Consider the following 143,046-nt stretch of genomic DNA (forward strand, 5'->3'; position numbering starts at 1 on the left):
CAGCTCGAGGAAAGGCGCGAGCAGATGCTGGACCTATCTGAGACGCTCGCCGCCACTCAGCGTCGCCTCGACGCCGCTCAGCTGGAGTGTGACGCCACCTACGGATTCACGCCCGCCGCGGCCGAGCCAAGCCGGGTCACCGATGTGCGTGCCCGGGAAGGAGCGATCGGCCGGGCCCTCGGTACCGTCCCAACCGTCTATGAGACCCCAGCAAAGAACATGTGTGCTGCCCAGGCAGCCGCAGTCGGCCTGGACCAGCTCGCGGGTGAGGAGCTGAAAGAGCGCATCGGGCGGATGCGTGAACTCCTCCACGCCGCGAACACCCAGCAGGACCGCCTCAACCAGCTCGCCAAGCCGGCGGGATCCGGCTCCGCTCGCCTTGGCGGGCCCGGCGAACTTCTGCACACCGCTTCCTCGCCACCCGGCGAGGCGCACTCCGGCCGAGCCCGGACTCGGCGCGTTCCGGCCGCTACAGCTGCCGGCGGATTGGGCGACGAGCCCGTCCTAGAGACCCAGCGCGGACCCGGCCAGCATGGCCGGCGTCCGGCTCCAACCGACCCGGCCCCCCGTGGCCTAGCCGCAAGTTGACTCAGCCCGCGCGCCATCGACGACACCGACGCTCGACACCGCCTCGATCAGCTCGCTCGCTCCCTGGAGGTGGAGGAGAGCGGCGCTATCGGGCCAGCGTGCTTCGGCTCGCGCATTCGGGAGGAGCCCCTCCCCAAAGGATTCATGCTCCCCCGCGACACCCCCAAGTACAACGGAACGGTGAAGCCAGAAGACTGGCTCACCGACTACACCACGGCCATTGGCATCATCGGTGTCAATCGTCGTCTCGCCATGCGCTACGCACCGCTCATGCTCCAAGGGTCGGCCCACACGTGGTTGAACAGCCTGCCGATGGGCAGCATCAACACATGGGTGGATTTCGAGGAAGCCTTCGTCCGCAACTTCACGGGGACCTACAAGCGACCCGGCCGCCCTAGCCAGCTCGCCATGGGCGTGAAAGGGCCTACGGAGACCGGTTGCGAGTACCTCGCATGCTGTACCGAGCTCCAGAATAGCTGCGAGGGCGTCCATGAAGTCCAGGCGATCCAGTACTTCGTCAGCGGGTGCCGAGACGGCACCCTCCTCAAGCACAAGCTCTTACGCTCCAAGCCGGCCACCATGGCCGCGCTCATGGTGACGGCGGACAAGTACGCCAACGCCGACTCCACCATGAAGATCCAGGTGGCACTGGATGAAGCCGGCAAGGCGAAGCCGGTCCCCCCCCCCCCCCCCGAAGCCGGCCGGCGAAGGCAGCCGGCAGCAGCATCGCCAGAACAACAAGCGCAAGGCCGACCAGCCGGCGCCGCGTCGCGACAACTGGCTCCTCGCGGCCACCGAGCCCGCGGCAGACCCGGCGGCAAAGCACCGGCAATCCGGCAAAACGGCGTGGCAACCCGCCATGAGCCTCGAGCAGATGCTCGACGCCCCCTGCAAGCACCACAGCGGCGCAAGACCCTCCACGCACACGCTTCGGCAGTGCGCCATCACCAAGCGCATCATGAGGGGCGACGTCCCGCCCCCTCCGGCTCTAGGCGTGGGACAGCCGCCTCCGCCTCGACTGCCGCCTCCAGCTGGCGGCGCGATGCGCAACGACGCCTACCCGGACCAGAGCGCGGCCTACATCGTCTTCACCAGCCTCAACGATGACAAGCGCAGCGAGCGCCTCCTTCGGCAGGAGGTGAACACCGTCGTCCCGGCCAAGCCGGAGTTCATGCATTGGTCGGATCGCCCGATCACCTGGACCCGGGAGGATCACCCGACAGTCATGCCGAGCACGGGTGGTTACGCCCTCGTCCTCAACCCCACCATCGTCGCGCGGCGCACATGCAAGTTCTCCCGAGTCCTCATCAACGGCGGCAGCAGCATCAACATCCTCTACTGCGACACGATGACCAAGCTCGGCCTCAAGGCCGAGGACCTGGAGCCAACCCGAACGATCTTCCACGGCATCGTACCCGGCCTCTCCTGCTCCCCCATTGGCCGGGTCCGGCTAGATGTCATGTTCGGTGACAGCAGCCACTTCCGGCGCGAACCGATCTGGTTCGAGATGGTGGACCTATCCAGCGCGTATCACGCGTTGCTGGGCCGGCCCGCGCTCGCCAAGTTCATGGCGGTTCCCCACTACGCGTACCTGAAGATGAAGATGTCGGGTCCCAAGGGCCTCATCACTGTCACCGGCGATTACCGCATGTCCCTGGAGTGCGCCCGAGACGGCGCCAAGTTGGCCGAGTCGCTGGTTATTGCCGAGGAGCGGCGGCAGCTCGACCGGATCGTCACCCTGGCAGGCGAGGCCTCCACCGTGTCAATCCCGACCGCGGACCCGGCCGACGAGGCCGCCTTCAAGCCCTCCAAGGAGACCAAGAAAGTGAAGCTCAACCCAGAAGACCCCAGCTGCAGCAAGTACGTTGTCGTAGGCGCCCGCCTCGACAGCAAATAGGAAGGCGAGCTCGTCGACTTCCTCCGTGAGAATCGGGATATCTTCGCATGGACCCCCAAGGACATGCCGGGTATCCCGAGGAAGTACGCCGGGCACAAACTTCACGTCCGTAAGGACGCCAAGCCTGTCCGTCAACCCCTATGACGATTTTCCGAAGAGAAGAGAAGAACCATTGGTGAAGAGGTCGCCAAGCTTTTGGCGGCCGGCTTCATAATGGAAGTGTTTCACCCCGAGTGGCTAGCCAATCCAGTCCTCGTCCTGAAGAAGAAAAACACCTGGCGCATGTGTATCGACTACACCAGCCTCAACAAGGCTTGTCCCAAGGATCCGTTCGCCCTCCCGCGGATCGACCAAGTCATTGACTCGACCGCCGGGTGTGAGCTCCTGTCCTTCCTGGACGTCTACTCCGGCTACCACCAGATCAAGCTGGACCCAGCCGACGCCCTGAAGACATCCTTCATCACGCACTTTGGGGCGTATTGCTACATCACCATGTCGTTCGGCTTGAAAAACGACGGCGCCACCTTCCAGCGCTGCATGCAGAAATGCCTGCTGCCGCAACTCGGTTGCAATATCCACGTATACGTGGACTATATCGTGGTGAAGACCAAGCAGCACCTCACGCTCCTCGACGATTTGAAGGAAACCTTTACCAACCTCCGCGAATACAAGGTCAAGCTTAACCCGGAAAAATGCGTCTTCGGCGTCCCGGCCGGAAAGCTACTCGGCTTCCTCGTCTCGGAACGCGGCATTGAGGCGAACCCGGAGAAGATCAAGGCCATCGAGCGCATGCGCAAGCCGGCTCGGCTGCGCGATGTCCAGAAATTCACCGGATGCTTGGCCTCGTTCAGCCGGTTTCTAAGCCGGCTGGGCGAGAGGGCGCTACCCCTGTACCAGCTGATGAAGAAGACGAGCCCGTTCGAATGGAACGGCAAGGCAGACGAGGCCTTCCAAGACCTCAAACGCATGCTCTCCACCGCACCAGTCCTGGCCGCACCGACCGACAAGGAGCCGCTGTTGATCTACATAGCCGCGACCTCGCGGGCGGTCAGCACGGTGCTGGTGGTCGAGCGACCAGAGAAGGTCAAGATCCAAGCCGTCCAGCGCCCAGTCTACTACCTGAGCGAGGTGCTCTCCACCTCCAAGCAGAACTACCCGCACTACCAGAAGATGTGTTACGGCGTGTACTTCACCGCTAAGAAGCTGAAGCAGTATTTCCAAGAGCACGTCGTCACCGTGGTCAGCACAGCGCCTATCCGAGAAATCATCGAGTGCCGGGATGCCTCTGGCCGGGTCGCCAAATGGGCGATCCAGCTTGCCGGCCACACCATCCTCTACGAGCCCCGCACCGCGATCAAGTCTCAAGCCCTGGCCGGCTTCCTCGTCGACTGGACCGAAACCTAGTACTTGCCGCCGCCTCCCGACTCGACGCACTGGCGCATGCACTTCGACGGGTCCAAGATGCGACTCGGCTTGGGGGCCGGCATCGTACTGTCCTCCCCGAAGGGCGACCGGCTCCGCTACGCGCTCCAGATCCACTTCGCCGCCTCCAACAACGTCGCCGAGTATGAAGCCCTTGTGCACGGCCTCCGGCTGGCCAAGGAACTCGGCATCCGGCGCATCCTGTGCTACGGCGACTCGGACCTGGTGGTGCAGCAATGCTCCGGCGAATGGGACGCCCGCGACTCCAACATGGCAAGCTACCGCTTCCTCGTCCAGGAGCTGTCCGGATCCTTCGAGGGCTAGGAGTTCCTCCACGTCCCGTGCGCGGAGAACGAAGCAGCCGACACACTCGCCAAGATCGCCTCATCACGACAAGCCATCCCGTCCGACGTCTCCCTCGAGCACCTACGCAAGCCGTCCGTCAAGCCATCGCCGGACTCCGAGTCCATCCACGTTCCAGGCGACCCGGCCGCACCTCAACCCGGCCCGGGGACTGCTGAACCCGGCCCGGGGGCTGCTCAGCTCGACCCGGCTACCATCATCCCGGACCCGGCCGTCGCCATCCCCGACCCGGGGGCTGCTCAACCCGGCTCGGGGGGTGCCGACTCGGAACCCACCCTGGCGACCATCTTCGCCGTGGTTACGGCTCCATCTTGGGCCCTCCCAATATCAGAATTTTTGGAGAACGGGTTTCTCCCCATGGACGAGACCGAAGCTCGGCAAGTGCAGCGTCGGGCGTCCGCCTACAGCATCATCAACAACGAGCTCATCAAGCGCAGCTCCACCAGCGTGTTCCAGTGCTGCGTGCAGCAGGAACGGGGCATCGACATCCTCCTCGACATACATCAGGGCGAGTGTGGGCACCACACTGCATCACGATCCCTGGTGGCCAAGGCGTTCCGCCACGGCTTCTACTGGCCCACGGCCCTCCAAGATGCCAAGTCACTCGTCCTCCAGTGTGAGGGATGCCAGCGCTTCAGCAAATGCAGCCACCAGCCGGCGTCAGCACTCCGCACCATACCAATCGCCTGGCCCTTCGCGGTCTGGGGACTCGACATGGTGGGACCTTTCAAAACCGCCCGAGGCGGCATGACGCACTTGCTGGTGGCAGTGGACAAATTCACCAAGTGGATCGAGGCAAGACCAATCAAGAATCTGGACGGGCCAACAACCGTCCGGTTCATCAAGGACATAACGGCGTGCTACGACATGCCGAACAGCATCATCACCGATATCGGCACCAACTTCGCCAAGGGCGCGCTCGAGCAATACTGCTCCGTCTCCGGCATCCGCCTCGACCTGGCCTCCATTGCGCATCCGCAGTCCAACGGGCAGGTCGAGCGGGCCAATGGACTCATCTTGTCCGGCGTCAAGCCGCGACTCGTCGAGCCACTCATCCGCTCACCCGGCAGCTGGCTTGACGAGTTGCTAGCCGTTCTCTGGAGTCTACACACCACGCCGAATCGGTCAACCGGGTTCACCCCGTTCTTCCTCGTCTACGGAGCCGAAGCTGTCATTCCGACCAACGTCGAGTTCGACTCACCGCGCGTCGCGATGTACACCGAAGCCGAAGCCAGAGAAGCCCGCGAAGATGGCGTCGACCTGCTCGAAGAAGCACGCCTCCTGGCACTCAGTCGCTCGGCCATCTACCAACAAGGCCTGAGGAACTACCACAGCAAAAAGATCAAGCCCCTCGCGTTCCGCGAGGGCGACCTCGTCCTCCGACTCGTCCAATTGCAGGCAGGCCAGCACAAGCTGTCCCCTCCATGGGAGGGTCCATTCATCGTGAGCAGGGCCTTGCGCGACCGCAATGCCTACTACCTCATCGACGCACGCAAGTCAAGGAAGCGCAAGAAGGACACCGCCGGTGAAGAAACGACCCGGCCGTGGAACACGGAACTCCTCCGCCCGTTTTACAGTTAGCCGCACGAGCGTATGTATCGTCGCCTTTTGTAAACACATGAAACTATGGGGTCCCCGAACGAGACTCGGGGGCCACCTCTTGTCGACCAATTTATTGTGTCCCTATTTTATTGCATCACTATACCACTGAACCCAGCCACCGGTTCGACTCGCTCGACCCCGGGGCTTGGGGGCTGGCCGGCTCGGTCGCCACCCAGCCGCCTTACTTGGTGATTCCTGATAAAGTTAGGATGCCGCGGTCCCCCACTTCGCCCTAAAGCCACAGATCCAGCTTGGCTGTCGGCTGGCAAGCACAACGGACCAAAGCTCCTTTACGCTTCATACACTAAGCCAAAGGTTGCCGGGTCGAGCAACCCGGCCCACCATTCATCAAATGAACGGCTGCACGACCGGCTGCTCGCCAACCGGCTTCGCCGGATTGCCGCCAGCCGGCCCAGTGGGTGTTTCGCTCGCGCTCAACATTTCGAGGGACCAAAGTCCTGCGCTCCTCTCAAAGAACCGAACTCCTTATCACGGACCGGAGCCTCGGCCGTCTGACTCGCGGGGGGAGGTTTGAGAAAGGAAAAACGCATTGGATCCAAAAAACAGAAGGCAAAAAAGCAAAAGCACCCACGACATCTACACAAGTACTTAAGAAAAGGCCCACGGCCCGAGTTCATTACACCCTAAAACCCCCAGTGGGTGGGTGCACCTGCTATTTAACAAATTTTACACAAAGTGTCTCGGGCATCTCCAGCGCCGCGTCGCGACATCGACGGCTCTCCCCTCGCGGCCTCCGGGTCCGGCGAGGTGCCGGTGCCCTCCTCAGCATCCGCGTCGCGGTAGACGCCCATCTCCTCCGAGCTCCCCTCCGGATCGTGGAAGAGCAAGCCGTAGTCATCGCCGTCCACGGCCCCGCCGTCTTCCGTCCGCTCTGGATGGAACTCGTCGTGGAAGGCGAACTCGGCGATGTAGCTGGCTCGGGAGGCGATCCAGCCGGCTTGCTCCTGCAAGAGCTGCTCCGAACCGGCCCGCTGGACCATCAACGCGTCCAGCTGCAGGTCTGAATGCCAGGACAGCGCAAACCGGAGCGCCATCTCAGCACCGGCACGAGCGGCGGAGACGCGCCACTCGCCAAGCCGGTCCGGCCCCATCTCCAACCAACGCGCCAGGCACGAGAAGCTGCTCGGTTGGATGGAGTCCGGCCATAGGGCCGCCGTCATTGCGGTGCCGGTCCGGGATAGCCGCCCCAACTACGTCCCGAGGACCTGCAGGCGGGCCTCAGCGGCGGCGATGATCTCCGGGAAGGTCCAGGCCACCCGCGGATCCGTCCCGGACCCAACGACGCCGGTCGGGTCGCGCTGATAGCGGACGGCTTCCTCCGCCAGCCGCTGCTTCTCTGGGAAGGCCCCTGCCGCAAAGGAAGAAGCGAGTTAGAAGAAGAACAACAAGGAAGGAAGGCCGAATCCAGACCCGGCAAACGACAAGAAAAAGCACTTACTGGAGAAGGACTCTTCCAGGTGCTGCGCCTCAAGCAACGTACCACGCCGCTCCCGCTCGATGGCGTGGTCGCGCTCCTCGAGCGCCATCTCCAGATCGGCCGCCTTGGCAAGGGCCACCTTCAGCTCGGCGTCCTTGTCTTTGCCCGCCTTCTCAGCTGCCTCGCGGCGACGGGCCTCGTCCTGACGGGTCCCTCAGCCGTGGTGACCTGCCCCCGCAGGCGATCCACCTCGGCCTGGAGCCGGCCCTTGTCGTCGGCCAGCTGGCCGCGCTGCTGGTCCGCCTCCACCAGGGCCTGCTGCGCCTCTGCTGCCTTGGCGGCTTCCGCCTTAAGGAGCTCCACCTCGGCCTCGAGGTGGCTCTTATGACCCGCCAGCTGCTCATGTAGCCGGTTGGCCTCGTCGAGAGACCGCCGAGCCGCGGCCGCCTCCGCCCTCGCCTGCGCCGCCTCGACGTCAAAACGGCCGGTGTCGGCAACGAGCCGGTCGTAGTGATGACCAGCCCGGAGTAGACGAGCCCGCTAGGACAGCACCTCGGCTGCGAAAAAGAAGGACTCAGTAGAAGAAAAAAGCAAGGCTTACGATTTGGCCCAACTGTTACACAGTTGGCCCGAATCTCGGGGGCTACACCCAGTGGGTGCGCTAGCGCGCCCCCACTAGAAAAGAGCACAAGGATACCTGCAGCGACGCGGAGCTCCTCCTCCTTGGCGGCAAGCCGCTCCACGAGCTCCCGGTGCTTGCCCAAGAGACGATTGTAGGCAGCGACCCGGAAGGCGTCGAGATGCTGAAGAAAGCAGAAATCAGAACAAGGCCAACGCTCTAAAGATTCGACCCAACTACTACGTAGTTAGCCCGAACCTCGGGGGCTACACCCAGTGGGTGCGCTGGCGCGCCCCCACAAAGAAGAAAATTGCAAGAAGACTTACCAGAACAGCGCGCTCCAGGTCGCGCGACCGCACCACCTCGGCCTGGGCGAAGGCCTCGAGCCGTTCCGTCCGGCCTCGCAGGCGGCGACTGACGGCGTCCAGCGCCGCCTCCTCCTGGGTCTGAGGCCCGAAGACAACGGCGCCCCCGCTCCGCGCCGGCTGCGGCACGGCAGCTCGGTGCTCTCCCTGCCGGGGCACCAAAGCGTGCTCCCTGCTGGCCGCTCGCGACGCGGCCAGCACCTCCTCCGGGACGCCCTGCGTCGCCGTCTCTGACCCGGACGCCGGGACGCCGTGCGTCGCCGTCTCCGGCCCAGCTGCCGGTGTGACCTCCGGCACCGCCGCCCGCGGTGCCTCCTCCAAAACCGGCGGCGCCTCCGACGCCGCCGCCCGCAGCGCCTCTTCCAAGACGACGCCGCCTCCACCACCATCAGTCCCCGCTCGCTCGGCCACGTCGGCCCGCGGCGGGGTGTCATCCTCCACCTCCACGACCGCCCGGTCGGGGATCACCACCTCAGCCCGGCCTCCACGGCCATGCTCCCTCACCGACGACGGCTCAAAGACCGTCGCCGCCACCACCGTGCCCTCCGGCATCTCGCGCCAGACCGGCTCCGCGCAGGGTCGCGCCCATGCCGCCGCCGCGTCGGTCCAAGCCCGGACCGACGCCGCCTCCAGCTCCGCCTCGGCCCGGTTCCTGTCCCTCCAGGCCAAGGCTTCGGCGTCGTTCGGATCCAGGCCGAGGTCCGAGTCGGCCCGTCCCTCCACCTCGGCCTGGTCGGCAGGGTCGGACCGGCTCCTACGGAACACGGCCCCTTCGGCAGTCGCGGCTTCCGCCGCCGCCCTCGCCAGCGCGATTGGCAACCTCGAGAAGACAGAATGAGCAGAAAAGAAACAGGACTAGCTGAAGGAAAAATCTGAGCGCAACCGAGAGATGAAGCTTACCCTGCAAAGACCGGGACCGGGGTTGGCCTCCCGTGCCCGCCGCCGCGCTTCCTCTTCGCCGGCCTCCCGGCCCCGGCCGGGTCCGCCGTGTGCTTCGGTGCCCGGGGTCGCGGTGCGACGCTGTCTTTCCCATGTGGGCGGCTCGGCGCCACCCAATGCGAGGACCCAGCTCCGCCCGCGTCGCCGCCTCCCCCGCCCAACGCCACTACATCGACAATTGGCATCAGCACCGGCCGTTCCGTGCCGCGGTCGGCGATTTAAGACACATGAATAAAAACACGAGACTTACCTGCGCGACGCCCAGCGCCGGCGTCGGACTCGGCCTCCTCCTCCCCGCCATGAGCCACGGGCTCCTCTGGCGCCACCGGCTCCACCTGCGATGGCGCCCGGGCGTAAGGATGCCGAATCGCATTCAGAAGTACCCCCCGCGTCGCGTCAGGACGGATGGGAAGGTGCACTGCAGCAAAGTGAGAAGACCAGATACTCACCTGCGGCGCCGGATTCGACTGGCTGTACGGCGCCTTGCCGAACCGCCAGTCCTCCCCAAGGTTGGCCTTGGAGATGTCGTTCACGCCGCGCGCGACCTGCTCCGCGGACAGCCGCGTCGACCCCATGCGGTTGGGGTCTTGAAGGCCGACCATTTCTCCGATGAGGCAGGAGCGCCCCTGAAGCGGAAGGACCCGACGCATGATGAACGCGGCGAGGAGGTCGGTGCCGGTGAGCCCCTCCTGCGTCCTCATCACCGTCACCCGCTCGCGGAGATTAACGATCTCCTGCGACGGGCGCTTGGGCGAGTAGCCCCAGTTCGTCTTCGCCCGCGGCGGTGCGATGGCGAAGGCCGGAAGATTGATACAGCTTAGAACCGGGTCTCCAAAAGCGTTTTGAGAAACATGGAGCATATGAGATGTTCGAGGAGCTGAAATTGGTTTTTCAAGCTCATGCTCGGGTCGAGAGATATGAAGTCTCCGACAAGTTCTTCAGCTGTAAAATGGAGGAAAAGAGTTCTGTAAGTGAGCACATACTCAGAATGTCTGGGTTGCACAACCGCTTGACTCAGCTGGGAGTTAATCTCCCGGATGACGCGGTCATTGACAGAATCCTTCAGTCGCTTCCACCAAGCTACAAGAGCTTTGTGATGAACTTCAATATGCAGGGGATGGAAAAGACCATTCCTGAGATATATTCAATGCTGAAATCAGCGGAGGTGGAGATCAAAAAGAACATCAAGTGTTGATGGTGAATAAAACCACTAAGTTCAAGAAGGGCAAGGGTAAGAAGAACTTCAAGAAGGACGGCAAGGGAGTTGCCGCGCCCGGTAAACCAGTTACTGGGAAGAAGTCAAAGAATGGACCCAAGCCTGAAACTGAGTGCTTTTATTGCAAGGGAAGTGGTCACTGGAAGCGGAACTGCCCCAAATACTTAGCGGAAAGGAAGGCCGGCAACACCAAAGGTATATGTGATATACATGTAATTGATGTGTACCTTACCAGTACTCGTAGTAGCTCCTGGGTATTTGATACCGGTGCGGTTGCTCATATTTGTAACTCAAAACAGGAACTACGGAATAAACGGAGACTGGCGAAGGACGAGGTGACGATGCGCGTCGGGAATGGTTCCAAGGTCGATGTGATCGCCGTCGGCACGCTACCTCTGCATCTACCCACGGGATTAGTTTTAAACCTCAATAATTGTTATTTAGTGCCAGCTTTGAGCATGAACATTGTATCTGGATCTCGTTTAATTCAAGATGGCTACTCATTTAAATCCGAGAATAATGGTTGTCCTATTTATTTGAGAGATATGTTTTATGGTCATGCCCCGCTGGTCAATGGTTTATTTTTGATGAATCTCGAACGTGATGTTACACATGTTCATAGTGTGAATACCAAAAGATGTAAAGTTGATAACGATAGTCCCACATACTTGTGGCACTGCCGCCTTGGTCACATTGGTGTCAAGCGCATGAAGAAGCTCCATGCAGATGGACTTTTGGAGTCTCTTGATTACGAATCATTTGACACATGCGAACCATGCCTCATGGGTAAGATGACCAAGACTCCGTTCTCCGGAACAATGGAGCGAGCAACCAACTTATTGGAAATCATACATACCGATGTGTGCGGTCCAATGAGTGTTGAGGCTCGCGGAGGATATCGTTATGTTCTCACTCTCACTGATGATTTAAGTAGATATGGGTATGTCTACCTAATGAAACACAAGTCTGAAACCTTTGAAAAGTTCAAGGAATTTCAGAGTGAAGTTGAGAATCAACGTGACAGGAAAATAAAATTCTTACGATCAGATCGTGGAGGAGAATATTTAAGTCACGAATTTGGTACACACTTAAGGAAATGTGGAATAGTTTCACAACTCACGCCGCCTGGAACACCTCAGAGAAACGGTGTGTCCGAACATCGTAATCGCACTCTATTGGATATGGTGCGATCTATGATGTCTCTTACTGATTTACCGCTCTCATTTTGGGGCTATGCTTTAGAGACTGCCGCATTCACTTTAAATAGGGCTCCGTCAAAATTCGTTGAGACGACACCGTATGAATTATGGTTTGGGAAGAAACCTAAGCTGTCGTTTCTAAAAGTTTGGGGATGCGATGCTTATGTCAAGAAACTTCAACCTGAAAAGCTCGAACCCAAGTCGGAAAAATGCGTCTTCATAGGATACCCTAAGGAAACTATTGGATATACCTTCTACCTCAGATCCAAAGGCAAGATCTTTGTTGCCAAGAACGGGTCCTTTCTGGAGAAGGAGTTTCTCTCGAAAGAATTGAGTGGGAGGAAAGTGGAACTTGATGAGGTGATAGTCACCCCTCCCGAACCAGAAAGTAGCGCAGCGCGGGAAAATGTTCCTGTGGTGCCTACACCGACTGGGGAGAATGTGTATCAATGATTTCCTTAGACAAAATGTAGGGAATAGTTACGTTAGTAGAAATGCCATGATCACCTTCAGTGAGAATCTTTATTAGTCCTTCTCATGAAGTCACTTGTGAAACAGTCACATATAGTTGTCATCAAATCGGAGCAAATCTTTCAGTGGAAAAGACCAATCAGGAAATTTAGGTAACGAAACTTTCCCAACGTAACAACCATTGTAAACTGGCAAGTTAAACCTTCCATCATGAGCACCCTTAGAACGTTCCTGAAACCAATATAAAACCTGGCAGGTACCGCATATATACTCAGGACCTCCATAGTACAAACGTCCACGAACAGTTGCTGCCATCCAAAGAGAAACAATTTAAAATTTAACAACTATAATAAATAAGACAGTAGTTTTGCAACAATGTTGGACCCCAACTACAGGAAAAATTTGAGTTGATTATTTGAAAACTCGTCAAAATTTGACTGTGATATCCGTTGTAAGAAAGCATGTTTTTTTTGGCTTTTTTTGTCTCTAAAAAGAAATGAGTACGAAGCGATACAATTCCTGTTTAAATCTACAATGTTAATACAGAAAACTGAGAACTGAACATCAGTCCCTGAAAAAAAGGCTAGAAGCAACTACCTTTCAACAGATCAATGTGATTTTTGGAAAATGGAGACGCAAGTTTTTTAACTGAAAACACAACCGTAGCCACCAATCAAATAAGCAAAGAGAAGAAAGTATGAAAACAATAAAATGGTCAATATGCTAATAAGAAAATACGTACTTTTAATTTTGCCTGATCGATGCCTCCAAAGAAACTTTCTCTTCCTCCTATTCAAACGCACAGGATCAACGTACGGCAGGGGAAATACTGAAGAAGAAGCAGATATCTAAGCATATATGAGTAAATCATGAGAGACAAAAAGAGACGGAAAATACCTAAAGGAGTCGGCTGGGCGCACATGATAGATCAAAAACCAGAGATGAACGATGGTCCAGAGGTCGAAAAAGAATCCATGGGTTGTGGCAACTGGCAAGGAAATAGTTGGATGAAAACAATGGTGTAGAGCAGTCGCCTTGGAGAACGACAGAACAAGACGCCAACTCTGCCGAAAGTATAAAAGAACAGAGAAGGATTAGCATGAGCCAGTAATGCAAAATTTAGATATTGCAAAAAAACAAAGAGAATGAGAGGCCCACCTGAAGAAGCCGAGGGAGTACTTTTGTTACGTGGGTTCTCTTGAATAGGACGCTTTCCCTGACGAATATCCTGATGACGGCGCCGCGCTTCAGCAGGATCAACAGCCCCATCTGCAAAAAACAAAATCATAAACATACAGAAGAGATAACTAAAATAGATATAGTAGATGAAATCAAAGAAGCAAACAACTGCAGCAGCAGCTATACCAACAGAGGGAGCATCCACGACACGCACATGGTGTTATGGCGCTGCTAGAAGGAGGGCGCGAGAGGGCCGGCCGGGGGCCTTTTTGCCCACGGCCGGGCAAGAGGGAAGGGATTTCCTTCTTAATTCTTGCTTGATTAGATTGATACATCTCCTCTCTTTATATAAAGAGGTTTACTTGACTCCCAAGCAAGGCTTTACTTGACCCCTAAGCAAGCGACCCTTATCTCTAATTAACCCTAAGACTAACGGGCTATACTGCCAGACCAGGCCCATTACGTACTCTAACACTACACCCCACCTGGACATGCAACTTGTCCTCGAGCTGCAGCCTAACCAACCTATAACCATGACTCGACGCAACACAAACCTAACACCTAAAAACAAGCCTTTTACATCTCGGCTTGTGTTATTACTCTCAACCTGAAATGGAATGGGACGCTTTATTTTGGACCTCTTTACAAAAAGTGGACACCATCCGCACATCGGACGTGCACGTGTACAGCCACCTGGATCCCATGGACACCACCTGGAGAAAAGGAGTGCATGTGTATGGCTGTTGGTCTGCACCGCACAGGGAAGAGTTGGAGGGCTTGCGATGGAGAATGATGAGGAGGGGTGCACCCCCCCAACCGCCGATGTCGCAAACTTTGAGGTCGCTGCCCGCGGAGAAAACAGCATGCCCACCGCCCGTGGGGGAAACCGCATGCCCAAGATCCCCGACGCAGCGGACGAGATCGAGGTCCTTTGCGCAGCGAATGGCAATTTTGAGGAGCGGCAGCTGCAGACCACGCATCTCCCGCACACGCCGACGCACTAGGAGGCCGCGCGCAGCAGCCTGCAGCCTCACCGTCGCCGACACGTGGCGGGTAGTGATCCAAGACGGAAGCGGTGACGGCGAGGGCGGGAACCGGACCTGGTGGATCGGGACTCCCGCCGGCGCGGGCGATGCGGGGCCGGAGCTGACCGGCGGTGGCTGCTGCAGCTGCAGCGGCTGCTGCGGTGTCGCGCCAGGTGTGGCGGAGGCTGCCATGAGCGGCGGCTGCCACGGCAGCCAGGGCGGGGCGGTGGTGGCGGTGGATGGCAGCTGCAGCGGCTGCTACAGCGGCCCGGCAAGCGCGGTGGAGGCCGCCTGGTACGGCGGCTGCCACGGCGGCGCGGCGGAGGCCGCGTGGTGCGGCGGCTGCCACGGCGGCGCGACGAAGGTCGCCTGGTGCGGTGGCAGCCACGGCGGCATGGTGGAGGCCGCCAGGAGCGGCGGCTGCCACGGCGGCGCGGCGGAGGCCGCCTGGTGCGGCGGCTGCCACGGCGGCGCGACGAAGGTCGCCTGGTGCGGTGGCAGCCACGGCGGCATGGTGAAGGCCGCCAGGAGCGGCGGCTGCCACTGCAGCCAGGGTGGGGCGGTGGTGGCGGTGGATGGCAGGTGCAGCGGCTGCTGCAGCAGCCTGGCGAGCGCGGCGGAGGCCGCCTGGTGCGGCGGCTGCCACAGCGGCGCGGTGGTGGCAATGGATGGCGCAGCCGGGTGCGGCTCGTAGGACCCGGCCAAGAACAGGCGGATCTCCTGGACCGCCTGGGTTAGGTCCCGCACGCCCCGGACACCTCCTCCGGGGTGAGGACGGCGGGGGCGGGTGTGACGAATGACAGCAGGAGAGACGGGTTGGGCGGCGGTGAAGACATGATCGAACCGAAGCTAGCTGATACCAAATTGTTATGGCGCTGCTAGAAGGAGAGCGCGAGAGGGCCGACCGGGGGCCTTTTCGCCCACGGCCGGGCAAGAGGGAAGGGATTTCCTTCTTAATTCTTGCTTGATTAGATTGATACATCTCCTCTCTTTATATAAAGAGGTTTACTTGACTCCCAAGCAAGGCTTTACTTGACCCCTAAGCAAGCGACCCTTATCTCTAATTAACCCTAAGACTAACGGGCTATACCGCCAGACCAGGCCCATTAGGCCCATTACGTACTCTAACACATGGAGACCAGACGATGAAGAACGGGACGCAGAGAAAGAATTGCCGACCACACCCACAGTGTCCCCGAAGAAAGCAGAGAAATGGTCTTCTACAACCAGGACCGCCAGATGGATCGGGGGGCAGCGGAACACGGCGGACGCCTCGTACACCGCCTCGATCAACATGAGAAGGCGCAGCGGACGACGGGTCAGGCGAAGAACATAAAGAAATCCCGCCCCGAGAATATCAATCGGGGGATCCAACCAGAGAAAAAGGGAGTCGGACGAAGCATGAATCAAGGGAACAGACCCGTCGGCCCTACCAGGTGCGCCGCCCCGCGGCAAAAGAGCAGCCAACCACCCACGGCCGCCTCGACCAGATCGGTCAAATCCAATCAAGATTCAAGGTGTAGAAAGTAAACCTGAATGAGATGTGCCAATAGGCAACAAACTCTTCAATGCTGGATTTTTAACATCAACATTCAAATGCATCGCTTAAGTCCAAATAACGGGCATGCTTGACATCCCAAACATTGCAAACACAAGGATCATTGGTAGGAGCTAGGGCCCTACCGGATCTAGGGCGTAGGTTGTAGGGGAAGGAGGGGGAAGGAGGGGGAAGGACGAGGGCTGGTGCGCGGCGGCCGACGGCGTGGCACCGTCCTTGCGACGGGAGCAGCGGCGGCGAAGGCAGGAGGCGGCTAGGGTTTAGGTCTCCCGGCTCCCTAAGGGAAGCCGAGCAAATATTGATTGCTTCTTGCTTCCTTAGATTGATACATCTCCTCTCCTTATATAGAGAGGTTTACTTGACTCCTAAGCAAACGATCCTAATACGATAAGATAATTGGGCTAAGCCCCTAATAATGATTAAGATACTTGGGCCATAACCCACTGGGCTAAGCCCCTAATATGCTGGTCATAACACTTCTCCCCGCCTGCACAAACAGCTCGTCCTCGAGCTGTAAGGTGGGGAAGCGCTTGCTGAACTCCTCGAGGTGATCAACCAGCGTCAAACACCTTCGCGACAGCTGGGGCGGCAAGGTCGGCGGCGACGGCGTCCTCCGGAATGTAGTCTGCAACCTCCAGGTAGAAGAGTCGCGGGCAGGCGTGGCTGGGCGTGTAGGGCTCGTCGCAGTTGAAGCATAACCCTTGGCGGCGACGCTCGAGTAGCTCAGCCGAGGTGAGCCGGCGGAACGGGCGCGCCGCGGTCGCGGCGAGAGGTGTCGCGGAAGCCTGAGCAGGCTGACCCTGCGCGAGATCTGGCCAGGGTATCGACCCAGCGGCCCGGGACGGTGATTCCTGCTGGACGGCCACCGCGCGGCGCTCAAACGCGCAGGCGTAGTACATGACCGTCTGGAGATCCTGGGGTCCCCGGAGCTCCACGTCCACGCGGATGTGATCCGGAAGTCCACCAACAAAGAGGTCGGCCTGCTGTTGCGCCGTCACGCCCGACGCGTGGCATGCCAGGGCCTGGAAACGGTCGGCGAAGTCTTGAACCGTGGAGGTGAAGGGAAGGCGGCCTAGCTCTACCAGGCGGCTCCCGCGGATCGGGGGCCCAAAACGAAGGAGGCAGAGCTCGCGGAAGCGCTCCCAAGGGGGCATGCTGCCCTCGTCCTGCTCGAGGGCGTAGTACCAGGTCTGGGCTGCACCGCGGAGGTGGTAGGATGCCAGCCAAGTGCGCTCCGACGCGAGCATGCGCTGGCCACGAAAAAACTGCTCACACTGGTTGAGCCAGTTAAGCGGGTCCTCCGTGCCGTCATAAGTGGCGAAGTCGATCCTGGCGAACCGTGGTGGCGTCTGGGTCGGCGCGCCATGGCCGACCGGCTCGGCGGTGCGGAGCAGTGATGATTACGGCGCCCGGTCAACGGTGGGGAGGCCATCGTAGGCCCCCGCGGAGCCGGACAAGGCCCCAGACTGCAGCGTGGGTACCGGTGGGTCCGGGGACGGTGACGACGGAAACCGGACCTGCTGGATCGGGAGGCCTCCCGGTGTGGACTGGCCCAGTCCGGAGCTGGGCGGCGCCGGTGGGAGCTGGACCGGCGCGGGCGGCGCGGTTGGCGCGGCTGGGGGCGGCGCGGGCCAGTGCGGCCACTGCACCGCTGGGGCGGGCGCGGGAGGCGCGGGTAGCGCCGCGAGAACCAGCGCGGGCCACTGCGGCCAGGACGGTGCTGGGGTGGGCGGAGGCTGGAGCGACGGATGGGCCCCGACGATCGCCGCGGGTACCGAGTACCAGGGCAGGTGCAGCAGCGGTAGAGGCGGCCCGCTGGGGTGCCCCGTCTAGAACGGCAGCAGCGGTGGCCTGCCAATTGCAGGCGCACCCTGGGACGGCCTCGGCAGCGCGGGGTGGCCGTAGGCGGCGGTAGTCGCAGCCGGCGGAGGTGCGTGCGGTCCGGCCAGGTACAGATGGATGCCCTGGACGGCCGTCACGAGATCCCGCAAGATGCTGGTGACTTCTTCCGGCGTGAAAACGGCGGTTGTCGGCGCAGCGGAGGTGACCGGGGCCGGCGGCGTGAGAGAACCAGCGGAGGTGACGGTGACCGGGGCCGGCGGCGTTGGGGAACCGGCGGTGGTCATCGGTGCGGTGGTGATGATTGGCAGCGGCGGCGTTGGCGTTGACGAAGACATGATCGAGCCCGAGTCTCTGGATAACAAATTGGTAGGAGCTAGGGCCCTACCGGATCTAGGGCGTAGGTTGTAGGGGAAGGAGGGGGAAGGACGAGGGCTGGTGTGCGGCGGCCGGCGGCATGGCGCCGTCCTTGCAACGGGAGCAGCGGCGGCGAAGGCAGGAGGCGGCTAGGGTTTAGGTCTCCCAGCTCCCTAAGGGAAGCCAAGCAAATATTGATTGCTTCTTGCTTCCTTAGATTGATACATCTCCTCTCCTTATATAGAGGTTTACTTGACTCCTAAGCAAACGATCCTAATACGATAAGATAATTGGGCTAAGCCCCTAATAATGATTAAGATACTTGGGCCATAACCCACTGGGCTAAGCCCCTAATATGCTGGTCATAACAATCATTGTATAGGCATGTGCTTCTCTATTTGATCATCTCCTCATGCAGTTAAGGATCTCTTCTGCAACCCATGTATCTGCAATAGGAAAAGAACATGGCACATTATCATTGAGAAGACATCATATTGCATTCACATCACATGATGAGCTTCGCAAACCATTCAACAACTTTCCCGAAATCCTACCATTGATAAAAAAATCAATGAACTCGCTGAAGACAATAATTATCAACCTCACAACCAGCAAGAAAACAGTGCAATAACTAAAGAACAACACATCATGTACAATAAAAAATCACAAATAAGCATTAGGGGGTTAGAAACAGCAATAAAGCGCTAAAAAGGATAGCCAAGTTGGTAATTAAAATGATTCAATACCACTGCCATATTGCTACCTAGGCATTGCAATTTCCCACTGGCACCTATAATGGTAACAGTGCCCATTTTCTTGAATGGTTCAACTACAGAGGTTTTCATTTGCTGAAATTCAAGCACGGTCACCATAAAGAAAGTTCGATAAATAAGATTCAGTTGTTAGTGTTAGGAATAAGCAACTTGTATTCCCATGAGGCCATAGGCCGATATATATACATGTACAGGTGTGGAACATATGCAGAAAACCCCTTATACAACAGGATAAATACAAAGGGGTACATGACCTATATTATAACTCTAACACCCCCCCTCAAACTCATGGTGGAGGAACAACACTGAGTTTGAAGAGATAAAAGCCATGTTGTGCTCTAGTCTGGGCCTTCGTCAGGAAATCCGCCAACTGTAACTCGGAAGGCACATACTGAAGAGCAATAACCTGATCCTGCACAGCAGCGCGCACATAGAAAGCATCAACACCAATATGCTTGGTGAGCTCATGCTTCACAGGATCGCGCGCAATGCTAATAGCACCTGTACTGTCAGATAAGAGCAGAGTCGGTGTAGTGACAGAAACACCAAAATCCTGAAGTAACCACCGTAACCAAGTCACCTCTGCCGTCAAAAGAGCCATGGCTCGCAACTCAGCCTCAGCACTCGAACGGGAAACTGCAATCTGTTTCTTCGTCTTCCAGGCAATGAGAGAACCGCCAAGAAAAACACAGTAAGCAGAAAGTGAACGGCGATCAGAAGGATCACTAGCCCACGTAGCATCCGCATAGGCCTGAAGCTGTAAAGAACTGGAGCTAGGGAAGAATAGACGGTGAGAGATCGTGCCCCGAAGATATCGGAGAACACGAAGGAGATGACTATAGTGAACCGATGTGGGAGCAGAGACAAACTGACTCAGAACATGAACCGGATAAGAGATGTCCGGACGAGTGACAGCGAGATAAACAAGACTGCCAACAAGATGACGATAACGCGTCGGGTCAGGGAGAGGATCACCATCAGTAGCACGGAGGTGAACATTGAGCTCCATAGGAGTCTCAACAATGCGCTCGTCAGTAAGAGCAGCACGAGCAAGAAGATCCTGGATATACTTTTCCTGGGATATAAAAAAGCCATCAGAGGTAGAAGAGACTTCAATCCCAAGAAAGTAGCGAAGAGGTCCAAGATCAGACATAAGAAACTGCTCACTAAGACGGGCCTTTACAAAGGCAATATATTCAGGGTCATCCCCAGTGATGACCATATCATCAACATAGAGAAGAAGAAGAGTCCGGCCACGAGAAGAAAGGTGAATAAACAATGCTGGATCATGAGCACTTGCTGAAAAACCAGCAGTAGTGACCACAGAGGCAAAACGCTCAAACCAGGCGCGAGGGGCTTTCTTAGGGCCATAGAGAGAGCGACGAAGACGACACACCATGCCATCAGGAATAGAATACCCAGGTGGTGGCTGCATGTACACCTCCTCACGCAGCTCACCATTAAGAAAGGCATTCTTAACATCAAGCTGAGATATAGACCAGTGGCGTGCAGAGGCAACGGCAAGAAGTGTATGAATAGTGGTCATATGGGCCACAGGAGCAAAAGTCTCGTCATAGTCACGACCATGCTCCTGCTGAAAACCACGAGCCACGAGACGAGCTTTGTGACGCTCAAGAGAACCATCGGAGCGAGTCTTAACCTTGTAGACCCACTTACAAGTGATGGGACGGACTCCGGGAGGAAGAGAAACAAGATCCCAGGTACCAGTGCGTTCAAGAGCAGCAATCTCCTCTGCCATCGCAAACTGCCATTCAGGATGAATAACAGCCTGACGGTAAGAAGTCGGCTCAAGAACAGCAGCACCTGCGGTGGGAAATCCAAAGCGATCAATAGGCGGACGAGGACGAGAACGCAAGCCATAAGTAGGCTGAGAGGAAGAGGACGACTCATCCAAGGAAGCATCCACAGGTCGTGAACGACGAGTGTAATGCTGAGGCAAAGATGGAATAAGAGAAGGAGGAATCGCCAAGGTAGAATCGGGGGGTGGCGACGAAGAAGTCACCGGAGATGAAGGTGTAGAATCCAGTGACATGCTAGGTGAGGAGACCGGGGAAGACGGTGGCGGCGAATCGACGAGGGGTGGAGAAGCAGAGGGAGTGGAACGAATAGGCACAGGCGCGACGGGGGTGATAGGTGAGTCAGGAAAAGTGAGGAAAGAGATATCCTCCACTGAAAAAGACGAGGAAGATGGGCGTGGGTAGAAAGGACGAGACTCATCAAAAGTCACGTCTCGAGAGATACGCATCCGACGACCGATAGGATCCCAACAACGATAGCCCTTATGCTCATCACTGTAGCCTAAGAAGACACACTCAACAGACTGAGCGGTCAGTTTGGTGCGTTCGCGAGGGGCAAGAAGAACATAGCAAACACAACCAAACAAGCGAAGCATCGAATAATCGGGAGAACGATCAAAAAGACGCTCAAAAGGAACACCACCCTGCAAAGCAGCGGACGGCTGAAGGTTGATGAGATAGGCGGAAGTGGAGATAGCCTCGGCCCAAAAATGAGGCGGAAGAGAGGCGGCGATCATCATAGCACGAGCCGTCTCAAGAAGGTGACGATGCTTGCGCTCAGACACGCCATTCTAAGCATGAGCACCAGGACAAAAGAACTGGGCAAGAGTACCCTGCTCAGCAAGAACACCACGCAACATCTTAGAGATATACTCGCCAGCGGAGTCAGCACGAAAAACACGAATGGGTGAAGAGAACTGAGTATGAACCATGGCAGCAAAACGCTTATAAATAGACAACACCTCACTACGTGAAGTCATGAAATAAAGCCATGTGTAACGAGAAAAATCATCGATGAAAATAATATAGTATTTATGACCACCTTTCGAAGCGAAAGGAGCCGGACCCCATACATTAGAATGGACTAAATCGAAAGGACGCTTAGACACTGACTCACTATGTGAATATGGTAACTGAATCTGCTTGCCAAGACGACAACCCTGACACTCTAAAAAGACATCTCCTGAGACAGACCCCAGAAGACCTCGACGAACTAAAGACGATAATCGAGAACCACACAGATGACCAAGTCGATGATGCCACTGCTTGAAGGAACCAGTAACAGAGGCGACAGCAGCGGAGGGACTGGCGATGGTGGTGGCAGCGGAAGGAACATGAAGCCAGTCCAACTCCCAAAGACCCTGAGAATCACGGCGGCGAGGGCCAGCCCCAACCAGAGTGTGCGTGCGACGATCCTGGACAGAACAAGAGTCAACATCAAGGATGACACGACAACCAGAATCAGTAAGTTGACCAGCAGAAAACAGATTCATGGTAAGTCGAGGAACATGAGCAACATCAGGAACAGAATAAGAAGGAGTGGAAAGATGGCCTCTACTAGCAACAGAAAGTGGAGTACCATCAGCAGTGAAGACATGAACAGGAGAATCCAGCGATCGAAGAGAAGACAAAGCGGAAGAATGAGAAGACATATGAAAAGAAGCTCTAGAGTCCAGAACCCATGGGGATGTACCTGACTGTGTAGAGGGCGGGTGCTCAGTGCGGGAAGCATCAATCACAGAACCAGCAATACCCGTCGAGGAAGAACCTGAAGCCGCGAGCAGACGCTTAAGTCTCAGAATATCCTGCTCAGTCAAAGCAATGGCTGAAGCTGGCGAGGGAGATGACGAAGTCCCTGAGGAGGATGATCGCGCCTTGCGCAGGTGTTTCCGCTTTGTGTAGCACTGGGACTCAATATGACCATCATTGTTGCAGTAGTCACAATGTGGACGGGGGCGACCTGAGCCGCCAGAAGGAGTGGGTAAGAGCGGCGGAGCACTGGAGCGAGAATGAGTCGGTGCAGTAGGTGGAGTGGAAGAAGCCCGAGTAGCGAGCACAGAGGGAGCCTCCAGCAAACCAGCACCACGTAAGCGAGTCTCCTCAGCACGAATCTCCGAAAGCGCCTCCATGAGAGAAATACGGCCACGAGCAAACAACTGAGCACGCCGGGGCTCAAACTCCTTACGGAGCCGAGACAGGAACTCGTAGACGCGATGAAACTCCAAATTGGCCTGGACAGCCTGGCAGCAGGGGCAAGTACGACAACCAGCACTGCGGAGAGAATCAAGCTGGCGCCAGATAGCAGAAGTCTGTGCATAAAAGTCATCAACAGTAGAGTCACCCTGCTGAAGAGCATGCTCCTGACGAACCACAGAAAGGTATAAGGCATCACCAGAGGGCTCATAGCGCTGACGAAGACAGGTCCACATCTGAAAGACAGTAGGAAGGCCCAGAAACTCAGAAGCAAACTGAGGCAGAACACTAGCAGTGAGAACAGCTGCAGCACGAGCATCATCATCAAGCCACTGGGTGTAAACAGACAAAGCACCATGATACGTCTGAAGAGCCTCCTCATAGGCCAAAACCCTCTCATCATAGGCACGATCAGCAGCCTCATCAGCAAGCTTAGCCACATCCTTGGCGGCCTGATTAGCGTCCGTAGGAAGAACCAGTGGAGTCGGCGGAGTAGGGGCCACTGGAGGAACCGGACGCGGCGGACAGCAGACCTCGCCAGAAAGAACACCCCAGAGACGAATGCCACGCATGTGAATGCGCATGAAGCCAGCGAACTCGGTGTAGTTAGTACCATCGAAGATCACCGGACAGCGAGGGACAACTACATAGCCCAATGCAGCAGACATTTTTTTTAGCAGAGATCAGACCTTCCAATCGGGAACGGGATGCTCGATCTGGGCAGAGAAATCGATCGAGGCAGTCAGGCCGAGCAATCAAGGGCAACGGCGGGAGGCGTCAATCAGCAGGGAACGAGGCCGGTTGGGGAGCGGAAGGTGGATCGCGCCCAACCGCAGCACAGAGCGAGCAGAACCTTGGATTCGATCAGATGCAGAACAGCGCCAAGGGGAGGGAGGTCGTCGAGCGGATCTGCCGCTACCTCGAGGCCGAGGCCGTGCTGCAGGAACCTCTCGGCACAGCGGGTCTGGCGAGCGGGCGGCACCGGATCGTGGTCTCCTGCCTGAACTGCGTCCAGTCGTCGGGGCGGTCCGGAAGCAGTTGCAGCGACGGCGGCTTCGAGCGGGAGGGAGCGAGGAGCGGCTTCGAGCGGGGGGAGCCTTCGAGCGGGAGAGAAGACGAGCCGGACTTGATCGAGACGGATCAATAGCACGAGTTGCAGCGTGGAAAAAATTGACCTAGCTCTAATACCATGTTAGGAATAAGCAACTTGTATTCCCATGAGGCCATAGGCCGATATATATACATGTACAGGTGTGGAACATATGCAGAAAACCCCTTATACAACAGGATAAATACAAAGGGGTACATGACCTATATTATAACTCTAACAGTTAGAACTATCCTTGACTATGTAGTCGTCCTACATTGAAGCGAGTATTGGACACGAGAGATTTAATTATATTGTTCAGTTTTTATCAACCCAGGAAGAAAATATGAGGGGAAATTCATACATAGAAAGTTTAGTAAACCCACACCGGAAAGAAAAACAGCAAACAATGTTCACTTACACTACTCACCAGTTAGTCTTCATATTTGTCCTAGCAGCTTGGCCAACCTATTTTCTTTGTTGTCGTCGTCGGCAAGCTGGCAGGATGACATCCTCATCCCAGACAGCTCTGGTTCTTCTACAGCAGATAGTTGACAGTGAAGCATAATCTAGAAGGGGGAAATTAAGGAAAGAGCAGGGAATTAGTGAACTGAACATCGAAAGCGAGTAGGTGTAAGACTTATAACTCAAACAACAATTCTTTCGCCCCTATAAATTAAAAGAATTTTCTGTTTGACAGCATATATCCAAAGGAACAAACATGTTGTCTGTTTTATTTCCTTGACACACATCTACCCAGCGATCAAATGGTTCACACCTTTTTTTCTTCTTTTGACACATATCTCCTGAATAATCAAATGGTCGAATTCAAAGTACAGCAGTCATATTAGTGTGCCCGTTGTATCAGTTTTATGATTGGAATACGGTTTTCCCTGCATAAAAACAGATCCAAACAGCCAAGCCAACCGTCCAAAAGGTCTATGTATGTAACTAAATCAATAATCTAAAATCAGCAAGCAACATGCTTGCTGGGGAACACATGCTACTCTCCCAAGCACGATCTAGTTCACAAGAATTAGATACAAATGATTTAAATAAACAAATGGGAAACACATGATACTCTCCCAAGCAAAACCAGATACCTGACTAAAATGACCGGAGGCCAAGTTCACATATGCTCTAGCCATGATTTCCCCCAATTTTCTGCAACCAAAATGAAAGTGCATGATTAATTTAGCAGCAGGTACAAGCACACACTTAACAAGGGACAATCCTCACTTGGGTATCAGAGGCGAACATGTGTGCATGACTAATTTAGAAGCAGGTAAAACAACACACTTAACAGGGGACAATCCTAACCTAGGTTTCAGAGGGGCATGGTTGAAGAACAAACACGTCGTCCTACCTCCTTGTTCAATTCATCCCTTCCCACTTCAAAAAAGAAACAGATTGACACAGTTCAGTAACAATAATAGTAGCACATTGTTTCATAAGATTTTATATGACAGAAATTTAGACGGGTTTAAACTAAAAAAAAGATAGAGCTGTCTAGGCATGGAAGAAAAAACCGAGTGGAGTAGGATATCACCAGGAGCCTAGGCATGTCATTCTGGCCTTACCGACGCCAAACTGAAAGAGGGTCATTGCCTGCTCTCCTTATCGAAGCCAAATTTGAAGAGGGTCATTGCCTGCTCTCCTTTTTGCTCCCACCCAATTATCACCTGGTTGTAAGGGAGAGGCGGTGATGGCTTGGATCCACCCTGATCTTTTGCCCTGGTGGCCGGATTCGTCCCTCTCTGTTCACCAGCAGGGGAGTGCATGAGAGAGAATAAGAGAGATCTGGAAAAAGGGATTGACAAGTGGTGATGGGAGGAGGACGGGGAGAAGGAGAGAGAAGAAGGTAGGGCAGAAATTAAAACGAGATTCAGTAAGCTGCTTCAGAAATAAGAACAAAGTACACTGCTTTAGGATACTTTATATGAGTGAATCAGGCCCAGATATATCTTCCAAAAAGAATTCATGTGTACAACAACGATAGCCCTAGGGAGTGAAGAAATGGCATTATAATACCACGAGGGCAATGGATCCAACTCACCTTCATGTAGTCAGCAACATGACCTTCATAGATGTATTTGCGGTGAATCTCAGCGCCCAGCTGCTTCTTATCCTTCTTGAAGCCAGCAAGTCTCTTGTCACTGTGCGGAATATCAAGACCACCATCCAAAGCTCCCTGAAGTAGCCAACAGAGTGAAGCGGGTCTCAAACGGATAAATTGTATGCTCCCTAATTCAATAGCTTAGAACCCCCTAAATATAGAATAAAAGAAACACACCGACAACAGGCAATAAATTCAGTCCAAGATTAGGCATCCGGACCGCCCATGGAGCCACCTTCCGCTCCCGCGTGAGGAGGAAACAAGCCACTTCTTTCGCGCGTCCACCACCTGGACCATCGGGGATGGACGGACCTGCCGCTTCTGGATCGACCACTGGATCAATGGGTCTTCGGCCGCCGAGATTGCCCCCGCTCTCGTAGCACTCGTGCCGCGCCGGCGGCGGCGCCAACGCCTCGTCTCTGAGGCCCTTCAAAACTCGCTCTGGATTGGGGACATCCATGGTGCCATGGGCGCTGCTGCTGCGATCGAGTACGTCGATTTGTGGCGACGGATCCAAAGCATTCAACCTTCGGCCGAACCGGACAGAATCTCTTGGAAATGGACCGACAATGGGATCTACACGGCAAGCTCTGCGTACAAAGCCTTGTTCCATGGATCGACCGCCAGCCCATTCTGGCGTCTCATCTGGCGATCGTGGGCGCCTGACAGCGCCAAGTTCTTTCTCTGGCTCGCCTCGATGGATCGCTGCTGGACGGCTGAGCGCCGCGCTCGCCATGGATTGCCTCAAGATCCCCTCTACAAGCTCTGCGGCCAAGAGCTCGAGTCCCTGGACCACCTACTTGCCCGGTGTGTCTTCTCCCGGATTACTTGGCACGAAATCCTCTCATGGTGCCGCCTACCAATCCCTACGCCGTGCTCCACCGACGCCTTCTTCGACTGGTGGTGCAAGACCAACAACACTGCCCCAGCTTCATCTCGCAAAGGGATCAACTCGCTCGTCGCGCTCACTGCCTGGTCCATTTGGAAGCACCGAAACGCCGCTGTCTTCGATAATGCCTGGCCCTCAAATGATGATCTTGCTCGCACAATCAAAGACGAGGCCCGCCTGTGGGCACGTGCTGGAGCAACTAAGTTAGCATCCATCATTCCTGTAACCTAAGATCTATTGTAGCGAGGCTGAGCACCCTCCCCTCTGCTCATGTTGCACTCTCCGGGTCGCCTTCGGCGCATGATCCCTAGAGTTGCACCCTGTACTACCCCCCTATCAATGAAATGATACGCAACAATGCGTATTCACCAAAAAAAAGTCCATCAATGAGCCTGCCGCAGAGCGATGGATCAAACAACACTGTAAGTAAGCTATATATTTTTCTTGGCTTTTCATGTTTAACAACTACATCCTTTAAAATGTCTATTATTTAGATTTCTAACCTATCCAGCAAAATTATCAATCGCGTATTCAAGATCTGTAGGTAAACAAAATAAAAGAGACTTTTCACCACGAAACTCATCTAGTCATCACAAATCATAGCATCAGAATAAGAGAACAAAGTTTAACAGTGACAAAACAAAAGGAAATCAAAGCATTACAGCAGCAGCTCACCATGGCAATCCTGGAAAGCGAAGACTTGTCAGTGTAGAAGAGGTATGTGAAACCCTCTCTGCCTGATCTTCCTACTCTTCCTCGCGACTGCAGATAAAAAGAAAAGCTGTGAACTTGAGATCCATATCTCAGATTCATATACATCCAATTTTTTTGGCAAAAAAGGCAATGTAAAAATCTGAGAACCAAAACCAACTGATAGAGCTGCGAGAGCCCAAATAGTTCTGCAAAGAAGAATCATTATTTCCCCATAAGAAAACTTCTCCATACCAAGTTGTATATTCTTCGACACATCCAGTGGGAAAAATATTTAGCAATAAAATTGGTCATTGAAGCTAAAGCACTATTCACCTATGCAACAAGAACATAAATTAGTATCAGAGTTCTACATCAAATGTAGGTCTAGTCCATAATAAGCTAACTACCTGGAATACCTAGCAACTTAAAATATATGCTTGAATGAAGCTGCAGAATGAAACAAAAAAGGGAGACGAGTGAGAGCAGAGGGGAGAGAGGAGGTGGAGGCAAACCTGAACCGCCTCGGCATCCTTGCTCCTGCTCCTACTGTGCCGGGAAGGAGAAGGTTGCGGGGCGCAGGAGATGCGTGGACTCGCCACTGTGCACAAGCTGCAGGTGTCGGCGCCCCACCTTCTGAGGCCACCGCACCACCGCACTGCGCATGCTCCTCGACGAAGAGTCAGAGCGCAGCCGAACTAAATCTCACAATCCACCATAAAGTTTGGTTCAAGATCACGGCGCCTAACTAAATCCAAATTGTTCCAAATTTATTAAAGATTCATTTATCCACCAACATAATAATCACCATGCTCATCTATTAGACCTAAAATCTCATAATCCACCAAACATCTTTGACTATCTTCTCAAGACACAACCACCTAACTAAATCCAACTAAAATCTCATAAATCACAGAGAAGTTTGGTTCAATATCACAATCACCTAACTAAATCCAAAATTTTCAAGATTAATTAATACACCGAACATCTTTGACTATATCCTCAAGATCACAATCAACTAACTAATCCATAAAAAATCTCATAATCCATCATAAAATTTGGTTGAAGATCACAATCACCTAACTAAATTCAAACTTTTTCAAGTTTATTAAAAGTTTATTTATCCATCAATAAAACAACCAACGTGCTCACCTACTAGTAGACCTAAATTCACATAATCTACTGAACATCTTTTACTAGCTTGTCAAGATCCCAATCACCTAACTATATCCAACCAAAACCTCATAATGCCCCGTAAAAATTGCTCAAAAGATCACAATCATCTAACTAAATCCAAATTGTTCCAAACTAAATTAAATATCTGTTTATTCGCCAATATAGTAATCACCATGCTCATCTACTAGACCTAAAATCTCATAATCCACCAAACATCTTTGATTATCATCTCAAGACACAATCACCTAACTAAATCCAACTAAAATCTCATAATCCAGCGTGAAATTTGGTTCAGTATCACAACCACCTAACTAAATCCAAATTGTTCAAGATTAATTAATCCACCAAACATCTTTGACTATCTCAAGATCACAATCAACTAACTAGTCCATCAAAAATCTCCTAATCCACCATAAAATTTGGTTCAAGATCACAATCGCCTAAGTAAATCCAAATTATTCCAAATTTATTAAAGATAAATTTACCCACCAATATAATAATTGACATGCTCACCTAGTAGACCTAAATTCATATAATCCACCGAACATCTTTTACTAGCTCGTTAAAATCACAATAAACTAACTAAATCCAACCAAAACCTTATAATCCACCATAAATTAGGTTAAAAGATCACAATCACCTAACTAAATCCAAATTGTTCCAAACTAAATTAAATATCTGTTTATCCACCAATATAATAATCACCATGCTCGTCTACTAGACCTCTCATAGTCCACGAAACATCTTTGATTATCATCTCAAGACACAATCACCTAACTAAATCCAACTAAAATCTCATTAATCACAAAGTTCAAGATTAATTAATCCACCAAACATCTTTGACTATTGTTAAGAAAAAGTATCTCCTCGAGATCACAATCAACTAAATCCATTGAAAAATCTCGTAATCCATCATGAAATTTGTTCAATATCACAATCGCCTAACTAATTCCAAATTGCTCCATGTTTACTAAAGAAGTCGCTTCTTCCTTGAGATTGAGGTTTCTTTTACCTCTAATGGCTTCTTTATTTCCTAAGAGAAGTATATTCAGGATCTTCTTGCTTATGCTGCTCTTATTGATTAGCACACTATTGAGACTGCTATGGAGCTCAACATCTACCTTTGTGTCCACCTCCGCTCCCTGGAAAGTCCGGATGGGCATCCGTTGCCTGGTGGCGGGTTGCTATGTGTGCTGTCTTGATCCCACATCCCGGGTTCCCTTGCTGGATGCCACCATAACCGCACGCTCAAGCACCAACAATGGCGAGCAAGAGCTCGGACAATCGGCGCATACCTGAATTTTACCCACGAGACGCGCCCGAGAACACGGCGCTACCTATCGTCAAGGTCAAGGGCGCACAGTAGAACGTGGGATGCTTAATCAAGTGCGTGACACAAAATCCACAAACAGGACAAGGACACCAAGCCAGATCAGCGAGGAACGGAAAGTGCACAGGCACGTAAGATGCTGGGTCAAGTCCATCTACTGCCACTACCCCCAGTCTCTCCACCTCTATCGCCTTGTTTACTAGTTATTTTCAGTAGTGGCATCATCGCCTTAAGTCACTTGTGTGGCCCTCATCTCTATCCACCAATATAATAAGCAAAATGCTCACCTACTAGATCTAAATTCACATAATCCATCAAACATCTTTTACTAGCTTGTCAAAATTACAATCTCCTAACTAAACCTTATAATCCATCGTAAAATTAGGCTGAAAGATCACAATCACCGAACTAAATCCAAATTGTTCCAAACTAAATTAAACATCTGTTTATCCACCAATATAATAATCACTATGCTCATCTATTACACCTAAAATCTCATAATCCACCAAAAAAATTGATTATATTCTCAAGACACAATCACCTAACTAAATCCAACTAAAATCTCATAAATCACAAAGAAATTTGATTCAATATCACAATCACCTAACTAAATCCAAATTGTTCAAGATTAAATAATCCATCGAGCATCTTTGACTATCTCCTCAAGATCACAATCAACGAAATCTCGAAATCATAATCCATCATGAAATTTGTTCAAGATCACAATTGCCTAACTAATTCCAAATTGCTCCATGTTTACTAAAGAAGTCGCTACTTCCTTGAGATTGAGGTTTCTTTTACCTCTAATGGCTTTTTTATTTCCTAAGAGAAGTATATTCAGGATCTTCTTGCTTGTGCTGCTCTTATTGATTAACACACGATTGAGACTGCTATGGAGCTCAACATCCACCTTTGTGTCCACCTTCGCTCCCTGGAAGTCCGGATGGGCATCTGTTGCCTGGTGGCGGGTTGCTATGTGTGCTGTCTTGATCCCACATCACGTGTTCCCTTGCTGGATGCCACCATAACCGCACGCTCAAGCACCACCAATGGAGAGCAAGAGCTCAGACAATCGGCGCATACCTGGATTTTACCCACGAGACGTGCCCAAGAACACGGCGCTACCTATCGTCAAGGTCAAGGGCGCACAGTAGGAGAACGTGGGATGCTTAATCAAGTGCGTGACACAAAACCCGCAAACAGAACAAGGACACCAAGCCAGATCAGCGAGGAAAGAAGAGTGCACAGGCACGTAAGATGTCAAGTCCATCTAATGCCACTACCCCTAGTCTCTCCACCTTTATTACCTTGTTTGCTAGTTATTTTCAGTAGTGGCATCACCGCCTTAAGTCACTTTGCGTGGCCCTCATGTCTATCCACCAATATAATAATCAAAATGCTCACCCACTAAATCTAAATTCACATAATCCATCGAACATCTTTTACCAGTTTGTCAAAATTACAATCACCTAACTAAATCCAGCCAAAACCTTATAATCCATCGTAAAATCGGGTTAAAAAGATCACAATCACCGAACTAAATCCAAATTGTTCCAACTATATTAAATATCTATTTATCCACCAATATAATAATCACCATGCTCATCTATTACACCTAAAATCTCATAATCCACCAAAAATCTTTGATTATATTCTCAAGACACAATCACCTAACTAAATCCAACTTAAATCTCATAAATCACAAAGAAATTTGGTTCAATATCACAATCACCTAACCAAATCCAAATTGTTCAAGATTAATTAATCCACCGAACATCTTTGACTATCTCCTCAAGATCACAATCAACGAAATCTGTTGAAAGTCTCATAATCCACCATGAAATTTGTTCAAGATCACAATCGCCTAACTCATCCAAATTTCTCCATGTTTACTGAAGATCCATTTATCCACCAATGTAATGATCAACATGCTCACCTACTAGAACCAAAATTCACATAAGCCACCGAACATCTTTTACTAGCTCGCTAAAATCATAATCACCTAACTAAATCCAACCAAAACCTTATAATCCACAGTAAAATTAGGTGAAAATCACAATCACCTAAATAAATCCAAATTAAACTACATATATGTTTATCCACCAATATAATAATCACCATGCTCATCTTTTAGACCTAAAATCTCATAATCCACCAAACATTTTTTACTATCTTCTCAAGACACAATCACCTAACTAAATCCAACTAAAATCTCATAAATCACGGAGAAATTTGGTTCAATATCACAATCACCTAACTAAATCCAAATTGTTGAAGATTAAATAATACACCAGACATCTTTGACTAGCACGCACGCCTATCTTCTCTTCTCGAGAGGATGAAATCAATCTGGCTAGAGTGTTGACCACTACTAAAAGCAACTAGAAGTGATTCTCTCTTTTTAAAGAGGGTGTTAGCTACGATCATGTCGTAGGCTAGAGCAAAGCTTAAGACATCTTCTCCTTCTTGATTCCTGATGCCATAGCCAAAGCCCTCATGCACCCCTTCAAAACCTATGTTAGATGTACCCACGTGGCCATTGAGGGTCTCCTCCTATGAAGAGCTTCTCGCCAATCCGTACACTCCTGACCATGTCCTCCAGGCCTTCCCAGAACTTCCTCTTGGTGTTCTCATTGTGGCCTACTTGCGAGGCATATGCGCTGATAACATTGAGAACTAAGTCCCCAACTAACAGCTTGACCAGGATAATCATGCCCCCACATCTCTTGACGTCTACCACTCCATACTTGAGAATCTTGTTGATCAAGATGCCTACGCCATTTCTGTTTGTAACTGTCCCCGTGTACCACAACTTGAAGCCGGTATCCTCCACCTCCTTCACCTTCTGTCCTCTCCATTTGGTTTCTTGGACGCAAAAGATATCAACACTTCTCCTCACCGCTGCATCAACTAGCTCTCGAAGCTTCCCTGTCAGAGACCCTATGTTCCAGGTACCTAAGCAGATCCTCCTAGGCTCGGCTAGCTTCCTTACCCTTCGCACTCGTCGAGTCAAATGCGAAGACCCTTGCTCATTTTCCACTACATCAGGGTGCCGATGTAGCGCGCCACTAAGGATGCGACGACCCGATCCTCGCTCACTTGCCACCATATCCAGATCAAGATACGGCGTGCCATCGGAGGGGTGACAACCTGGCCCTTGCCCATTTGACACCACCCCAGGTTCCGATGTGGCACGCCGCTGAGAGGGTTACGTCCCAACAAAAATCTTTTGGGTTTCATCTCCATAAGAGTGGCTGAGTTTTTATGTTGGCTCGCCAGCCTATCACAACCCTCCTCCTTTACCAGGGCTTGGACCGGCTATGTTGAGACACCATAGGCGGAGTTAGTTCAATATCACAATCACCTAACTAAATCCAAATTGTTCAAGATTAATTAATCCACTGAACATCTTTGACATCTCCCTAAGATCACAATCTACTAACTAAATCCATTGAAAATCTCGTAATCCACCGTGAATTTTTTTTCAAGATCACAATCGCCTAACTAAATCCAAATTGCTCCATGTTTACTAAAGATCCATTTATCCACCAATATAATAACCACCATGCTCACTTACTAGAACAAAATTAACATAATTCACCAAACATCTTTGACTTTCTCGTCAAGATCACTGTCACCTAACTAAATCCAACAAACCGCAAAACACCATGAATTTGGTTGAAAGATCACAATCACCTAACTAAATCCAAATTGTTCCAAACTAAATTAAAGATTTGTTTATGCACCAATATAATAAGGGGGCTGCTACACGTTAGCCGGTGGATATTTTTAACAACAGATGTCTTGTTGCGGAGACATTTGCAACAGAGGTTATGTTGCTTTTTTTTGGGCAAACTAGGTTGTGTTTGTGGTATTTGTTTTGCAACATGGGTTGTGTTGCAGATTTTTTTTGCAGAATGCGTCGTGTTGTGGGATTTGTTTTGCAACATAAGTCATGTTGCGGGATCTAGCCCCTGGAGATTTAGCTCTTCGTCGATTTGCAAAAAGGGGCTAGTTGCAGAATCTCTTTCTAAAACAATGGACCAGTTGCTCCAGACTGTCTAATGAAGCCCATCTAACAGACATGGAGGTGGTGGACGCTCGCATAAGATATGTCGGTTGAAGGGAATCATTTCCCATAAGATATGCTCATTTAACATACCTAAATTCTCATAATCCACCACACATTTTAACTATCTTCTTAAGACACAATCACCTAACTAAATCCACCCACAATCAAATAAATCACCGACAAATTTGGTTCAATGTCACAATCACCGAACTAAGTCCAAATTGTTCACGATTAATTAATCCAACGAACATCTTTGACTATCTCCTCAAGATCTCAATTAACTAATTAAATCCATTTAAAAATTTCGTAATTACCATGAAATTTGGTTCAAGATCACACCCGCCTAACTAAATCCAAATTACTCCAAGTTTACTAAATATCCATTTATCCACCAATATAACAACCACCATGCTCACTACTAGACATAAATTCTTACATAATCCATCAAACATCTTTGACTACCTCATCAAGATCACAATCACCTAACTAAATCCAACCCAAACATCAAAATCCACCGCGAATTTGGTTAAAAGATCAAAATCACCAAACTAAATTCAAATTGTTTCAAACTAAATTAAAGGTTTGTTTATCCACCAATATAATAGTCATCATGCTCACATACTAGACATAAAATCTTAAAATCCACCCAACATCTTTGACCATCTTCCCAAGATCATAATAACTTAACTAAATCCACCTAAAATCACATAAATCATTGTGAAATTCGGTTCAATATCACAATAGCCTAATAAATCCAAATTGTTCAAGATTAATCAATCCATCGAATATCTTTGAGTATTTCCTCAAGATCACAATCAACCGACTAAATCTTTCTAAAATCTCGTAATCCACCATGAAATTTGGTTCGAGATCACAATCGCCTAACTAAATCCAAAATTTCTCAAGTTTATTAAAAATTTATTATTCACCAATAAAATAACCACCATGCTCACCTACTAGACCTAAATTCACATAACCCACCGAACATCTTTTACGAGCTCGTCAAGATCACAATCACCTAACTAAATCCAATCAAAACCTCATAATCCACCGTGAAATTTGGTTTAAGATCGCAATCACTTAACTAAATCAAAAATGTTCCAAACAAAATTAAAGATCTATTTATCCACCAATATAATAATCAACACGCTCATCTACCATACCTAAAATCTCATAATCCACAAAACATTTTTTACTATCTTCTCAAGATTAAATCACGTAACTAAATCCACCTAAAATCTCATAATTTATCATAAATATGGTTCAATATCACAATCACCTAACTAAATCCAAATTGTCCAAGATTAATTAATCCACCGAACATCTTTGACTATCTCCTCAAGATCACAATGAACTAAATAAATGCATCAAAATCTCATAATCCACCATGAAATTTGGTGCAAGATCATAATCACCTAACTAAATCCAAATTGCTTCAAGTTTATTAAAGATCCATTTATCCACCAATATAATAACCACCATGCTCATTTACTAGACATAAATTTTCATAATCTATCGAACATCTTTGACTATCTCGTCAAGAAAGCAGCCAGCTTACCTTGTTGTTAGCAATTTGCATCTAGAATTGCTCAACACAACTAGAGATAGTGCCAAATGAGCCAGCATCAGCCTGCAGAAGGTCACATGACAAGTATGGTTGAATAAATGGATGCACAACTAAATGTGAAGTCCTGACCATAAAAAAGATATCACAGTACCTCTGCAAAAACATCACTTATCAACTGCTCAGCTCTGCTTATCTGGTCAGGGTGCCCAAAAGATCAGCCAATCTTGTCCGTGATCCGGGTTGAACATCCATGTCCCTTGTTACTTATCTTTGCCCCTGACTAAAGTTGGATATGCTTTATAGTTTCTCCAGCATTTCCAATGATAACACCAACCTAAAAGAGGTTACAAACATTATCAGTTAGCAGAGCAAAAAAAAAACTGCACTTCATGCAACCTTGTATCAACTGCAAGAATGCAAAAACCAAACGAGTAAACTCCCAAGTAGCATACCTTCCATTTGGGATATCAATCCTTTTTGTTGTACTACCACTCTAGTATCCACCACCATATGAAGAATACTGATGTGTGTTTCCTTGAGAAGATAAGTGTGGGATGGAAGAACCATGGCCTGGAAACAAAACAACAACTCATTATATTATTGATAGATGCAGATCTGTTGAGTGAGAAGAACCTTCATGTGGACAACATAAAATGGGACAATAATGTCAGTACATAAGTAACAAATTAATAACGTTTAGAGCTGACTAAAAAGGCAAAAATATTACTGGAAATCGAGCTGACTAAAAATATTAGTGGAAATCACATCATCTATGTACTACAGGAGATAATAAAATGTTTGGCTCCATGCCGATAGACAATCATCAATTCAGTATGTTACTATTTTTTGCATGTTAAAAAGGAACCACAAAAACTATTGTCATTTGTTGCATCTAGCAGACAGGGCCAGTTCCACGAGACATTGAATAAAATATTACATGATATAGCAGAATCAAACTATGGATACATATTTTATTTGAGCTGGGCATAAAAGGATTGTTGTACATCAGTTCCAGCCTCTTATAGCTTCTGTTTGTCATCTAGATATTTAAGATATTTGGTCTGATGATCTCCCCTACATTTGCTTGTTTAAACAAACAGGAATTAAAGTTGATGGAATGCAAGAAAAAATAGTTTGTAATTAGATCTGTGATTCTGTGAATGCGAAGGTGCATTCTTACAAATTGTCCGCGCATGTTAGTTTCCCTGGCTGCATTATACAGACAACCCTGGTGGTGGTCGTCTGAGCATGCAAATAACAGGGAGCGAGCTGGAGACAAGATTACCAAGGGCGGTGGCCGTCTACGCAAGAACAGCTTTGACAAGTGCATCATACATTGGTGAGCACTGAGTACCAACTAACAAAATCCCCTATGTGCTAATAATGTCCGCTAATGATGTAATTGCATAAGCTTTTGTATGATGGTTCTCAGTACTAGGTTTGGAACTGGTTTTATTTATATGTAACTACATCTCTATGTGAAATTGGGATTGCTGAATTTGTCGGGTTCAACTACTAGTTCGAGCTGCCCGGTCTTCTCCTGCTGCCTTATCTGCCCTCCTCTTCAACCTAGAGTGTCCTGAAGCCTCAAGTATTAATGCTACCAATGGCAAAGATACAACAATTACCTTGTGTTTTCTACAGAAGTTTTAAATTGTTTTCATGCTCATAATTGTGTCGATGGTTGAACTGATTCAGAGGGGGGGAGGGGGGGGGTTGATTATATCATTGCAAAAGAGAGGGAGGGAGAGAGAAGTTTACCATGACACAACAAAAACTGTGGGCCCACCTTACTAACACATGCATGATGTGAAATATAACACAACTGCACCATTACGTGTTTGAAATTCAAAGTGTGTGAGTGGATGGTGGTGGTGGTGGTGGAAAGAGCTATTGCGAGCTTGGACCGAGGAGGTACATAGATGAAGATATTGCGGGCTTTAACGAGTAACCACGACTAGCTGATTCACAAGATGATCTTTAAGAAAAATTGGTAGTAATAGCTAAAACCTGTTTAGAAGCACAACTACAGTATGTGCACTTAATAAAATACAAGTCAGTTTTGCTTGTGCTTTGCTTTCTGTTTACGTTTTCCAGAAATTTACAAGGAATGGCATGTGTCGTCTATAACATGTCCCTTTTGTGTGAATGTTCAACTAGGAGTAGTTTCATCTCGAGCACTGCAATAATACATGCTACTCTCAGCGACTACTAACATGAAGTTGCACTCAGACTCTCGCATGTATTTTGGTACTTTTGCAGAGTACCGATGGTGTCCTTTTTGTACATATGAAACCCTACAATATCTTTAGAGCATGGAGGAGTTCGTTTGTGCTGCCAACCCTCACCATATTCTGCAAATATCACCGACTTCACCATCCATGAGTGGCAAGTCATGTTTTCTATTTTGTGGTGTTATAAGTAAAAAAATGTTCATATTCGATGGATGAGACCGTACAATGTATTTAGAACATCTAATCCACACATGTCTATAACTTTGAGCCTTGGATGAATAATTGATGATTGAACTGGGAACATGGGTGGTACCATAATCATGAAAGGCGTCTCCACGAGTTGATGCTACACGATATGAAGCTACAAGGTGACTCTGATTGTCTTCAAATCAATGGACGAAAGGGAGTAAATAATAAACAGGGTCAATTTGAAAAAATATCAATCAAGATAATAACTTCTTTGTGAGACGGTTATTAAAATTGACCATCAATTTGTGTCTACTTGATCATATTATGAGCCTACGGGCACTCTACTAGTCTAGTTAGGATTTGGCTGGCAGGGAGGGGGGATGAGCTTACTTCGCGGCGTAGTGGAGCTGGTACAGGCTTGAGCATCGACGTTATCGCCGTCGAAGCAGGAGCCGAGGAGCGCCGGGATGGCGGCGGCGTCCAGGTCGTCGTAGAGATGCGCGTCCGCCCCACAACCCACGACGTTGCCGCGCCTCTGGGCCGCATCCCCGAAAATCCACGACCTACTCTCCCTATAGGCTATAGGCCGCCTTGCGTGCCCTGGCTCCCTCGTCGAACCCGGCGGCGGAAGGCTACACGGCGGCGATCTGGGAGCGTTCCCCGGCCGTGTCAGTCTCGTACGGGAGCGCGATGGGTACGCGGAGCGGGCCGCACTTGACGTGTAACCCTGTGTCGTCCGGGCGAGGGACTGGCCCGTACTTTGTGGGCCTGGTCCACATAGGGGAGACAGATGGGCTTGGAAGCGGGGACTCGGTGAGTACACTGCCGAGGTGAGGTGTGTGAAGCCCTAAAAAAAAGGTGAGGCGTGTGTGTTTTCTCAAAAAAAAAAGTGAGGTGTGTGTTACTCAAAAAAAAAGTGAGGTTCTATCTCAACTCCCGCGTCTCCTCCCCAAATCCCTCAACGGAGTGTGGCCTCTTCCACTGCATTCCTTCCTTTCTCCTGCCTTTCAGTCTCATTGCGCCACTCTGTGAGTGTAGAATCACTTCGAGTCCAAGTCGGTGAGCAGGGGACGAGGCGACTGTTGGCGGCCAGCATGGGAGGAGGAGGAGCATAGGGCTTGCATCGGCGCATCGCCGTCATCCCCACACTGGAGACAAGTGTTGGGACGACGGCCGGAAGCAGGACTCTCGGTGGGGCGGGAGCAGATGTTGGTCGGCTACTACTGGTAAGATGTACCCGGGAACTTTTAGTCCCACATCGTGGATTTAGCCGGTTTTCCACTAAGTTACAATTGTTTCCCTCGGCCATATCACCCCGATATTGGATTTCGAGTTCATATGAAGATTTGGCGGCCATTTTACCGGAGTACACACCATAAGACAGCCTTTCGAACGACCGCAAGCGGCCGTTTCGGCAGTTGTTTGACATGTTGTCATCTCCGAAAGTTGCCCTTCCAGACGAGATTCTTCACTGATTTCATTCCCGTTCAATCCCACGAGATCCGTGGCTCGTAAAGAAGAGACTGGGAGAGGATTTGGCTCATTGTGAGCCCTTGGATGAGGCCCATCAAGAGAGGAGCTAGGAAGGTTCCATATATATCATCTACAACCCTAGCCGCCGTCTCTCGCATTCCATCACATCTCATTCATCCACAACCCATCTCCATTGCTGCTCCACACCTGAGAAGAAATGACAACAACAAACGGGAGAAGGAGAAGGCTCCACCACCATGAGCACCGGCCTTAGGGCCAGTGCCCTCGCGCCGACGCAGCTGCCATAGGTTCCCCCATCTCTGTCACCTCGGGCGCGGCCATCATCATCACCACTGCGTCGCTGCCAACACCACCATGCCTTCTCCCTTCACCGGCTTGATGCCGGCTTGTAACTTGTGCCTAACCTTCATGAGTTTGATTGAGTAGTTGTACTAGTTCTTGAGGATATGGTTGAACCCTATATGATATTTGTTGCGATCCAATATTACATGTTCATAATTCGAGTTAGTAGCTGTTGGAAATATGCCCTAGAGGCAATAATAAATGGTTATTATTATATTTCTTTGTTCATGGTAATTGTCTATTGTTCATGCTATAATTGTATTGTCCGAAAATTGTAATACATGTGTGAATACATAGACCACAACGTGTCCCTAGTAAGCCTCTAGTTGACTAGCTCGTTGATCAACAGATAGTCATGGTTTCCTGACTATGGACATTGGATGTCATTGATAACGGGATCACATCATTAGGAGAATGATGTGATGGACAAGACCCAATCCTAAGCATAGCATAAAAGATCGTGTAGTTTCGTTTGCTAGAGCTTTTCCAATGTCAAGTATCTTTTCCTTAGACCATGAGATCGTGCAACTCCCGGATACCGTAGGAGTGCTTTGGGTGTGCCAAACGTCACAACATAACTGGGTGACTATAAAGGTGCACTACGGGTATCTCCGAAAGTGTCTGTTGGGTTGGCACGGATCGAGACTGGGATTTGTCACTCCGTGTGACGGAGAGGTATCTCTGGGCCCACTCGGTAATGCATCATCATAATGAGCTCAATGTGACTAAGGCGTTAGTCACGGGATGATGCATTGCGGTACGAGTAAAGAGACTTGCCGATAACGAGATTGAACAAGGTATTGGGATACCGACGATCGAATCTCGGGCAAGTAACATACCGATTGACAAAGAGAATTGCATACGGGATTGATTGAATCCTCGACACCGTGGTTCATCTGATGAGATCGTCGTGGAACATGTGGGAGCCAACATGGGTATCCAGATCCCGCTGTTGGTTATTGACCGGAGAGGCGTCTCGGTCATGTCTGCGTGTCTCCCGAACCCGTAGGGTCTACACACTTAAGGTTCGGTGACGCTAGGGTTGTAGAGATATGTGTATGCGGAAACCCGAAAGTTGTTCGGAGTCCCGGATGAGATCCCGGACGTCACGAGAGGTTCCGGAATGGTCCGGAGGTGAAGAATTATATATAGGAAGTCAAGTTTCGGCCACCGGGAAAGTTTCGGGGGTTACCGGTATTGTACCGGGACCACCGGAAGGGTCCCGGGGGTCCACCGGGTGGGGCCACCTATCTCGGAGGGCCCCGTGGGCTGAAGTGGGAAGGGAACCAGCCCCTAGTGGGCTGGGCGCCCCCCCATGGGCCTCCCCCCATGCGCCTAGGGTTGGGAACCCTAGGGTGGGGGGGCTTCCCACTTGCCTTGGGGGGCAAGGCACCCCCCTTGGCCGCCGCCCCCCACCCTAGATGGGTTTGGCCGGCGCCCCCCTCCCAAGGCGGCCTATATAAAGGGGGGAGGGAGGGCAGCAACATCTCAGCCTTGGGCGCCTCCCTCCTCCCCTGCTACACCTCTCTCTCTCTCGTAGAAGCTCGGCGAAGCCCCGCCGGCATCCCGCTACATCCACCACCACGCCGTCGTGCTGCTGGATCTCCATCAACCTCTCCTTCCCCCTTGCTGGATCAAGAAGGAGGAGACGTCGCTGCACCGTACGTGTGTTGAACGCGGAGGTGCCGTCCGTTCGGCACTCGGTCATCGGTGATTTGGATCACGGCGAGTACGACTCCGTCATCCACGTTCATTGGAACGCTTCCGCTCATGATCTACAAGGGTATGTAGATGCACTCCTTTCCCCTCGTTGCTAGTATACTCCATAGATGCATCTTGGTGAGCGTAGGAAAATTTTAAAATTATGCTACGATTCCCAACAGTGGCATCATGAGCCAGGCCTATGCGTAGTTACTATGCACGAGTAGAACACAAAGCAGTTGTGGGCGTTGAGTTTGCCAATTCTTCTTGCCGCTACTAGTCTTTTCATGTTTCGGCGGTATTGTAGGATGAAGCGGCCCGGACCGACCTTACACGTACGCTTACGTGAGACAGGTTCCACCGATTAACATGCACTAGTTGCATAAGGTGGCTAGCGGGTGTCTGTCCCTCCTACTTTAGTCGGAACGGATTCGATGAAAAGGGTCCTTATGAAGGGTAAATAGAAATTGGCAAATCACGTTGTGGTCATACGTAGGTAAGAAACGTTCTAGCTAGAAACCTATAAACCACGTAAAAACTTGCAACAACAATTAGAGGACGTCTAACTTGTTTTTGCAGCAAGTGCTATGTGATGTGATATGGCCAGAAGATGTGATGAATGATATATGTGATGTATGAGATTGATCATATTCTTGTAATAGGAATCACGACTTGCATGTCGATGAGTATGACAACCGACAGGAGCCATAGAAGTTGTCTTTATTATTTTGTATGACCTGCGTGTCATTGAATAACGCCATGTAATTTTCTTTACTTTGTTGCTAAACGCGTTGGCCATAGAAGTAGAAGTAATCGTTGGCGTGACGACTTCATGAAGACACAATGATGGAGATCATGATGATGGAGATCATGGTGTCATGCCGGTGACGAAGATGATCATGGTGCCCCGAAGATGGAGATCAAAGGAGCATAATGATATTGGCCATATCATGTCACTATTTGATTGCATGTGATGTTTATCATGTTTTTGCATCTTATTTGCTTAGAACGACGGTAGTAAGTAAGATGATCCCTTATGATAATTTCAAGAAAAGTGTTCCCCCTAACTGTGCACCGTTGCGAAGGTTCGTTGTTTCGAAGCACCACGTGATGATCGGGTGTGATAGATTCTAACGTTCGAATACAACGGGTGTTGACGAGCCTAGCATGTACAGACATGGCCTCGGAACACACGCAATACACTTAGGTTGACTTGACGAGCCTAGCATGTACAGACATGGCCTCGGAACACGAAGGACCGAAAGGTCGAGCATGAGTCGTATAGAAGATACGATCAACATGGAGATGTTCACCGATCTTGACTAGTCCGTCTCACGTGATGATCGGACACGGCCTAGTTAACTCGGATCATGTTTCACTTAGATGACTAGAGGGATGTCTATCTGAGTGGGAGTTCATTAAATAATTTGATTAGATGAACTTAATTATCATGAACTTAGTCTAAAATCTTTACACTATGTCTTGTAGATCAAATGGCCAACGTTGTCCTCAATTTCAACGCGTTCCTAGAGAAAACCAAGCTGAAAGATGATGGCAGCAACTATACGGACTGGGTCCGGAACCTGAGGATCATCCTCATAGTAGCCAAGAAAGATTATGTCTTAGAAGCACCGCTAGGTGAAGCACCAATCCCTGAAAACCAAGACGTTATGAACGCTTGGCAGCAGCGTGCTGATGATTACTCCCTCGTTCAATGCAGCATGCTTTACAGCTTAGAACCGGGTCTCCAAAAGCGTTTTGAGAAACATGGAGCATATGAGATGTTCGAGGAGCTGAAATTGGTTTTTCAAGCTCATGCTCGGGTCGAGAGATATGAAGTCTCCGACAAGTTCTTCAGCTGTAAAATGGAGGAAAAGAGTTCTGTAAGTGAGCACATACTCAGAATGTCTGGGTTGCACAACCGCTTGACTCAGCTGGGAGTTAATCTCCCGGATGACGCGGTCATTGACAGAATCCTTCAGTCGCTTCCACCAAGCTACAAGAGCTTTGTGATGAACTTCAATATGCAGGGGATGGAAAAGACCATTCCTGAGATATATTCAATGCTGAAATCAGCGGAGGTGGAGATCAAAAAGAACATCAAGTGTTGATGGTGAATAAAACCACTAAGTTCAAGAAGGGCAAGGGTAAGAAGAACTTCAAGAAGGACGGCAAGGGAGTTGCCGCGCCCGGTAAACCAGTTACTGGGAAGAAGTCAAAGAATGGACCCAAGCCTGAAACTGAGTGCTTTTATTGCAAGGGAAGTGGTCACTGGAAGCGGAACTGCCCCAAATACTTAGCGGAAAGGAAGGCCGGCAACACCAAAGGTATATGTGATATACATGTAATTGATGTGTACCTTACCAGTACTCGTAGTAGCTCCTGGGTATTTGATACCGGTGTGGTTGCTCATATTTGTAACTCAAAACAGGAACTACGGAATAAACGGAGACTGGCGAAGGACGAGGTGACGATGCGCGTCGGGAATGGTTCCAAGGTCGATGTGATCGCCGTCGGCACGCTACCTCTGCATCTACCCACGGGATTAGTTTTAAACCTCAATAATTGTTATTTAGTGCCAGCTTTGAGCATGAACATTGTATCTGGATCTCGTTTAATTCAAGATGGCTACTCATTTAAATCCGAGAATAATGGTTGTCCTATTTATTTGAGAGATATGTTTTATGGTCATGCCCCGCTGGTCAATGGTTTATTTTTGATGAATCTCGAACGTGATGTTACACATGTTCATAGTGTGAATACCAAAAGATGTAAAGTTGATAACGATAGTCCCACATACTTGTGGCACTGCCGCCTTGGTCACATTGGTGTCAAGCGCATGAAGAAGCTCCATGCAGATGGACTTTTGGAGTCTCTTGATTACGAATCATTTGACACATGCGAACCATGCCTCATGGGTAAGATGACCAAGACTCCGTTCTCCGGAACAATGGAGCGAGCAACCAACTTATTGGAAATCATACATACCGATGTGTGCGGTCCAATGAGTGTTGAGGCTCGCGGAGGATATCGTTATGTTCTCACTCTCACTGATGATTTAAGTAGATATGGGTATGTCTACCTAATGAAACACAAGTCTGAAACCTTTGAAAAGTTCAAGGAATTTCAGAGTGAAGTTGAGAATCAACGTGACAGGAAAATAAAATTCTTACGATCAGATCGTGGAGGAGAATATTTAAGTCACGAATTTGGTACACACTTAAGGAAATGTGGAATAGTTTCACAACTCACGCCGCCTGGAACACCTCAGAGAAACGGTGTGTCCGAACATCGTAATCGCACTCTATTGGATATGGTGCGATCTATGATGTCTCTTACTGATTTACCGCTCTCATTTTGGGGCTATGCTTTAGAGACTGCCGCATTCACTTTAAATAGGGCTCCGTCAAAATTCGTTGAGACGACACCGTATGAATTATGGTTTGGGAAGAAACCTAAGCTGTCGTTTCTAAAAGTTTGGGGATGCGATGCTTATGTCAAGAAACTTCAACCTGAAAAGCTCGAACCCAAGTCGGAAAAATGCGTCTTCATAGGATACCCTAAGGAAACTATTGGATATACCTTCTACCTCAGATCCAAAGGCAAGATCTTTGTTGCCAAGAATGGGTCCTTTCTGGAGAAGGAGTTTCTCTCGAAAGAATTGAGTGGGAGGAAAGTGGAACTTGATGAGGTGATAGTCACCCCTCCCGAACCAGAAAGTAGCGCAGCGCGGGAAAATGTTCCTGTGGTGCCTACACCGACTGGGGAGAATGTGTATCAATGATTTCCTTAGACAAAATGTAGGGAATAGTTACGTTAGTAGAAATGCCATGATCACCTTCAGTGAGAATCTTTATTAGTCCTTCTCATGAAGTCACTTGTGAAACAGTCACATATAGTTGTCATCAAATCGGAGCAAATCTTTCAGTGGAAAAGACCAATCAGGAAATTTAGGTAACGAAACTTTCCCAACGTAACAACCATTGTAAACTGGCAAGTTAAACCTTCCATCATGAGCACCCTTAGAACGTTCCTGAAACCAATATAAAACCTGGCAGGTACCGCATATATACTCAGGACCTCCATAGTACAAACGTCCACGAACAGTTGCTGCCATCCAAAGAGAAACAATTTAAAATTTAACAACTATAATAAATAAGACAGTAGTTTTGCAACAATGTTGGACCCCGACTACAGGAAAAATTTGAGTTGATTATTTGAAAACTCGTCAAAATTTGACTGTGATATCCGTTGTAAGAAAGCATGTTTTTTTTGGCTTTTTTTGTCTCTAAAAAGAAATGAGTACGAAGCGATACAATTCCTGTTTAAATCTACAATGTTAATACAGAAAACTGAGAACTGAACATCAGTCCCTGAAAAAAAGGCTAGAAGCAACTACCTTTCAACAGATCAATGTGATTTTTGGAAAATGGAGACGCAAGTTTTTTAACTGAAAACACAACCGTAGCCACCAATCAAATAAGCAAAGAGAAGAAAGTATGAAAACAATAAAATGGTCAATATGCTAATAAGAAAATACGTACTTTTAATTTTGCCTGATCGATGCCTCCAAAGAAACTTTCTCTTCCTCCTATTCAAACGCACAGGATCAACGTACGGCAGGGGAAATACTGAAGAAGAAGCAGATATCTAAGCATATATGAGTAAATCATGAGAGACAAAAAGAGACGGAAAATACCTAAAGGAGTCGGCTGGGCGCACATGATAGATCAAAAACCAGAGATGAACGATGGTCCAGAGGTCGAAAAAGAATCCATGGGTTGTGGCAACTGGCAAGGAAATAGTTGGATGAAAACAATGGTGTAGAGCAGTCGCCTTGGAGAACGACAGAACAAGACGCCAACTCTGCCGAAAGTATAAAAGAACAGAGAAGGATTAGCATGAGCCAGTAATGCAAAATTTAGATATTGCAAAAAAACAAAGAGAATGAGAGGCCCACCTGAAGAAGCCGAGGGAGTACTTTTGTTACGTGGGTTCTCTTGAATAGGACGCTTTCCCTGACGAATATCCTGATGACGGCGCCGCGCTTCAGCAGGATCAACAGCCCCATCTGCAAAAAACAAAATCATAAACATACAGAAGAGATAACTAAAATAGATATAGTAGATGAAATCAAAGAAGCAAACAACTGCAGCAGCAGCTATACCAACAGAGGGAGCATCCACGACACGCACATGGTGTTATGGCGCTGCTAGAAGGAGGGCGCGAGAGGGCCGGCCGGGGGCCTTTTTGCCCACGGCCGGGCAAGAGGGAAGGGATTTCCTTCTTAATTCTTGCTTGATTAGATTGATACATCTCCTCTCTTTATATAAAGAGGTTTACTTGACTCCCAAGCAAGGCTTTACTTGACCCCTAAGCAAGCGACCCTTATCTCTAATTAACCCTAAGACTAACGGGCTATACTGCCAGACCAGGCCCATTACGTACTCTAACACTACACCCCACCTGGACATGCAACTTGTCCTCGAGCTGCAGCCTAACCAACCTATAACCATGACTCGACGCAACACAAACCTAACACCTAAAAACAAGCCTTTTACATCTCGGCTTGTGTTATTACTCTCAACCTGAAATGGAATGGGACGCTTTATTTTGGACCTCTTTACAAAAAGTGGACACCATCCGCACGTCGGACGTGCACGTGTACAGCCACCTGGATCCCATGGACACCACCTGGAGAAAAGGAGTGCATGTGTATGGCTGTTGGTCTGCACCGCACAGGGAAGAGTTGGAGGGCTTGCGATGGAGAATGATGAGGAGGGGTGCACCCCCCCAACCGCCGATGTCGCAAACTTTGAGGTCGCTGCCCGCGGAGAAAACAGCATGCCCACCGCCCGTGGGGGAAACCGCATGCCCAAGATCCCCGACGCAGCGGACGAGATCGAGGTCCTTTGCGCAGCGAATGGCAATTTTGAGGAGCGGCAGCTGCAGACCACGCATCTCCCGCACACGCCGACGCACTAGGAGGCCGCGCGCAGCAGCCTGCAGCCTCACCGTCGCCGACACGTGGCGGGTAGTGATCCAAGACGGAAGCGGTGACGGCGAGGGCGGGAACCGGACCTGGTGGATCGGGACTCCCGCCGGCGCGGGCGATGCGGGGCCGGAGCTGACCGGCGGTGGCTGCTGCAGCTGCAGCGGCTGCTGCGGTGTCGCGCCAGGTGTGGCGGAGGCTGCCATGAGCGGCGGCTGCCACGGCAGCCAGGGCGGGGCGGTGGTGGCGGTGGATGGCAGCTGCAGCGGCTGCTACAGCGGCCCGCAAGCGCGGTGGAGGCCGCCTGGTACGGCGGCTGCCACGGCGGCGCGGCGGAGGCCGCCTGGTGCGGCGGCTGCCACGGCGGCGCGACGAAGGACGCCTGGTGCGATGGCAGCCACGGCGGCATGGTGGAGGCCGCCAGGAGCGGCGGCTGCCACGGCGGCGCGGCGGAGGCCGCCTGGTGCGGCGGCTGCCACGGCGGCGCGACGAAGGTCGCCTGGTGCGGTGGCAGCCACGGCGGCATGGTGAAGGCCGCCAGGAGCGGCGGCTGCCACTGCAGCCAGGGTGGGGCGGTGGTGGCGGTGGATGGCAGGTGCAGCGGCTGCTGCAGCAGCCTGGCGAGCGCGGCGGAGGCCGCCTGGTGCGGCGGCTGCCACAGCGGCGCGGTGGTGGCAATGGATGGCGCAGCCGGGTGCGGCTCGTAGGACCCGGCCAAGAACAGGCGGATCTCCTGGACCGCCTGGGTTAGGTCCCGCACGCCCCGGACACCTCCTCCGGGGTGAGGACGGCGGGGGCGGGTGTGACGAATGACAGCAGGAGAGACGGGTTGGGCGGCGGTGAAGACATGATCGAACCGAAGCTAGCTGATACCAAATTGTTATGGCGCTGCTAGAAGGAGAGCGCGAGAGGGCCGACCGGGGGCCTTTTCGCCCACGGCCGGGCAAGAGGGAAGGGATTTCCTTCTTAATTCTTGCTTGATTAGATTGATACATCTCCTCTCTTTATATAAAGAGGTTTACTTGACTCCCAAGCAAGGCTTTACTTGACCCCTAAGCAAGCGACCCTTATCTCTAATTAACCCTAAGACTAACGGGCTATACCGCCAGACCAGGCCCATTAGGCCCATTACGTACTCTAACACATGGAGACCAGACGATGAAGAATGGGACGCAGAGAAAGAATTGCCGACCACACCCACAGTGTCCCCGAAGAAAGCAGAGAAATGGTCTTCTACAACCAGGACCGCCAGATGGATCGGGGGGCAGCGGAACACGGCGGACGCCTCGTACACCGCCTCGATCAACATGAGAAGGCGCAGCGGACGACGGGTCAGGCGAAGAACATAAAGAAATCCCGCCCCGAGAATATCAATCGGGGGATCCAACCAGAGAAAAAGGGAGTCGGACGAAGCATGAATCAAGGGAACAGACCCGTCGGCCCTACCAGGTGCGCCGCCCCGCGGCAAAAGAGCAGCCAACCACCCACGGCCGCCTCGACCAGATCGGTCAAATCCAATCAAGATTCAAGGTGTAGAAAGTAAACCTGAATGAGATGTGCCAATAGGCAACAAACTCTTCAATGCTGGATTTTTAACATCAACATTCAAATGCATCGCTTAAGTCCAAATAACGGGCATGCTTGACATCCCAAACATTGCAAACACAAGGATCATTGGTAGGAGCTAGGGCCCTACCGGATCTAGGGCGTAGGTTGTAGGGGAAGGAGGGGGAAGGAGGGGGAAGGACGAGGGCTGGTGCGCGGCGGCCGACGGCGTGGCACCGTCCTTGCGACGGGAGCAGCGGCGGCGAAGGCAGGAGGCGGCTAGGGTTTAGGTCTCCCGGCTCCCTAAGGGAAGCCGAGCAAATATTGATTGCTTCTTGCTTCCTTAGATTGATACATCTCCTCTCCTTATATAGAGAGGTTTACTTGACTCCTAAGCAAACGATCCTAATACGATAAGATAATTGGGCTAAGCCCCTAATAATGATTAAGATACTTGGGCCATAACCCACTGGGCTAAGCCCCTAATATGCTGGTCATAACACTTCTCCCCGCCTGCACAAACAGCTCGTCCTCGAGCTGTAAGGTGGGGAAGCGCTTGCTGAACTCCTCGAGGTGATCAACCTGCGTCAAACACCTTCGCGACAGCTGGGGCGGCAAGGTCGGCGGCGACGGCGTCCTCCGGAATGTAGTCTGCAACCTCCAGGCAGAAGAGTCGCGGGCAGGCGTGGCTGGGCGTGTAGGGCTCGTCGCAGTTGAAGCATAACCCTTGGCGGCGACGCTCGAGTAGCTCAGCCGAGGTGAGCCGGCGGAACGGGCGCGCCGCGGTCGCGGCGAGAGGTGTCGCGGAAGCCTGAGCAGGCTGACCCTGCGCGAGATCTGGCCAGGGTATCGACCCAGCGGCCCGGGACGGTGATTCCTGCTGGACGGCCACCGCGCGGCGCTCGAACGCGCAGGCGTAGTACATGACCGTCTGGAGATCCTGGGGTCCCCGGAGCTCCACGTCCACGCGGATGTGATCCGGAAGTCCACCAACAAAGAGGTCGGCCTGCTGTTGCGCCGTCACGCCCGACGCGTGGCATGCCAGGGCCTGGAAACGGTCGGCGAAGTCTTGAACCGTGGAGGTGAAGGGAAGGCGGCCTAGCTCTACCAGGCGGCTCCCGCGGATCGGGGGCCCAAAACGAAGGAGGCAGAGCTCGCGGAAGCGCTCCCAAGGGGGCATGCTGCCCTCGTCCTGATCGAGGGCGTAGTACCAGGTCTGGGCTGCACCGCGGAGGTGGTAGGATGCCAGCCAAGTGCGCTCCGACGCGAGCATGCGCTGGCCACGAAAAAACTGCTCACACTGGTTGAGCCAGTTAAGCGGGTCCTCCGTGCCGTCATAAGTGGCGAAGTCGATCCTGGCGAACCGTGGTGGCGTCTGGGTCGGCGCGCCATGGCCGACCGGCTCGGCGGTGCGGAGCAGTGATGATTACGGCGCCCGGTCAACGGTGGGGAGGCCATCGTAGGCCCCCGCGGAGCCGGACAAGGCCCCAGACTGCAGCGTGGGTACCGGTGGGTCCGGGGACGGTGACGACGGAAACCGGACCTGCTGGATCGGGAGGCCTCCCGGTGTGGACTGGCCCAGTCCGGAGCTGGGCGGCGCCGGTGGGAGCTGGACCGGCGCGGTTGGCGCGGCTGGGGGCGGCGCGGGCCAGTGCGGCCACTGCATCGCTGGGGCGGGCGCGGGAGGCGCGGGTAGCGCCGCGAGAACCGGCGCGGGCCACTGCGGCCAGGACGGTGCTGGGGCGGGCGGAGGCTGGAGCGACGGATGGGCCCCGACGATCGCCGCGGGTACCGAGTACCAGGGCAGGTGCAGCAGCGGTAGAGGCGGCCCGCTGGGGTGCCCCGTCTAGAACGGCAGCAGCGGTGGCCTGCCAATTGCAGGCGCACCCTGGGACGGCCTCGGCAGCGCGGGGTGGCCGTAGGCGGCGGTAGTCGCAGCCGGCGGAGGTGCGTGCGGTCCGGCCAGGTACAGATGGATGCCCTGGACGGCCGTCACGAGATCCCGCAAGATGCTGGTGACTTCTTCCGGCGTGAAAACGGCGGTTGTCGGCGCAGCGGAGGTGACCGGGGCCGGCGGCGTGAGAGAACCAGCGGAGGTGACGGTGACCGGGGCCGGCGGCGTTGGGGAACCGGCGGTGGTCATCGGTGCGGTGGTGATGATTGGCAGCGGCGGCGTTGGCGTTGACGAAGACATGATCGAGCCCGAGTCTCTGGATAACAAATTGGTAGGAGCTAGGGCCCTACCGGATCTAGGGCGTAGGTTGTAGGGGAAGGAGGGGGAAGGACGAGGGCTGGTGTGCGGCGGCCGGCGGCATGGCGCCGTCCTTGCAACGGGAGCAGCGGCGGCGAAGGCAGGAGGCGGCTAGGGTTTAGGTCTCCCAGCTCCCTAAGGGAAGCCAAGCAAATATTGATTGCTTCTTGCTTCCTTAGATTGATACATCTCCTCTCCTTATATAGAGGTTTACTTGACTCCTAAGCAAACGATCCTAATACGATAAGATAATTGGGCTAAGCCCCTAATAATGATTAAGATACTTGGGCCATAACCCACTGGGCTAAGCCCCTAATATGCTGGTCATAACAATCATTGTATAGGCATGTGCTTCTCTATTTGATCATCTCCTCATGCAGTTAAGGATCTCTTCTGCAACCCATGTATCTGCAATAGGAAAAGAACATGGCACATTATCATTGAGAAGACATCATATTGCATTCACATCACATGATGAGCTTCGCAAACCATTCAACAACTTTCCCGAAATCCTACCATTGATAAAAAAATCAATGAACTCGCTGAAGACAATAATTATCAACCTCACAACCAGCAAGAAAACAGTGCAATAACTAAAGAACAACACATCATGTACAATAAAAAATCACAAATAAGCATTAGGGGGTTAGAAACAGCAATAAAGCGCTAAAAAGGATAGCCAAGTTGGTAATTAAAATGATTCAATACCACTGCCATATTGCTACCTAGGCATTGCAATTTCCCACTGGCACCTATAATGGTAACAGTGCCCATTTTCTTGAATGGTTCAACTACAGAGGTTTTCATTTGCTGAAATTCAAGCACGGTCACCATAAAGAAAGTTCGATAAATAAGATTCAGTTGTTAGTGTTAGGAATAAGCAACTTGTATTCCCATGAGGCCATAGGCCGATATATATACATGTACAGGTGTGGAACATATGCAGAAAACCCCTTATACAACAGGATAAATACAAAGGGGTACATGACCTATATTATAACTCTAACACCCCCCCTCAAACTCATGGTGGAGGAACAACACTGAGTTTGAAGAGATAAAAGCCATGTTGTGCTCTAGTCTGGGCCTTCGTCAGGAAATCCGCCAACTGTAACTCGGAAGGCACATACTGAAGAGCAATAACCTGATCCTGCACAGCAGCGCGCACATAGAAAGCATCAACACCAATATGCTTGGTGAGCTCATGCTTCACAGGATCGCGCGCAATGCTAATAGCACCTGTACTGTCAGATAAGAGCAGAGTCGGTGTAGTGACAGAAACACCAAAATCCTGAAGTAACCACCGTAACCAAGTCACCTCTGCCGTCAAAAGAGCCATGGCTCGCAACTCAGCCTCAGCACTCGAACGGGAAACTGCAATCTGTTTCTTCGTCTTCCAGGCAATGAGAGAACCGCCAAGAAAAACACAGTAAGCAGAAAGTGAACGGCGATCAGAAGGATCACTAGCCCACGTAGCATCCGCATAGGCCTGAAGCTGTAAAGAACTGGAGCTAGGGAAGAATAGACGGTGAGAGATCGTGCCCCGAAGATATCGGAGAACACGAAGGAGATGACTATAGTGAACCAATGTGGGAGCAGAGACAAACTGACTCAGAATATGAACCGGATAAGAGATGTCCGGACGAGTGACAGCGAGATAAACAAGACTGCCAACAAGATGACGATAACGCGTCGGGTCAGGGAGAGGATCACCATCAGTAGCACGGAGGTGAACATTGAGCTCCATAGGAGTCTCAACAATGCGCTCGTCAGTAAGAGCAGCACGAGCAAGAAGATCCTGGATATACTTTTCCTGGGATATAAAAAAGCCATCAGAGGTAGAAGAGACTTCAATCCCAAGAAAGTAGCGAAGAGGTCCAAGATCAGACATAAGAAACTGCTCACTAAGACGGGCCTTTACAAAGGCAATATATTCAGGGTCATCCCCAGTGATGACCATATCATCAACATAGAGAAGAAGAAGAGTCCGGCCACGAGAAGAAAGGTGAATAAACAATGCTGGATCATGAGCACTTGCTGAAAAACCAGCAGTAGTGACCACAGAGGCAAAACGCTCAAACCAGGCGCGAGGGGCTTTCTTAGGGCCATAGAGAGAGCGACGAAGACGACACACCATGCCATCAGGAACAGAATACCCAGGTGGTGGCTGCATGTACACCTCCTCACGCAGCTCACCATTAAGAAAGGCATTCTTAACATCAAGCTGAGATATAGACCAGTGGCGTGCAGAGGCAACGGCAAGAAGTGTATGAATAGTGGTCATATGGGCCACAGGAGCAAAAGTCTCGTCATAGTCACGACCATGCTCCTGCTGAAAACCACGAGCCACGAGACGAGCTTTGTGACGCTCAAGAGAACCATCGGAGCGAGTCTTAACCTTGTAGACCCACTTACAAGTGATGGGACGGACTCCGGGAGGAAGAGAAACAAGATCCCAGGTACCAGTGCGTTCAAGAGCAGCAATCTCCTCTGCCATCGCAAACTGCCATTCAGGATGAATAACAGCCTGACGGTAAGAAGTCGGCTCAAGAACAGCAGCACCTGCGGTGGGAAATCCAAAGCGATCAATAGGCGGACGAGGACGAGAACGCAAGCCATAAGTAGGCTGAGAGGAAGAGGACGACTCATCCAAGGAAGCATCCACAGGTCGTGAACGACGAGTGTAATGCTGAGGCAAAGATGGAATAAGAGAAGGAGGAATCGCCAAGGTAGAATCGGGGGGTGGCGACGAAGAAGTCACCGGAGATGAAGGTGTAGAATCCAGTGACATGCTAGGTGAGGAGACCGGGGAAGACGGTGGCGGCGAATCGACGAGGGGTGGAGAAGCAGAGGGAGTGGAACGAATAGGCACAGGCGCGACGGGGGTGATAGGTGAGTCAGGAAAAGTGAGGAAAGAGATATCCTCCACTGAAAAAGACGAGGAAGATGGGCGTGGGTAGAAAGGACGAGACTCATCAAAAGTCACGTCTCGAGAGATACGCATCCGACGACCGATAGGATCCCAAAAACGATAGCCCTTATGCTCATCACTGTAGCCTAAGAAGACACACTCAACAGACTGAGCGGTCAGTTTGGTGCGTTCGCGAGGGGCAAGAAGAACATAGCAAACACAACCAAACAAGCGAAGCATCGAATAATCGGGAGAACGATCAAAAAGACGCTCAAAAGGAACACCACCCTGCAAAGCAGCGGACGGCTGAAGGTTGATGAGATAGGCGGAAGTGGAGATAGCCTCGGCCCAAAAATGAGGCGGAAGAGAGGCGGCGATCATCATAGCACGAGCCGTCTCAAGAAGGTGACGATGCTTGCGCTCAGACACGCCATTCTAAGCATGAGCACCAGGACAAAAGAACTGGGCAAGAGTACCCTGCTCAGCAAGAACACCACGCAACATCTTAGAGATATACTCGCCAGCGGAGTCAGCACGAAAAACACGAATGGGTGAAGAGAACTGAGTATGAACCATGGCAGCAAAACGCTTATAAATAGACAACACCTCACTACGTGAAGTCATGAAATAAAGCCATGTGTAACGAGAAAAATCATCGATGAAAATAATATAGTATTTATGACCACCTTTCGAAGCGAAAGGAGCCGGACCCCATACATTAGAATGGACTAAATCGAAAGGACGCTTAGACACTGACTCACTATGTGAATATGGTAACTGAATCTGCTTGCCAAGACGACAACCCTGACACTCTAAAAAGACATCTCCTGAGACAGACCCCAGAAGACCTCGACGAACTAAAGACGATAATCGAGAACCACACAGATGACCAAGTCGATGATGCCACTGCTTGAAGGAACCAGTAACAGAGGCGACAGCAGCGGAGGGACTGGCGATGGTGGTGGCAGCGGAAGGAACATGAAGCCAGTCCAACTCCCAAAGACCCTGAGAATCACGGCGGCGAGGGCCAGCCCCAACCAGAGTGTGCGTGCGACGATCCTGGACAGAACAAGAGTCAACATCAAGGATGACACGACAACCAGAATCAGTAAGTTGACCAGCAGAAAACAGATTCATGGTAAGTCGAGGAACATGAGCAACATCAGGAACAGAATAAGAAGGAGTGGAAAGATGGCCTCTACTAGCAACAGAAAGTGGAGTACCATCAGCAGTGAAGACATGAACAGGAGAATCCAGCGATCGAAGAGAAGACAAAGCGGAAGAATGAGAAGACATATGAAAAGAAGCTCCAGAGTCCAGAACCCATGGGGATGTACCTGACTGTGTAGAGGGCGGGTGCTCAGTGCGGGAAGCATCAATCACAGAACCAGCAATACCCGTCGAGGAAGAACCTGAAGCCGCGAGCAGACGCTTAAGTCTCAGAATATCCTGCTCAGTCAAAGCAATGGCTGAAGCTGGCGAGGGAGATGACGAAGTCCCTGAGGAGGATGATCGCGCCTTGCGCAGGTGTTTCCGCTTTGTGTAGCACTGGGACTCAATATGACCATCATTGTTGCAGTAGTCACAATGTGGACGGGGGCGACCTGAGCCGCCAGAAGGAGTGGGTAAGAGCGGCGGAGCACTGGAGCGAGAATGAGTCGGTGCAGTAGGTGGAGTGGAAGAAGCCCGAGTAGCGAGCACAGAGGGAGCCTCCAGCAAACCAGCACCACGTAAGCGAGTCTCCTCAGCACGAATCTCCGAAAGCGCCTCCATGAGAGAAATACGGCCACGAGCAAACAACTGAGCACGCCGGGGCTCAAACTCCTTACGGAGCCGAGACAGGAACTCGTAGACGCGATGAAACTCCAAATTGGCCTGGACAGCCTGGCAGCAGGGGCAAGTACGACAACCAGCACTGCGGAGAGAATCAAGCTGGCGCCAGATAGCAGAAGTCTGTGCATAAAAGTCATCAACAGTAGAGTCACCCTGCTGAAGAGCATGCTCCTGACGAACCACAGAAAGGTATAAGGCATCACCAGAGGGCTCATAGCGCTGACGAAGACAGGTCCACATCTGAAAGACAGTAGGAAGGCCCAGAAACTCAGAAGCAAACTGAGGCAGAACACTAGCAGTGAGAACAGCTGCAGCACGAGCATCATCATCAAGCCACTGGGTGTAAACAGACAAAGCACCATGATACGTCTGAAGAGCCTCCTCATAGGCCAAAACCCTCTCATCATAGGCACGATCAGCAGCCTCATCAGCAAGCTTAGCCGCATCCTTGGCGGCCTGATTAGCGTCCGTAGGAAGAACCAGTGGAGTCGGCGGAGTAGGGGCCACTGGAGGAACCGGACGCGGCGGACAGCAGACCTCGCCAGAAAGAACACCCCAGAGACGAATGCCACGCATGTGAATGCGCATGAAGCCAGCGAACTCGGTGTAGTTAGTACCATCGAAGATCACCGGACAGCGAGGGACAACTACATAGCCCAATGCAGCAGACATTTTTTTTAGCAGAGATCAGACCTTCCAATCGGGAACGGGATGCTCGATCTGGGCAGAGAAATCGATCGAGGCAGTCAGGCCGAGCAATCAAGGGCAACGGCGGGAGGCGTCAATCAGCAGGGAACGAGGCCGGTTGGGGAGCGGAAGGTGGATCGCGCCCAACCGCAGCACAGAGCGAGCGGAACCTTGGATTCGATCAGATGCAGAACAGCGCCAAGGGGAGGGAGGTCGTCGAGCGGATCTGCCGCTACCTCGAGGCCGAGGCCGTGCTGCAGGAACCTCTCGGCACAGCGGGTCTGGCGAGCGGGCGGCACCGGATCGTGGTCTCCTGCCTGAACTGCGTCCAGTCGTCGGGGCGGTCCGGAAGCAGTTGCAGCGACGGCGGCTTCGAGCGGGAGGGAGCGAGGAGCGGCTTCGAGCGGGGGGAGCCTTCGAGCGGGAGAGAAGACGAGCCGGACTTGATCGAGACGGATCAATAGCACGAGTTGCAGCGTGGAAAAAATTGACCTAGCTCTAATACCATGTTAGGAATAAGCAACTTGTATTCCCATGAGGCCATAGGCCGATATATATACATGTACAGGTGTGGAACATATGCAGAAAACCCCTTATACAACAGGATAAATACAAAGGGGTACATGACCTATATTATAACTCTAACAGTTAGAACTATCCTTGACTATGTAGTCGTCCTACATTGAAGCGAGTATTGGACACGAGAGATTTAATTATATTGTTCAGTTTTTATCAACCCAGGAAGAAAATATGAGGGGAAATTCATACATAGAAAGTTTAGTAAACCCACACCGGAAAGAAAAACAGCAAACAATGTTCACTTACACTACTCACCAGTTAGTCTTCATATTTGTCCTAGCAGCTTGGCCAACCTATTTTCTTTGTTGTCGTCGTCGGCAAGCTGGCAGGATGACATCCTCATCCCAGACAGCTCTGGTTCTTCTACAGCAGATAGTTGACAGTGAAGCATAATCTAGAAGGGGGAAATTAAGGAAAGAGCAGGGAATTAGTGAACTGAACATCGAAAGCGAGTAGGGGTAAGACTTATAACTCAAACAACAATTCTTTCGCCCCTATAAATTAAAAGAATTTTCTGTTTGACAGCATATATCCAAAGGAACAAACATGTTGTCTGTTTTATTTCCTTGACACACATCTACCCAGCGATCAAATGGTTCACACCTTTTTTTCTTCTTTTGACACATATCTCCTGAATAATCAAATGGTCGAATTCAAAGTACAGCAGTCATATTAGTGTGCCCGTTGTATCAGTTTTATGATTGGAATACGGTTTTCCCTGCATAAAAACAGATCCAAACAGCCAAGCCAACCGTCCAAAAGGTCTATGTATGTAACTAAATCAATAATCTAAAATCAGCAAGCAACATGCTTGCTGGGGAACACATGCTACTCTCCCAAGCACGATCTAGTTCACAAGAATTAGATACAAATGATTTAAATAAACAAATGGGAAACACATGATACTCTCCCAAGCAAAACCAGAAACCTGACTAAAATGACCGGAGGCCAAGTTCACATATGCTCTAGCCATGATTTCCCCCAATTTTCTGCAACCAAAATGAAAGTGCATGATTAATTTAGCAGCAGGTACAAGCACACACTTAACAAGGGACAATCCTCACTTGGGTATCAGAGGCGAACATGTGTGCATGACTAATTTAGAAGCAGGTAAAACAACACACTTAACAGGGGACAATCCTAACCTAGGTTTCAGAGGGGCATGGTTGAAGAACAAACACGTCGTCCTACCTCCTTGTTCAATTCATCCCTTCCCACTTCAAAAAAGAAACAGATTGACACAGTTCAGTAACAATAATAGTAGCACATTGTTTCATAAGATTTTATATGACAGAAATTTAGACGGGTTTAAACTAAAAAAAAGATAGAGCTGTCTAGGCATGGAAGAAAAAACCGAGTGGAGTAGGATATCACCAGGAGCCTAGGCCTGTCATTCTGGCCTTACCGACGCCAAACTGAAAGAGGGTCATTGCCTGCTCTCCTTATCGAAGCCAAATTTGAAGAGGGTCATTGCCTGCTCTCCTTTTTGCTCCCACCCAATTATCACCTGGTTGTAAGGGAGAGGCGGTGATGGCTTGGATCCACCCTGATCTTTTGCCCTGGTGGCCGGATTCGTCCCTCTCTGTTCACCAGCAGGGGAGTGCATGAGAGAGAATAAGAGAGATCTGGAAAAAGGGATTGACAAGTGGTGATGGGAGGAGGACGGGGAGAAGGAGAGAGAAGAAGGTAGGGCAGAAATTAAAACGAGATTCAGTAAGCTGCTTCAGAAATAAGAACAAAGTACACTGCTTTAGGATACTTTATATGAGTGAATCAGGCCCAGATATATCTTCCAAAAAGAATTCATGTGTACAACAACGATAGCCCTAGGGAGTGAAGAAATGGCATTATAATACCACGAGGGCAATGGATCCAACTCACCTTCATGTAGTCAGCAACATGACCTTCATAGATGTATTTGCGGTGAATCTCAGCGCCCAGCTGCTTCTTATCCTTCTTGAAGCCAGCAAGTCTCTTGTCACTGTGCGGAATATCAAGACCACCATCCAAAGCTCCCTGAAGTAGCCAACAGAGTGAAGCGGGTCTCAAACGGATAAATTGTATGCTCCCTAATTCAATAGCTTAGAACCCCCTAAATATAGAATAAAAGAAACACACCGACAACAGGCAATAAATTCAGTCCAAGATTAGGCATCCGGACCGCCCATGGAGCCACCTTCCGCTCCCGCGTGAGGAGGAAACAAGCCACTTCTTTCGCGCGTCCACCACCTGGACCATCGGGGATGGACGGACCTGCCGCTTCTGGATCGACCACTGGATCAATGGGTCTTCGGCCGCCGAGATTGCCCCCGCTCTCGTAGCACTCGTGCCGCGCCGGCGGCGGCGCCAACGCCTCGTCTCTGAGGCCCTTCAAAACTCGCTCTGGATTGGGGACATCCATGGTGCCATGGGCGCTGCTGCTGCGATCGAGTACGTCGATTTGTGGCGACGGATCCAAAGCATTCAACCTTCGGCCGAACCGGACAGAATCTCTTGGAAATGGACCGACAATGGGATCTACACGGCAAGCTCTGCGTACAAAGCCTTGTTCCATGGATCGACCGCCAGCCCATTCTGGCGTCTCATCTGGCGATCGTGGGCGCCTGACAGCGCCAAGTTCTTTCTCTGGCTCGCCTCGATGGATCGCTGCTGGACGGCTGAGCGCCGCGCTCGCCATGGATTGCCTCAAGATCCCCTCTACAAGCTCTGCGGCCAAGAGCTCGAGTCCCTGGACCACCTACTTGCCCGGTGTGTCTTCTCCCGGATTACTTGGCACGAAATCCTCTCATGGTGCCGCCTACCAATCCCTACGCCGTGCTCCACCGACGCCTTCTTCGACTGGTGGTGCAAGACCAACAACACTGCCCCAGCTTCATCTCGCAAAGGGATCAACTCGCTCGTCGCGCTCACTGCCTGGTCCATTTGGAAGCACCGAAACGCCGCTGTCTTCGATAATGCCTGGCCCTCAAATGATGATCTTGCTCGCACAATCAAAGACGAGGCCCGCCTGTGGGCACGTGCTGGAGCAACTAAGTTAGCATCCATCATTCCTGTAACCTAAGATCTATTGTAGCGAGGCTGAGCACCCTCCCCTCTGCTCATGTTGCACTCTCCGGGTCGCCTTCGGCGCATGATCCCTAGAGTTGCACCCTGTACTACCCCCCTATCAATGAAATGATACGCAACAATGCGTATTCACCAAAAAAAAGTCCATCAATGAGCCTGCCGCAGAGCGATGGATCAAACAACACTGTAAGTAAGCTATATATTTTTCTTGGCTTTTCATGTTTAACAACTACATCCTTTAAAATGTCTATTATTTAGATTTCTAACCTATCCAGCAAAATTATCAATCGCGTATTCAAGATCTGTAGGTAAACAAAATAAAAGAGACTTTTCACCACGAAACTCATCTAGTCATCACAAATCATAGCATCAGAATAAGAGAACAAAGTTTAACAGTGACAAAACAAAAGGAAATCAAAGCATTACAGCAGCAGCTCACCATGGCAATCCTGGAAAGCGAAGACTTGTCAGTGTAGAAGAGGTATGTGAAACCCTCTCTGCCTGATCTTCCTACTCTTCCTCGCGACTGCAGATAAAAAGAAAAGCTGTGAACTTGAGATCCATATCTCAGATTCATATACATCCAATTTTTTTGGCAAAAAAGGCAAAGTAAAAATCTGAGAACCAAAACCAACTGATAGAGCTGCGAGAGCCCAAATAGTTCTGCAAAGAAGAATCATTATTTCCCCATAAGAAAACTTCTCCATACCAAGTTGTATATTCTTTGACACATCCAGTGGGAAAAATATTTAGCAATAAAATTGGTCATTGAAGCTAAAGCACTATTCACCTATGCAACAAGAACATAAATTAGTATCAGAGTTCTAACATCAAATGTAGGTCTAGTCCATAATAAGCTAACTACCTGGAATACCTAGCAACTTAAAATATATGCTTGAATGAAGCTGCAGAATGAAACAAAAAAGGGAGACGAGTGAGAGCAGAGGGGAGAGAGGAGGTGGAGGCAAACCTGAACCGCCTCGGCATCCTTGCTCCTGCTCCTACTGTGCCGGGAAGGAGAAGGTTGCGGGGCGCAGGAGATGCGTGGACTCGCCACTGTGCACAAGCTGCAGGTGTCGGCGCCCCACCTTCTGAGGCCACCGCACCACCGCACTGCGCATGCTCCTCGACGAAGAGTCAGAGCGCAGCCGAACTAAATCTCACAATCCACCATAAAGTTTGGTTCAAGATCACGGCGCCTAACTAAATCCAAATTGTTCCAAATTTATTAAAGATTCATTTATCCACCAACATAATAATCACCATGCTCATCTATTAGACCTAAAATCTCATAATCCACCAAACATCTTTGACTATCTTCTCAAGACACAACCACCTAACTAAATCCAACTAAAATCTCATAAATCACAGAGAAGTTTGGTTCAATATCACAATCACCTAACTAAATCCAAAACTTTCAAGATTAATTAATACACCGAACATCTTTGACTATATCCTCAAGATCACAATCAACTAACTAATCCATAAAAAATCTCATAATCCATCATAAAATTTGGTTGAAGATCACAATCACCTAACTAAATTCAAACTTTTTCAAGTTTATTAAAAGTTTATTTATCCATCAATAAAACAACCAACGTGCTCACCTACTAGTAGACCTAAATTCACATAATCTACTGAACATCTTTTACTAGCTTGTCAAGATCCCAATCACCTAACTATATCCAACCAAAACCTCATAATGCCCCGTAAAAATTGCTCAAAAGATCACAATCATCTAACTAAATCCAAATTGTTCCAAACTAAATTAAATATCTGTTTATTCGCCAATATAGTAATCACCATGCTCATCTACTAGACCTAAAATCTCATAATCCACCAAACATCTTTGATTATCATCTCAAGACACAATCACCTAACTAAATCCAACTAAAATCTCATAATCCAGCGTGAAATTTGGTTCAGTATCACAACCACCTAACTAAATCCAAATTGTTCAAGATTAATTAATCCACCAAACATCTTTGACTATCTCAAGATCACAATCAACTAACTAGTCCATCAAAAATCTCCTAATCCACCATAAAATTTGGTTCAAGATCACAATCGCCTAAGTAAATCCAAATTATTCCAAATTTATTAAAGATAAATTTACCCACCAATATAATAATTGACATGCTCACCTAGTAGACCTAAATTCATATAATCCACCGAACATCTTTTACTAGCTCGTTAAAATCACAATAAACTAACTAAATCCAACCAAAACCTTATAATCCACCATAAATTAGGTTAAAAGATCACAATCACCTAACTAAATCCAAATTGTTCCAAACTAAATTAAATATCTGTTTATCCACCAATATAATAATCACCATGCTCGTCTACTAGACCTCTCATAGTCCACGAAACATCTTTGATTATCATCTCAAGACACAATCACCTAACTAAATCCAACTAAAATCTCATTAATCACAAAGTTCAAGATTAATTAATCCACCAAACATCTTTGACTATTGTTAAGAAAAAGTATCTCCTCGAGATCACAATCAACTAAATCCATTGAAAAATCTCGTAATCCATCATGAAATTTGTTCAATATCACAATCGCCTAACTAATTCCAAATTGCTCCATGTTTACTAAAGAAGTCGCTTCTTCCTTGAGATTGAGGTTTCTTTTACCTCTAATGGCTTCTTTATTTCCTAAGAGAAGTATATTCAGGATCTTCTTGCTTATGCTGCTCTTATTGATTAGCACACTATTGAGACTGCTATGGAGCTCAACATCTACCTTTGTGTCCACCTCCGCTCCCTGGAAAGTCCGGATGGGCATCCGTTGCCTGGTGGCGGGTTGCTATGTGTGCTGTCTTGATCCCACATCCCGGGTTCCCTTGCTGGATGCCACCATAACCGCACGCTCAAGCACCAACAATGGCGAGCAAGAGCTCGGACAATCGGCGCATACCTGAATTTTACCCACGAGACGCGCCCGAGAACACGGCGCTACCTATCGTCAAGGTCAAGGGCGCACAGTAGAACGTGGGATGCTTAATCAAGTGCGTGACACAAAATCCACAAACAGGACAAGGACACCAAGCCAGATCAGCGAGGAACGGAAAGTGCTCAGGCACGTAAGATGCCGGGTCAAGTCCATCTACTGCCACTACCCCCAGTCTCTCCACCTCTATCGCCTTGTTTACTAGTTATTTTCAGTAGTGGCATCATCGCCTTAAGTCACTTGTGTGGCCCTCATCTCTATCCACCAATATAATAAGCAAAATGCTCACCTACTAGATCTAAATTCACATAATCCATCAAACATCTTTTACTAGCTTGTCAAAATTACAATCTCCTAACTAAACCTTATAATCCATCGTAAAATTAGGCTGAAAGATCACAATCACCGAACTAAATCCAAATTGTTCCAAACTAAATTAAACATCTGTTTATCCACCAATATAATAATCACTATGCTCATCTATTACACCTAAAATCTCATAATCCACCAAAAAAAATTGATTATATTCTCAAGACACAATCACCTAACTAAATCCAACTAAAATCTCATAAATCACAAAGAAATTTGATTCAATATCACAATCACCTAACTAAATCCAAATTGTTCAAGATTAAATAATCCATCGAGCATCTTTGACTATCTCCTCAAGATCACAATCAACGAAATCTCGAAATCATAATCCATCATGAAATTTGTTCAAGATCACAATTGCCTAACTAATTCCAAATTGCTCCATGTTTACTAAAGAAGTCGCTACTTCCTTGAGATTGAGGTTTCTTTTACCTCTAATGGCTTTTTTATTTCCTAAGAGAAGTATATTCAGGATCTTCTTGCTTGTGCTGCTCTTATTGATTAACACACGATTGAGACTGCTATGGAGCTCAACATCCACCTTTGTGTCCACCTTCGCTCCCTGGAAGTCCGGATGGGCATCTGTTGCCTGGTGGCGGGTTGCTATGTGTGCTGTCTTGATCCCACATCACGTGTTCCCTTGCTGGATGCCACCATAACCGCACGCTCAAGCACCACCAATGGAGAGCAAGAGCTCAGACAATCGGCGCATACCTGGATTTTACCCACGAGACGTGCCCAAGAACACGGCGCTACCTATCGTCAAGGTCAAGGGCGCACAGTAGGAGAACGTGGGATGCTTAATCAAGTGCGTGACACAAAACCCGCAAACAGAACAAGGACACCAAGCCAGATCAGCGAGGAAAGAAGAGTGCACAGGCACGTAAGATGTCAAGTCCATCTAATGCCACTACCCCTAGTCTCTCCACCTTTATTACCTTGTTTGCTAGTTATTTTCAGTAGTGGCATCACCGCCTTAAGTCACTTTGCGTGGCCCTCATGTCTATCCACCAATATAATAATCAAAATGCTCACCCACTAAATCTAAATTCACATAATCCATCGAACATCTTTTACCAGTTTGTCAAAATTACAATCACCTAACTAAATCCAGCCAAAACCTTATAATCCATCGTAAAATCGGGTTAAAAAGATCACAATCACCGAACTAAATCCAAATTGTTCCAACTATATTAAATATCTATTTATCCACCAATATAATAATCACCATGCTCATCTATTACACCTAAAATCTCATAATCCACCAAAAATCTTTGATTATATTCTCAAGACACAATCACCTAACTAAATCCAACTTAAATCTCATAAATCACAAAGAAATTTGGTTCAATATCACAATCACCTAACCAAATCCAAATTGTTCAAGATTAATTAATCCACCGAACATCTTTGACTATCTCCTCAAGATCACAATCAACGAAATCTGTTGAAAGTCTCATAATCCACCATGAAATTTGTTCAAGATCACAATCGCCTAACTCATCCAAATTTCTCCATGTTTACTGAAGATCCATTTATCCACCAATGTAATGATCAACATGCTCACCTACTAGAACCAAAATTCACATAAGCCACCGAACATCTTTTACTAGCTCGCTAAAATCATAATCACCTAACTAAATCCAACCAAAACCTTATAATCCACAGTAAAATTAGGTGAAAATCACAATCACCTAAATAAATCCAAATTAAACTACATATATGTTTATCCACCAATATAATAATCACCATGCTCATCTTTTAGACCTAAAATCTCATAATCCACCAAACATTTTTTACTATCTTCTCAAGACACAATCACCTAACTAAATCCAACTAAAATCTCATAAATCACGGAGAAATTTGGTTCAATATCACAATCACCTAACTAAATCCAAATTGTTGAAGATTAAATAATACACCAGACATCTTTGACTAGCACGCACGCCTATCTTCTCTTCTCGAGAGGATGAAATCAATCTGGCTAGAGTGTTGACCACTACTAAAAGCAACTAGAAGTGATTCTCTCTTTTTAAAGAGGGTGTTAGCTACGATCATGTCGTAGGCTAGAGCAAAGCTTAAGACATCTTCTCCTTCTTGATTCCTGATGCCATAGCCAAAGCCCTCATGCACCCCTTCAAAACCTATGTTAGATGTACCCACGTGGCCATTGAGGGTCTCCTCCTATGAAGAGCTTCTCGCCAATCCGTACACTCCTGACCATGTCCTCCAGGCCTTCCCAGAACTTCCTCTTGGTGTTCTCATTGTGGCCTACTTGCGAGGCATATGCGCTGATAACATTGAGAACTAAGTCCCCAACTAACAGCTTGACCAGGATAATCATGCCCCCACATCTCTTGACGTCTACCACTCCATACTTGAGAATCTTGTTGATCAAGATGCCTACGCCATTTCTGTTTGTAACTGTCCCCGTGTACCACAACTTGAAGCCGGTATCCTCCACCTCCTTCACCTTCTGTCCTCTCCATTTGGTTTCTTGGACGCAAAAGATATCAACACTTCTCCTCACCGCTGCATCAACTAGCTCTCGAAGCTTCCCTGTCAGAGACCCTATGTTCCAGGTACCTAAGCAGATCCTCCTAGGCTCGGCTAGCTTCCTTACCCTTCGCACTCGTCGAGTCAAATGCGAAGACCCTTGCTCATTTTCCACTACATCAGGGTGCCGATGTAGCGCGCCACTAAGGATGCGACGACCCGATCCTCGCTCACTTGCCACCATATCCAGATCAAGATACGGCGTGCCATCGGAGGGGTGACAACCTGGCCCTTGCCCATTTGACACCACCCCAGGTTCCGATGTGGCACGCCGCTGAGAGGGTTACGTCCCAACAAAAATCTTTTGGGTTTCATCTCCATAAGAGTGGCTGAGTTTTTATGTTGGCTCGCCAGCCTATCACAACCCTCCTCCTTTACCAGGGCTTGGACCGGCTATGTTGAGACACCATAGGCGGAGTTAGTTCAATATCACAATCACCTAACTAAATCCAAATTGTTCAAGATTAATTAATCCACTGAACATCTTTGACATCTCCCTAAGATCACAATCTACTAACTAAATCCATTGAAAATCTCGTAATCCACCGTGAATTTTTTTTCAAGATCACAATCGCCTAACTAAATCCAAATTGCTCCATGTTTACTAAAGATCCATTTATCCACCAATATAATAACCACCATGCTCACTTACTAGAACAAAATTAACATAATTCACCAAACATCTTTGACTTTCTCGTCAAGATCACTGTCACCTAACTAAATCCAACAAACCGCAAAACACCATGAATTTGGTTGAAAGATCACAATCACCTAACTAAATCCAAATTGTTCCAAACTAAATTAAAGATTTGTTTATGCACCAATATAATAAGGGGGCTGCTACACGTTAGCCGGTGGATATTTTTAACAACAGATGTCTTGTTGCGGAGACATTTGCAACAGAGGTTATGTTGCTTTTTTTTGGGCAAACTAGGTTGTGTTTGTGGTATTTGTTTTGCAACATGGGTTGTGTTGCAGATTTTTTTTGCAGAATGCGTCGTGTTGTGGGATTTGTTTTGCAACATAAGTCATGTTGCGGGATCTAGCCCCTGGAGATTTAGCTCTTCGTCGATTTGCAAAAAGGGGCTAGTTGCAGAATCTCTTTCTAAAACAATGGACCAGTTGCTCCAGACTGTCTAATGAAGCCCATCTAACAGACATGGAGGTGGTGGACGCTCGCATAAGATATGTCGGTTGAAGGGAATCATTTCCCATAAGATATGCTCATTTAACATACCTAAATTCTCATAATCCACCACACATTTTAACTATCTTCTTAAGACACAATCACCTAACTAAATCCACCCACAATCAAATAAATCACCGACAAATTTGGTTCAATGTCACAATCACCGAACTAAGTCCAAATTGTTCACGATTAATTAATCCAACGAACATCTTTGACTATCTCCTCAAGATCTCAATTAACTAATTAAATCCATTTAAAAATTTCGTAATTACCATGAAATTTGGTTCAAGATCACACCCGCCTAACTAAATCCAAATTACTCCAAGTTTACTAAATATCCATTTATCCACCAATATAACAACCACCATGCTCACTACTAGACATAAATTCTTACATAATCCATCAAACATCTTTGACTACCTCATCAAGATCACAATCACCTAACTAAATCCAACCCAAACATCAAAATCCACCGCGAATTTGGTTAAAAGATCAAAATCACCAAACTAAATTCAAATTGTTTCAAACTAAATTAAAGGTTTGTTTATCCACCAATATAATAGTCATCATGCTCACATACTAGACATAAAATCTTAAAATCCACCCAACATCTTTGACCATCTTCCCAAGATCATAATAACTTAACTAAATCCACCTAAAATCACATAAATCATTGTGAAATTCGGTTCAATATCACAATAGCCTAATAAATCCAAATTGTTCAAGATTAATCAATCCATCGAATATCTTTGAGTATTTCCTCAAGATCACAATCAACCGACTAAATCTTTCTAAAATCTCGTAATCCACCATGAAATTTGGTTCGAGATCACAATCGCCTAACTAAATCCAAAATTTCTCAAGTTTATTAAAAATTTATTATTCACCAATAAAATAACCACCATGCTCACCTACTAGACCTAAATTCACATAACCCACCGAACATCTTTTACGAGCTCGTCAAGATCACAATCACCTAACTAAATCCAATCAAAACCTCATAATCCACCGTGAAATTTGGTTTAAGATCGCAATCACTTAACTAAATCAAAAATGTTCCAAACAAAATTAAAGATCTATTTATCCACCAATATAATAATCAACACGCTCATCTACCATACCTAAAATCTCATAATCCACAAAACATTTTTTACTATCTTCTCAAGATTAAATCACGTAACTAAATCCACCTAAAATCTCATAATTTATCATAAATATGGTTCAATATCACAATCACCTAACTAAATCCAAATTGTCCAAGATTAATTAATCCACCGAACATCTTTGACTATCTCCTCAAGATCACAATGAACTAAATAAATGCATCAAAATCTCATAATCCACCATGAAATTTGGTGCAAGATCATAATCACCTAACTAAATCCAAATTGCTTCAAGTTTATTAAAGATCCATTTATCCACCAATATAATAACCACCATGCTCATTTACTAGACATAAATTTTCATAATCTATCGAACATCTTTGACTATCTCGTCAAGAAAGCAGCCAGCTTACCTTGTTGTTAGCAATTTGCATCTAGAATTGCTCAACACAACTAGAGATAGTGCCAAATGAGCCAGCATCAGCCTGCAGAAGGTCACATGACAAGTATGGTTGAATAAATGGATGCACAACTAAATGTGAAGTCCTGACCATAAAAAAGATATCACAGTACCTCTGCAAAAACATCACTTATCAACTGCTCAGCTCTGCTTATCTGGTCAGGGTGCCCAAAAGATCAGCCAATCTTGTCCGTGATCCGGGTTGAACATCCATGTCCCTTGTTACTTATCTTTGCCCCTGACTAAAGTTGGATATGCTTTATAGTTTCTCCAGCATTTCCAATGATAACACCAACCTAAAAGAGGTTACAAACATTATCAGTTAGCAGAGCAAAAAAAAAACTGCACTTCATGCAACCTTGTATCAACTGCAAGAATGCAAAAACCAAACGAGTAAACTCCCAAGTAGCATACCTTCCATTTGGGATATCAATCCTTTTTGTTGTACTACCACTCTAGTATCCACCACCATATGAAGAATACTGATGTGTGTTTCCTTGAGAAGATAAGTGTGGGATGGAAGAACCATGGCCTGGAAACAAAACAACAACTCATTATATTATTGATAGATGCAGATCTGTTGAGTGAGAAGAACCTTCATGTGGACAACATAAAATGGGACAATAATGTCAGTACATAAGTAACAAATTAATAACGTTTAGAGCTGACTAAAAAGGCAAAAATATTACTGGAAATCGAGCTGACTAAAAATATTAGTGGAAATCACATCATCTATGTACTACAGGAGATAATAAAATGTTTGGCTCCATGCCGATAGACAATCATCAATTCAGTATGTTACTATTTTTTGCATGTTAAAAAGGAACCACAAAAACTATTGTCATTTGTTGCATCTAGCAGACAGGGCCAGTTCCACGAGACATTGAATAAAATATTACATGATATAGCAGAATCAAACTATGGATACATATTTTATTTGAGCTGGGCATAAAAGGATTGTTGTACATCAGTTCCAGCCTCTTATAGCTTCTGTTTGTCATCTAGATATTTAAGATATTTGGTCTGATGATCTCCCCTACATTTGCTTGTTTAAACAAACAGGAATTAAAGTTGATGGAATGCAAGAAAAAATAGTTTGTAATTAGATCTGTGATTCTGTGAATGCGAAGGTGCATTCTTACAAATTGTCCGCGCATGTTAGTTTCCCTGGCTGCATTATACAGACAACCCTGGTGGTGGTCGTCTGAGCATGCAAATAACAGGGAGCGAGCTGGAGACAAGATTACCAAGGGCGGTGGCCGTCTACGCAAGAACAGCTTTGACAAGTGCATCATACATTGGTGAGCACTGAGTACCAACTAACAAAATCCCCTATGTGCTAATAATGTCCGCTAATGATGTAATTGCATAAGCTTTTGTATGATGGTTCTCAGTACTAGGTTTGGAACTGGTTTTATTTATATGTAACTACATCTCTATGTGAAATTGGGATTGCTGAATTTGTCGGGTTCAACTACTAGTTCGAGCTGCCCGGTCTTCTCCTGCTGCCTTATCTGCCCTCCTCTTCAACCTAGAGTGTCCTGAAGCCTCAAGTATTAATGCTACCAATGGCAAAGATACAACAATTACCTTGTGTTTTCTACAGAAGTTTTAAATTGTTTTCATGCTCATAATTGTGTCGATGGTTGAACTGATTCAGAGGGGGGGAGGGGGGGGGTTGATTAGATCATTGCAAAAGAGAGGGAGGGAGAGAGAAGTTTACCATGACACAACAAAAACTGTGGGCCCACCTTACTAACACATGCATGATGTGAAATATAACACAACTGCACCATTACGTGTTTGAAATTCAAAGTGTGTGAGTGGATGGTGGTGGTGGTGGTGGAAAGAGCTATTGCGAGCTTGGACCGAGGAGGTACATAGATGAAGATATTGCGGGCTTTAACGAGTAACCACGACTAGCTGATTCACAAGATGATCTTTAAGAAAAATTGGTAGTAATAGCTAAAACCTGTTTAGAAGCACAACTACAGTATGTGCACTTAATAAAATACAAGTCAGTTTTGCTTGTGCTTTGCTTTCTGTTTACGTTTTCCAGAAATTTACAAGGAATGGCATGTGTCGTCTATAACATGTCCCTTTTGTGTGAATGTTCAACTAGGAGTAGTTTCATCTCGAGCACTGCAATAATACATGCTACTCTCAGCGACTACTAACATGAAGTTGCACTCAGACTCTCGCATGTATTTTGGTACTTTTGCAGAGTACCGATGGTGTCCTTTTTGTACATATGAAACCCTACAATATCTTTAGAGCATGGAGGAGTTCGTTTGTGCTGCCAACCCTCACCATATTCTGCAAATATCACCGACTTCACCATCCATGAGTGGCAAGTCATGTTTTCTATTTTGTGGTGTTATAAGTAAAAAAATGTTCATATTCGATGGATGAGACCGTACAATGTATTTAGAACATCTAATCCACACATGTCTATAACTTTGAGCCTTGGATGAATAATTGATGATTGAACTGGGAACATGGGTGGTACCATAATCATGAAAGGCGTCTCCACGAGTTGATGCTACACGATATGAAGCTACAAGGTGACTCTGATTGTCTTCAAATCAATGGACGAAAGGGAGTAAATAATAAACAGGGTCAATTTGAAAAAATATCAATCAAGATAATAACTTCTTTGTGAGACGGTTATTAAAATTGACCATCAATTTGTGTCTACTTGATCATATTATGAGCCTACGGGCACTCTACTAGTCTAGTTAGGATTTGGCTGGCAGGGAGGGGGGATGAGCTTACTTCGCGGCGTAGTGGAGCTGGTACAGGCTTGAGCATCGACGTTATCGCCGTCGAAGCAGGAGCCGAGGAGCGCCGGGATGGCGGCGGCGTCCAGGTCGTCGTAGAGATGCGCGTCCGCCCCACAACCCACGACGTTGCCGCGCCTCTGGGCCGCATCCCCGAAAATCCACGACCTACTCTCCCTATAGGCTATAGGCCGCCTTGCGTGCCCTGGCTCCCTCGTCGAACCCGGCGGCGGAAGGCTACACGGCGGCGATCTGGGAGCGTTCCCCGGCCGTGTCAGTCTCGTACGGGAGCGCGATGGGTACGCGGAGCGGGCCGCACTTGACGTGTAACCCTGTGTCGTCCGGGCGAGGGACTGGCCCGTACTTTGTGGGCCTGGTCCACATAGGGGAGACAGATGGGCTTGGAAGCGGGGACTCGGTGAGTACACTGCCGAGGTGAGGTGTGTGAAGCCCTAAAAAAAAGGTGAGGCGTGTGTGTTTTCTCAAAAAAAAAAGTGAGGTGTGTGTTACTCAAAAAAAAAGTGAGGTTCTATCTCAACTCCCGCGTCTCCTCCCCAAATCCCTCAACGGAGTGTGGCCTCTTCCACTGCATTCCTTCCTTTCTCCTGCCTTTCAGTCTCATTGCGCCACTCTGTGAGTGTAGAATCACTTCGAGTCCAAGTCGGTGAGCAGGGGACGAGGCGACTGTTGGCGGCCAGCATGGGAGGAGGAGGAGCATAGGGCTTGCATCGGCGCATCGCCGTCATCCCCACACTGGAGACAAGTGTTGGGACGACGGCCGGAAGCAGGACTCTCGGTGGGGCGGGAGCAGATGTTGGTCGGCTACTACTGGTAAGATGTACCCGGGAACTTTTAGTCCCACATCGTGGATTTAGCCGGTTTTCCACTAAGTTACAATTGTTTCCCTCGGCCATATCACCCCGATATTGGATTTCGAGTTCATATGAAGATTTGGCGGCCATTTTACCGGAGTACACACCATAAGACAGCCTTTCGAACGACCGCAAGCGGCCGTTTCGGCAGTTGTTTGACATGTTGTCATCTCCGAAAGTTGCCCTTCCAGACGAGATTCTTCACTGATTTCATTCCCGTTCAATCCCACGAGATCCGTGGCTCGTAAAGAAGAGACTGGGAGAGGATTTGGCTCATTGTGAGCCCTTGGATGAGGCCCATCAAGAGAGGAGCTAGGAAGGTTCCATATATATCATCTACAACCCTAGCCGCCGTCTCTCGCATTCCATCACATCTCATTCATCCACAACCCATCTCCATTGCTGCTCCACACCTGAGAAGAAATGACAACAACAAACGGGAGAAGGAGAAGGCTCCACCACCATGAGCACCGGCCTTAGGGCCAGTGCCCTCGCGCCGACGCAGCTGCCATAGGTTCCCCCATCTCTGTCACCTCGGGCGCGGCCATCATCATCACCACTGCGTCGCTGCCAACACCACCATGCCTTCTCCCTTCACCGGCTTGATGCCGGCTTGTAACTTGTGCCTAACCTTCATGAGTTTGATTGAGTAGTTGTACTAGTTCTTGAGGATATGGTTGAACCCTATATGATATTTGTTGCGATCCAATATTACATGTTCATAATTCGAGTTAGTAGCTGTTGGAAATATGCCCTAGAGGCAATAATAAATGGTTATTATTATATTTCTTTGTTCATGGTAATTGTCTATTGTTCATGCTATAATTGTATTGTCCGAAAATTGTAATACATGTGTGAATACATAGACCACAACGTGTCCCTAGTAAGCCTCTAGTTGACTAGCTCGTTGATCAACAGATAGTCATGGTTTCCTGACTATGGACATTGGATGTCATTGATAACGGGATCACATCATTAGGAGAATGATGTGATGGACAAGACCCAATCCTAAGCATAGCATAAAAGATCGTGTAGTTTCGTTTGCTAGAGCTTTTCCAATGTCAAGTATCTTTTCCTTAGACCATGAGATCGTGCAACTCCCGGATACCGTAGGAGTGCTTTGGGTGTGCCAAACGTCACAACATAACTGGGTGACTATAAAGGTGCACTACGGGTATCTCCGAAAGTGTCTGTTGGGTTGGCACGGATCGAGACTGGGATTTGTCACTCCGTGTGACGGAGAGGTATCTCTGGGCCCACTCGGTAATGCATCATCATAATGAGCTCAATGTGACTAAGGCGTTAGTCACGGGATGATGCATTGCGGTACGAGTAAAGAGACTTGCCGATAACGAGATTGAACAAGGTATTGGGATACCGACGATCGAATCTCGGGCAAGTAACATACCGATTGACAAAGAGAATTGCATACGGGATTGATTGAATCCTCGACACCGTGGTTCATCTGATGAGATCGTCGTGGAACATGTGGGAGCCAACATGGGTATCCAGATCCCGCTGTTGGTTATTGACCGGAGAGGCGTCTCGGTCATGTCTGCGTGTCTCCCGAACCCGTAGGGTCTACACACTTAAGGTTCGGTGACGCTAGGGTTGTAGAGATATGTGTATGCGGAAACCCGAAAGTTGTTCGGAGTCCCGGATGAGATCCCGGACGTCACGAGAGGTTCCGGAATGGTCCGGAGGTGAAGAATTATATATAGGAAGTCAAGTTTCGGCCACCGGGAAAGTTTCGGGGGTTACCGGTATTGTACCGGGACCACCGGAAGGGTCCCGGGGGTCCACCGGGTGGGGCCACCTATCCCGGAGGGCCCCGTGGGCTGAAGTGGGAAGGGAACCAGCCCCTAGTGGGCTGGGCGCCCCCCCATGGGCCTCCCCCCATGCGCCTAGGGTTGGGAACCCTAGGGTGGGGGGGCTTCCCACTTGCCTTGGGGGGCAAGGCACCCCCCTTGGCCGCCGCCCCCCACCCTAGATGGGTTTGGCCGGCGCCCCCCTCCCAAGGCGGCCTATATAAAGGGGGGAGGGAGGGCAGCAACATCTCAGCCTTGGGCGCCTCCCTCCTCCCCTGCTACACCTCTCTCTCTCTCGTAGAAGCTCGGCGAAGCCCCGCCGGCATCCCGCTACATCCACCACCACGCCGTCGTGCTGCTGGATCTCCATCAACCTCTCCTTCCCCCTTGCTGGATCAAGAAGGAGGAGACGTCGCTGCACCGTACGTGTGTTGAACGCGGAGGTGCCGTCCGTTCGGCACTCGGTCATCGGTGATTTGGATCACGGCGAGTACGACTCCGTCATCCACGTTCATTGGAACGCTTCCGCTCATGATCTACAAGGGTATGTAGATGCACTCCTTTCCCCTCGTTGCTAGTATACTCCATAGATGCATCTTGGTGAGCGTAGGAAAATTTTAAAATTATGCTACGATTCCCAACAGTGGCATCATGAGCCAGGCCTATGCGTAGTTACTATGCACGAGTAGAACACAAAGCAGTTGTGGGCGTTGAGTTTGCCAATTCTTCTTGCCGCTACTAGTCTTTTCATGTTTCGGCGGTATTGTAGGATGAAGCGGCCCGGACCGACCTTACACGTACGCTTACGTGAGACAGGTTCCACCGATTAACATGCACTAGTTGCATAAGGTGGCTAGCGGGTGTCTGTCCCTCCTACTTTAGTCGGAACGGATTCGATGAAAAGGGTCCTTATGAAGGGTAAATAGAAATTGGCAAATCACGTTGTGGTCATACGTAGGTAAGAAACGTTCTAGCTAGAAACCTATAAACCACGTAAAAACTTGCAACAACAATTAGAGGACGTCTAACTTGTTTTTGCAGCAAGTGCTATGTGATGTGATATGGCCAGAAGATGTGATGAATGATATATGTGATGTATGAGATTGATCATATTCTTGTAATAGGAATCACGACTTGCATGTCGATGAGTATGACAACCGACAGGAGCCATAGAAGTTGTCTTTATTATTTTGTATGACCTGCGTGTCATTGAATAACGCCATGTAATTTTCTTTACTTTGTTGCTAAACGCGTTGGCCATAGAAGTAGAAGTAATCGTTGGCGTGACGACTTCATGAAGACACAATGATGGAGATCATGATGATGGAGATCATGGTGTCATGCCGGTGACGAAGATGATCATGGTGCCCCGAAGATGGAGATCAAAGGAGCATAATGATATTGGCCATATCATGTCACTATTTGATTGCATGTGATGTTTATCATGTTTTTGCATCTTATTTGCTTAGAACGACGGTAGTAAGTAAGATGATCCCTTATGATAATTTCAAGAAAAGTGTTCCCCCTAACTGTGCACCGTTGCGAAGGTTCGTTGTTTCGAAGCACCACGTGATGATCGGGTGTGATAGATTCTAACGTTCGAATACAACGGGTGTTGACGAGCCTAGCATGTACAGACATGGCCTCGGAACACACGCAATACACTTAGGTTGACTTGACGAGCCTAGCATGTACAGACATGGCCTCGGAACACGAAGGACCGAAAGGTCGAGCATGAGTCGTATAGAAGATACGATCAACATGGAGATGTTCACCGATCTTGACTAGTCCGTCTCACGTGATGATCGGACACGGCCTAGTTAACTCGGATCATGTTTCACTTAGATGACTAGAGGGATGTCTATCTGAGTGGGAGTTCATTAAATAATTTGATTAGATGAACTTAATTATCATGAACTTAGTCTAAAATCTTTACACTATGTCTTGTAGATCAAATGGCCAACGTTGTCCTCAATTTCAACGCGTTCCTAGAGAAAACCAAGCTGAAAGATGATGGCAGCAACTATACGGACTGGGTCCGGAACCTGAGGATCATCCTCATAGTAGCCAAGAAAGATTATGTCTTAGAAGCACCGCTAGGTGAAGCACCAATCCCTGAAAACCAAGACGTTATGAACGCTTGGCAGCAGCGTGCTGATGATTACTCCCTCGTTCAATGCAGCATGCTTTACAGCTTAGAACCGGGTCTCCAAAAGCGTTTTGAGAAACATGGAGCATATGAGATGTTCGAGGAGCTGAAATTGGTTTTTCAAGCTCATGCTCGGGTCGAGAGATATGAAGTCTCCGACAAGTTCTTCAGCTGTAAAATGGAGGAAAAGAGTTCTGTAAGTGAGCACATACTCAGAATGTCTGGGTTGCACAACCGCTTGACTCAGCTGGGAGTTAATCTCCCGGATGACGCGGTCATTGACAGAATCCTTCAGTCGCTTCCACCAAGCTACAAGAGCTTTGTGATGAACTTCAATATGCAGGGGATGGAAAAGACCATTCCTGAGATATATTCAATGCTGAAATCAGCGGAGGTGGAGATCAAAAAGAACATCAAGTGTTGATGGTGAATAAAACCACTAAGTTCAAGAAGGGCAAGGGTAAGAAGAACTTCAAGAAGGACGGCAAGGGAGTTGCCGCGCCCGGTAAACCAGTTACTGGGAAGAAGTCAAAGAATGGACCCAAGCCTGAAACTGAGTGCTTTTATTGCAAGGGAAGTGGTCACTGGAAGCGGAACTGCCCCAAATACTTAGCGGAAAGGAAGGCCGGCAACACCAAAGGTATATGTGATATACATGTAATTGATGTGTACCTTACCAGTACTCGTAGTAGCTCCTGGGTATTTGATACCGGTGTGGTTGCTCATATTTGTAACTCAAAACAGGAACTACGGAATAAACGGAGACTGGCGAAGGACGAGGTGACGATGCGCGTCGGGAATGGTTCCAAGGTCGATGTGATCGCCGTCGGCACGCTACCTCTGCATCTACCCACGGGATTAGTTTTAAACCTCAATAATTGTTATTTAGTGCCAGCTTTGAGCATGAACATTGTATCTGGATCTCGTTTAATTCAAGATGGCTACTCATTTAAATCCGAGAATAATGGTTGTCCTATTTATTTGAGAGATATGTTTTATGGTCATGCCCCGCTGGTCAATGGTTTATTTTTGATGAATCTCGAACGTGATGTTACACATGTTCATAGTGTGAATACCAAAAGATGTAAAGTTGATAACGATAGTCCCACATACTTGTGGCACTGCCGCCTTGGTCACATTGGTGTCAAGCGCATGAAGAAGCTCCATGCAGATGGACTTTTGGAGTCTCTTGATTACGAATCATTTGACACATGCGAACCATGCCTCATGGGTAAGATGACCAAGACTCCGTTCTCCGGAACAATGGAGCGAGCAACCAACTTATTGGAAATCATACATACCGATGTGTGCGGTCCAATGAGTGTTGAGGCTCGCGGAGGATATCGTTATGTTCTCACTCTCACTGATGATTTAAGTAGATATGGGTATGTCTACCTAATGAAACACAAGTCTGAAACCTTTGAAAAGTTCAAGGAATTTCAGAGTGAAGTTGAGAATCAACGTGACAGGAAAATAAAATTCTTACGATCAGATCGTGGAGGAGAATATTTAAGTCACGAATTTGGTACACACTTAAGGAAATGTGGAATAGTTTCACAACTCACGCCGCCTGGAACACCTCAGAGAAACGGTGTGTCCGAACATCGTAATCGCACTCTATTGGATATGGTGCGATCTATGATGTCTCTTACTGATTTACCGCTCTCATTTTGGGGCTATGCTTTAGAGACTGCCGCATTCACTTTAAATAGGGCTCCGTCAAAATTCGTTGAGACGACACCGTATGAATTATGGTTTGGGAAGAAACCTAAGCTGTCGTTTCTAAAAGTTTGGGGATGCGATGCTTATGTCAAGAAACTTCAACCTGAAAAGCTCGAACCCAAGTCGGAAAAATGCGTCTTCATAGGATACCCTAAGGAAACTATTGGATATACCTTCTACCTCAGATCCAAAGGCAAGATCTTTGTTGCCAAGAATGGGTCCTTTCTGGAGAAGGAGTTTCTCTCGAAAGAATTGAGTGGGAGGAAAGTGGAACTTGATGAGGTGATAGTCACCCCTCCCGAACCAGAAAGTAGCGCAGCGCGGGAAAATGTTCCTGTGGTGCCTACACCGACTGGGGAGAATGTGTATCAATGATTTCCTTAGACAAAATGTAGGGAATAGTTACGTTAGTAGAAATGCCATGATCACCTTCAGTGAGAATCTTTATTAGTCCTTCTCATGAAGTCACTTGTGAAACAGTCACATATAGTTGTCATCAAATCGGAGCAAATCTTTCAGTGGAAAAGACCAATCAGGAAATTTAGGTAACGAAACTTTCCCAACGTAACAACCATTGTAAACTGGCAAGTTAAACCTTCCATCATGAGCACCCTTAGAACGTTCCTGAAACCAATATAAAACCTGGCAGGTACCGCATATATACTCAGGACCTCCATAGTACAAACGTCCACGAACAGTTGCTGCCATCCAAAGAGAAACAATTTAAAATTTAACAACTATAATAAATAAGACAGTAGTTTTGCAACAATGTTGGACCCCGACTACAGGAAAAATTTGAGTTGATTATTTGAAAACTCGTCAAAATTTGACTGTGATATCCGTTGTAAGAAAGCATGTTTTTTTTGGCTTTTTTTGTCTCTAAAAAGAAATGAGTACGAAGCGATACAATTCCTGTTTAAATCTACAATGTTAATACAGAAAACTGAGAACTGAACATCAGTCCCTGAAAAAAAGGCTAGAAGCAACTACCTTTCAACAGATCAATGTGATTTTTGGAAAATGGAGACGCAAGTTTTTTAACTGAAAACACAACCGTAGCCACCAATCAAATAAGCAAAGAGAAGAAAGTATGAAAACAATAAAATGGTCAATATGCTAATAAGAAAATACGTACTTTTAATTTTGCCTGATCGATGCCTCCAAAGAAACTTTCTCTTCCTCCTATTCAAACGCACAGGATCAACGTACGGCAGGGGAAATACTGAAGAAGAAGCAGATATCTAAGCATATATGAGTAAATCATGAGAGACAAAAAGAGACGGAAAATACCTAAAGGAGTCGGCTGGGCGCACATGATAGATCAAAAACCAGAGATGAACGATGGTCCAGAGGTCGAAAAAGAATCCATGGGTTGTGGCAACTGGCAAGGAAATAGTTGGATGAAAACAATGGTGTAGAGCAGTCGCCTTGGAGAACGACAGAACAAGACGCCAACTCTGCCGAAAGTATAAAAGAACAGAGAAGGATTAGCATGAGCCAGTAATGCAAAATTTAGATATTGCAAAAAAACAAAGAGAATGAGAGGCCCACCTGAAGAAGCCGAGGGAGTACTTTTGTTACGTGGGTTCTCTTGAATAGGACGCTTTCCCTGACGAATATCCTGATGACGGCGCCGCGCTTCAGCAGGATCAACAGCCCCATCTGCAAAAAACAAAATCATAAACATACAGAAGAGATAACTAAAATAGATATAGTAGATGAAATCAAAGAAGCAAACAACTGCAGCAGCAGCTATACCAACAGAGGGAGCATCCACGACACGCACATGGTGTTATGGCGCTGCTAGAAGGAGGGCGCGAGAGGGCCGGCCGGGGGCCTTTTTGCCCACGGCCGGGCAAGAGGGAAGGGATTTCCTTCTTAATTCTTGCTTGATTAGATTGATACATCTCCTCTCTTTATATAAAGAGGTTTACTTGACTCCCAAGCAAGGCTTTACTTGACCCCTAAGCAAGCGACCCTTATCTCTAATTAACCCTAAGACTAACGGGCTATACTGCCAGACCAGGCCCATTACGTACTCTAACACTACACCCCACCTGGACATGCAACTTGTCCTCGAGCTGCAGCCTAACCAACCTATAACCATGACTCGACGCAACACAAACCTAACACCTAAAAACAAGCCTTTTACATCTCGGCTTGTGTTATTACTCTCAACCTGAAATGGAATGGGACGCTTTATTTTGGACCTCTTTACAAAAAGTGGACACCATCCGCACGTCGGACGTGCACGTGTACAGCCACCTGGATCCCATGGACACCACCTGGAGAAAAGGAGTGCATGTGTATGGCTGTTGGTCTGCACCGCACAGGGAAGAGTTGGAGGGCTTGCGATGGAGAATGATGAGGAGGGGTGCACCCCCCCAACCGCCGATGTCGCAAACTTTGAGGTCGCTGCCCGCGGAGAAAACAGCATGCCCACCGCCCGTGGGGGAAACCGCATGCCCAAGATCCCCGACGCAGCGGACGAGATCGAGGTCCTTTGCGCAGCGAATGGCAATTTTGAGGAGCGGCAGCTGCAGACCACGCATCTCCCGCACACGCCGACGCACTAGGAGGCCGCGCGCAGCAGCCTGCAGCCTCACCGTCGCCGACACGTGGCGGGTAGTGATCCAAGACGGAAGCGGTGACGGCGAGGGCGGGAACCGGACCTGGTGGATCGGGACTCCCGCCGGCGCGGGCGATGCGGGGCCGGAGCTGACCGGCGGTGGCTGCTGCAGCTGCAGCGGCTGCTGCGGTGTCGCGCCAGGTGTGGCGGAGGCTGCCATGAGCGGCGGCTGCCACGGCAGCCAGGGCGGGGCGGTGGTGGCGGTGGATGGCAGCTGCAGCGGCTGCTACAGCGGCCCGGCAAGCGCGGTGGAGGCCGCCTGGTACGGCGGCTGCCACGGCGGCGCGGCGGAGGCCGCCTGGTGCGGCGGCTGCCACGGCGGCGCGACGAAGGACGCCTGGTGCGATGGCAGCCACGGCGGCATGGTGGAGGCCGCCAGGAGCGGCGGCTGCCACGGCGGCGCGGCGGAGGCCGCCTGGTGCGGCGGCTGCCACGGCGGCGCGACGAAGGTCGCCTGGTGCGGTGGCAGCCACGGCGGCATGGTGAAGGCCGCCAGGAGCGGCGGCTGCCACTGCAGCCAGGGTGGGGCGGTGGTGGCGGTGGATGGCAGGTGCAGCGGCTGCTGCAGCAGCCTGGCGAGCGCGGCGGAGGCCGCCTGGTGCGGCGGCTGCCACAGCGGCGCGGTGGTGGCAATGGATGGCGCAGCCGGGTGCGGCTCGTAGGACCCGGCCAAGAACAGGCGGATCTCCTGGACCGCCTGGGTTAGGTCCCGCACGCCCCGGACACCTCCTCCGGGGTGAGGACGGCGGGGGCGGGTGTGACGAATGACAGCAGGAGAGACGGGTTGGGCGGCGGTGAAGACATGATCGAACCGAAGCTAGCTGATACCAAATTGTTATGGCGCTGCTAGAAGGAGAGCGCGAGAGGGCCGACCGGGGGCCTTTTCGCCCACGGCCGGGCAAGAGGGAAGGGATTTCCTTCTTAATTCTTGCTTGATTAGATTGATACATCTCCTCTCTTTATATAAAGAGGTTTACTTGACTCCCAAGCAAGGCTTTACTTGACCCCTAAGCAAGCGACCCTTATCTCTAATTAACCCTAAGACTAACGGGCTATACCGCCAGACCAGGCCCATTAGGCCCATTACGTACTCTAACACATGGAGACCAGACGATGAAGAACGGGACGCAGAGAAAGAATTGCCGACCACACCCACAGTGTCCCCGAAGAAAGCAGAGAAATGGTCTTCTACAACCAGGACCGCCAGATGGATCGGGGGGCAGCGGAACACGGCGGACGCCTCGTACACCGCCTCGATCAACATGAGAAGGCGCAGCGGACGACGGGTCAGGCGAAGAACATAAAGAAATCCCGCCCCGAGAATATCAATCGGGGGATCCAACCAGAGAAAAAGGGAGTCGGACGAAGCATGAATCAAGGGAACAGACCCGTCGGCCCTACCAGGTGCGCCGCCCCGCGGCAAAAGAGCAGCCAACCACCCACGGCCGCCTCGACCAGATCGGTCAAATCCAATCAAGATTCAAGGTGTAGAAAGTAAACCTGAATGAGATGTGCCAATAGGCAACAAACTCTTCAATGCTGGATTTTTAACATCAACATTCAAATGCATCGCTTAAGTCCAAATAACGGGCATGCTTGACATCCCAAACATTGCAAACACAAGGATCATTGGTAGGAGCTAGGGCCCTACCGGATCTAGGGCGTAGGTTGTAGGGGAAGGAGGGGGAAGGAGGGGGAAGGACGAGGGCTGGTGCGCGGCGGCCGACGGCGTGGCACCGTCCTTGCGACGGGAGCAGCGGCGGCGAAGGCAGGAGGCGGCTAGGGTTTAGGTCTCCCGGCTCCCTAAGGGAAGCCGAGCAAATATTGATTGCTTCTTGCTTCCTTAGATTGATACATCTCCTCTCCTTATATAGAGAGGTTTACTTGACTCCTAAGCAAACGATCCTAATACGATAAGATAATTGGGCTAAGCCCCTAATAATGATTAAGATACTTGGGCCATAACCCACTGGGCTAAGCCCCTAATATGCTGGTCATAACACTTCTCCCCGCCTGCACAAACAGCTCGTCCTCGAGCTGTAAGGTGGGGAAGCGCTTGCTGAACTCCTCGAGGTGATCAACCAGCGTCAAACACCTTCGCGACAGCTGGGGCGGCAAGGTCGGCGGCGACGGCGTCCTCCGGAATGTAGTCTGCAACCTCCAGGCAGAAGAGTCGCGGGCAGGCGTGGCTGGGCGTGTAGGGCTCGTCGCAGTTGAAGCATAACCCTTGGCGGCGACGCTCGAGTAGCTCAGCCGAGGTGAGCCGGCGGAACGGGCGCGCCGCGGTCGCGGCGAGAGGTGTCGCGGAAGCCTGAGCAGGCTGACCCTGCGCGAGATCTGGCCAGGGTATCGACCCAGCGGCCCGGGACGGTGATTCCTGCTGGACGGCCACCGCGCGGCGCTCGAACGCGCAGGCGTAGTACATGACCGTCTGGAGATCCTGGGGTCCCCGGAGCTCCACGTCCACGCGGATGTGATCCGGAAGTCCACCAACAAAGAGGTCGGCCTGCTGTTGCGCCGTCACGCCCGACGCGTGGCATGCCAGGGCCTGGAAACGGTCGGCGAAGTCTTGAACCGTGGAGGTGAAGGGAAGGCGGCCTAGCTCTACCAGGCGGCTCCCGCGGATCGGGGGCCCAAAACGAAGGAGGCAGAGCTCGCGGAAGCGCTCCCAAGGGGGCATGCTGCCCTCGTCCTGATCGAGGGCGTAGTACCAGGTCTGGGCTGCACCGCGGAGGTGGTAGGATGCCAGCCAAGTGCGCTCCGACGCGAGCATGCGCTGGCCACGAAAAAACTGCTCACACTGGTTGAGCCAGTTAAGCGGGTCCTCCGTGCCGTCATAAGTGGCGAAGTCGATCCTGGCGAACCGTGGTGGCGTCTGGGTCGGCGCGCCATGGCCGACCGGCTCGGCGGTGCGGAGCAGTGATGATTACGGCGCCCGGTCAACGGTGGGGAGGCCATCGTAGGCCCCCGCGGAGCCGGACAAGGCCCCAGACTGCAGCGTGGGTACCGGTGGGTCCGGGGACGGTGACGACGGAAACCGGACCTGCTGGATCGGGAGGCCTCCCGGTGTGGACTGGCCCAGTCCGGAGCTGGGCGGCGCCGGTGGGAGCTGGACCGGCGCGGTTGGCGCGGCTGGGGGCGGCGCGGGCCAGTGCGGCCACTGCATCGCTGGGGCGGGCGCGGGAGGCGCGGGTAGCGCCGCGAGAACCGGCGCGGGCCACTGCGGCCAGGACGGTGCTGGGGCGGGCGGAGGCTGGAGCGACGGATGGGCCCCGACGATCGCCGCGGGTACCGAGTACCAGGGCAGGTGCAGCAGCGGTAGAGGCGGCCCGCTGGGGTGCCCCGTCTAGAACGGCAGCAGCGGTGGCCTGCCAATTGCAGGCGCACCCTGGGACGGCCTCGGCAGCGCGGGGTGGCCGTAGGCGGCGGTAGTCGCAGCCGGCGGAGGTGCGTGCGGTCCGGCCAGGTACAGATGGATGCCCTGGACGGCCGTCACGAGATCCCGCAAGATGCTGGTGACTTCTTCCGGCGTGAAAACGGCGGTTGTCGGCGCAGCGGAGGTGACCGGGGCCGGCGGCGTGAGAGAACCAGCGGAGGTGACGGTGACCGGGGCCGGCGGCGTTGGGGAACCGGCGGTGGTCATCGGTGCGGTGGTGATGATTGGCAGCGGCGGCGTTGGCGTTGACGAAGACATGATCGAGCCCGAGTCTCTGGATAACAAATTGGTAGGAGCTAGGGCCCTACCGGATCTAGGGCGTAGGTTGTAGGGGAAGGAGGGGGAAGGACGAGGGCTGGTGTGCGGCGGCCGGCGGCATGGCGCCGTCCTTGCAACGGGAGCAGCGGCGGCGAAGGCAGGAGGCGGCTAGGGTTTAGGTCTCCCAGCTCCCTAAGGGAAGCCAAGCAAATATTGATTGCTTCTTGCTTCCTTAGATTGATACATCTCCTCTCCTTATATAGAGGTTTACTTGACTCCTAAGCAAACGATCCTAATACGATAAGATAATTGGGCTAAGCCCCTAATAATGATTAAGATACTTGGGCCATAACCCACTGGGCTAAGCCCCTAATATGCTGGTCATAACAATCATTGTATAGGCATGTGCTTCTCTATTTGATCATCTCCTCATGCAGTTAAGGATCTCTTCTGCAACCCATGTATCTGCAATAGGAAAAGAACATGGCACATTATCATTGAGAAGACATCATATTGCATTCACATCACATGATGAGCTTCGCAAACCATTCAACAACTTTCCCGAAATCCTACCATTGATAAAAAAATCAATGAACTCGCTGAAGACAATAATTATCAACCTCACAACCAGCAAGAAAACAGTGCAATAACTAAAGAACAACACATCATGTACAATAAAAAATCACAAATAAGCATTAGGGGGTTAGAAACAGCAATAAAGCGCTAAAAAGGATAGCCAAGTTGGTAATTAAAATGATTCAATACCACTGCCATATTGCTACCTAGGCATTGCAATTTCCCACTGGCACCTATAATGGTAACAGTGCCCATTTTCTTGAATGGTTCAACTACAGAGGTTTTCATTTGCTGAAATTCAAGCACGGTCACCATAAAGAAAGTTCGATAAATAAGATTCAGTTGTTAGTGTTAGGAATAAGCAACTTGTATTCCCATGAGGCCATAGGCCGATATATATACATGTACAGGTGTGGAACATATGCAGAAAACCCCTTATACAACAGGATAAATACAAAGGGGTACATGACCTATATTATAACTCTAACACCCCCCCTCAAACTCATGGTGGAGGAACAACACTGAGTTTGAAGAGATAAAAGCCATGTTGTGCTCTAGTCTGGGCCTTCGTCAGGAAATCCGCCAACTGTAACTCGGAAGGCACATACTGAAGAGCAATAACCTGATCCTGCACAGCAGCGCGCACATAGAAAGCATCAACACCAATATGCTTGGTGAGCTCATGCTTCACAGGATCGCGCGCAATGCTAATAGCACCTGTACTGTCAGATAAGAGCAGAGTCGGTGTAGTGACAGAAACACCAAAATCCTGAAGTAACCACCGTAACCAAGTCACCTCTGCCGTCAAAAGAGCCATGGCTCGCAACTCAGCCTCAGCACTCGAACGGGAAACTGCAATCTGTTTCTTCGTCTTCCAGGCAATGAGAGAACCGCCAAGAAAAACACAGTAAGCAGAAAGTGAACGGCGATCAGAAGGATCACTAGCCCACGTAGCATCCGCATAGGCCTGAAGCTGTAAAGAACTGGAGCTAGGGAAGAATAGACGGTGAGAGATCGTGCCCCGAAGATATCGGAGAACACGAAGGAGATGACTATAGTGAACCGATGTGGGAGCAGAGACAAACTGACTCAGAATATGAACCGGATAAGAGATGTCCGGACGAGTGACAGCGAGATAAACAAGACTGCCAACAAGATGACGATAACGCGTCGGGTCAGGGAGAGGATCACCATCAGTAGCACGGAGGTGAACATTGAGCTCCATAGGAGTCTCAACAATGCGCTCGTCAGTAAGAGCAGCACGAGCAAGAAGATCCTGGATATACTTTTCCTGGGATATAAAAAAGCCATCAGAGGTAGAAGAGACTTCAATCCCAAGAAAGTAGCGAAGAGGTCCAAGATCAGACATAAGAAACTGCTCACTAAGACGGGCCTTTACAAAGGCAATATATTCAGGGTCATCCCCAGTGATGACCATATCATCAACATAGAGAAGAAGAAGAGTCCGGCCACGAGAAGAAAGGTGAATAAACAATGCTGGATCATGAGCACTTGCTGAAAAACCAGCAGTAGTGACCACAGAGGCAAAACGCTCAAACCAGGCGCGAGGGGCTTTCTTAGGGCCATAGAGAGAGCGACGAAGACGACACACCATGCCATCAGGAACAGAATACCCAGGTGGTGGCTGCATGTACACCTCCTCACGCAGCTCACCATTAAGAAAGGCATTCTTAACATCAAGCTGAGATATAGACCAGTGGCGTGCAGAGGCAACGGCAAGAAGTGTATGAATAGTGGTCATATGGGCCACAGGAGCAAAAGTCTCGTCATAGTCACGACCATGCTCCTGCTGAAAACCACGAGCCACGAGACGAGCTTTGTGACGCTCAAGAGAACCATCGGAGCGAGTCTTAACCTTGTAGACCCACTTACAAGTGATGGGACGGACTCCGGGAGGAAGAGAAACAAGATCCCAGGTACCAGTGCGTTCAAGAGCAGCAATCTCCTCTGCCATCGCAAACTGCCATTCAGGATGAATAACAGCCTGACGGTAAGAAGTCGGCTCAAGAACAGCAGCACCTGCGGTGGGAAATCCAAAGCGATCAATAGGCGGACGAGGACGAGAACGCAAGCCATAAGTAGGCTGAGAGGAAGAGGACGACTCATCCAAGGAAGCATCCACAGGTCGTGAACGACGAGTGTAATGCTGAGGCAAAGATGGAATAAGAGAAGGAGGAATCGCCAAGGTAGAATCGGGGGGTGGCGACGAAGAAGTCACCGGAGATGAAGGTGTAGAATCCAGTGACATGCTAGGTGAGGAGACCGGGGAAGACGGTGGCGGCGAATCGACGAGGGGTGGAGAAGCAGAGGGAGTGGAACGAATAGGCACAGGCGCGACGGGGGTGATAGGTGAGTCAGGAAAAGTGAGGAAAGAGATATCCTCCACTGAAAAAGACGAGGAAGATGGGCGTGGGTAGAAAGGACGAGACTCATCAAAAGTCACGTCTCGAGAGATACGCATCCGACGACCGATAGGATCCCAAAAACGATAGCCCTTATGCTCATCACTGTAGCCTAAGAAGACACACTCAACAGACTGAGCGGTCAGTTTGGTGCGTTCGCGAGGGGCAAGAAGAACATAGCAAACACAACCAAACAAGCGAAGCATCGAATAATCGGGAGAACGATCAAAAAGACGCTCAAAAGGAACACCACCCTGCAAAGCAGCGGACGGCTGAAGGTTGATGAGATAGGCGGAAGTGGAGATAGCCTCGGCCCAAAAATGAGGCGGAAGAGAGGCGGCGATCATCATAGCACGAGCCGTCTCAAGAAGGTGACGATGCTTGCGCTCAGACACGCCATTCTAAGCATGAGCACCAGGACAAAAGAACTGGGCAAGAGTACCCTGCTCAGCAAGAACACCACGCAACATCTTAGAGATATACTCGCCAGCGGAGTCAGCACGAAAAACACGAATGGGTGAAGAGAACTGAGTATGAACCATGGCAGCAAAACGCTTATAAATAGACAACACCTCACTACGTGAAGTCATGAAATAAAGCCATGTGTAACGAGAAAAATCATCGATGAAAATAATATAGTATTTATGACCACCTTTCGAAGCGAAAGGAGCCGGACCCCATACATTAGAATGGACTAAATCGAAAGGACGCTTAGACACTGACTCACTATGTGAATATGGTAACTGAATCTGCTTGCCAAGACGACAACCCTGACACTCTAAAAAGACATCTCCTGAGACAGACCCCAGAAGACCTCGACGAACTAAAGACGATAATCGAGAACCACACAGATGACCAAGTCGATGATGCCACTGCTTGAAGGAACCAGTAACAGAGGCGACAGCAGCGGAGGGACTGGCGATGGTGGTGGCAGCGGAAGGAACATGAAGCCAGTCCAACTCCCAAAGACCCTGAGAATCACGGCGGCGAGGGCCAGCCCCAACCAGAGTGTGCGTGCGACGATCCTGGACAGAACAAGAGTCAACATCAAGGATGACACGACAACCAGAATCAGTAAGTTGACCAGCAGAAAACAGATTCATGGTAAGTCGAGGAACATGAGCAACATCAGGAACAGAATAAGAAGGAGTGGAAAGATGGCCTCTACTAGCAACAGAAAGTGGAGTACCATCAGCAGTGAAGACATGAACAGGAGAATCCAGCGATCGAAGAGAAGACAAAGCGGAAGAATGAGAAGACATATGAAAAGAAGCTCCAGAGTCCAGAACCCATGGGGATGTACCTGACTGTGTAGAGGGCGGGTGCTCAGTGCGGGAAGCATCAATCACAGAACCAGCAATACCCGTCGAGGAAGAACCTGAAGCCGCGAGCAGACGCTTAAGTCTCAGAATATCCTGCTCAGTCAAAGCAATGGCTGAAGCTGGCGAGGGAGATGACGAAGTCCCTGAGGAGGATGATCGCGCCTTGCGCAGGTGTTTCCGCTTTGTGTAGCACTGGGACTCAATATGACCATCATTGTTGCAGTAGTCACAATGTGGACGGGGGCGACCTGAGCCGCCAGAAGGAGTGGGTAAGAGCGGCGGAGCACTGGAGCGAGAATGAGTCGGTGCAGTAGGTGGAGTGGAAGAAGCCCGAGTAGCGAGCACAGAGGGAGCCTCCAGCAAACCAGCACCACGTAAGCGAGTCTCCTCAGCACGAATCTCCGAAAGCGCCTCCATGAGAGAAATACGGCCACGAGCAAACAACTGAGCACGCCGGGGCTCAAACTCCTTACGGAGCCGAGACAGGAACTCGTAGACGCGATGAAACTCCAAATTGGCCTGGACAGCCTGGCAGCAGGGGCAAGTACGACAACCAGCACTGCGGAGAGAATCAAGCTGGCGCCAGATAGCAGAAGTCTGTGCATAAAAGTCATCAACAGTAGAGTCACCCTGCTGAAGAGCATGCTCCTGACGAACCACAGAAAGGTATAAGGCATCACCAGAGGGCTCATAGCGCTGACGAAGACAGGTCCACATCTGAAAGACAGTAGGAAGGCCCAGAAACTCAGAAGCAAACTGAGGCAGAACACTAGCAGTGAGAACAGCTGCAGCACGAGCATCATCATCAAGCCACTGGGTGTAAACAGACAAAGCACCATGATACGTCTGAAGAGCCTCCTCATAGGCCAAAACCCTCTCATCATAGGCACGATCAGCAGCCTCATCAGCAAGCTTAGCCGCATCCTTGGCGGCCTGATTAGCGTCCGTAGGAAGAACCAGTGGAGTCGGCGGAGTAGGGGCCACTGGAGGAACCGGACGCGGCGGACAGCAGACCTCGCCAGAAAGAACACCCCAGAGACGAATGCCACGCATGTGAATGCGCATGAAGCCAGCGAACTCGGTGTAGTTAGTACCATCGAAGATCACCGGACAGCGAGGGACAACTACATAGCCCAATGCAGCAGACATTTTTTTTAGCAGAGATCAGACCTTCCAATCGGGAACGGGATGCTCGATCTGGGCAGAGAAATCGATCGAGGCAGTCAGGCCGAGCAATCAAGGGCAACGGCGGGAGGCGTCAATCAGCAGGGAACGAGGCCGGTTGGGGAGCGGAAGGTGGATCGCGCCCAACCGCAGCACAGAGCGAGCGGAACCTTGGATTCGATCAGATGCAGAACAGCGCCAAGGGGAGGGAGGTCGTCGAGCGGATCTGCCGCTACCTCGAGGCCGAGGCCGTGCTGCAGGAACCTCTCGGCACAGCGGGTCTGGCGAGCGGGCGGCACCGGATCGTGGTCTCCTGCCTGAACTACGTCCAGTCGTCGGGGCGGTCCGGAAGCAGTTGCAGCGACGGCGGCTTCGAGCGGGAGGGAGCGAGGAGCGGCTTCGAGCGGGGGGAGCCTTCGAGCGGGAGAGAAGACGAGCCGGACTTGATCGAGACGGATCAATAGCACGAGTTGCAGCGTGGAAAAAATTGACCTAGCTCTAATACCATGTTAGGAATAAGCAACTTGTATTCCCATGAGGCCATAGGCCGATATATATACATGTACAGGTGTGGAACATATGCAGAAAACCCCTTATACAACAGGATAAATACAAAGGGGTACATGACCTATATTATAACTCTAACAGTTAGAACTATCCTTGACTATGTAGTCGTCCTACATTGAAGCGAGTATTGGACACGAGAGATTTAATTATATTGTTCAGTTTTTATCAACCCAGGAAGAAAATATGAGGGGAAATTCATACATAGAAAGTTTAGTAAACCCACACCGGAAAGAAAAACAGCAAACAATGTTCACTTACACTACTCACCAGTTAGTCTTCATATTTGTCCTAGCAGCTTGGCCAACCTATTTTCTTTGTTGTCGTCGTCGGCAAGCTGGCAGGATGACATCCTCATCCCAGACAGCTCTGGTTCTTCTACAGCAGATAGTTGACAGTGAAGCATAATCTAGAAGGGGGAAATTAAGGAAAGAGCAGGGAATTAGTGAACTGAACATCGAAAGCGAGTAGGGGTAAGACTTATAACTCAAACAACAATTCTTTCGCCCCTATAAATTAAAAGAATTTTCTGTTTGACAGCATATATCCAAAGGAACAAACATGTTGTCTGTTTTATTTCCTTGACACACATCTACCCAGCGATCAAATGGTTCACACCTTTTTTTCTTCTTTTGACACATATCTCCTGAATAATCAAATGGTCGAATTCAAAGTACAGCAGTCATATTAGTGTGCCCGTTGTATCAGTTTTATGATTGGAATACGGTTTTCCCTGCATAAAAACAGATCCAAACAGCCAAGCCAACCGTCCAAAAGGTCTATGTATGTAACTAAATCAATAATCTAAAATCAGCAAGCAACATGCTTGCTGGGGAACACATGCTACTCTCCCAAGCACGATCTAGTTCACAAGAATTAGATACAAATGATTTAAATAAACAAATGGGAAACACATGATACTCTCCCAAGCAAAACCAGAAACCTGACTAAAATGACCGGAGGCCAAGTTCACATATGCTCTAGCCATGATTTCCCCCAATTTTCTGCAACCAAAATGAAAGTGCATGATTAATTTAGCAGCAGGTACAAGCACACACTTAACAAGGGACAATCCTCACTTGGGTATCAGAGGCGAACATGTGTGCATGACTAATTTAGAAGCAGGTAAAACAACACACTTAACAGGGGACAATCCTAACCTAGGTTTCAGAGGGGCATGGTTGAAGAACAAACACGTCGTCCTACCTCCTTGTTCAATTCATCCCTTCCCACTTCAAAAAAGAAACAGATTGACACAGTTCAGTAACAATAATAGTAGCACATTGTTTCATAAGATTTTATATGACAGAAATTTAGACGGGTTTAAACTAAAAAAAAGATAGAGCTGTCTAGGCATGGAAGAAAAAACCGAGTGGAGTAGGATATCACCAGGAGCCTAGGCCTGTCATTCTGGCCTTACCGACGCCAAACTGAAAGAGGGTCATTGCCTGCTCTCCTTATCGAAGCCAAATTTGAAGAGGGTCATTGCCTGCTCTCCTTTTTGCTCCCACCCAATTATCACCTGGTTGTAAGGGAGAGGCGGTGATGGCTTGGATCCACCCTGATCTTTTGCCCTGGTGGCCGGATTCGTCCCTCTCTGTTCACCAGCAGGGGAGTGCATGAGAGAGAATAAGAGAGATCTGGAAAAAGGGATTGACAAGTGGTGATGGGAGGAGGACGGGGAGAAGGAGAGAGAAGAAGGTAGGGCAGAAATTAAAACGAGATTCAGTAAGCTGCTTCAGAAATAAGAACAAAGTACACTGCTTTAGGATACTTTATATGAGTGAATCAGGCCCAGATATATCTTCCAAAAAGAATTCATGTGTACAACAACGATAGCCCTAGGGAGTGAAGAAATGGCATTATAATACCACGAGGGCAATGGATCCAACTCACCTTCATGTAGTCAGCAACATGACCTTCATAGATGTATTTGCGGTGAATCTCAGCGCCCAGCTGCTTCTTATCCTTCTTGAAGCCAGCAAGTCTCTTGTCACTGTGCGGAATATCAAGACCACCATCCAAAGCTCCCTGAAGTAGCCAACAGAGTGAAGCGGGTCTCAAACGGATAAATTGTATGCTCCCTAATTCAATAGCTTAGAACCCCCTAAATATAGAATAAAAGAAACACACCGACAACAGGCAATAAATTCAGTCCAAGATTAGGCATCCGGACCGCCCATGGAGCCACCTTCCGCTCCCGCGTGAGGAGGAAACAAGCCACTTCTTTCGCGCGTCCACCACCTGGACCATCGGGGATGGACGGACCTGCCGCTTCTGGATCGACCACTGGATCAATGGGTCTTCGGCCGCCGAGATTGCCCCCGCTCTCGTAGCACTCGTGCCGCGCCGGCGGCGGCGCCAACGCCTCGTCTCTGAGGCCCTTCAAAACTCGCTCTGGATTGGGGACATCCATGGTGCCATGGGCGCTGCTGCTGCGATCGAGTACGTCGATTTGTGGCGACGGATCCAAAGCATTCAACCTTCGGCCGAACCGGACAGAATCTCTTGGAAATGGACCGACAATGGGATCTACACGGCAAGCTCTGCGTACAAAGCCTTGTTCCATGGATCGACCGCCAGCCCATTCTGGCGTCTCATCTGGCGATCGTGGGCGCCTGACAGCGCCAAGTTCTTTCTCTGGCTCGCCTCGATGGATCGCTGCTGGACGGCTGAGCGCCGCGCTCGCCATGGATTGCCTCAAGATCCCCTCTACAAGCTCTGCGGCCAAGAGCTCGAGTCCCTGGACCACCTACTTGCCCGGTGTGTCTTCTCCCGGATTACTTGGCACGAAATCCTCTCATGGTGCCGCCTACCAATCCCTACGCCGTGCTCCACCGACGCCTTCTTCGACTGGTGGTGCAAGACCAACAACACTGCCCCAGCTTCATCTCGCAAAGGGATCAACTCGCTCGTCGCGCTCACTGCCTGGTCCATTTGGAAGCACCGAAACGCCGCTGTCTTCGATAATGCCTGGCCCTCAAATGATGATCTTGCTCGCACAATCAAAGACGAGGCCCGCCTGTGGGCACGTGCTGGAGCAACTAAGTTAGCATCCATCATTCCTGTAACCTAAGATCTATTGTAGCGAGGCTGAGCACCCTCCCCTCTGCTCATGTTGCACTCTCCGGGTCGCCTTCGGCGCATGATCCCTAGAGTTGCACCCTGTACTACCCCCCTATCAATGAAATGATACGCAACAATGCGTATTCACCAAAAAAAAGTCCATCAATGAGCCTGCCGCAGAGCGATGGATCAAACAACACTGTAAGTAAGCTATATATTTTTCTTGGCTTTTCATGTTTAACAACTACATCCTTTAAAATGTCTATTATTTAGATTTCTAACCTATCCAGCAAAATTATCAATCGCGTATTCAAGATCTGTAGGTAAACAAAATAAAAGAGACTTTTCACCACGAAACTCATCTAGTCATCACAAATCATAGCATCAGAATAAGAGAACAAAGTTTAACAGTGACAAAACAAAAGGAAATCAAAGCATTACAGCAGCAGCTCACCATGGCAATCCTGGAAAGCGAAGACTTGTCAGTGTAGAAGAGGTATGTGAAACCCTCTCTGCCTGATCTTCCTACTCTTCCTCGCGACTGCAGATAAAAAGAAAAGCTGTGAACTTGAGATCCATATCTCAGATTCATATACATCCAATTTTTTTGGCAAAAAAGGCAAAGTAAAAATCTGAGAACCAAAACCAACTGATAGAGCTGCGAGAGCCCAAATAGTTCTGCAAAGAAGAATCATTATTTCCCCATAAGAAAACTTCTCCATACCAAGTTGTATATTCTTTGACACATCCAGTGGGAAAAATATTTAGCAATAAAATTGGTCATTGAAGCTAAAGCACTATTCACCTATGCAACAAGAACATAAATTAGTATCAGAGTTCTAACATCAAATGTAGGTCTAGTCCATAATAAGCTAACTACCTGGAATACCTAGCAACTTAAAATATATGCTTGAATGAAGCTGCAGAATGAAACAAAAAAGGGAGACGAGTGAGAGCAGAGGGGAGAGAGGAGGTGGAGGCAAACCTGAACCGCCTCGGCATCCTTGCTCCTGCTCCTACTGTGCCGGGAAGGAGAAGGTTGCGGGGCGCAGGAGATGCGTGGACTCGCCACTGTGCACAAGCTGCAGGTGTCGGCGCCCCACCTTCTGAGGCCACCGCACCACCGCACTGCGCATGCTCCTCGACGAAGAGTCAGAGCGCAGCCGAACTAAATCTCACAATCCACCATAAAGTTTGGTTCAAGATCACGGCGCCTAACTAAATCCAAATTGTTCCAAATTTATTAAAGATTCATTTATCCACCAACATAATAATCACCATGCTCATCTATTAGACCTAAAATCTCATAATCCACCAAACATCTTTGACTATCTTCTCAAGACACAACCACCTAACTAAATCCAACTAAAATCTCATAAATCACAGAGAAGTTTGGTTCAATATCACAATCACCTAACTAAATCCAAAATTTTCAAGATTAATTAATACACCGAACATCTTTGACTATATCCTCAAGATCACAATCAACTAACTAATCCATAAAAAATCTCATAATCCATCATAAAATTTGGTTGAAGATCACAATCACCTAACTAAATTCAAACTTTTTCAAGTTTATTAAAAGTTTATTTATCCATCAATAAAACAACCAACGTGCTCACCTACTAGTAGACCTAAATTCACATAATCTACTGAACATCTTTTACTAGCTTGTCAAGATCCCAATCACCTAACTATATCCAACCAAAACCTCATAATGCCCCGTAAAAATTGCTCAAAAGATCACAATCATCTAACTAAATCCAAATTGTTCCAAACTAAATTAAATATCTGTTTATTCGCCAATATAGTAATCACCATGCTCATCTACTAGACCTAAAATCTCATAATCCACCAAACATCTTTGATTATCATCTCAAGACACAATCACCTAACTAAATCCAACTAAAATCTCATAATCCAGCGTGAAATTTGGTTCAGTATCACAACCACCTAACTAAATCCAAATTGTTCAAGATTAATTAATCCACCAAACATCTTTGACTATCTCAAGATCACAATCAACTAACTAGTCCATCAAAAATCTCCTAATCCACCATAAAATTTGGTTCAAGATCACAATCGCCTAAGTAAATCCAAATTATTCCAAATTTATTAAAGATAAATTTACCCACCAATATAATAATTGACATGCTCACCTAGTAGACCTAAATTCATATAATCCACCGAACATCTTTTACTAGCTCGTTAAAATCACAATAAACTAACTAAATCCAACCAAAACCTTATAATCCACCATAAATTAGGTTAAAAGATCACAATCACCTAACTAAATCCAAATTGTTCCAAACTAAATTAAATATCTGTTTATCCACCAATATAATAATCACCATGCTCGTCTACTAGACCTCTCATAGTCCACGAAACATCTTTGATTATCATCTCAAGACACAATCACCTAACTAAATCCAACTAAAATCTCATTAATCACAAAGTTCAAGATTAATTAATCCACCAAACATCTTTGACTATTGTTAAGAAAAAGTATCTCCTCGAGATCACAATCAACTAAATCCATTGAAAAATCTCGTAATCCATCATGAAATTTGTTCAATATCACAATCGCCTAACTAATTCCAAATTGCTCCATGTTTACTAAAGAAGTCGCTTCTTCCTTGAGATTGAGGTTTCTTTTACCTCTAATGGCTTCTTTATTTCCTAAGAGAAGTATATTCAGGATCTTCTTGCTTATGCTGCTCTTATTGATTAGCACACTATTGAGACTGCTATGGAGCTCAACATCTACCTTTGTGTCCACCTCCGCTCCCTGGAAAGTCCGGATGGGCATCCGTTGCCTGGTGGCGGGTTGCTATGTGTGCTGTCTTGATCCCACATCCCGGGTTCCCTTGCTGGATGCCACCATAACCGCACGCTCAAGCACCAACAATGGCGAGCAAGAGCTCGGACAATCGGCGCATACCTGAATTTTACCCACGAGACGCGCCCGAGAACACGGCGCTACCTATCGTCAAGGTCAAGGGCGCACAGTAGAACGTGGGATGCTTAATCAAGTGCGTGACACAAAATCCACAAACAGGACAAGGACACCAAGCCAGATCAGCGAGGAACGGAAAGTGCTCAGGCACGTAAGATGCTGGGTCAAGTCCATCTACTGCCACTACCCCCAGTCTCTCCACCTCTATCGCCTTGTTTACTAGTTATTTTCAGTAGTGGCATCATCGCCTTAAGTCACTTGTGTGGCCCTCATCTCTATCCACCAATATAATAAGCAAAATGCTCACCTACTAGATCTAAATTCACATAATCCATCAAACATCTTTTACTAGCTTGTCAAAATTACAATCTCCTAACTAAACCTTATAATCCATCGTAAAATTAGGCTGAAAGATCACAATCACCGAACTAAATCCAAATTGTTCCAAACTAAATTAAACATCTGTTTATCCACCAATATAATAATCACTATGCTCATCTATTACACCTAAAATCTCATAATCCACCAAAAAAATTGATTATATTCTCAAGACACAATCACCTAACTAAATCCAACTAAAATCTCATAAATCACAAAGAAATTTGATTCAATATCACAATCACCTAACTAAATCCAAATTGTTCAAGATTAAATAATCCATCGAGCATCTTTGACTATCTCCTCAAGATCACAATCAACGAAATCTCGAAATCATAATCCATCATGAAATTTGTTCAAGATCACAATTGCCTAACTAATTCCAAATTGCTCCATGTTTACTAAAGAAGTCGCTACTTCCTTGAGATTGAGGTTTCTTTTACCTCTAATGGCTTTTTTATTTCCTAAGAGAAGTATATTCAGGATCTTCTTGCTTGTGCTGCTCTTATTGATTAACACACGATTGAGACTGCTATGGAGCTCAACATCCACCTTTGTGTCCACCTTCGCTCCCTGGAAGTCCGGATGGGCATCTGTTGCCTGGTGGCGGGTTGCTATGTGTGCTGTCTTGATCCCACATCACGTGTTCCCTTGCTGGATGCCACCATAACCGCACGCTCAAGCACCACCAATGGAGAGCAAGAGCTCAGACAATCGGCGCATACCTGGATTTTACCCACGAGACGTGCCCAAGAACACGGCGCTACCTATCGTCAAGGTCAAGGGCGCACAGTAGGAGAACGTGGGATGCTTAATCAAGTGCGTGACACAAAACCCGCAAACAGAACAAGGACACCAAGCCAGATCAGCGAGGAAAGAAGAGTGCACAGGCACGTAAGATGTCAAGTCCATCTAATGCCACTACCCCTAGTCTCTCCACCTTTATTACCTTGTTTGCTAGTTATTTTCAGTAGTGGCATCACCGCCTTAAGTCACTTTGCGTGGCCTTCATGTCTATCCACCAATATAATAATCAAAATGCTCACCCACTAAATCTAAATTCACATAATCCATCGAACATCTTTTACCAGTTTGTCAAAATTACAATCACCTAACTAAATCCAGCCAAAACCTTATAATCCATCGTAAAATCGGGTTAAAAAGATCACAATCACCGAACTAAATCCAAATTGTTCCAACTATATTAAATATCTATTTATCCACCAATATAATAATCACCATGCTCATCTATTACACCTAAAATCTCATAATCCACCAAAAATCTTTGATTATATTCTCAAGACACAATCACCTAACTAAATCCAACTTAAATCTCATAAATCACAAAGAAATTTGGTTCAATATCACAATCACCTAACCAAATCCAAATTGTTCAAGATTAATTAATCCACCGAACATCTTTGACTATCTCCTCAAGATCACAATCAACGAAATCTGTTGAAAGTCTCATAATCCACCATGAAATTTGTTCAAGATCACAATCGCCTAACTCATCCAAATTTCTCCATGTTTACTGAAGATCCATTTATCCACCAATGTAATGATCAACATGCTCACCTACTAGAACCAAAATTCACATAAGCCACCGAACATCTTTTACTAGCTCGCTAAAATCATAATCACCTAACTAAATCCAACCAAAACCTTATAATCCACAGTAAAATTAGGTGAAAATCACAATCACCTAAATAAATCCAAATTAAACTACATATATGTTTATCCACCAATATAATAATCACCATGCTCATCTTTTAGACCTAAAATCTCATAATCCACCAAACATTTTTTACTATCTTCTCAAGACACAATCACCTAACTAAATCCAACTAAAATCTCATAAATCACGGAGAAATTTGGTTCAATATCACAATCACCTAACTAAATCCAAATTGTTGAAGATTAAATAATACACCAGACATCTTTGACTAGCACGCACGCCTATCTTCTCTTCTCGAGAGGATGAAATCAATCTGGCTAGAGTGTTGACCACTACTAAAAGCAACTAGAAGTGATTCTCTCTTTTTAAAGAGGGTGTTAGCTACGATCATGTCGTAGGCTAGAGCAAAGCTTAAGACATCTTCTCCTTCTTGATTCCTGATGCCATAGCCAAAGCCCTCATGCACCCCTTCAAAACCTATGTTAGATGTACCCACGTGGCCATTGAGGGTCTCCTCCTATGAAGAGCTTCTCGCCAATCCGTACACTCCTGACCATGTCCTCCAGGCCTTCCCAGAACTTCCTCTTGGTGTTCTCATTGTGGCCTACTTGCGAGGCATATGCGCTGATAACATTGAGAACTAAGTCCCCAACTAACAGCTTGACCAGGATAATCATGCCCCCACATCTCTTGACGTCTACCACTCCATACTTGAGAATCTTGTTGATCAAGATGCCTACGCCATTTCTGTTTGTAACTGTCCCCGTGTACCACAACTTGAAGCCGGTATCCTCCACCTCCTTCACCTTCTGTCCTCTCCATTTGGTTTCTTGGACGCAAAAGATATCAACACTTCTCCTCACCGCTGCATCAACTAGCTCTCGAAGCTTCCCTGTCAGAGACCCTATGTTCCAGGTACCTAAGCAGATCCTCCTAGGCTCGGCTAGCTTCCTTACCCTTCGCACTCGTCGAGTCAAATGCGAAGACCCTTGCTCATTTTCCACTACATCAGGGTGCCGATGTAGCGCGCCACTAAGGATGCGACGACCCGATCCTCGCTCACTTGCCACCATATCCAGATCAAGATACGGCGTGCCATCGGAGGGGTGACAACCTGGCCCTTGCCCATTTGACACCACCCCAGGTTCCGATGTGGCACGCCGCTGAGAGGGTTACGTCCCAACAAAAATCTTTTGGGTTTCATCTCCATAAGAGTGGCTGAGTTTTTATGTTGGCTCGCCAGCCTATCACAACCCTCCTCCTTTACCAGGGCTTGGACCGGCTATGTTGAGACACCATAGGCGGAGTTAGTTCAATATCACAATCACCTAACTAAATCCAAATTGTTCAAGATTAATTAATCCACTGAACATCTTTGACATCTCCCTAAGATCACAATCTACTAACTAAATCCATTGAAAATCTCGTAATCCACCGTGAATTTTTTTTCAAGATCACAATCGCCTAACTAAATCCAAATTGCTCCATGTTTACTAAAGATCCATTTATCCACCAATATAATAACCACCATGCTCACTTACTAGAACAAAATTAACATAATTCACCAAACATCTTTGACTTTCTCGTCAAGATCACTGTCACCTAACTAAATCCAACAAACCGCAAAACACCATGAATTTGGTTGAAAGATCACAATCACCTAACTAAATCCAAATTGTTCCAAACTAAATTAAAGATTTGTTTATGCACCAATATAATAAGGGGGCTGCTACACGTTAGCCGGTGGATATTTTTAACAACAGATGTCTTGTTGCGGAGACATTTGCAACAGAGGTTATGTTGCTTTTTTTTGGGCAAACTAGGTTGTGTTTGTGGTATTTGTTTTGCAACATGGGTTGTGTTGCAGATTTTTTTTGCAGAATGCGTCGTGTTGTGGGATTTGTTTTGCAACATAAGTCATGTTGCGGGATCTAGCCCCTGGAGATTTAGCTCTTCGTCGATTTGCAAAAAGGGGCTAGTTGCAGAATCTCTTTCTAAAACAATGGACCAGTTGCTCCAGACTGTCTAATGAAGCCCATCTAACAGACATGGAGGTGGTGGACGCTCGCATAAGATATGTCGGTTGAAGGGAATCATTTCCCATAAGATATGCTCATTTAACATACCTAAATTCTCATAATCCACCACACATTTTAACTATCTTCTTAAGACACAATCACCTAACTAAATCCACCCACAATCAAATAAATCACCGACAAATTTGGTTCAATGTCACAATCACCGAACTAAGTCCAAATTGTTCACGATTAATTAATCCAACGAACATCTTTGACTATCTCCTCAAGATCTCAATTAACTAATTAAATCCATTTAAAAATTTCGTAATTACCATGAAATTTGGTTCAAGATCACACCCGCCTAACTAAATCCAAATTACTCCAAGTTTACTAAATATCCATTTATCCACCAATATAACAACCACCATGCTCACTACTAGACATAAATTCTTACATAATCCATCAAACATCTTTGACTACCTCATCAAGATCACAATCACCTAACTAAATCCAACCCAAACATCAAAATCCACCGCGAATTTGGTTAAAAGATCAAAATCACCAAACTAAATTCAAATTGTTTCAAACTAAATTAAAGGTTTGTTTATCCACCAATATAATAGTCATCATGCTCACATACTAGACATAAAATCTTAAAATCCACCCAACATCTTTGACCATCTTCCCAAGATCATAATAACTTAACTAAATCCACCTAAAATCACATAAATCATTGTGAAATTCGGTTCAATATCACAATAGCCTAATAAATCCAAATTGTTCAAGATTAATCAATCCATCGAATATCTTTGAGTATTTCCTCAAGATCACAATCAACCGACTAAATCTTTCTAAAATCTCGTAATCCACCATGAAATTTGGTTCGAGATCACAATCGCCTAACTAAATCCAAAATTTCTCAAGTTTATTAAAAATTTATTATTCACCAATAAAATAACCACCATGCTCACCTACTAGACCTAAATTCACATAACCCACCGAACATCTTTTACGAGCTCGTCAAGATCACAATCACCTAACTAAATCCAATCAAAACCTCATAATCCACCGTGAAATTTGGTTTAAGATCGCAATCACTTAACTAAATCAAAAATGTTCCAAACAAAATTAAAGATCTATTTATCCACCAATATAATAATCAACACGCTCATCTACCATACCTAAAATCTCATAATCCACAAAACATTTTTTACTATCTTCTCAAGATTAAATCACGTAACTAAATCCACCTAAAATCTCATAATTTATCATAAATATGGTTCAATATCACAATCACCTAACTAAATCCAAATTGTCCAAGATTAATTAATCCACCGAACATCTTTGACTATCTCCTCAAGATCACAATGAACTAAATAAATGCATCAAAATCTCATAATCCACCATGAAATTTGGTGCAAGATCATAATCACCTAACTAAATCCAAATTGCTTCAAGTTTATTAAAGATCCATTTATCCACCAATATAATAACCACCATGCTCATTTACTAGACATAAATTTTCATAATCTATCGAACATCTTTGACTATCTCGTCAAGAAAGCAGCCAGCTTACCTTGTTGTTAGCAATTTGCATCTAGAATTGCTCAACACAACTAGAGATAGTGCCAAATGAGCCAGCATCAGCCTGCAGAAGGTCACATGACAAGTATGGTTGAATAAATGGATGCACAACTAAATGTGAAGTCCTGACCATAAAAAAGATATCACAGTACCTCTGCAAAAACATCACTTATCAACTGCTCAGCTCTGCTTATCTGGTCAGGGTGCCCAAAAGATCAGCCAATCTTGTCCGTGATCCGGGTTGAACATCCATGTCCCTTGTTACTTATCTTTGCCCCTGACTAAAGTTGGATATGCTTTATAGTTTCTCCAGCATTTCCAATGATAACACCAACCTAAAAGAGGTTACAAACATTATCAGTTAGCAGAGCAAAAAAAAACTGCACTTCATGCAACCTTGTATCAACTGCAAGAATGCAAAAACCAAACGAGTAAACTCCCAAGTAGCATACCTTCCATTTGGGATATCAATCCTTTTTGTTGTACTACCACTCTAGTATCCACCACCATATGAAGAATACTGATGTGTGTTTCCTTGAGAAGATAAGTGTGGGATGGAAGAACCATGGCCTGGAAACAAAACAACAACTCATTATATTATTGATAGATGCAGATCTGTTGAGTGAGAAGAACCTTCATGTGGACAACATAAAATGGGACAATAATGTCAGTACATAAGTAACAAATTAATAACGTTTAGAGCTGACTAAAAAGGCAAAAATATTACTGGAAATCGAGCTGACTAAAAATATTAGTGGAAATCACATCATCTATGTACTACAGGAGATAATAAAATGTTTGGCTCCATGCCGATAGACAATCATCAATTCAGTATGTTACTATTTTTTGCATGTTAAAAAGGAACCACAAAAACTATTGTCATTTGTTGCATCTAGCAGACAGGGCCAGTTCCACGAGACATTGAATAAAATATTACATGATATAGCAGAATCAAACTATGGATACATATTTTATTTGAGCTGGGCATAAAAGGATTGTTGTACATCAGTTCCAGCCTCTTATAGCTTCTGTTTGTCATCTAGATATTTAAGATATTTGGTCTGATGATCTCCCCTACATTTGCTTGTTTAAACAAACAGGAATTAAAGTTGATGGAATGCAAGAAAAAATAGTTTGTAATTAGATCTGTGATTCTGTGAATGCGAAGGTGCATTCTTACAAATTGTCCGCGCATGTTAGTTTCCCTGGCTGCATTATACAGACAACCCTGGTGGTGGTCGTCTGAGCATGCAAATAACAGGGAGCGAGCTGGAGACAAGATTACCAAGGGCGGTGGCCGTCTACGCAAGAACAGCTTTGACAAGTGCATCATACATTGGTGAGCACTGAGTACCAACTAACAAAATCCCCTATGTGCTAATAATGTCCGCTAATGATGTAATTGCATAAGCTTTTGTATGATGGTTCTCAGTACTAGGTTTGGAACTGGTTTTATTTATATGTAACTACATCTCTATGTGAAATTGGGATTGCTGAATTTGTCGGGTTCAACTACTAGTTCGAGCTGCCCGGTCTTCTCCTGCTGCCTTATCTGCCCTCCTCTTCAACCTAGAGTGTCCTGAAGCCTCAAGTATTAATGCTACCAATGGCAAAGATACAACAATTACCTTGTGTTTTCTACAGAAGTTTTAAATTGTTTTCATGCTCATAATTGTGTCGATGGTTGAACTGATTCAGAGGGGGGGAGGGGGGGGGGGTTGATTAGATCATTGCAAAAGAGAGGGAGGGAGAGAGAAGTTTACCATGACACAACAAAAACTGTGGGCCCACCTTACTAACACATGCATGATGTGAAATATAACACAACTGCACCATTACGTGTTTGAAATTCAAAGTGTGTGAGTGGATGGTGGTGGTGGTGGTGGAAAGAGCTATTGCGAGCTTGGACCGAGGAGGTACATAGATGAAGATATTGCGGGCTTTAACGAGTAACCACGACTAGCTGATTCACAAGATGATCTTTAAGAAAAATTGGTAGTAATAGCTAAAACCTGTTTAGAAGCACAACTACAGTATGTGCACTTAATAAAATACAAGTCAGTTTTGCTTGTGCTTTGCTTTCTGTTTACGTTTTCCAGAAATTTACAAGGAATGGCATGTGTCGTCTATAACATGTCCCTTTTGTGTGAATGTTCAACTAGGAGTAGTTTCATCTCGAGCACTGCAATAATACATGCTACTCTCAGCGACTACTAACATGAAGTTGCACTCAGACTCTCGCATGTATTTTGGTACTTTTGCAGAGTACCGATGGTGTCCTTTTTGTACATATGAAACCCTACAATATCTTTAGAGCATGGAGGAGTTCGTTTGTGCTGCCAACCCTCACCATATTCTGCAAATATCACCGACTTCACCATCCATGAGTGGCAAGTCATGTTTTCTATTTTGTGGTGTTATAAGTAAAAAAATGTTCATATTCGATGGATGAGACCGTACAATGTATTTAGAACATCTAATCCACACATGTCTATAACTTTGAGCCTTGGATGAATAATTGATGATTGAACTGGGAACATGGGTGGTACCATAATCATGAAAGGCGTCTCCACGAGTTGATGCTACACGATATGAAGCTACAAGGTGACTCTGATTGTCTTCAAATCAATGGACGAAAGGGAGTAAATAATAAACAGGGTCAATTTGAAAAAATATCAATCAAGATAATATCTTCTTTGTGAGACGGTTATTAAAATTGACCATCAATTTGTGTCTACTTGATCATATTATGAGCCTACGGGCACTCTACTAGTCTAGTTAGGATTTGGCTGGCAGGGAGGGGGGATGAGCTTACTTCGCGGCGTAGTGGAGCTGGTACAGGCTTGAGCATCGACGTTATCGCCGTCGAAGCAGGAGCCGAGGAGCGCCGGGATGGCGGCGGCGTCCAGGTCGTCGTAGAGATGCGCGTCCGCCCCACAACCCACGACGTTGCCGCGCCTCTGGGCCGCATCCCCGAAAATCCACGACCTACTCTCCCTATAGGCTATAGGCCGCCTTGCGTGCCCTGGCTCCCTCGTCGAACCCGGCGGCGGAAGGCTATGCGGCGGCGATCTGGGAGCGTTCCCCGGCCGTGTCAGTCTCGTACGGGAGCGCGATGGGTACGCGGAGCGGGCCGCACTTGACGTGTAACCCTGTGTCGTCCGGGCGAGGGACTGGCCCGTACTTTGTGGGCCTGGTCCACATAGGGGAGACAGATGGGCTTGGAAGCGGGGACTCGGTGAGTACACTGCCGAGGTGAGGTGTGTGAAGCCCTAAAAAAAAGGTGAGGCGTGTGTGTTTTCTCAAAAAAAAAAAGTGAGGTGTGTGTTACTCAAAAAAAAAGTGAGGTTCTATCTCAACTCCCGCGTCTCCTCCCCAAATCCCTCAACGGAGTGTGGCCTCTTCCACTGCATTCCTTCCTTTCTCCTGCCTTTCAGTCTCATTGCGCCACTCTGTGAGTGTAGAATCACTTCGAGTCCAAGTCGGTGAGCAGGGGACGAGGCGACTGTTGGCGGCCAGCATGGGAGGAGGAGGAGCATAGGGCTTGCATCGGCGCATCGCCGTCATCCCCACACTGGAGACAAGTGTTGGGACGACGGCCGGAAGCAGGACTCTCGGTGGGGCGGGAGCAGATGTTGGTCGGCTACTACTGGTAAGATGTACCCGGGAACTTTTAGTCCCACATCGTGGATTTAGCCGGTTTTCCACTAAGTTACAATTGTTTCCCTCGGCCATATCACCCCGATATTGGATTTCGAGTTCATATGAAGATTTGGCGGCCATTTTACCGGAGTACACACCATAAGACAGCCTTTCGAACGACCGCAAGCGGCCGTTTCGGCAGTTGTTTGACATGTTGTCATCTCCGAAAGTTGCCCTTCCAGACGAGATTCTTCACTGATTTCATTCCCGTTCAATCCCACGAGATCCGTGGCTCGTAAAGAAGAGACTGGGAGAGGATTTGGCTCATTGTGAGCCCTTGGATGAGGCCCATCAAGAGAGGAGCTAGGAAGGTTCCATATATATCATCTACAACCCTAGCCGCCGTCTCTCGCATTCCATCACATCTCATTCATCCACAACCCATCTCCATTGCTGCTCCACACCTGAGAAGAAATGACAACAACAAACGGGAGAAGGAGAAGGCTCCACCACCATGAGCACCGGCCTTAGGGCCAGTGCCCTCGCGCCAACGCAGCTGCCATAGGTTCCCCCATCTCTGTCACCTCGGGCGCGGCCATCATCATCACCACCGCGTCGCTGCCAACACCACCATGCCTTCTCCCTTCACCGGCTTGATGCCGGCTTGTAACTTGTGCCTAACCTTCATGAGTTTGATTGAGTAGTTGTACTAGTTCTTGAGGATATGGTTGAACCCTATATGATATTTGTTGCGATCCAATATTACATGTTCATAATTCGAGTTAGTAGCTGTTGGAAATATGCCCTAGAGGCAATAATAAATGGTTATTATTATATTTCTTTGTTCATGGTAATTGTCTATTGTTCATGCTATAATTGTATTGTCCGAAAATTGTAATACATGTGTGAATACATAGACCACAACGTGTCCCTAGTAAGCCTCTAGTTGACTAGCTCGTTGATCAACAGATAGTCATGGTTTCCTGACTATGGACATTGGATGTCATTGATAACGGGATCACATCATTAGGAGAATGATGTGATGGACAAGACCCAATCCTAAGCATAGCATAAAAGATCGTGTAGTTTCGTTTGCTAGAGCTTTTCCAATGTCAAGTATCTTTTCCTTAGACCATGAGATCGTGCAACTCCCGGATACCGTAGGAGTGCTTTGGGTGTGCCAAACGTCACAACATAACTGGGTGACTATAAAGGTGCACTACGGGTATCTCCGAAAGTGTCTGTTGGGTTGGCACGGATCGAGACTGGGATTTGTCACTCCGTGTGACGGAGAGGTATCTCTGGGCCCACTCGGTAATGCATCATCATAATGAGCTCAATGTGACTAAGGCGTTAGTCACGGGATGATGCATTGCGGTACGAGTAAAGAGACTTGCCGATAACGAGATTGAACAAGGTATTGGGATACCGACGATCGAATCTCGGGCAAGTAACATACCGATTGACAAAGAGAATTGCATACGGGATTGATTGAATCCTCGACACCGTGGTTCATCTGATGAGATCGTCGTGGAACATGTGGGAGCCAACATGGGTATCCAGATCCCGCTGTTGGTTATTGACCGGAGAGGCGTCTCGGTCATGTCTGCGTGTCTCCCGAACCCGTAGGGTCTACACACTTAAGGTTCGGTGACGCTAGGGTTGTAGAGATATGTGTATGCGGAAACCCGAAAGTTGTTCGGAGTCCCGGATGAGATCCCGGACGTCACGAGAGGTTCCGGAATGGTCCGGAGGTGAAGAATTATATATAGGAAGTCAAGTTTCGGCCACCGGGAAAGTTTCGGGGGTTACCGGTATTGTACCGGGACCACCGGAAGGGTCCCGGGGGTCCACCGGGTGGGGCCACCTATCCCGGAGGGCCCCGTGGGCTGAAGTGGGAAGGGAACCAGCCCCTAGTGGGCTGGGCGCCCCCCCATGGGCCTCCCCCCATGCGCCTAGGGTTGGGAACCCTAGGGTGGGGGGGCTTCCCACTTGCCTTGGGGGGCAAGGCACCCCCCTTGGTCGCCGCCCCCCACCCTAGATGGGTTTGGCCGGCGCCCCCCTCCCAAGGCGGCCTATATAAAGGGGGGAGGGAGGGCAGCAACATCTCAGCCTTGGGCGCCTCCCTCCTCCCCTGCTACACCTCTCTCTCTCGTAGAAGCTCGGCGAAGCCCCGCCGGCATCCCGCTACATCCACCACCACGCCGTCGTGCTGCTGGATCTCCATCAACCTCTCCTTCCCCCTTGCTGGATCAAGAAGGAGGAGACGTCGCTGCACCGTACGTGTGTTGAACGCGGAGGTGCCGTCCGTTCGGCACTCGGTCATCAGTGATTTGGATCACGGCGAGTACGACTCCGTCATCCACGTTCATTGGAACGCTTCCGCTCATGATCTACAAGGGTATGTAGATGCACTCCTTTCCCCTCGTTGCTAGTATACTCCATAGATGCATCTTGGTGAGCGTAGGAAAATTTTAAAATTATGCTACGATTCCCAACAGTGGCATCATGAGCCAGGCCTATGCGTAGTTACTATGCACGAGTAGAACACAAAGCAGTTGTGGGCGTTGAGTTTGCCAATTCTTCTTGCCGCTACTAGTCTTTTCATGTTTCGGCGGTATTGTAGGATGAAGCGGCCCGGACCGACCTTACACGTACGCTTACGTGAGACAGGTTCCACCGATTAACATGCACTAGTTGCATAAGGTGGCTAGCGGGTGTCTGTCTCTCCTACTTTAGTCGGAACGGATTCGATGAAAAGGGTCCTTATGAAGGGTAAATAGAAATTGGCAAATCACGTTGTGGTCATACGTAGGTAAGAAACGTTCTAGCTAGAAACCTATAAACCACGTAAAAACTTGCAACAACAATTAGAGGACGTCTAACTTGTTTTTGCAGCAAGTGCTATGTGATGTGATATGGCCAGAAGATGTGATGAATGATATATGTGATGTATGAGATTGATCATATTCTTGTAATAGGAATCACGACTTGCATGTCGATGAGTATGACAACCGACAGGAGCCATAGAAGTTGTCTTTATTATTTTGTATGACCTGCGTGTCATTGAATAACGCCATGTAATTTTCTTTACTTTGTAGCTAAACGCGTTGGCCATAGAAGTAGAATTAATCGTTGGCGTGACGACTTCATGAAGACACAATGATGGAGATCATGATGATGGAGATCATGGTGTCATGCCGGTGACGAAGATGATCATGGTGCCCCGAAGATGGAGATCAAAGGAGCATAATGATATTGGCCATATCATGTCACTATTTGATTGCATGTGATGTTTATCATGTTTTTGCATCTTATTTGCTTAGAACGACGGTAGTAAGTAAGATGATCCCTTATGATAATTTCAAGAAAAGTGTTCCCCCTAACTGTGCACCGTTGCGAAGGTTCGTTGTTTCGAAGCACCACGTGATGATCGGGTGTGATAGATTCTAACGTTCGAATACAACGGGTGTTGACGAGCCTAGCATGTACAGACATGGCCTCGGAACACACGCAATACACTTAGGTTGACTTGACGAGCCTAGCATGTACAGACATGACCTCGGAACACGAAGGACCGAAAGGTCGAGCATGAGTCGTATAGAAGATACGATCAACATGGAGATGTTCACCGATCTTGACTAGTCCGTCTCACGTGATGATCGGACACGGCCTAGTTAACTCGGATCATGTTTCACTTAGATGACTAGAGGGATGTCTATCTGAGTGGGAGTTCATTAAATAATTTGATTAGATGAACTTAATTATCATGAACTTAGTCTAAAATCTTTACACTATGTCTTGTAGATCAAATGGCCAACGTTGTCCTCAATTTCAACGCGTTCCTAGAGAAAACCAAGCTGAAAGATGATGGCAGCAACTATACGGACTGGGTCCGGAACCTGAGGATCATCCTCATAGTAGCCAAGAAAGATTATGTCTTAGAAGCACCGCTAGGTGAAGCACCAATCCCTGAAAACCAAGACGTTATGAACGCTTGGCAGCAGCGTGCTGATGATTACTCCCTCGTTCAATGCAGCATGCTTTACAGCTTAGAACCGGGTCTCCAAAAGCGTTTTGAGAAACATGGAGCATATGAGATGTTCGAGGAGCTGAAATTGGTTTTTCAAGCTCATGCTCGGGTCGAGAGATATGAAGTCTCCGACAAGTTCTTCAGCTGTAAAATGGAGGAAAAGAGTTCTGTAAGTGAGCACATACTCAGAATGTCTGGGTTGCACAACCGCTTGACTCAGCTGGGAGTTAATCTCCCGGATGACGCGGTCATTGACAGAATCCTTCAGTCGCTTCCACCAAGCTACAAGAGCTTTGTGATGAACTTCAATATGCAGGGGATGGAAAAGACCATTCCTGAGATATATTCAATGCTGAAATCAGCGGAGGTGGAGATCAAAAAGAACATCAAGTGTTGATGGTGAATAAAACCACTAAGTTCAAGAAGGGCAAGGGTAAGAAGAACTTCAAGAAGGACGGCAAGGGAGTTGCCGCGCCCGGTAAACCAGTTACTGGGAAGAAGTCAAAGAATGGACCCAAGCCTGAAACTGAGTGCTTTTATTGCAAGGGAAGTGGTCACTGGAAGCGGAACTGCCCCAAATACTTAGCGGAAAGGAAGGCCGGCAACACCAAAGGTATATGTGATATACATGTAATTGATGTGTACCTTACCAGTACTCGTAGTAGCTCCTGGGTATTTGATACCGGTGCGGTTGCTCATATTTGTAACTCAAAACAGGAACTACGGAATAAACGGAGACTGGCGAAGGACGAGGTGACGATGCGCGTCGGGAATGGTTCCAAGGTCGATGTGATCGCCGTCGGCACGCTACCTCTGCATCTACCCACGGGATTAGTTTTAAACCTCAATAATTGTTATTTAGTGCCAGCTTTGAGCATGAACATTGTATCTGGATCTCGTTTAATTCAAGATGGCTACTCATTTAAATCCGAGAATAATGGTTGTCCTATTTATTTGAGAGATATGTTTTATGGTCATGCCCCGCTGGTCAATGGTTTATTTTTGATGAATCTCGAACGTGATGTTACACATGTTCATAGTGTGAATACCAAAAGATGTAAAGTTGATAACGATAGTCCCACATACTTGTGGCACTGCCGCCTTGGTCACATTGGTGTCAAGCGCATGAAGAAGCTCCATGCAGATGGACTTTTGGAGTCTCTTGATTACGAATCATTTGACACATGCGAACCATGCCTCATGGGTAAGATGACCAAGACTCCGTTCTCCGGAACAATGGAGCGAGCAACCAACTTATTGGAAATCATACATACCGATGTGTGCGGTCCAATGAGTGTTGAGGCTCGCGGAGGATATCGTTATGTTCTCACTCTCACTGATGATTTAAGTAGATATGGGTATGTCTACCTAATGAAACACAAGTCTGAAACCTTTGAAAAGTTCAAGGAATTTCAGAGTGAAGTTGAGAATCAACGTGACAGGAAAATAAAATTCTTACGATCAGATCGTGGAGGAGAATATTTAAGTCACGAATTTGGTACACACTTAAGGAAATGTGGAATAGTTTCACAACTCACGCCGCCTGGAACACCTCAGAGAAACGGTGTGTCCGAACATCGTAATCGCACTCTATTGGATATGGTGCGATCTATGATGTCTCTTACTGATTTACCGCTCTCATTTTGGGGCTATGCTTTAGAGACTGCCGCATTCACTTTAAATAGGGCTCCGTCAAAATTCGTTGAGACGACACCGTATGAATTATGGTTTGGGAAGAAACCTAAGCTATCGTTTCTAAAAGTTTGGGGATGCGATGCTTATGTCAAGAAACTTCAACCTGAAAAGCTCGAACCCAAGTCGGAAAAATGCGTCTTCATAGGATACCCTAAGGAAACTATTGGATATACCTTCTACCTCAGATCCAAAGGCAAGATCTTTGTTGCCAAGAACGGGTCCTTTCTGGAGAAGGAGTTTCTCTCGAAAGAATTGAGTGGGAGGAAAGTGGAACTTGATGAGGTGATAGTCACCCCTCCCGAACCAGAAAGTAGCGCAGCGCGGGAAAATGTTCCTGTGGTGCCTACACCGACTGGGGAGGAAGTTAATGATGATGATCATGAAGCTTCGGATCAAGTTACTGAACTTCGTAGGTCCACAAGGACACGTTCCGCACCAGAGTGGTACGGCAACCCCGTCCTGGAAATCATGTTGTTAGACAACGGTGAACCTTCGAACTATGAAGAAGCGATGGCGGGCCCGGATTCCGACAAATGGCTGGAAGCCATGAAATCCGAGATAGATTCCATGTATGAAAACAAAGTATGGACTTTGACTGACTTGCCCGATGAGCGGCGAGCCATAGAAAACAAATGGATCTTTAAGAAGAAGACGGACGCGGATGGTAATGTGACCATCTACAAAGCTCGACTTGTCGCTAAGGGTTATCGACAAGTTCAAGGGGTTGACTACGATGAGACTTTCTCACCCGTAGCGAAGCTGAAGTCCGTCCGAATCATGTTAGCAATTGCCGCATACTATGATTATGAGATATGGCAGATGGACGTCAAAACGGCATTCCTTAACGGCTTCCTTAAGGAAGAGTTGTATATGATGCAGCCGGAAGGTTTTGTCGATCCTAAGAATGCTAACAAAGTATGCAAGCTCCAGCGCTCAATCTATGGGTTGGTGCAAGCATCTCGGAGTTGGAACATTCGCTTTGATGAGATGATCAAAGCGTTTGGGTTTACACAGACTTATGGAGAAGCCTGTGTTTACAAGAAAGTGAGTGGGAGCTCTGTAGCATTTCTCATATTATATGTGGATGACATACTATTGATGGGAAATGATATAGAATTCTTGGAAAGTATAAAGGCCTATTTGAATAAGTGTTTTTCAATGAAGGACCTTGGAGAAGCTGCTTATATATTAGGCATCAAGATCTATAGAGATAGATCGAGACGCCTCATTGGTCTTTCACAGAGTACATACCTTGACAAAATATTGAAGAAGTTCAATATGGATCAGTCCAAGAAGGGGTTCTTGCCTGTATTGCAAGGTGTGCAGTTGAGCACGGCTCAATGCCCGACCACGGCAGAAGATAGAGAAAAGATGAGTGCCATCCCCTATGCCTCGGCCATAGGGTCTATTATGTATGCCATGTTGTGTACCAGACCTGATGTAAACCTTGCCGTAAGTTTGGTAGGAAGGTACCAAAGTAATCCCGGCATGGAACACTGGACAGCGGTCAAGAATATCCTGAAGTACCTGAAGAGGACTAAGGATATGTTTCTCGTTTATGGAGGTGACGAAGAGCTCGTCGTAAAGGGTTACGTCGACGCTAGCTTCGACACAGATCTGGATGACTCGAAGTCACAAACCGGATACATGTATGTTTTGAATGGAGGAGCAGTAAGCTGGTGCAGTTGCAAGCAAAGCGTCGTGGCGGGATCTACATGTGAAGCGGAGTACATGGCAGCCTCGGAGGCAGCACAGGAAGCAGTCTGGATGAAGGAGTTCATTACCGACCTAGGGGTGATTCCCAATGCGTCGGGCCCGATGACTCTCTTCTGTGACAACACTGGAGCTATTGCCCTTGCGAAGGAGCCCAGGTTTCACAGGAAGACCAGGCATATCAAGCGTCGCTTCAACTCCATTCGTGAAAGTGTTATAAATGGAGACATAGATATTTGTAAAGTACACACGGACCTGAATGTAGCAGATCCGTTGACTAAACCTCTCCCTAGAGCAAAACATGATCAACACCAGGACGTAATGGGTGTTCGATTCATCACAATGTAACTAGATTATTGACTCTAGTGCAAGTGGGAGACTGTTGGAAATATGCCCTAGAGGCAATAATAAATGGTTATTATTTTATTTCTTTGTTCATGGTAATTGTCTATTGTTCATGCTATAATTGTATTGTCCGAAAATCGTAATACATGTATGAATACATAGACCACAACGTGTCCCTAGTAAGCCTCTAGTTGACTAGCTCGTTTATCAACAGATAGTCATGGTTTCCTGACTATGGACATTGGATGTCATTGATAACGGGATCACATCATTAGGAGAATGATGTGATGGACAAGACCCAATCCTAAGCATAGCATAAAAGATCGTGTAGTTTCGTTTGCTAGAGCTTTTCCAATGTCAAGTATCTTTTCCTTAGACCATGAGATCGTGCAACTCCCGGATACCGTAGGAGTGCTTTGGGTGTGCCAAACGTCACAACGTAACTGGGTGACTATAAAGGTGCACTACGGGTATCTCTGAAAGTGTCTGTTGGGTTGGCACGGATCGAGACTGGGATTTGTCACTCCGTGTGACGGAGAGGTATCTCTGGGCCCACTCGGTAATGCATCATCATAATGAGCTCAATGTGACTAAGGCGTTAGTCACGGGATCATGCATTGCGGTACGAGTAAAGAGACTTGCCGGTAACGAGATTGAACAAGGTATTGGGATACCGACGATCGAATCTCGGGCAAGTAACATACCGATTGACAAAGAGAATTGCATACGGGATTGATTGAATCCTCGACACCGTGGTTCATCCGATGAGATCGTCGTGGAACATGTGGGAGCCAACATGCGTATCCAGATCCTGCTGTTGGTTATTGACCGGAGAGGCGTCTCGGTCATGTCTGCGTGTCTCCCGAACCCGTAGGATCTACACACTTAAGGTTCGGTGACGCTAGGGTTGTAGAGATATGTGTATGCGGAAACCCGAAAGTTGTTCGGAGTCCCGGATGAGATCCCGGACGTCACGAGAGGTTCCGGAATGGTCCGGAGGTGAAGAATTATATATAGGAAGTCAAGTTTCGGCCACCGGGAAAGTTTCGGGGGTTACCGGTATTGTACCGGGACCACCGGAAGGGTCCCGGGGGTCCACCGGGTGGGGCCACCTATCCCGGAGGGCCCCGTGGGCTGAAGTGGGAAGGGAACCAGCCCCTAGTGGGCTGGGCGCCCCCATGGGCCTCCCCCCATGCGCCTAGGGTTGGGAACCCTAGGGTGGGGGGGCTTCCCACTTGCCTTGGGGGGCAAGGCACCCCCCTTGGCCGCCGCCCCCCACCCTAGATGGGTTTGGCCGGCGCCCCCCTCCCAAGGGGGCCTATATAAAGGGGGGGGGAGGGAGGGCAGCAACATCTCAGCCTTGGGCGCCTCCCTCCTCCCCTGCTACACCTCTCTCCCTCGTAGAAGCTCGGCGAAGCCCTGCCGGCATCCCGCTACATCCACCACCACGCTGTCGTGCTGTTGGATCTCCATCAACCTCTCCTTCCCCCTTGCTGGATCAAGAAGGAGGAGACGTCGCTGCACCGTACGTCTGTTGAACGCGGAGGTGCCGTCCGTTCGGCACTCGGTCATCGGTGATTTGGATCACGGCGAGTACGACTCCGTCATCCACGTTCATTGGAACGCTTCCGCTCACGATCTACAAGGGTATGTAGATGCACTCCTTTCCCCTCGTTGCTAGTATACTCCATAGATGCATCTTGGTGAGCGTAGGAAAATTTTAAAATTATGCTACGATTCCCAACAGTAGCCTTCGCGAATGTTAATAGGAGCGCTCACTCACGTTTGTGCCTTGTGTGATGAAGTATGTTACAGTCCTTGTGATGGTTGGGGATATTGGGGTAATTTGAGGTGACAGTAAAAGCCTCGGTTCCTCTCCTTTGCAAAGGATTGGGGAATTACGAAGAACTCTTAAAGAGGTCGCGTCCACGGGGCAACCCTTAATTGTCATGAGTTGTAACCTTATGGGAAGACTATGATGGTGGCGTGCATGGCACGAAGTCTCGCTACTTCGAGTAGAACGTGTATTGTACCCGGCTCCACCCATTTATGCATTTGACCAGTTACTAGAGGATACGATAGTTCATATGCGGTAGTGATTCTAGACCCCCTCAATAACGTTTACTACTCAAACGTCGTCCCTACTAACTTAGTGTCTTTTAATTCCTATTTTTACTCTTCTTGTTAGGTTGCCAAGATGAACCAGTTAGAAATTTGAACTATGTCAACTAGCCCTAGTTGAATGTTGTGATGAAGTCAAATATCAACCAAACCTATTAAATCAAATTGGTAACACCAAATTGAATGAAAACAATCCAACACCTTGTGATGTGTGATTTGTATCTTTGTATTCATGCAAGTTTCCCTTTGCATGAATTGTGTGCTTATGATTGCTATGTGTTATATTTTTGTCAATGTTAGATTATGAGGAGTGCAACCCCTGTGACTGTGAGGAGTGCACAAGTGGCAACAACAACCAAGGCAAGTTTCACTTTGACCATGTTACCTAGTATTTTCTTGCATTGTAGTTTGCCATGATAGGTGTGTGAGTTTAGGATGCTAAATTCTGTACGACCCAGTAGTTGCCAACTTAGGTCCAAACTTACGCTGACCTTGTAACCGACGAGTAGATGCTTAGCTGCAATAACGTGGATTGGGAAATAACAATTATTATTCCACCATACAACCTCATGGTTGACTACTTAACTACAACTTAGTTAACGAATCAATCTGGGTGGAGTGGCTTTGATTGGGTCATTGGTGGGGAATGCCACCCAGGTATCAAACGGATTGTACGGGTTCAAAGTTGAGTAGCTTCCATGTGTAACCGTGAGACAATATGGGCTCTGTTGTAGGTGTGTAGGTCAGACTGGGTCTACCTTTTCTGAGAGGGCTACTACTTCCCAAAAGTCTCGTCTTGATCTACCTAGCTACTTCGCAAGTGAAGTTTAGTGGCACAAAGGTGTGATCGGAATCACGGGTAAAGTATAAAAACCTCTGTAGAGTGTATAAAATTGATCATGATTAGTCGTGTCCCTAGTGACGGACAATTTTGAGCAACTCATCTGAGAATTGTCAGCTTGATCTCATCACCTCTTCTATTAAAATCATGGGGAGTGTGGAGCTGGTCTCAGAGGACTAGAGTGTACCATGGTCTCTGGAGAAAGGCTTGGGGCAACCGTGTGAGGCGGAAGCCCACATACTCAAACTGCATTATGGGCGGCCACTTGATACGATCTGCGCAGGACCGCTATGTGATATCGTATGTCCAGCTCTTAGAGTAGAACACTACTAAATAAATAGGGCAAAACTATATTTCTGCAAAGAGCCTTGAACCCAACTAGATAAAGTGCATGTAGGTGAACAGGTTTCCAATGAACTATGGACTTGCCAATACATTCAATGTATTGACCCTGGTGGTTGTAACGTATCATGTTACAGGTGATTACTACGAGGAGTGACTTATGTAGGGTTTCGTGCCTCTACTCGATATGCTTCCCCGTGGTGTTGATGGAGCTTACCAGGATGTATACCTTAGATTTGCTTCCGTTTCCGCTTGTTATGAACTCTGTTTGCTTATTGTAAGACTATGTATTTGACTAGGTAGCCTGTGGCTAGAGTCCGTAAGACTGTTTGCTTTCTGGATCATGCGATGTAATAAAGGACGCATTTGTGTATGATACAACATTGTTACCGTGCATGCCGACGATCCGATCCAGAGGTTGGCATGGAAACACACAGAGACCTTATGCCTGAAAAGGTGGGTTGTGACAGGTAGTACCACTTGTGCGGTACTTCCGCTGGAGCACCGCACGTACTACCATGGAAGTTTCTGTTACCCAACAACTAATTCGCGATAGTACTGCTTATTAGAGGTGGTAGTACCACTCTGGCAGTACACCATGCCAGTTTTCGTGCTGGTCCACTGTGGTCTTGGATACTTTCCTATGTTTAGCGGTAGTACCATTCCCCTGGGCGGTAGTACCGTTAAGCACAGGCAGAACATAATGGTTGGATTTTTACCCCCCACTATAAAAGAGGGTCTTCTTCGCCATTGGCCCCAACGACTTTGGGAAACCTTTCTCCTCCATTGTTGACCTCCAAAAGCTTTGTCTTCTCTCCATTCCTCCCATGAATCTTGCATCTTTTTGAGGAAAAAAGAGAGAGGAACTAGATCTACATTCTTCACCAATCCATCTATCCTCTTAGTGAGGGGAATTAACCTTGTGGATCTAGATCTTGGAGTTATTTTATGTTCTCCTTGTTCTTCCTCTCATGTTCCTCCATAGCTTTTGTTTCTTTGGAGGGATATGAGAGTGAGGGACTTGAGCACTTCATGTGTTCTTGCCATTGCATTAGTTGCACCAGTTTAAGTTCTCCATGGTGATATGTGGAAGTGAAACTTGAGAAGCTTATTACTCTTGGGTGTTTGGGTACCCTAGAGCTTGTGCCTCTTGGGTGCCTGGATGGTTGGTGGTGTCGTGGACCTTAGTCATTATGGTGTAAAGCTCCGGGCAAGCTTTGGGGTCTCCAATTAAGTTGTGGAGATTGCCTCGAGCAATTTGTACGGGTTCGGTGACCGCCCCCAAGGGTTGCCATTTGTACGGGTTCGGTGACCGCCCCCAAGGGTCTCCATTTCTACTGGTTCGTTGACCAGCCTCGAGGGTCCCTTAGTGGAATCACGACAGCTTGAATTGGGCGAGGGCGTGAGGAGAATACTGTGGCCCTATTGGCATTTTGGGGAGCATTGTGCCTCTACACCTCTCTAATAGAGATTAGCATCCGCAAGGGTGTGAACTTTGGGATACACCATCGTCTCTGCGTGCCTCAGTTATCTCTTACCCAAGCCCTTTACTTATGCACTTATTTGGTGATAGCCATAGTGATTCATGTTATATATATTGCTATCACATATTTGTTTATCTTACTTAGCATTAGTTGTTGGTGCACATAGTTGAGCCTAGTATATTTAGGTTTTGTGCTTGGCAACTTAAACACTAGTTGTTGTTGGTGCACATTTGTTCAAGCCTAAATCGTAATTGTTTTAAAATGCCCATTTACCCCCCCTCCTCTAGGCGACATATGCGTCCTTTCAAAAAGGAACTTTGATCCTCTCCAGATCAAATGGATCAAAGAACTAACCCACCTAGGATCTGTAGGGGTTAAAATCAATGGTGTGGAAGGAAACTTTTTCACTACTCATAAAGGTTTGAGACAGGGTGACTCCCTCTCACCTTTATTCTTCAACTTAGTGGTAGATGTGCTTAGTAGGATGTTGCATAAAGCAGCCAATATTTACCTAATTAGTGTTACATGTTTTGATCTTATTCTTGGGGGTGTCATGTGGCGTCAATATGCAGAAGACACATCCTATTCATGGACAAAGATGAGAACAAAGCTACCAGTTTAAAAATGGTTTTAACATGTTCGGAGAATGTTTCTAGAATAAGCATAAATTACTCTAAAAGTGATATCATTCTTATAGGGTTTTCTCCAGAGGAGACTGATGTTCTTTGCTTCCCTAATGGATTACACTGTAGGTGCTTTCCCCAAATATCTAGGAATTCCATTAAATTATGATAAACTTAGAAGAGAGGACATTCATCCTCTGATAGACAAAATTTTGAAGAGAATGGCTGGATGGAGGGGGAATTACTTTCCTACTCTGTCAGACTAACTCTAATCAAGGCATGTTTATCTAGTATACCTATATATATTTTTTATCCTTCTTTAAATTTCCCAAATGGGATTTAGATCTGGATAGGGGATGAAGGGGCTTATCCCAGTTGAATTTGGGAGGGGGAGTTAGTTTGAAAGTTAAGTAAAACTTGGTATGGGGGATTATGATTGGAAATAGGGGATGAAGGGCCCATCCCAGTTGAATTCGAGAGGGGGAATTAGTTTGAAAACTTAAGTAAAATGTTTGTAGATTTTTGGGTCTAGCATTATTGGCTCGAGTCCGTCCAACGGAGGATTTGCTGCATACACCCAAATTGAGAAACAAAATATTCACCATGGTTGTGGTGCTGCTCTGCCTCTTGTGATCATGTGCGTGGTTAAGGAGTACTACTACGTATAATAAGCTATATGTATGCAGATGCAGTTTGTGTTTCATATCATCTTTGTACTCCCTTTGTTCCTAAATATAAAATGCTTTGTTAGTTCAATTTGAATTGCCAAAGTGTCTTATATTTATGCAGATGCAGTTTGTCATTCATATCATCTATGTACTCCCCCTGTTCCTAAATATAAGACACTTTGGCAGTTCAAATATAAAACGCTTTGGCATTTTGAACTGCCAAAGCATCTTATATTTAGGAATGGAGGGACTAGTTCATTGCAAACCAAGTAAAAAAATTGGGCCTATGGAACCCAGGGTATCCAGGCGCGGCGCATGACAAGAGCCCAACGAGTGGCCCACCAGCGGGTGCCATGAGCAAGACCCCTCATGGGGGCCTGGCCTCATGAGACCCCACCTCAGGAAGCGGGCATCCCGAGCAGACTCAGCGACTTCACCGAGAGCCTCGCGAGGCGGCCTCCTGAGGTTGCCTCCCGAGGCACCCTCCCTGAGCCGTGCGAGGCAGGCCCTGCTCGGCTCAGTCGCGCAGTCTCATGTCCAGCACGTGGGTGACGTGCACGGCGAAGAACGGCGGCAGAGGCCGTGCCAGCAGGCGCGGATGAAGATGATTTCCCCTTTTGTGCTAAGGGAGCAGGGCGAGAAGTCCAGCTCCCAAAGCCACCCCAAAGGTTGCCTGATCGGTGAAAGAAGACCAAGAAGGTGATACATCTCCAACGTATCTATAATTGATGAAGTATTCATGCCATGTTTACAACAATTTTATATGGTTTTGGTATGATTTGAATAGAACTAACCCAGACTGACATTGTTTTCAGCACAACTACCGTGGTGTTGTTTTTTGTGCAGAAATAAAAGTTCTCCAAATGCAACGAAACTTCTTGACGGTTTTTTTTGGAACAAAAGAGGCACTAGAAGCTTCTTGGGAGGACCAGAAGGTGAAGGTGGCGGGCCACTCGAAGCCCATCTGGACGTGAGACCGACGCCAAAAAATCCTATAAATACAGAAACCCCTAGATATAACCCTAGATAAGAAGTTCTGCCGCCACTAGCCTTTGTAGCCACGAAAAACCAATCTAGACCCCGTTCCGGCACCCAACCGGAGGGAGAAATCATCACCGGTGGCCATCTTCATCATCCCGGCAGCCACCATGATGAGGAGGGAGTAGTCCACCCTCGGGGCTGAGGGTTTGTACCAGTAGCTATGTGTTTAATCTCTCTCTCTCTCTCTCTCTCTCTCTCTCTCGTGTTCTTGAGTTGGCACGATCTTGATGTATCGCGAGCTTTGTTAATATAGTTGGATCATATGGTGTTTTCCCCTCTCTATCTTGTTGTGATGAATTGAGTTTTCCCTTTGATATTTCGTTCTTATCAGATAGAATACTTTTAAGGATATGAGAGCACTTGATTTATGTCTTGCTATGAATACCCATGGTGACAATGGGGTATCATATTGATTCACTTGATATATGTTTTGGAACTCAACTCGCGGATTCCCGAGGTGACATTGGGGTAATCTATGCATAGGGGTTGATGCACATTTTCGTCCTTGTTTCTCTAGTAGAAATCTTGGGGCACTCTTTGAGGTTCTTTGTGTTGGATTGAATATTATGAATATAAAATTATTTGATGCATATCGTATAATCAACTCATGGATACTCGCGGTGACATTGGAGTATCTAGGTGACATTAGAGTTGGTTGATGTGTATCATATGGTGTTATTTTAGTACGAACTCTTGGATAGATCGATCGGAAAGGGTAACTTGGTGTTATTTTAGTACAAACTCTTGGATAGATCGATCGGAAAGGATAACTTTGAGGTGGTTTCGTACCCTACAAAAAAATATTCTTATGTTCTCCGCTAGATAAGAACTTTGGAGTTATTCTTCATCGCATGTTGAGGGATGGTTATATGATCCAATTATATTAGCATTGTTGAGAGATTGCACTAGTGAAAGTATGAACCCTAGACCTCATTTTCAAGCATTGCAACACCGTTTGTGCTCACTCTTTTTACTCGTTACCTTGCTGTTTTTTATTGTTACTATTACAAAAATCAATATCTTCTATCATTACTACACTTGTATTACCATCTCTTCGCCGAATTAGTGCACCTATACAATTTACCATTGTATTTGGTGTGTTGGAGACACAAGAGACTTTTTATTATTTGGTTGTAGGGTTGCTTGAGAGAGAGACCATCTTCATCCTACGTCTCCCATGGATTGATAAACCTTAGGTCATCCACTTGAGGGAAATTTGCTACTGTCCTGCAAAACTCTGCGCTTGGAGGCCCAACACGAGTCTACAAGAACAAGTTGTGTAGTAGACATCGGAAGGCGGGTGCACGGGGCGGAGATCATCCCCGAGCCCACCAGCGGGTCATGGATGGTGGCTTTGCAGGCGAAGACCACCTTTTGCCAGGATAGACTGTGCTCCTGCCCCCCCCCTCAAACTTGCCGTTGTGTGGCAACCCTTCCCACCAATGTTTTTGGGGGAAGAGGACCAAGGCATGTCTAAAAGGAGGGCAATGACGATGACATGTACCTAGGGTAGGGTCTTAGGCCTGACCTAGATGCCCTACCCAAGGACACTACAAGAGAGTCCAAGGCCTGCAAGGTTCAACAGAAGATACTGACTGAAATCCTCATTAAGTGCAATCCACTCGACAGAAGATTCAACTCGACCATACAATAATCCACTCGGAGTACAGAATACCTAGAGTCACCCGAGGATGGCAACGGTCAGGCATTCACTTTGTCGTCATAAAGACCATTTAATACGGGCATTACTAGTAACGTTCAGGACTTCACTCTCATTGAACCCTGGTGTAACTGAGGTCAGCTAAGGGTCGGTGCACTCTATATAAGCCACCCTCCCCTCTTGCACAAGGGTTCGCACCCCATGTAACTATTGCACACTCCAATCGACAAGCCTCCGCGGCACCGAGACGTAGGGTTGTTACCTCCTCCGAGAGGGGCCTGAACTCGTAAACCTATGCGTACAACCTCGCCGTACCTGGGACACTGCCCTCTCCTACATACCCCCTACTTCTACTATCAGACTCGTTCCCACGACAGTTGGTGCCCACCGTGGGGCAGGCATCTGAGCGACTTCCGGTGAGGTTGCAATCTCCGATCTTCATCAACATGGTTTCCGGCGGTGGTTTGGCCTTGGGTCACGAGATCCGTCTCGGCGCGCTCACCTTCATCGCTGACGACTCTGCCTGGCTCCAAGAAGCTCCCCTCAACGTCGAGGCTCTCCCCATCCGCGGGCCAGCGCACTTCCGCGCGAGTGCCTATGGCATCCTCCTGCGGTAGCCGTCGACTCAGTATCGATCGACTCCTGTGGCGTCTTCGCTCCCCACTGTCCGTCGCCGCAAGCGATCCGGTCGCTCGCGGCTCCAGCGGTGGGTGAAGCATGCCGTGGCTCGTCAGTTGACCACCCCTCAGATCGCGGCGATTGAGCCCGATGAATCTCTCTATGGGTTGTTCGATCTGCCGACTGGCCACTCAGATACGCTTTCCGAGTGCGAGAGCAACGATCCCGCGGTGGAGGTCCTCATGGTCAACTCCTAGCGCAGTTCGCCGGATTCCGTCGCGGCAGCGGCCGCCGCTACAACGGCAGCCCGTCGTGTGATCACGACGAGTATTATCCTCAAGCCCTCACTATAGAGCAGAGGGAAGAGCTGCATCGCAGAAATGTTCAGGCTCTCCAGACCCCTATCATTGGGGGGACCTCTAAGGCTTGGCCTTTGGAGGCTACGCGCTTAGCCACCCTGGCTGAGCGTACGCGCCTGAAGAATCTTCAGCAAGCACTCGACGACCGCGCTCGCAGACAACTTCCAAGTTCCAGTCGATGACCACGACAATTGTTTCCGACTGGGCCTCGAGAAGAGTGTCAGGTATACCGTACCCCGATCCAGAATGTTGTAGCAGCTGCACGTATTGCAAATTCAATTCAGCTGCCCCGTTCAGAGGATGGCAGAGGGTTGCAGCAGATTCGAGCACTGCTCAGAGCGGCCGGAGAACAGCACTCGGCTATTTCTCAGTCCCGCAACAGGATTCACAACAGGTCCGTCATAGCAGACACAGTTCAGTCAGCACACAGCCCAAGATCGCCTCTGCGGCGTGAAGATCGTGGTTATCGCCAAGACCAGTACCTTGGTCGATGCCACGGGCAGTTTGATCCTCGATACCACCGTCGAGTGCCTACTCCCCCTCCAAGGGGTGGTTCGTATGCGCCCCGGCGGTATGATGACAGGCGCCCGTATGGTGATGAGCGGAGAGTTCCAGTCGACCCAAGAGAGCCTGGGTTCGATGCGAGGTCAGTCCTTGTACAGGGCCTGGTTGATAGAGGCAGAGCTAACAGAGAAGGGCTGGACAGAGATCGTCCAAGTGGAAACAGGGCATTCGTCTCTAGGCCCGAATGTTTCAGCAGAGCCATCCGAGCAGCTGGGATCCCGCCCAACTTCAGATTGGCCGCGGGAGTGAGCAAGTTTACTGGCGAGTCGAAGCCAGACACATGGTTGGAAGATTGCCGAGTGGCGGTGCAGATTGGTGGAGGCAACAATGATGTAGCCATGAAGCACCTCCCCTTGATGCTGGAATGTTTGGCCAGAGCTTGGTTGAATCAGTTAGCTCCTGGAAGCATATTCTGTTGGGAAGATTTAGCCCGAGTGTTTATCAAGATGTTCGAAGGCACTTGCAGGCGTCCCGCTGGGCTGTCTGAGTTGTAGCATAAACCTTGAGGGATTACATCCAACAGTGGACTACACTTCATCATCTGGTGGAGAATGTGTCAGAGCACCAAGCCGTCTGCGCTTTCAAGGAAGGCGTACGATACAGAGAGCTCACACTGAAATTCGGTCGCTCCAGGGCCATGACTCTGAATCGGATGATGGAGATAGCCACTCGGTATGCGAATGGAAAAGAGGAAGACCGACTCCATAATGGCAAGACGAAGCTAGTCGACCAAGACACTGGGGTGGAAACCCCAGTCAGAAATAGAAACGCAAGGCTGAAGCCACTGGACAGGCCGAAGCAGCAGTGGTAAATACCCAAGGAAAATTTAAAGGAAAACCCAAGGGGCCATGGGTGCCCAAAAAGTTAAAGGATCAGTCCGGCCAGGACATCCAGGATTTGTCGTGTCACATTCACACGAAGAAGGATGAAGAGGGTAACTTGATTCTGCCAAAGCATACCACTCGACACTGCCGACTCCCGATTCAGCAGCTCCGAGAGGGTCAGCCTAGTGAGAAGGACTCTGATAAGGAAGAAGATGAGGAAAAGGATGACGGTTACCCAAAGGTCAATGCTATCTTGGTGAGTTTTGCTGATGTTGAGAGCAAAAGTCGATTGAAAGTCATAAACAGAGAAGTGAACATGGTTGCTCCGGCAACTACGACGTACCTGAAGTGGTCAAAAACTCCCATTACATTCGACCAATCAGATCACCCCGCGCATGTTGCTACCCCCGGGAGGCAAGCGTTGGTGGTTGACCTAGTCGTTGGGGGCACCCAACTGACTAAAGTTCTCATGGATGGTGGCAGTGGTCTGAACATTCTCTATGCTGAGACCCTCCAAGGGATTGGCATTCCGATGTCCCGACTCAGTGAGAGCAACATGCAGTTCCACGGAGTCATCCCAGGGAAGAAAGCAAAGTCACTCGGACAGATTGCTCTTAATGTGGTTTTCGGTGATTCCAAGAATTTCCGCAAGGAGAAGTTGGCGTTTGAGGTAGTAGATTTCCATAGTGCCTATCATGCTATTCTGGGTAGGCCCGCATATGCTCGTTTCATGGCCCATCCATGTTACGTGTATCTTAAGTTGAAGATGCCCGGGCCCAAAGGTGTGATTACAGTCACTGGGAATATGCAGAGAGCAGAGGAGTGCCTCCAGAAGGGTTCCAAGATTGCTTATGAGAAAATGGCGGTGGTGGAACTGGACGAGTATAAGAAAAATACCGATCCGAGTGATTTGTTGCGAGCCAAGAAGCCTGCTTCAGAATCCGCATTTCAGTCGGCCGGTGAGACGAAGCCAGTCCACATTCACGCGGAAGACCCCACTGCTGCTCCGACCCACATCTCAACGACACTCGACAGCAAATAGGAAGCCGCGCTCATCCAGTTCCTCCGTGAGAACTGGGACATCTTTGTATGGAAACCATTAGACATGCCAGGTGTACCCCGGGGGCTGGCTGAGCACCATTTGCATGTCGACTCAAAGGGAAAACCTGTCAAAGAGCATCTCCGTCGGTCCGCAGCGGAAAAGAGGAAGGCAATTGGCGAGGAGGTGGCTCGGCTCTTGACAGCTAAGTTCATCTGCGAGATATAACACTCCGAGTGGCTCGCCAACGTCGTCATGGTCCCCAAAAAGGATAATTCACTTCGTATGTGCATTGACTTCAAGGATATCAATCGGTCCTGCCCGAAAGATCATTTTCCTCTCCCCCGCATCGATCAGATAGTCTACTCGACTGCGGGGTGTGAGCGTTTGTCTTTTCTGGATGCATATTCCGGGTACCATCAGATCCGACTGTATGGGCTCGATAAAATAAAAACGGCCTTCATCACCCCGTGCGGGTGTTTTTGCTATGTCACCATTCCTTTTGGTCTCAAGAATGCTGGCGCCACATTCATGCGCATGATCCAGAAGTGCCTGCTCACTCAGATCAGTCGGGATGTGGAGGCATATATGGATGATATCATGGTCAAGTCACGCAAGAGTTCTGATCTGCTGTCTAACCTTGCTGAAACCTTTGCCAATCTGAGAAGATATGACATCAAGCTGAATCCGTCCAAATGCACATTCGGAGTTCCTGGAGGAATGTTGCTTGGTTTTCTCGTTTTTGAACGAGGGATAGATGTAAATCCCGAAAATATCGATGCAATTCTCTGAATGAAACGCCTTGTGCGTGTGCATGACATTTAGAAGCTTACAGGTTGTCTTGCTGCATTAAGTCGATTCATTTCTCGTCTTGGTGAAAAGGCATTGCCTCTTTACCGACTGATGAAAAAGTCTGATACATTTGAGTGGACTCCTGAAGCTGAAGCAACGTTTGTAAAGCTCAAAGCCCTGCTTTCCACCTAGTCGGTGCTTGCTGCTCCGGTCAGCAAAGAGCATCTACTGTTATATATTGCATCCACTGGTCAAGTTGTCAGCACAGTGCTCACAGTGGAGCGAGAAGAAGAAGGCAAGGCCTATAAAGTTTAGCGCCCAGTGTATTACATCTCTGAAGTCTTGACTCCATCCAAGCAAAGGTATCCGCATTACCAGAAGCTTGTCTATGGAATCTATTTGACTACGAAGAAAGTTGCACATTACTTCCAAGACCACTCGGTTTCAGTTGTCAGCGAGGCTCCATTGTCTGAAATCTTGAACAATCGAGATGCAACTGGTCGAGTGGCTAAGTGGGCAATTGAACTTCTTCCTCTGGATATCAAGTTTGAAGCAAAGAAGGCGATCAAGTCTCAGGCAATCATAGATTTCTTGGCCGAGTGGATTGAGCAACAACAGCCGACTAAAGTTCACTCGGAACACTGGACCATGTTCTTTGATGGATCTAAGATGTTAAACGGTTTTGGTGCCGGAGTGGTCCTGGTGTCCCCAAGAGGCGACAAACTTAGATACGTCCTCCAGATTCACTTTGATTCATCTAATAATGAAGCTGAGTACGAAGCACTTCTCTACGGGTTGCGTATGGCCATCTCACTCGGTGTCCGTCGCCTGATGGTCTACGGCGACTCAGATTTGGTAGTTAATCAAGTGATGAAGGAGTGGGATGTAAGGAACCCTACCATGACCGGGTACTGCAATGCAGTGAGGAAGTTGGAAAAGAAGTTTGAAGGATTGGAGCTCCACCACATACCCCGAATCAAGAACCAAGCAACTGATGACCTGGCAAAAATAGGTTCCACTCAGAAACCTATCCCCAGTAATGTGTTCTTGGAGCATCTCCATACCCCATCATTGCAAGAAGATCCCTTTACTAAGGAACCTCCCCAACCAATAAGTTCAACCAATCCGACTGAAGTCAAGGTGCCAGCAGTTGTCGACCTAATTATGGAGATTTTGGTAATCACCCCCAACTGGATAGTACCATATATTGCATATCTGCTCAGGCAGGAGCTTCCAGAAGATGAAGTTGAAGCACGTCAGATCATCTGCAGGTCCAAGGCCTTCACAGTAATAGGTGGACAACTCTACCGAGAGAGTGTTACTGGCGTGGCTCAGTGATGTATCTCTCCAGAAGAGGGTCGACTGATCTTGGATGAAATTCACTCGGGGACTGTCGGTGTCAAAACCGGCGGATCTCGGGTAGGGGGTCCCGAACTGTACGTCTAAGGTCGATGGTAACAGGAGACAGGGGACACGATGTTTACCCAGGTTCGGGCCCTCTTGATGGAGGTAATACCCTACTTACTGCTTGATTGATCTTGATGAATATGAGAATTACAAGAGTTGATCTACCATGAGATCATAATGGCTAAACCCTAGATGTCTAGCATGTATGATTTTGATTGCCTCTACGGACTAAACCCTCCGGTTTATATAGACACTGGAGGGGCCTAGGGTTGTACAGAGTCGGTTTACAAAGGAAGGAATCTACATATCCAAACGCCAAGCTTGCCATCCACGCAAAGGAGAGTCCCATCCAGACACGGGAAGAAGTCTTCTGTCTTGTATCTTAATAGCCCATTAGTCCGGCCCATGTTACATAGTCCGGACGCCCGAGGACCCCTTAATCCAGGACTCCCTCAGTAGCCCCTGAACCTGGCTTCAATGACGATGTGTCCAGCGCGCAGATTGTCTTCGGCATTGCAAGGCGGGTTCCTCCTCCGAATACTCCAAAACAGCCTTCGAACACAGAAATCGTGTCCAGCTCTGCAAAACAAGTACCACACACACACACGCAGAGAGTATATTATTTCACGAGTCCAATCTACTGACAACTTTTGTAGTGTGACATCACGTCGTTGCCCGGTCATTGTTTCGAACCGTTTTTTAGCCTCCCGCTCCATGTTTCAAGATGCGGTTTTATTGGCACGTCTTGTCGAAGCAGAGATCGTGTCCCCCTATTGCGGGATTCTCATCAATACGGGCATGGGTAATCCAACCGTGTCGTTTGCATGACCCTTGGGGAATAGGTGAGTTTTAAGGCGAGTGGGGAGGCACTTGATATTCGCTGCCTTTATAAGGAGATAATGATTCACCCTTTCACCCACGCCTTCTTTCTCTTTGCCCACCCATTCTCGAGCTCCAGCGCCCAAGCTCTCATCCTCTCCGCCTCAAAAAAGCACTCCGACCATGTTCGGATCTAGAGCGCAGGGCAAGTGGATGGTCCCCTCCGTCAAGGAGAAGGACATCACCAAGCTCTGGGAGGCTGGGTACTTAGCCCAGGAAATCGCCCACCGGCTTCCAGCAAAGAGGCAGATCATCCCCACCCCGGAGCCCCATGAGAGGGTGGTTTTCATCCCCCACTTCGTCCGCGGATTGGGATTCCCTCTCCAACCATTCGTCCGCGGACTCATGTTCTACTACGGGGTGGATTTCCACGATCTGGCCCCCAACTCCTTCCTCAACATCTCGGCATTTATTGTCGTGTGCGAGGCCTTCCTCCGCATCCCACCGGTTAAAGACCTTCAATGTGAAGCCGAAGGTGGTGGGCGGTCAACACGCAGAGTGCGGAGGTGCCATGGTGAGCAAGACGCCCAACGTCTCATGGCCCAAAGGTACCTTCGTGGAGACCGTCAAAGGGTGGCAACAGCAGTGGTTCTACGTCATGGAGCCTCGCGACGCCACCTGGGCCGCGGCTCCCGAATTCTAGTCCGGAGCCCCGATGTGGCTCACCTCCTGGCTAGAGAAGGGCCTAGACTGGTCTTCGTCGGATGAGCTGACAGCGCTTCAGACGCGCATCAAGAGCATGGTAGACAAGAACATGAAGCTTGTCAATGTGATCCAGGTGATGCTTTTTCGCCGGATCCTTCCGTGCCAAAGCTGGACTTGCCATTTGTGGGAGTTCGATCCGGCCAAGCACCAGACCTTGCAAGAGTTCTTCGGCACTACACATGAAGACATCTGGAAGGTGCTTTTTAAGGCCAATGAGACGTGGCCGAAGACGACCGAGGATCGTGGGTACAACCTGACCAATCCTGCCAGTCCGGTAAATCTTTCGCATTCCAAAATATATCCTTCACCTGTACCCTCAAGGAGGATGTCTAAGCTTCCCTTATCCGTATTTTCAGGGATGGACAAAGAGGGTGGAGCGGATTCAGTGTCCGGCTCCGCTGCTCGAAAACCCAGCAATCCCACTTCTGACAAAGATGCTGGTTCCGGCGCCCTACCAAGCGCCGGAGAAGAAGGCCAAAAAGAAGGCCAAGGAGACCAGAAGTGGCCTCTGCCGTAAGGGCACTTCGGACGTGACGTCCGAAGACGCCGAGACCCACTCCTCCCCCACCGAGGACGACAACAAAGAGGAGGAAAGCAACTCTCCCCCGGAGTGGGAAGGAAGAAAAGGGCGGCCTCCACGCATCTGGAGGCAGAAGCGTCCAAGAAGGGGAGGGTCTCCCCCGCGGACAACTCCGCGTGGGACATAGATAGCAGCTCCGAGTGGCGTCCCAGGGATAAGCCCGTGGCCGAATCGTAAGTACTCAAAGACGCACACATATAACCAGCTCCTTTACTTCATGGCTTTAATGTGTTGAATCATGCGCTGCAGTCCGGCTCGTTCCGACCTCCAGCAATCCTCATCTTCGAGGAATTCACTAGATCTGAGGGTGATGGACAGCGGGTCCCTTCCGGCGGCCTCCTCTCCCAAGGCCATGGGCGACGCTGAGGTGTTCTCCCGAAGGACCTCCCCAGGCTAGGGAGAGACGCAGGAGGCCGTCAGGGTGGCGCCAGAGGGTGATACCTCGGCCGCCGGCCACATGGGGGAGCAAATCCCCCTAGAGACTGGCGATGGGGGCCATATCCAATTCAGCCCCCAACCGAATACCATTCCGGAGACCCATACGGCTCCGGAATCAGGCAAGCAGCCTCCTTCGAAAGGAGGTGCACCTATGCCACCGGTGACCTCTGTCCATCCAGAGGCGCCGGATACTCTACTGGAAGCGCTGCGAAGTGCTTCCATTGTTGAGGAACACCGTATCCTCATGGGTACGGTGGTTGAAAGGGTTCAGTCCGTTAAGAGCGGACTGACCGAAGCCTGCACCAACCTTTTAACAGGATTTGAGCTATGCGACGTATTTATGCAAAAAGAATGTCATAGTATAGATAGTAGCCCCTGAGACTTTGTCCGGTGTTCGAAAAGAAAAGCCGGACAGTGGATCAAATAATCTTCGCAGGAGACTAACCATACATGTCTATGTGAATAAGCAGGCGCCAATGTTGGCTGCGACCTCCCTTTCTGCCGAAGTCTCCGAACTGAAGCAGAGTCTAGAGCGGACCGAGGAAGAGCTTGGCTGTGTGAGAAAACAACAGGAGGACAATCAAGGTATGGAATGACCTTGTGTAGATTCAGAAAGGATGAATGATTTGTGTTGACCATAGTGCCATGATATTTTGTAGGAGCGGCGACCGAGGTGGAGACCCTCAAGAAGGCACTGGCCGAAGCCCAGGAGAGAGCGGCAAAGGAACAAGCCGCTTGCAAAAAACACGAGGCCAGGGTCGGTGAGACCCAGCAGGAGCTCCAGGACGCCATGAAGAAATGCGAGTCCTTGGAGCGCAATATTGCGGATCAAGAGTCCGAACTTGACAAGGCCCGCCAAAGCACACAAGATGCCCAGGTTGAAGCCCAAGGCGCCCTCCAGGAAATCTAGGAGGCCAGAAAAATCGCGGCGGGCAAGGCCTTTATTATGCAGAGCAAGTATGTGAAGAAAAGGTACCTCTTACTGACCTGGATTTAGAGTTCACCAGGAGCGTTTGCGGATCTGCCGCGCAGTGTTGCAGACACTGCGGATTTCTTTTGAGCCGAAGAAGGGAGCTCAACAGAGAAGCTGTTCTGGTCACAATACCTTGTGCCAGAGCATCCGGTGCCCTTTAGCGATCAGCTGAAACAGCTGACCGAACTGCATAGGGCGGCCGAATTGGCCATGAAGGATTTGATAATCCGTCTATGGCCTGCCGAAGCCATACCCAGCAGCTACTTCGGGCTCGTGAAGTGGCTGGTCAATGCCTGCCCTCAGCTTGATGCCATCAAGCGGTCGGTCTGCATCGAAGGTGCGCGGATGGCCTTCGCCCGCGTCAAGGTGCAGTGGGCGAAGATGGACGCCGTCAAGCTCGCGACCGAGGGACCGCCCGCGGGCAAGGAGCACCGCAAGCCTGAGCGGTATTTTGATGATGTCCTGAAGGGATCCCGCATTATAGAGGGCCAGTGCTCCAAAGACATTATCTTTGAATGAAGTCATTCATGTTATCCCTTCCTGTATTATGGAACAAAGCCGTTATGTAATATAATGTTTATGGTTTTCTTTTAATTTTACCTCCTGTGCAGCCGTTTATGTTAAATCTGAGAGTTGGCCAGTCATCGGCTTCAGCCCCCACGTAGGTAGTACGGGGGTGCTCGGGATGGAATCTAAACACTCTTGATCCAAAAGTTTGGTCCTTGAAGGAGGTGTTTAGCGCAAAGAACCAGACAATCGGACTATGTGGCTTTATCACTCTCACTTAGCCATAGGAGTTTGACAATAGAAATGTAGGTGCAGCCCCTAGTACTCGTTAGTCCGAACTAGGGTTCTGTAGACACCTGATCGGGTGGAGGCCGATCCATCGCATAATGCGAAAAAAATCGCAAGAGATTGTGACCTCCGAACAGCTGACCGGCTCACGCCGCATCATGACGGTCAGTTTTCGGCTTTCTCTACTGAGGTGCTCATCTGGATAAACCAGGACACAATCGCAGTAGTTCTCCCTTTACTACCCTAGCCAATATAGCGGAACGTAAGGTAGTAAGCACAGGAGCCGGGCAACCCAACTATTGACCAAAGACATGATTCGAAGCCGATGCATATAATGCTAAATTCGGGGTGCCAAACTATACTGTAAAAGTGTTCGGACTTGTTGCCGTAGTATGGAGCGCAATGAGGCTCCTGGCAAATCAAGGCGTACCAAGGTGTACGGTTGCAATCGATAAGTATAGCAAAATAAAATGAAGTAGTAAGCCAATGCTGCATAAGTTGGGCCGCGAACTGTTTCCATTATAATTTGATTAATACGTCAAAGCATATTTGTACAAATAGTGCGTTAGGCAACAGGCCTATTTAATATGCCGAGACCAAGGGGGAGCTGTGTGCGGGTCCTGAAAACAGGTAGAGTGATCGTCAAGAAGACCACCTAGAGATTCCCCCACACGTCTATGCTGCTTGCCACCTTGGTATATCCATCCTTCGAAAGGGTCGATGATCAGGCCGTCGTGAGGGGCCTGTGGAAAAGAAACAGAAAAAGGATGAAAAAGAAAACAGAAAGTAAGTGTGTCCGAGGAAGGTCAAGCTGTATTATGGACCACAATCAAGTTACGCCTCTGTCTATGCCCATGGTATTTTGAGTGCGTAGTTATGTACGCGCGGTACATATGCCGCCATTTGGTCGGGACTGAGACGGAGGCCGTATTGCTAGTCGAGCTCCTGACGAGCTGGACTGTCCTGCTGTAGAGTAGTCCGGACTTGTTTGACAGTGTCTGGGAGCTTGGCCGCCGAATTAAGGTTCTGCTTGATGAGGTTGCTCTGTACTTCTGCTGCCAGGGCCGCCGTGTGCTCCTTAGTTCGGAGGGAGCGTTCCGTGTTTCCATTGACTGTTATGACACCGCGTGGTCCGGGCATCTTGAGTTTGAGATAAGCATAGTGTGGTACCGCATCGAGCAAATGCGGTACGTCTGAGCAGTGCATGACAACTTTTGCGGAAGGGGACAATATCGAAGATCAAGTCCTCACTTCGGAAGTTGTCCGGAGATCCGAAGACGACTTCCAATGTGATTGAGCCCGTGCAGCGGGCTTCTACACCTGGTATTACTCCTTTAAAGGTAGTTTTTGTGGGCTTGATCCTTGATGGATCGATGCCCATTTTGCGCACTGTATCCTGATAGAGCAGGTTGAGGCTGCTGCCCCTGTCCATGAGGACTCGCGTGAGGTGGAATCCATCAATGATTGGGTCAAGGACCAGTGCGGCTGAACCGCCATGACGGATACTGGTCGGATGATCCCTGCGATCGAAGGTGATCGGACAGGATGACCATGGGTTGAATTTTGGGGCGACTGGCTCTATCGCGTAGACGTCCCTGAGCGCTCGCTTGCGCTCCCTCTTAGGGATATGGATAACGTATATCATGCTCACTGTTTTGACTTGGGGGGGGGGCTTCTTCTATCCTCCTGTGTTCGGTGGATGAGGCTCCTCGTCGTCGTCCTCACTTTGCGACCCCTTCTCCTTGTCTTCGGTATTTACCTCACCAGCCTATTTAAAGACCTAACAGCTTCTGTGGGTATGATTGGCTGGTTTATCGGGGGTGCCGTGGATCTGGCATGGACGATCCAGTATTTGGTCCAAGCTGGATGGGCCCGAATTGTTTCTTTTATATGGCTTCTTCCGCTGACCGGACTTGGAGCCACTGAATCCGTCGTTGACCGCCGTGTCATCGGTATTGTTACCATTGCTTCGACGCTTGTGCCTGTTGCGTCGGGCCTTACCATTGCTATTTTTGGCTTCAGAAGTGCCAGGTTCGCTTGCATTATTATTGCTACGGGCTAGCCAGCTATCTTCGCCCGCGCAAAAGTGGGTCATAAGTGCTATGAGGGCCGCCATGGACTTCAGCTTTTCTTGGCCGAGGTGTCGGGCGAGCCATTCGTCACGGATGCTATGCTTAAAGGCCGCTAGGGCTTCGGCATCCGGACAGTCGACGATCTAGTTCTTTTTAGTTAGGAACCGAGTCCAGAATTTCCTGGCTGACTCTCCAAGCTATTGAACTATGTGACTTAAGTCATCGGCATCCGGAGGTCGGACGTATGTACCTTGGAAGTTGTCGCGGAAGGCATCTTCCAAGTCCCCCCAGCTGCCAATGGAGTTTTAAGGCAGGCTGTTCAACCAGTGCCGAGCTGGTCCCTTGAGTTTTAGCGGGAGGTATTTGATGGCATGAAGATCATCACCGCGGGCCATATGAATATGGAGAAGAAAATCCTCAATCCATACCACGGGATCTATTGTTCCATCGTACGATTCGATATTCACGGGTTTAAACCCTTCTGGGAATTCGTCCTCCATTACTTCATCGATGAAGAAGAGGGGGTGTGCGGCGCCTCTATATCGGGCCAAATCGCGACGTAGCTCGGATGGAGTCCATCTATGGTTTTCAGCCCGGGCGTGATTATGCTTGTCACGTCCGGCTAGATAGCTGTCGTCGCGCGTCGGGGCATGCCCCCGTGATCCGTAGATCGATCTGGTCTGACCTGCTCTACTGTCCAGGTCTTGCCGCAAGTCATATGTACATCCCCGAGCTGTTATATCTCTACCTTTACGGCGATGTAGTATGGGCTGGTGTTCGGCTTGAGTTGCCGTTTTGTCCCGGCCACGAGGTGGTCGGTCAGCCGCATTACATGCTGATGGTGCGGGCTTGAGGGCCTCGTCGTCAAATTGGGGTAGCAGTTTACGCTTCGGGTAAATTTTGGTTGGGCGCTCGAGGCCATATTCCTCGGCTGCCAGGACATTAGTACACCTATCGTTGAGCAGATCTTGATCAGCTTGAAGCTGCTGCTGTTTCTTTTTTAGGCTCCTTGCAGTGGCAATTAGCCGGCTCTTAAAGTGCTCCTGCTCGAGATGTTCCTCAGGTACGATAAATTCTTCGTCACCGAGGCTCACCTCGTCCTCGGAGAGTGGGAGATAAATACTGTCCTCCGAGTCTTCGTTTACAGCTTGTTCGTCGGCGCTAACTTGCCCATCTTCCCGATCGTCCTGTTCGAAAGTTGGCTCGATGGGGTCTTCTTTGTCTTCGGCATCGTCCGGAGTGTTGTTGCCTCCTGTGCCAGTATTGCTGTCTTTTCCACGACGTGATTTTGAGCGGCGCCGCTGACGTCGGTGCTTTGGCTGTGTCTCAGGAGGTTTATCCTCGACCGGATCTTCTTTATCATCGCCGCTACCCTCTTTGGTTGTGTCCACCATGTATACGTCATACTAAGAGGTGGCCGTCAAGCGTCCGGTAAACGGCGGGTTTTCGGCCTGCTCCTCTCCGGCATCATCGTCCATACCGTCAATGTCTTCGGAGCCGTAGTCGAGCATGTTAGTTAAGTACTTGATAGTGGCTATGAAGTGGGTGGTGGGTGTTGGGGAACGTAGTAATTTCAAAAAAATTCCTACGCACACGCAGGATCATGGTGATGCATAGCAACGAGAGGGGAGAGTATGTCCACGTACCCTCGTAGACCGAAAGCGGAAGCATTAGCACAACGCGGTTGATGTAGTCGTACGTCTTCACGATCTGACCGATCCAAGTACCGAACGCAAAAGACCTCCGAGTTCAGCACACGTTCAACTCGATGACGTCCCGCGAGCTCCGATCCAGCAGAGCTTCCCCAGAGAGTTTCGTTAGCACGACGGCGTGGTGACGGTGATGATGTTGCTACCGACGCAGGGCTTCGCCTAAGCACCGCTACGATATGATCGAGGTGGATTATGGTGGAGGGGGGCACCGCACACGGCTGGAAGAGATCAACAGATCAACTTGTGTATCTAGAGGTGCCCCCCTGCCCCTGTATATAAAGGAGCAAGGGGGAGGCCGGCCGGCCCCTTGTGGGCGCGCCAGTAGGAGGAGTCCTCCTCCTAGTAGGAGTAGGACTCCCCTCTTTCCTACTCCTACTAGGAGGGGAAAAGGAAGGGGGAGAGGGAGAAGGAAAGGGGGGCGCCGCCCCCCTCTCCTAGTCCAATTCGGAACAGAGGGGGAGGGGCGCGCGGCCTGCCCTAGGCCAGCCCTCTCTCTCTCTCTCCACTAAGGCCCATAAGGCCCATTATTTCTCCCGGGGGGGTTCCAGTAACCCTCCGGCACTCCGGTTTTTTCCGAAACCACCCGGAACACTTCCGGTGTCCGAATATAGTCGTCCAATATATCAATCTTTACGTCTAGACCATTTCGAGACTCCTCATCATGTCCGTGATCATATTCGGGACTCCGAACTACCTTCAGTACATCAAAACACAAAAACTCATAATACCGATCGTCATCGAACTTTAAGCGTGCGGACCCTACGGGTTCGAGAACTATGTAGACATGACCGAGACACGTCTCCGGTTAATAACCAATAGCGGAACCTAGATGCTCATATTGGCTCCCACATATTCTACGAAGATCTTTATCGGTCAAACCGCATAACAACATACGTTGTTCCCTTTGTCATCGGTATGTTACTTGCCCGAGATTCGATCATCGGTATCTCAATACCTAGTTCAATCTCGTTACCGGCAAGTCTCCTTACTCGTTCCGTAATGCATCATCCCCCAACTAACTCATTAGTCACATTGATTGCAAGGCTTATAGTGATGTGCATTACCGAGAGGACCCAGAGATACCCCTCCAACAATCAGAGTGACAAACCCTAATCTCGATCTATGCCAACTCAACAAGTACCATCGGAGACACCTGTAGAGCACCTTTATAATCACCCAGTTACGTTGTGACGTTTGGTAGCACACAAAGTGTTCCTCCGGTATTCGGGAGTTGCATAATCTCATAGTCATAGGAACATATATAAGTCATGAAGAAAGCAATAGAAATATACTAAACGATCAAATGCGAAGCTAACGGAATGGGTCAAGTCAATCACATCATTCTCTAATGATGTGATCCCGTTAATCAAATGACAACTCATGTCTATGACTAGGAAACTTAACCATCTTTGATTCAACGAGCTAGTCAAGTAGAGGCATACTAGTGATACTTTGTTTGTCTATGTATTCACACATGTCTTATGTTTCCGGTTAATACAATTCTAGCATGAATAATAAACATTTATCATGAAATAAGGAAATAAATAATAACTTTATTATTGCCTCTAGGGCATATTTCCTTCAGTCTCCTACTTGCACTAGAGTCAATAATCTAGTTCACATCGCCATGTGATTTAACATCAATAGCTCACATCTTTATGTGGTTAACACCCATAGTTCACATCGACATGTGACCAACACTCAAAGGGTTTACTAGATTCAGTAATCTAGTTCACATTGCTATGTGATTAACACCCAAAGAGTACTAAGGTGTGATCATGTTTTGCCTGTGAGATAATTTTAGTCAACGGGTCTGTCACATTCAGATCCGTAAGTATTTTGCAAATTTCTATGTCTACAATGTTCTGCACGGAGCTACTCTAGCTAATAGCTCCCACTTTCAATATGTATCTAGATCGACACTTAGAGTCATCCAGATTGGTGTCAAAGCTTGCATCGACGTAACTCTTTACGACGAACTCTTTATCACCTCCATAACCAAGAAATATTTCCTTATTCCACTAAGGATAATTTTGACCGCTGTCCAGTGATCTACTCCTAGATCACTATTGTACTCTCTTGCCAAACTCTTGGTGAGGTACACAATAGGTCTGGTACACAGCATAGCATACTTTATAGAACCTATGACTGAGGCATAGGGAATGCCTTTTCATTCTCTTTCTATTTTGTGCTGTGGTCGGGTTTTGAGTCTTTACTCAACTTCACACCTTTGCAACACATGCAAGAACTCCTTATTTGACTGTTCCATCTTAAACTAATTCAAAATCTTGTCAAGGTACATACTCATTGAAAATCTTATCAAGCATCTTGATCTATCTCTATAGATCTTGATGCTCAATATGTAAGCAGCTTCACCGAGGTCTTTCTTTGAAAAACTCCTTTCAAATACTCCTTTATGCTTTCCAGAAAATTCTACATTATTTCCGTTCAACAATATGTCATTCACATATACTTATCAGAAATGCTGTAGTGCTCCCACTCACTTTCTTGCAAATACAGACTTCACCGCAAGTCTGTATAAAACTATATGCTTTGATCAACTCATCAAAGCGTATATTCCAACTCCGAGATGCTTGCACTAGTCCATAGATGGATCGTTGGAGCTTGCACATTTTGTTAGTACCTTTAGGATCGACAAAACCTTCTGGTTGCATCATATACAACTCTTCTTTAAGAAATCCATTAAGGAATGTAGTTTTGACATCCATTTGCCAGATTTCATAAAATGTGGCAATTTGCTACATGATCCGGACAGACTTAAGCATCGCTACGAGTGAGAAAATCTCATCGTAGTCAACACCTTTGAACTTTGTCAAAACCTTTTTCGGCAAGTCTAGCTTTGTAGACAGTAACACTACTATCAGCGTCCGTCTTCCTCTTGAAGATCCATTTATTTTCTATGGCTTTGCCGATCATCGGGCAAGTCAACCAAAGTCCACACTTTGTTCTCATACATGGATCCCATCTCAGATTTCATGGCCTCAAGCCATTTCGCGGAATCTGGGCTCATCATCGCTTTCTCATAGTTCGTAGGTTCGTCATGGTCAAATGACATGACCTCCAGAAGAGGATTACCGTACCACTCTGGTGCAGATCTCACTCTGGTTGACCTACGAGGTTTGGTAGTAACTTGATCTGAAGTTACATGATCATCATCATTAGCTTCCTCACTAATTGGTGTAAGAGTCATAGGAACAGATTTCTGTGATGAACTACTTTCCAATAAGGGAGCAGGTACAGTTACCTTATCAAGTTCTACTTTCCTCACACTCACTTCTTTCGAGAGAAACTCCTTCTCTAGAAAGGATCCATTCTTAGAAACAAATGTCTTATCTTTGGATCTGTGATAGAAGGTGTACCCAACTGTCTCCTTTGGGTATCCTATGAAGACACATTTCTCTGATTTGGGTTTGAGCTTATCAGGATAAAACTTTTTCACATAAGCATCGCAACCCCAAACTTTAAGAAACGACAACTTTGGTTTCTTGCCAAACCACAGTTCATATGGTGTCGTCTCAACGGATTTAGATGGTGCCCTATTTAACGTGAATGCAGCTGTCTCTAATGCATAACCCCAAAACGATAGTGGTAAATCGGTAAGAGACATGATAGATTGCACCATATCTAATAAAGTACGGTTACGATGTTCGGACACACCATTACGCTGTGGTGTTCCAGGTGGTGCGAGTTGCGAAACTATTTTGCATTGTTTCAAATGAAGACCAAACTCGTAATTCAAATATTCTCCTCCATGATCAAATTGTAGAAACTTTATTTTCTTGTTATGATGATTTTCCACTTCACTCAGAAATTCTTTGAACTTTTCAAATGTTTCAGACTTATACTTCATCAAGTAGATATACCCATATCTGCTCAAATCATCTGTGAAGGTCAGAAAATAACGATACCTGCCGTGAGCCTCAACACTCGTCGGACTGCATACATCAGTGTGTATTATTTCCAACAAGTCTGTTGCTTGCTCCATTGTTCCGGAGAACGGAGTCTTAGTCATCTTGCCCATGAGGCATGGTTCGCAAGCATCAACTGATTCATAATCTAGTGATTCGAAAACCCATCAGCATGGATTTTCTTCATGCGCTTTACACCAATATGACCTAAACGGCAGTGCCACAAATAAGTTGCACTATCATTATTAACTTTGCATCTTTTGGCTTCTATATGATGAATATGTGTATCACTACAATCGAGATCCAACAACCATTTTCATTGGGTGTATGACCATATAAGGTTTTATTCATGTAAACAGAACAACAATTATTCTCTAACTTAAATGAATAACCGTATTGCAATAAACATGATCAAATCATATTCATGCTCAACGCAAACACCAAATAACACTTATTTAGGTTCAACACTAATCCCGAAAGTATAGGGAGTGTGCGATGATGATCATATCAATCTTGGAACCACTTCCAACACACATCGTCACTTCACCCTTAACTAGTCTCTGTTCATTCTGCAACTCCCGTTTCGAGTTACTAATCTTAGCAACTGAACCAGTATCAAATGCCGAGGGGTTGCTATAAACACTAGTGAAGTATACATTTTTTTTGACTGAATAGTAAAGTATACATCAATAACATATATATCCAATATACCTTTGTTCACTTTGCCATCCTTCTTATCCGCCAAGTATCTAGGGTAGTTCCACTTCCAGTGACCATTTCCTTTGCAGTAGAAGCACTCAGTTTCAGGCTAGGTTCTAGCTTTGGGCTTCTTCACGGGAGCAGCAATTTTCTAATCGTTCTTTTTGAAGTTCCCCTTCTTCCATTTGCCCTTTTCTTGAAACTAGTGGTCTTGTCAACCATCAACACTTGATGCTTTTCTTGATTTCTACCTTCGTCGATTTCAGCATCACAAAGAGCTTGGGAATCGTTTCCGTTATCCCTTGCTTATTATAGTTCATCACGAAGTTCTAGTAACTTGGTGATAGTGACTAGAGAACTCTGTAAATCACTATCTTATCTGGAAGATTAACTCCCACTTGATTCAAGTGATTGTAGTACTCAGACATTCTGAGCACATGCTCGCTAGCTGAGCTATTCTCCTCCATCTTGTAGGCAAAGTACTTGTCAAAGGTCTCATACCTTTCGACTTGGCATGAGTCTGAAATACTAATTTCAACTCTTGGAACATCTCATATGCTCCATGGCATTTCAAAAAACGTCTTTGAAGCCCTGATTCTAAGCCGTAAAGCATGGTGCACTAAACTACCAAGTAGTCATCATATCGAGCTTGCCAAACATTCATAACGTCTGCACTTGCTCCTGCAATCGGTCTGTCACCTAGTGGTGCATCAAGGACATAATTCTTCTGTGCAGCAATGAGGATAATCCTCAGATCACGGATCCAATCCGCATCATTGCTACTAACATCTTTCAACTTAGTTTTCTCTAGGAACATATCAAAAATAAAACAGGGGAGCTAAACGCGAGCTATTGATCTAGAACATAGATATGCTAATACTTCCAGGACTAAGTTCATGATAAATTAAAGTTCAATTAATCATATTACTTAAGAACTCCCACTTAGATAGACATCCCTCTAATCATCTAAGTGATCACGTGATCCATATCAACTAAACCATGTCCGATCATCACGTGAGATGGAGTAGTTTTCAATGGTGAACATCACTATGTTGATCATATCTTCTATATGATTCACGCTCGACCTTTCGGTCTCAGTGTTCCGAGGCCATATCTGCATATGCTAGGCTCGTCAAGTTTAACCCGAGTATTCTGCGTGTGCAAAACTGTCTTACACCCGTTGTAGATGAACATTAAGCTTATCACACCCGATCATCACGTGGTGTCTCGGCACGACGAACTTTGGCAACGGTGCATACTCAGGGAGAACACTTTTACCTTGAAATTTAGTGAGAGGTCATCTTATAATGCTACCGTCAAACAAAGCAGAATAAGATGCATAAAGGATAAACATCACATGCAATCAATATAGGTGATATGATATGGCCATCATCATCTTGTGCTTGTGATCTCCATCTCCGAAGCACCGTCATGATCACCATAGTCACCGGCGCGACACCTTGATCTCCATCGTAGTATCGTTGTCGTCTCGCCAACTATTGCTTCTACGGCTATCGCTACCGCTTAGTCATAAAGTAAAGCAATTACAGGGCGATTTCATTGCATACAATAAAGCGACAACCATATGGCTCCTGCCAGTTGCCGATAACTCAGTTACAAAATATGATCATCTCATACAATAAATATCGCATCATGTCTTGACCATATCACATCACAACATGCCCTGCAAAAACAAGTTAGACGTCCTCTACTTTGTTGTTGCAAGTTTTACGTGGCTGCTACGGGCTGAGCAAGAACCGTTCTTACCTACGCATCAAAACCACAACGATAGTTCATCAAGTTAGTGTTGTTTTAACCTTCTC

The 143,046-nt window shown here is 48.4% G+C and overlaps 8 protein-coding genes across 47 annotated transcripts; all 8 read right to left on the bottom strand.

Annotated features, from left to right (window-relative positions):
• Positions 1-12,118: 12,118 nt before the first annotated feature.
• On the bottom strand, positions 12,119-39,031 carry LOC120971004 (uncharacterized). Of its 9 annotated transcripts, none has more exons than XM_073497039.1 (17): positions 38,601-39,031; positions 36,240-36,357; positions 35,939-36,121; positions 35,779-35,850; positions 28,158-28,340; positions 27,898-27,978; positions 27,628-27,714; positions 26,004-26,138; positions 25,528-25,704; positions 25,268-25,339; positions 25,051-25,111; positions 24,378-24,516; positions 13,278-13,388; positions 13,017-13,183; positions 12,862-12,908; positions 12,717-12,767; positions 12,119-12,427 (listed from the first exon to the last, which is right to left on the bottom strand). In XM_073497039.1, the coding sequence occupies exons 4-9, from the start codon at positions 35,797-35,799 to the stop codon at positions 25,549-25,551; spliced, it is 663 nt and encodes a 220-aa protein (XP_073353140.1). In that variant the 5' UTR covers positions 35,800-35,850; positions 35,939-36,121; positions 36,240-36,357; positions 38,601-39,031; the 3' UTR covers positions 12,119-12,427; positions 12,717-12,767; positions 12,862-12,908; positions 13,017-13,183; positions 13,278-13,388; positions 24,378-24,516; positions 25,051-25,111; positions 25,268-25,339; positions 25,528-25,548. The 9 variants fall into 9 exon arrangements, with proteins under 9 accessions (XP_073353140.1, XP_073353141.1, XP_073353142.1 ...); XM_073497040.1 differs by having other exon boundaries at positions 12,862-12,948; XM_073497041.1 differs by lacking the exon at positions 12,717-12,767.
• On the bottom strand, positions 14,835-17,429 carry LOC141021380 (uncharacterized). Its single transcript, XM_073497038.1, has one exon. The coding sequence runs from the start codon at positions 17,126-17,128 to the stop codon at positions 16,433-16,435; it is 696 nt and encodes a 231-aa protein (XP_073353139.1). The 5' UTR covers positions 17,129-17,429; the 3' UTR covers positions 14,835-16,432.
• LOC141021431 (uncharacterized) lies at positions 21,761-23,432 on the bottom strand. Its single transcript, XM_073497289.1, has 2 exons — positions 22,361-23,432; positions 21,761-22,082 (listed from the first exon to the last, which is right to left on the bottom strand). The coding sequence occupies exons 1-2, from the start codon at positions 23,430-23,432 to the stop codon at positions 22,036-22,038; spliced, it is 1,119 nt and encodes a 372-aa protein (XP_073353390.1). The 3' UTR covers positions 21,761-22,035.
• Positions 39,032-45,548: 6,517 nt separating the features above from the next.
• On the bottom strand, positions 45,549-72,453 carry LOC109749280 (uncharacterized). Of its 16 annotated transcripts, XM_073497050.1 has the most exons (17): positions 72,023-72,453; positions 69,662-69,779; positions 69,361-69,543; positions 69,201-69,272; positions 61,579-61,761; positions 61,318-61,398; positions 61,048-61,134; positions 59,424-59,558; positions 58,917-59,124; positions 58,688-58,759; positions 58,471-58,531; positions 57,798-57,936; positions 46,708-46,818; positions 46,447-46,613; positions 46,292-46,338; positions 46,147-46,197; positions 45,549-45,857 (listed from the first exon to the last, which is right to left on the bottom strand). In XM_073497050.1, exons 4-9 carry the CDS (start codon positions 69,219-69,221, stop codon positions 58,969-58,971), a joined length of 663 nt encoding a protein of 220 aa, XP_073353151.1. In that variant the 5' UTR covers positions 69,222-69,272; positions 69,361-69,543; positions 69,662-69,779; positions 72,023-72,453; the 3' UTR covers positions 45,549-45,857; positions 46,147-46,197; positions 46,292-46,338; positions 46,447-46,613; positions 46,708-46,818; positions 57,798-57,936; positions 58,471-58,531; positions 58,688-58,759; positions 58,917-58,968. The 16 variants fall into 16 exon arrangements, 12 of the variants coding, with proteins under 12 accessions (XP_073353151.1, XP_073353158.1, XP_073353153.1 ...); XR_012182546.1 differs by lacking the exon at positions 61,318-61,398 and having other exon boundaries at positions 58,948-59,124; positions 61,579-61,811; positions 72,023-72,324; XR_012182543.1 differs by lacking the exon at positions 61,318-61,398 and having other exon boundaries at positions 61,579-61,811; positions 72,023-72,324.
• LOC141021382 (uncharacterized) lies at positions 49,781-50,706 on the bottom strand. Its single transcript, XM_073497062.1, has one exon. It carries the CDS (start codon positions 50,555-50,557, stop codon positions 49,862-49,864), a length of 696 nt encoding a protein of 231 aa, XP_073353163.1. The 5' UTR covers positions 50,558-50,706; the 3' UTR covers positions 49,781-49,861.
• Positions 55,407-57,035, bottom strand: LOC141021381 (uncharacterized). The gene is made up of 2 exons (XM_073497049.1): positions 55,781-57,035; positions 55,407-55,502 (listed from the first exon to the last, which is right to left on the bottom strand). The coding sequence occupies exons 1-2, from the start codon at positions 56,946-56,948 to the stop codon at positions 55,456-55,458; spliced, it is 1,215 nt and encodes a 404-aa protein (XP_073353150.1). The 5' UTR covers positions 56,949-57,035; the 3' UTR covers positions 55,407-55,455.
• A 6,517-nt stretch (positions 72,454-78,970) lies between the features above and the next one.
• Positions 78,971-105,876, bottom strand: LOC109749279 (uncharacterized). 17 transcript variants are annotated; one of them, XM_073497064.1, is made up of 17 exons: positions 105,446-105,876; positions 103,083-103,200; positions 102,783-102,965; positions 102,623-102,694; positions 95,002-95,184; positions 94,741-94,821; positions 94,471-94,557; positions 92,847-92,981; positions 92,340-92,547; positions 92,111-92,182; positions 91,894-91,954; positions 91,221-91,359; positions 80,130-80,240; positions 79,869-80,035; positions 79,714-79,760; positions 79,569-79,619; positions 78,971-79,279 (listed from the first exon to the last, which is right to left on the bottom strand). In XM_073497064.1, exons 4-9 carry the CDS (start codon positions 102,641-102,643, stop codon positions 92,392-92,394), a joined length of 663 nt encoding a protein of 220 aa, XP_073353165.1. In that variant the 5' UTR covers positions 102,644-102,694; positions 102,783-102,965; positions 103,083-103,200; positions 105,446-105,876; the 3' UTR covers positions 78,971-79,279; positions 79,569-79,619; positions 79,714-79,760; positions 79,869-80,035; positions 80,130-80,240; positions 91,221-91,359; positions 91,894-91,954; positions 92,111-92,182; positions 92,340-92,391. The 17 variants fall into 17 exon arrangements, 12 of the variants coding, with proteins under 12 accessions (XP_073353165.1, XP_073353172.1, XP_073353167.1 ...); XR_012182551.1 differs by lacking the exon at positions 94,741-94,821 and having other exon boundaries at positions 92,371-92,547; positions 95,002-95,234; positions 105,446-105,747; XR_012182548.1 differs by lacking the exon at positions 94,741-94,821 and having other exon boundaries at positions 95,002-95,234; positions 105,446-105,747.
• On the bottom strand, positions 88,830-90,458 carry LOC141021383 (uncharacterized). Its single transcript, XM_073497063.1, has 2 exons — positions 89,204-90,458; positions 88,830-88,925 (listed from the first exon to the last, which is right to left on the bottom strand). Exons 1-2 carry the CDS (start codon positions 90,369-90,371, stop codon positions 88,879-88,881), a joined length of 1,215 nt encoding a protein of 404 aa, XP_073353164.1. The 5' UTR covers positions 90,372-90,458; the 3' UTR covers positions 88,830-88,878.
• Positions 105,877-143,046: the final 37,170 nt, after the last annotated feature.

Source organism: Aegilops tauschii, chromosome 4 (genome assembly GCF_002575655.3).
Source record: "Aegilops tauschii subsp. strangulata cultivar AL8/78 chromosome 4, Aet v6.0, whole genome shotgun sequence".
NCBI lineage: Eukaryota > Viridiplantae > Streptophyta > Magnoliopsida > Poales > Poaceae > Aegilops > Aegilops tauschii.

Excerpts from the sequence above, each read along its gene's own strand:
- LOC141021382 (XM_073497062.1), bottom strand. The coding sequence starts at position 50,557 with ATGCTCGCGTCGGAGCGCACTTGGCTGGCATCCTACCACCTCCGCGGT.
- LOC120971004 (XM_073497041.1), bottom strand. The coding sequence starts at position 35,799 with ATGCAAATTGCTAACAACAAG. Across the intron at positions 28,341-35,778 it reads TGCAAATTGCTAACAACAAG|TTCGGCTGCGCTCTGACTCT; the intron begins GTAAGCTGGCTG and ends TGTGAGATTTAG. Across the intron at positions 27,979-28,157 it reads AGGATGCCGAGGCGGTTCAG|GTGAATAGTGCTTTAGCTTC; the intron begins GTTTGCCTCCAC and ends CTTGTTGCATAG.
- LOC141021431 (XM_073497289.1), bottom strand. The coding sequence starts at position 23,432 with ATGCGTGGCATTCGTCTCTGGGGTGTTCTTTCTGGCGAGGTCTGCTGT. Across the intron at positions 22,083-22,360 it reads CCCGCCCTCTACACAGTCAG|GATCGTCGCACGCACACTCT; the intron begins GTACATCCCCAT and ends TGTTCTGTCCAG.
- LOC141021380 (XM_073497038.1), bottom strand. The coding sequence starts at position 17,128 with ATGCTCGCGTCGGAGCGCACTTGGCTGGCATCCTACCACCTCCGCGGT.
- LOC109749280 (XM_073497050.1), bottom strand. The coding sequence starts at position 69,221 with ATGCAAATTGCTAACAACAAG. Across the intron at positions 61,762-69,200 it reads TGCAAATTGCTAACAACAAG|TTCGGCTGCGCTCTGACTCT; the intron begins GTAAGCTGGCTG and ends TGTGAGATTTAG. Across the intron at positions 59,125-59,423 it reads ATGTTGCTGACTACATGAAG|AGAGGGACGAATCCGGCCAC; the intron begins GTGAGTTGGATC and ends GCTGGTGAACAG.
- LOC141021381 (XM_073497049.1), bottom strand. The coding sequence starts at position 56,948 with ATGTCTGCTGCATTGGGCTATGTAGTTGTCCCTCGCTGTCCGGTGATC. Across the intron at positions 55,503-55,780 it reads CCCGCCCTCTACACAGTCAG|GATCGTCGCACGCACACTCT; the intron begins GTACATCCCCAT and ends TGTTCTGTCCAG.
- LOC109749279 (XM_073497064.1), bottom strand. The coding sequence starts at position 102,643 with ATGCAAATTGCTAACAACAAG. Across the intron at positions 94,558-94,740 it reads GTCAAAGAATATACAACTTG|TCGCGAGGAAGAGTAGGAAG; the intron begins GTATGGAGAAGT and ends TTTTATCTGCAG. Across the intron at positions 92,982-94,470 it reads CGCTTTCCAGGATTGCCATG|GGAGCTTTGGATGGTGGTCT; the intron begins GTGAGCTGCTGC and ends TGGCTACTTCAG.
- LOC141021383 (XM_073497063.1), bottom strand. The coding sequence starts at position 90,371 with ATGTCTGCTGCATTGGGCTATGTAGTTGTCCCTCGCTGTCCGGTGATC. Across the intron at positions 88,926-89,203 it reads CCCGCCCTCTACACAGTCAG|GATCGTCGCACGCACACTCT; the intron begins GTACATCCCCAT and ends TGTTCTGTCCAG.